General features: G+C 44.1%; 3 protein-coding genes across 14 annotated transcripts; 1 reads left to right on the top strand and 2 right to left on the bottom strand.

The window, feature by feature from the left end:
- Positions 1-30,668: 30,668 nt before the first annotated feature.
- Positions 30,669-35,594, bottom strand: Llph (LLP homolog, long-term synaptic facilitation factor). Its single transcript, NM_001134464.3, has 3 exons — positions 35,537-35,594; positions 34,178-34,395; positions 30,669-31,524 (listed from the first exon to the last, which is right to left on the bottom strand). The coding sequence occupies exons 2-3, from the start codon at positions 34,386-34,388 to the stop codon at positions 31,355-31,357; spliced, it is 381 nt and encodes a 126-aa protein (NP_001127936.1). The 5' UTR covers positions 34,389-34,395; positions 35,537-35,594; the 3' UTR covers positions 30,669-31,354.
- A 2,137-nt stretch (positions 35,595-37,731) lies between these two features.
- Positions 37,732-52,323, bottom strand: Tmbim4 (transmembrane BAX inhibitor motif containing 4). Its single transcript, NM_199116.3, has 7 exons — positions 52,161-52,323; positions 45,154-45,262; positions 43,732-43,837; positions 41,008-41,041; positions 39,682-39,799; positions 38,672-38,717; positions 37,732-38,017 (listed from the first exon to the last, which is right to left on the bottom strand). The coding sequence occupies exons 1-7, from the start codon at positions 52,255-52,257 to the stop codon at positions 37,811-37,813; spliced, it is 717 nt and encodes a 238-aa protein (NP_954547.1). The 5' UTR covers positions 52,258-52,323; the 3' UTR covers positions 37,732-37,810.
- Positions 52,324-57,962: 5,639 nt separating this feature from the next.
- On the top strand, positions 57,963-118,078 carry Irak3 (interleukin-1 receptor-associated kinase 3). 12 transcript variants are annotated; one of them, XM_087557280.1, is made up of 13 exons: positions 66,512-66,601; positions 66,974-67,105; positions 74,857-75,039; positions 78,967-79,070; positions 79,613-79,667; positions 81,075-81,229; positions 87,563-87,627; positions 93,979-94,093; positions 95,371-95,489; positions 112,394-112,592; positions 113,042-113,104; positions 113,192-113,356; positions 115,580-118,078. In XM_087557280.1, the coding sequence occupies exons 3-13, from the start codon at positions 75,000-75,002 to the stop codon at positions 116,054-116,056; spliced, it is 1,557 nt and encodes a 518-aa protein (XP_087413406.1). In that variant the 5' UTR covers positions 66,512-66,601; positions 66,974-67,105; positions 74,857-74,999; the 3' UTR covers positions 116,057-118,078. The 12 variants fall into 12 exon arrangements, 11 of the variants coding, with proteins under 11 accessions (NP_001101571.1, XP_087413408.1, XP_087413411.1 ...); NM_001108101.1 differs by lacking the exons at positions 66,512-66,601; positions 66,974-67,105 and adding an exon at positions 57,963-58,234 and having other exon boundaries at positions 115,580-117,056; XR_015624048.1 differs by lacking the exons at positions 66,512-66,601; positions 66,974-67,105 and adding an exon at positions 58,020-58,234 and having other exon boundaries at positions 112,471-112,592.
- Positions 118,079-144,179: the final 26,101 nt, after the last annotated feature.

Genomic DNA, 144,179 nt, shown 5'->3' with positions numbered 1-144,179 from the left:
GGTTTTCATCTGGGAAATAGCTCATACCCGTTAGTGTGTTCAGTCTTCCCATGGAACTTCATCAGCTAGCCTTCCCTGTCCCTTCATCTCATCTCTTCTGATGTCAGTATCTCTAAACCATTCTTCACAAATCATATCCAGGGGAAAGGGAAGGGCGCCCAGAAGGTACTGAATCAAGCTCACCTTGTCCTGTGAATTCAAAGCTTTTCCTTTGACCTATTTGACCATTCCTACAGTATGTTTTCCAGCTTAGCACGGCAGTACACTATCACCCATCGTACCTTCCAGTAGTTGTTAATGAAATTCCATTCAGAAAAGCTTTGCTGAGACTTGGGAACAATAGCTTTGTTGAGCTCACAGGAGCAATAGCAAGAAATGGAGGACTCTTTCCTGATATCTCCAAGGCAGTAGACATTGTAGCTAATGAAAAGATACAGCAATTCACCCTCTCCCCCCTAACACCCACCTATTATGGATTAGATGCTATCAAACTTGCAATTAAGCTGCATAATTGACATTTGAAGTAAACAAAGTTTAGGAGCGCTTACTACGTGAACCAGAAATATGATCCTCCCATTAAGATAATCTCTATTTAAAGGCGGGGGGGGGGGGGGCGGCTGAATTTCATTGAGAAGCTCCGTGTTGCAAGTGGGAGCTACAAAAGTTCACGTAAAGTTGAAACAATGGTCAGGATTTTCCTTGCTTCCCCACAGACAAATATGTGAACACAAACATAATGCTTGCCTACCTTCATAGACTTGGCATTATGGTGTAAAACCAACCAACTGATCAAACAAACAAACAAACAAAAACTTCAAGATTTCACTGTGCCCAGCTAACACATGGAACCATTACCAGTTTCTGGCTGACTACGTTGAAAAGTCAATTAGCCCTAAATGGTATACTTGGCAATTTTTTGGTTTCAGTGAGAGACCCTGTCTCAAGGGAATAAGCTATATAGTGACAGAGGAAGACACATGATGTCCTCCTATGGCATGCAAGGATTAGCATACCAGCACATAGACCACAGATTTATTTGTCTCACACACACACACACACACACACACACACACACACACACACGCGCACACGCACATGGCGGGGGGCATGCCCCCATTAACCTACTTTCTTTAAGCTGCCTTCCAATTTCCATCACCTCTCTATGACGCCATCAGTTTATGAACACAGGGTTCAGTCGTTTGCCCATACAGAAGGGGAGGGGGAGGGGTTAGAGGGATGTTGGCCCGGAAACCGAGAAAGGGAATAACAATCGAAATATAAATAAGAAATACCCAAGTTAATAAAGATAGAGAAAAAAAAGACAAATGACTTTAGAACTCATGACTACTGTTGTTCCTTGTAGAAGACTTGGGTGTGGAGGGGCTCAAACCTTCACACAATAAATAGTGCAGCCACTTCCTCCTACTTCCAAGGCTGCTAGCTGAATGTGATTCTGTCCTGACTGCATGGGAGGTGATAGACTGTAGAGAGTGTGGATGGTTAACACGTGCGAGCACACACACACACACACACACACACAGGGAAGGGGACAAAGATCAGACACAGAGACAGAGGAGCACACATATCCGTAAACATAAAACTAAAATACCCTATAAATCAGTTGAGCTAAACATCAATGAGTCTTATGTTTAAATAGAAGGGAGGCTCAAGTGAGAGTGTTGGCCTAGCCTATGCAAGGTCCTGTTACTGTGTGACTAAACTTTTCCTGAGAAGACGCTATATATGTCCACTTGCTCCAGAAAGGGAGTCTACAACAGACCAAAGTGTGAATACCACCAAAGTCCAACCTGGTGACCAATGTGTTCTATTGGGATAACTTTAAAGGTATGGATGAGGGGTTACTTACAGGAGCAGAAACGACTCAAAGACAGCCGCTTCACCAAGGCCCACCCCAGCATGGGTGACAGCTCACCTGGGGCACACCGCACGGCTGCAGGCAGCTCAACCAATTGGAGAATGTTCCTTCCAGGAAGCTAAGCTGATTTCTGGCAGCAAGGGGCCTAGTGAACCTGGTCAGTTTTAGGGACTTCCTGAAGCTATTTTGAGTTGTTTACCTCCCTGCTTAAGGAGCTTCCAACAGGAAGTGAAATGTTTTAATCTACAAGGCAACTGTTAGACAACACCTGGAACTCGCTGAGTAATCAGTACTCGAAACAAACTTACTGAGCGCTTTAAATCTCTTCTAAAATCTTTGAACTGTGGTGATTTAATTGTAGGTACTGTTAACGGAATGACGTCACCAGCCCCACCCAGCCCTTCCCCCAGACTGAGTTCACCAGTGCAGATGGATAAAGCTATATTTTTACTCTTAGAGAAAAAAATGAAGTTTCACATCTTTCATGAAAGCCACCACAGATGACAAAGATTCACATGACTCCTGCGTGGGGGACTTCGACCTGCCCGGAGTCCACCTCCACCTCTGCCTTTGTAACGCGCATGTCTGCGCTGTGCTTGGATGAGAATGAACTCCGCAAGTCCGCTGCTCTTGCGCCACCTGCCCGTCACCTCCGGGCATTTCACGAGGATGGGCTTCAAGGAAACATATTAGTGGGTATTTGTATTACCATTTCATATACATGTAACGCAAGTTTAAAATGAATCAAAACTGCTTAACAACCTTGTAAAACTAGATTTCAAGGGGCCTCCATGAAAGAATTCCAGAAGCCCTCTGAGAAGCCCTGTGTGTAAACCAAACACGTTAAGAATGGCCCTGGATTATTGATTTCCTGTTGATTAGTTGACGCTGTCCTGAGTGGAAGTCTGTGTCTCCCAGACACTTTGGCTCTCTGGCGGGCTCCGTTACACATCGACCTTCAAAGCAACTTTTTATCAAATAAACAAAACGTTCCCCTGTGTGTTTTAAAATCATTTGTCTGCACTAAAAGAACACTATCTTCCCCCAAACTCAGTACGTTTGGCACTTAAAGTTCAAGATTGTACTAACGTAAGATGCTTGAGAGAGATAAGGCACTTACTTCATTGATAACAGTGAAGCCTGTGTCAGCCTGAGGACTGAAGCACTTTGGTGACTGACTTATCTACCGAGCCCTTTATTTTTTTTACTACTGACTACCATACCACCACACAAGAATTATGTGTATTTTGTGGGCATGATTTGATATGTAGATATGTATGTATGTGTGTATATGTATATGTGTATGTATATATATGTATCTTATATAACTTCCTGATTAAATGAGCATAATTAACACTCTCATCTTTTCATTTCTCTGTTTGAAGCCCTAAGCTCTTCCTTATAATTCTTCATAAAATATCGTGTGGCACTATAACAGTCCCAGTATGGTGCGAAACGTCAGTATTTAGTCTCTGCATTTTTATTTTAGGACCTGTCATTCATCTCCCTGTGACCACGCCTCCCACACTCTTCCCAACCTCACTATTAGACGTTCTAATTGAGCTGAGGGGCAGCATCTAATCCTGTTTCCTAGAGCCTCCTTCCTGCAAAGTTATCTCCCTGCAACAGGCCAGTCTTCCTAAGTAGGGACGTCCCCCGATGCTCACAGGGCCTCCATCACAGGAGATAATGCTCAGCTCTCTCTGCAGCTCCAGCCCGTCGCCCCTCCCAAACCACTTCCGGAGACACTTCCCCCAAACCCACTTGGAATCCAAATGGTGAAAATCTGTCCAGACACCCAGCACCAGTTCATCCAACCTGGATATTCCCAGGATTCTTCTTCCTCCCCTTGGGTATCAATTTACCTCAAAGAATGATTATTTTCTGTAAGGTCGGAGCTGGCCACTAAATATACGGACAACAAGTGATTCAAAGCCGATACCAGTGACTTAAAAAAGAGATCACTAACTCTGCCCAAGGCATCAGACTAGAAGAAATAGCCTCACAGTAAGCAAAGGGACTTGTTTGAGACGGGTCTTACATCTTAAACAGACATATCGGCAAGGAGCGTTCTTGATGGGAAGCCGGCCCCCAACTCAGGCGCCATGTGGGTGCAGCTTGAGTCTCAAGCCTTGAACGTTTCCGGTTTCCCTCCCTTTGTATCCCCCTGGGACCCTGGAGTGACTCATTGACACCCTTCTGATCACCAGGCTCTAAGTGTTTCCTTTTTGTCTCAAATACAGCTTGGCGTTTAACCTGGGTCTCTGATTCTCTTGTCTGTCCACCAGTCTTTGATTGCTCTATGCCACATCCTAAGCGTTTACCTGGTAAGGGAATATCCACAATGAGAAAGAAAGGTTGTGTTCGGACTTCCCACCCAGGCAATGGCTTTTTGATTAATGGGAGGCTCCCCGTCTGGAGGCTGCATCTACCCAGGAGTGCAGCTAATAGTCATTCTCTAGGTCTAAAGTCTTTAGTACTGGGGCTGCCATGGAATCGGAGGTAAGACTACCTTCTCACATTGAATTCTATATATTTTCCAACCTTAAATAAATGCTGTACTTCTCGTGTATACTTCTGCATAGAGATGTAAAATTTTAAACCAGAGCATGCCTGGTTTGGAGGCACGTGCCTCTGGTTCTAGCACTTTGGGACACAGAGGTAGGAAGACCACTGTAGATCTGAGACCAGCCTGTTCTACATAGGAAGCTGCAGACCAGCCTAGAGTGTGTATTCTCAAGAAAGCAAAATAAAATTTGCGCCGTCTTTTAAAGATGCACGTGCAATACATTCCGTAATGCCGGCACTCATCTTTGTACGAATGTGCTTCTCTCAGAGGATTGGGAAGTTTGACGAAACTGCGCTCCCGAGTTTTACTTAACGGAGACATGGCTAAATTGTACATGAAGAAAACGTTAGCTTCAATGAGAAATTGAAAATTCTGCCTGCAAATGGTCCTGTAAAAGTTTACAGCCCATCCTCACCATCAAAGATATTTTTTCCTAACTTTAGGGTTTGATAGTAAAAATATGGCTGCACACATCTGCGTGTTTCTAATCACAAAGCATTGAACTAAAATAAACACGCTTGTCCAAATACGGTTGCGTTTCGGTCAATGTTTTGCTTAATATTTTGAGAAGAACTTTGGGAAGATAAATTCTCACAGCCCTAGATGTTATACGGATGCTCACGGTGCCACCTATTGGCCATTTGTCAAATTACTCGACCTCGAGGTCTGGCGTGGAAAGTTTTGGTTTGGGCAGCTCCAGAGGTCCCCGTTTTTTGCCAAGAACATCCTTGTAACGCTCTGGTTTCTTTTCTAACCAGGTTACATCCAAACTGCTGTTTTGGCTGGCCAATAGGCACCTCACCTTTGAACCGGGATAGGTCCCTCGACCCAACTGTGCATTAGCAGCAACAGAGGTACATTTCCCTGCAGTTGGACACCTTCTGCTGGTCTGAACCACAGAATGCGGAAGCCAGTGGGGACCTGGTCTTTGTGAACATCTCATCTAAATACCAGTGTTCCCGGCACAGTGATGTGGACAGAGCTGTCAGGTGCTCGCGACAGAACGGTACCTCTTTACAAAGACCGCAAGGAGAAGTCCAGAAAAACGTCCACGGAGTTTTTTTGCACCAGAGACTCAAAAAGCATTAATCAATCCATGGAAGGGGCAAAGCTTTGCTTATGAAAAGCAAATCATGTTTAAAGATGTTGTAAAAAGAACACGCGCTGAGCTGGGAGAGAGAGACGGTGAAGAGGAAGGCTCTGGACCTGGTGTTTGAGAGTGGTCCTCGAGAAAGAACTTGCTAGAACGACTCTGTGAGGATGCACACATCTCCCTCAGCTGCAGTAACCCCGTGATTCATGGAGGGGAGAGAGACCCCCGCGCCTGCACTCTGCAGTGTAAAAACCTGCAGAGGGCTGGTTTCAGAGCTGCACCAGCTGTTGTTGAAGACAGGACGGAGAGACCATGGTCTATTCACACACGGGGGGCCATCCACAACTCAAGAAGTGTCCTGGAGGTCTCCGAGTGGAGACCACTTGATTGTACTTCTAAAATCTCTTTTTTATTAGAAAAAGAATCTATAGAGAAACCATTTTCCCAGAATTACATTAAATTCCAAACGGGTGTGCATATTGAAGCTAAAATCCAAACTTCTGAGAGAGAAGATGGTCTCTCTTGAACGGAATATCAACTTAGCCCCTTGGAAATACTGTGGTTATCTGGTCTTGAAGGTAAAAATGGCTACTGGGAGGCAGTGGGTACCAACCAAGACCCGTGTGCTTTTCACATCAAATCCATATCCTTAAAATGCCCAAGTGACATACAAACGCTGTAGAATCACACACTGTTCGTTCCAACAGCAAGTTTCTCCCTAGAAGTAAGAAAGTAGACATGGGTATAAGGGCCTGGGCCCTGCCAGAAATCTTAAGCAACAGGTCCTAGGGTCTACAAGACTGTTCAAGCTGTAAGGCACTTCGTGTGCAAACCTGATGACCCAAGTCTGATTCCAAGAGCTCACATACAATTGGAAAGACAGAACTTACTCTGTGAAATTGTCCTCTGACCTTTACACACATGTCCTGTCCTCCAGTCTCCCCACTCTCGTGCGTGTGCGTGTGTGTGCTCGTGCGTTCACAGGTACAACCTACATGTCTTAGTTAGGGTTGTTTTTGCTTTGATAAAACACTATGACCAACGCAAGTTGGGGAGGAAAGGGTTTATTCAGCTTACACTTCCTCAGCACTGTCCATCACTGAAGGAAGTCAGGACAGGAACTCAAACAGGGCAGGAACCTGGAGGCAGGAACCGATGCAGGGGTCTTGAAAGGGTTGCTTACTGCCCTACATCTGCTAACTTGCTCAGCCTGCCTTTTTACAGAACCCAGGGCTGCCAGCCCAGAGATGGCCCCACCCACAATGGTCTGGCTCCCCTGTCAATCACTAATTAAGAAAAAATGGCCCCCAGGTGCCTCTCAGATAACATCAGTTAACATAAAACTATCCAGGACACCACATTGTATGAAATTTTCACAGAATTAATAAGATACTATATTTTTAAAAGGCAAAAACGTTTTTAAAAGGAGAAATAATCAATTCAAATCATAAAAATAATAAAAGTTTTATTACATCATTTTACTTTAAAAAAATAAAACATGTCAGTGGTACAAAAATGATCTAGGAAAAAAAAAGTTTCTGTCCTGGGAGATGGTTGGAGACAGACTATAGATTGTCAAAATTTGTCTGAAGCCCACGAGAATCAGCTGGTAGACGAAGAATCCACCACTCAGATGAAATGGTTTATCTTTCTACCTAAGTTGTCTGAGCTATAAATGTGGCCTGTTAGGAAAAAGTTAAATCCTCAATATCAAACCCCAAACAAAGAAACACGACAGATTTTTTTGAATCACAAATTATAGAGAAGAGAACGCAAGATAAAATGTCTCTGTCTACAGGTACGCAGCGTCAGGGCGCAAACCTAGATGGTAGGATCCGTTTTCAAGCCAATACCTCAACACAACAGAGAGGTGGGTTCAGATGTGCGTCCCTTGAAGATCCTTGCCGTGTCTCTCGCGTCCTGAAGAAACCAAACTATCCTGAGTGTTGCTTTTACAGGAAGGAGCCCATCTTGTCCCACTAGAGCACCACGCTGACCCAGGAGGCCTGCTCCTCCCTTGCCAGGGATCGAATTTGTAGTGGCGGGTCACAGAATGTCTGTAGCAGAGAGAGATCCTGAGTGACTGTTGCTGGCTTTGAAGGAAGTGCCCTAGGTCCTCTGACTTTCCCGTGACCCCTCCTATTACATCCCAGGACTCTGCATCTAAACAGTGAGTCATTTTGAACTCATTGAAGAAATACAGGCAGGAAACCTGAGAGGTCAAGGAGCATCCGAAGAAGAGGGACACAGAAGAGAGGAGATGGGAATAGGAGACCGTAAGGGAGACGCACTGAAGGGGCAGAGAGAGGAAATGAAAGGTTGGAGGGAGGAAAGAAGAGCAAGAGAGAACGCAAAGACAGGAATAGGGAGGCAGACGACAGAAAATGGGAAATGGATGCCCCCAAAAGGAGGCAGGGTTGTGGCGGAGCCAAATCCTGGAGAGGTTGAGGATTGGAAATAATAAAATTATCTAGCTATACAGAAACTCAGTAGATCAAAGATGGAGAGAGGAAAAAAAAAAAGCACAGGACGACTCATGTAAACTTTGGAGTGCAGATTCCAACACAGGGGCCTAGGAAAAGTAATAACTGAACAGACGTGAGGAGAAAGTGCACAGAAACAAGACAAACAGACGCTTAAGGGTGGCCTCTTGAAGTAAAATGTTCGGCCAGCAACGCTGTGCCTTAGACTGATGTCCTGCTTTGGTCTTTGTGCTGGGGGTGGACACACAGCGTCAGGAAGTGGTCTGGGTCTAGAAAGAATTCGGAAGCAGTCTCTGTTCAGCATCCTCTGATGTCATGGCTTGGCTTGAAGTGAATTCCCAGTGCAACCGACAGCTTCATAATCAAATACAAGTATTAGAATCAAAAGAGCAGCAATAACAAAACCTAATCCCTCTGGTATTCAGAGGAGAGTAAGAGCTTGAACTCTGGGGTCAGGCTGCCTGGGGTTGGGGGAATCTCTGAACCTCTGGCTGTATGACCTGGCAGAAGCGTTTCTTTCCCCCCAGCTTCTCAGTCCGTAAATTGAAACGGTGAGTATTTCCCTTGAATAGTGTTGTGAGAATTAAACCAAATAGTCTGGGTGGCGTGCTGAGCGCAGCGCCAGGGACCCAAGCATCAACAGAGTTTGTATGGTCCTTGCTGGCTTGTGGGGGCATCAGTGCCACTCAAGCTTGTTTACAATAGTGGCCTGGCTCTCTCCATTTTCCTAAGCTGCTCAATCCTGAGTTACCCTTGGATTGAGTGAAGAGAGGGTTTAGTAGGAGACTGCCTGGCATCAGGCAACTTCAAGCTTCTCTCTGAGACAGTCGGTCACTCAGTGGGGGTTTCTAACATTGCTTACCTATGTTTTTTTTTGTTTTTTTTTTAGACCTAAATATTCAGTTCCTAGTATCAGGAAGGATAAACTTAGCCCCACTAAGTGCTGTTTCTTTCTAAATGAAAATAGAACATTCAACTGCGAGTCCTCCTCCTTAGCTTACTTGTGGGAAAACCGACTTGATGCTTTTCTGATTAAAACAGCTTTGTGTCCATGTGAGTGAGGTACTGCTCCCTCTGCGACCACTCTGGTGGCTTTCATGTCACTTCAGAGTCCTCGTTTATTACAGGAAGTGAAGTGGATCAGTGGGGAGGCTGATTAGAATCCCTGTTAGAGCCAAGTGGATAGAAATCAGATTAGGGAATGTGAGTGTGTCTTTAAATCACTGCCCTTGACCAAACCAATCACACATAAGTATACTCCCTCCTTTGATTCACAGCAGTGAGTAGACAGCCAGAAAAAAGAGGTTCTCAAACAGAGAGTGGTCAGCAATAGATATTGGCATTTTGCACACAGACTTACAGGCAGACACACACACACACATAGAGAAGCAAACACAGGCACAGGCACACAGGCTCACATATACACAGGCACATTCAGGCACCTCTCTCTCTCTCACACATACACACACACACACTCACACACAGTCACCTCTGTCATATACACACACACAAACACAAGCACACATTCTCACATACACACAGACATATACACTCAAACACACTCACTTATACACAAGCATACACAGGCATCTCTCTCTCTCTCTCACACACACACACAGGTACACACTCTACTCTCTCTCACACAGGCACACATAGGCTCTCTTTCTCTCACACACACACACAGAGGCATATACAAACACAGGAGTGCACAGTTTTTCTCTCTTTTCACACACACACACAGACACACATACACACAAACACAGGCATTCACGGGCACCTCTTCTCTCTCTCTCATACACACACATACACACACACACACACACACACACACACACAGGAATGCACAGTTTTTCTCTCTTTTCACCCACACACACACACAAACACACACACAAACACAGGCATTCATGGGCACCTCTCTCTCTCTCTCTCTCTCTCTCTCTCACACACACACACACACACGTACACACACAGAGGCACACACACAGGCTCTCTCTCTTTCACAGAGAGAGACACACACACAAACCCAGGCATCCAATTGCATGCATGATTTTTTTTTCCAGGAAATGTGGTATTTTGCATCCATAAAACTTCTCCAGATGTTCTTGGGTCTGCTTTGCAATGGCAGTGAGCTATTTGTGGTGAGCTTCCTGAATGGCAGGCGCTCGGCTGGCATTTTTGCATATGTAATTTCATTTAACGTTCACAAGAAGTATGCCATACGGACACTGTTGCCTTTTTAAAGATGATAAAACTTTGGGATGGAGACTAATAATGTCAGTTATAATCGTTACATTTGTGGTATTTCCGCGTGCTAAGTGGTTTTACACATGCTACTTCATCTGATCTTTGCAATAGTTTAGCGGAGGATGTTTGTCCTCGTTTTGGGGGTGAGAAGAATATGGCTCATAATTCTGACCAGTTTGCAATAGCTACCACTTCTCCTATGCTAATTATGCACTGGGCACCGCCTCGTGGCTTTTAAATTCGACACATTGTGTTTTGCAATTATTACAGCCTCCTGGATTAAATCTTATCCTATACACTTTACAAGCAAGAAAATGAGAGCACAGTAAGGCTGGCGACCTGGCCAATGTCATTCAAATAAGGATAGACAGGCAAGATTTCACCAAAGAATTCAGTGATCGCTGTGGCAGGAACACGGAGTCTGCCTCAGACACTGAACCTACTTTCAATCCTTTTTCAAATTTTGCTTTTTTTTTAAAGTAGTCTAAATGATATAATGACAAAACCCCCAAATCTACAAAACACTGATTAAAAAACAATTTGAAAGGGACTTCCAGCTGCTCAAATATCAACAGTGTGGCTACCCAAAGAAATAATAACAGTGCCAAGTTACAACCCATTGGATAAATGGCAATTCCTGAGTCTACACAGATGTGAAGGAATGAGAGGAGAAAGGCTGCTGTCAAGGTGAAAAAACCAGACAATAAATAAAGAAAAACGCTATTAGAGCGCCACCATTTGGCCATCTCTGGAACAACAATCAGCTCCGAAACATCAATGGAAGCCAAACCTATCGGGTGAAATTGGAATAATATTTTATAGACTCAACATACCTACAAAGTATTTATTAATAACAAGAGGGGGAAAGAATTTTATAGCGGAGAGACAAGGCAGGCACCCCCGTCTTAATTCAAGACGTTAAAGTCAGCCTTCTGGTAACAAGACAGACAAACATCGCAGGTCCGTAAGATGTATTATTATGAACACAGCACCCAAACAAGCATGCTGGATTCTAAGCGCACACTAGAGAATCCGGCGGGAAAAGCAAAAACTAAGGGACAGCTCTACAAAATTAAACGTGGAGAGAACGTTTGACATGTCAAGCTGACAGAAAGACGGAGGACCCAATCCAAAAGAAAGAGTGCAGAGACAGTTTATAAAAGAAGTACCTTGGACGGGATTTGTTGCTGGGGAACTGGCAGGGTGTGAGCAGGCTATCTGGGTGAGGTGGATGGCGCCTTTGTAGCCCTCTTACAAGTCCTCATTAAGTTTGAAATTGGGCAAATAGGAATCTGTCTTTGAATAGTCCAATCGCTTTCTTTGTGGTCTTAGGGGTGGGTGTGGGGAATGAATTTCCCAGGGTTTGCCTTTAGTGGTGGAAAAGGGAGCTACTTTAACCATTTGGTGTGGATGGTGAGTGAGATGGTAAGAGAGCTGACATTGATTAGGTGGATCAAGGAACAGGAGTTTCCTTTTTCTTTTCAACCTGCTCATCTATGACTTGGGCTTCTCCTCCTCCTCCTCCTCCTCCTCCTCCTCCTCCTCCTCCTCCTCTTCTTCTTCTCTCTCTCTCTCTCTCTCTCTCTCTCTCTCTCTCTCTCTCTAAGATTTATTATATATGAGTACACTGTAGCTGTCTTCACCAGAAGAAAGCATCAGATCTCGTTACAGATGTGGTTGCTGGGATTTGAACTCAGGACCTCTGGAAGAACAGACAGTGCTCTTAACCGCTGAGCCATCTCTTCTCAAGATGAACACGTAACAGTGTTAGAAACATCCCAGAAGCTTCTTCTGTGGCGCTTTCCTTGGGTAGCTTGGGAATATGCTTGGGATGGTTATCCTCAAGGTGGGGACTTTCAAACACCAGGCTCTGTAGCAGTATTCATGGGATTCGTTTGACGATCTGGTGCGTTTTCATGTAAGTGAAGGAATCTAGACCTTGGACAGTAGCTCCTTTACTCTGGTAGTTTCTGCTTCAAGTTAAGTGAAGATCACCCTGTCCTGTAGGTTTTGGTGCCATTGTTTCTGAGGTCTGAGACCTCTGGCATCAGGAAGATGGCATTCCCTCCTTAAGACGCAGGGAGAGACAAGAATGGGACCAGGGAGGGGAACTTTACAGATGGAAGATGGACAGTAAAGCTGGTTTCTGTGTCCTTTGTCCTTCCCCAAGTCTTCCCTCTCCTACTGCAGCTTCTACAGAGCACAGAACAGTTCCCCAACCAGGTAGACTATACATTCTACTCTTTGTACAACTCTGCAAGTCCTTTGCGGATTGCAGTGCATTTTAACAAGCATCAACAGACAAGACACACAGCTACTCACACCAGGGAGAAATTATATATATTTTATATATAATAATTTTATTTGTTTGTATGTATGTATGTTTGTATGTATGTATGTATGTATGTATGTATGTATGTATGTATTTTAAATCCAAAGAACTTGAAGTTAGCTGGACCAGACAAAACTTTCCTCCTATCTATGGAGGTTGTAGACTCCATTCTCCGTCAACCTTTCCTCTTCTCTTCTCAAATGTTTTCCTAGTCCTGCTGGATTCTTTTTTTTTTTTTTTTTTTTTTTGGTTCTTTTTTTCCGGAGCTGGGGACCGAACCCAGGGCCTTGCGCTTCCTAGGTAAGCGCTCTACCACTGAGCTAAATCCCCAGCCCCGTCCTGCTGGATTCTTACTGGCCCATCTCACTACATGAAGGAAGGCTGACTGATGTGCAGACTAGGCCACAGGCTGTTTCGCTGTGCACTATTAACTTCTCTGGAACATCCTCAGATTCTGGTACCTGTCTTTTGTAACCTTTGGTTTTAGTTTAATGTGTGGGTGGTGGGGGTAGGGGGTAAGACGTATATTGGAAGTGGCAGTGACTATTTTTAAAGAACAAAACAAAGTTTTTGAAAAATGTACCTGGTAATTAACGTCTCTCTGGGAGGCCATATGTTGACCCAGGTGTGGGGCATTTGTTTATAAAGACGTTTTCTGAAAGCTGGCGACACTTAGAGATAATCTCTGGAAGGCTGGTCTTGCTCACCTAAACGTAAGTTAAACCACTTGATTTCAATTAAATCAAACCATGTTGTGCTCTGTAGAAAGCACTCGCAGGTCCGAAACTGCCGAGGTTACTCAGCTCAGCCTAAGAAACGTTATCAATGGGGTGGAGAGCCCACTCCGGGTTTAAGCACACTAGCTCCTCTTGCAGAGACCCAGATTCAATTCCCAGCACCCACACATCCATCTGTACCTCCAGATGCAGGGATTCTGATGCCCTCTTCTGGCCTCTGCGGGCATTGATGCTTGTACTGCCCAGACATACATGCAGGAAGAACACCAACACAAAACATAAACAACTCTTCAAAACAAACAAACACACACACAAACAAAGGAATCATTATCAACCACTTCCAATTGAAAGGAAAAAAAGAACACCCGTGACATGTTTATCAAGGTACAAAGTATTTCTGGAAGAACACAGGAGGTTGGGAGGCTGTATTGATCGTACGTGAGAAAGCGGTCAGGGTTTGGTATGGAAGGAGGGAAACATACTTGTGATACGTATCCGAGTTTATTATGTATACTTCTGCACATTAAATAGATAGGAACTGTCTCAGCAGGTGAAGTGCCAAGATCAGAACCCAGAGGACTTGGGGTCTGATAACCAGAACCCACATCTAAACCCTGTATGGTGGTGTTTGCCGGTAGCCCCAGCTTCGAGGGAAGGAGCTCCCTCAAGCTCACTGGCCGGCCTAGCCAAATCGAGGGGTCAGGTTCAGTGGCACATCCTGTTTCAAAAAATAAAGGAGAGGAGCTGGAGAGATGGCTCAGCACTAAAGAGCACTGATTGCTCTCCCAGAGGACAAGGGTTCAATTCCCAGCACTCCCATGGCGGCTCACAACTTTGTTAACTCCAGTTCAGGCACCAGGGTACGCCACACCCTCATACGCGCATACATGCGAGCAGAACACCGATGCACATAAAAATAAAAATAAAAAAAATAAAAGAAGTTTTTAAAAAATAAAATGAGTCCCCAGCTCCGAAAAAAAAAAACCAAAAAAAAAAAAAAAATGAAAGTGGGATGTTTTCGTGGGTAAAGGTGCCTGCCGCCACATTCGGTGATCTGAGTTCAATCCCTGGGGTCCATGTGGTAAAAGGAGAGAACCTACTCCTACAAGCCATCTCTGAACTCTCTGCCCTCCACACTATGGCACATGTGATTGTAAAAATAATAAATATACATTTATTGATTTCTTGATGCAATAAATTGAGAGCAATAAAGGATTCTAGATGTCTACCTCTGGTCCACACATATCCACACCCACACACCTACACTAACAAGAACATATACCACACAAACAACACACATACACTGAAGAAACTTAAGGGGAGAAAGGAAAGGAGAAGAAAGAACTCTCCTCTAGTCCCATTTTTAGAAGTGAGTGTGCCTTGCTGACATTAGGTTGCCCACTGGACCATAAAACTTTCGATTCTAAACCATGTGCTAACTGGCAACTTACTTCAGGTCTGTGAGCCCCCCATCACCGGTCATCCCTTTTGTGCAGTGGGGATCACTAAGAGAGTCTGTGATCACCCTGGATATTAACGAGGCTAACCTGACCCTAAGAACTGCTAAAAAGTGAGTGAATGGTCAGCAGACTGTGGTTTTTCCTCTCCTACAACATTCACAGGTTGTAGACAAACCCCGGACATGCAGTGCCTTCCCATGGCAGGCAAGCAGATCTCAACCCAAGGTCTTAACTGGGGCATTGCCTGGGAACAGGGAATGAAAAGGAGGAAGAGGAGGAGAGAGAGGGGGAGGAAGAGGAGGAGGAAGAGAATGAGGAGGAGGAGAGAAAGGGCAGGGGCAGGGAACGGGGAGGGCAGCGGGAGGGGGATGAAGAGAATGAGGAGGAGAAGAAGGAGAAAGAGGAAGAGGAGGAGGAAAATGAAGAGGACAAGGAGGAAGGGGAAGAAGAAAGTTAACTGCCTTACTACTTGAAAGTGTACCATTACATTTCCCTCTTTTATGTCTTGGTGGCTAGGCTGAATATGGATGATATTTACATCATCTGCTAATACTTTGTAGGGAATTAGTTTAAGCAATTAAAATCTTCCCCTTCCCCCTACCGCCCATAAAACAGAGGGCTGTGAAAGAAAAGGCCAACTAGCTGCTTCTTCTAGTCCAAACTGAAACTTGATGCACTTTTAGTAATTGCTTCCTCAAGACCCTTTACTGCCATCTGTGGGTCACTTGCAGGTATTGCCGCACAGACTCCCTGCTGACAGCAAGCCAATAGAGAATCCCGGGAGGAGTGGGGCGGGGTGTGGGTGTGGGGAAGGGTGGGGGAGAGGGGACAGGACGGACCCGTGACCTACAGGACTGTGAGAAATGCCTCCAAGTAGGCTCCTCGGTCGGTCCAAGGGCTGACACTGCTCATGTCTGAACACCACTGATAACCGGCTGAGCCTTTCAGGTGTGTCTTTCCTGTTGTTGCCCTTCCTGCTAACTCCTGTTGCATCCCGGTCTCGAGAATGAAGGTCCCTGCAGACCGTGACAAAGATCCCTTCAGCAGTGCAGGGCCCTCCCTAGGGAAGATGGTTTTTTTTTTTTTTTTTTTTTTTTTTTTTTTTTTTTTTTTTTTTTGGTTCTTTTTTTCGGAGCTGGGGACCGAACCCAGGGCCTTGCGCTTCCTAGGTAAGCGCTCTACCACTGAGGGGAAGATGGTTTTTAAGGAGTGTGAATTCATCCTCTTCCCATTGCTTCTGGAGGCAGGGCCATAAATTCTGAAAGTCCCGGGCAGGCCTGGTGGAATGCATCATCTCAGACAAGCTCCGGCGATGGGAAACAGATTCAAGTAGGTGCCATCAAAAGAAGGCAACTGGTCATCGGAGACTCAGCTGAGGTTGGGGTACTGGGGTTCAGGGAGAGGAGAGGAGAAGAGAGAAGCCCTGTGGGGTTCAGGCAGTCAGGAAGCCCCTCATCATAAAGACAGAAATAAGGTTTGGCTCCATTTTTTCAGCCCACTGATTGCTTTATTTCAAATTACCCTAACTACTTAGCATGGTGAATTAAGTTGAAACCCCCACAAGTTTGAGGAGGATGCCATCTAATCTGATTAAAAGGAATATTCCTCGTCACAGGCTGGGAAGGAAATGAAAATTACTCCGAGTGCACCGCTATTGGCTAATTTGCATAGACTTGCATGTGCTCGGCATCATGCTCTTTACATTTAATGAAATAATTTCCCCTCTCTAAAGACCCTTGGAGTCTCCGCCCTTCCTATCTGTCTCCCTCTCCTCCCATCTGTCTCTTTTGGAATGTTAAAATTATTTCATGGGAAGGGTATATAAAATATGCTAATAATCTCCCCGCTGCAGGCAGGGCTGGGAGGTCCTGAAACCCCATTGCCAAGCATCCCAAATGTCCCCCTTGCCAATCTCACATAATTAAAGGTTCCCTTTACAGCCCTTAGAAGGTTCAGGTTGATTCATTTGAGGCTTCCATTGATGGAGGCAGGCGGTTTAAAAACCAACCCTTTGGCTTTCCTTCCCAAATAATGACTTCCTGACCCTAAGGAATAGCGTCTAAATCAAAATGAAAATGAAAGGGAGAGAAATCTCTGTCAAGCTCATGTCATCCCCATCAGCAGGGTCTGTGACTTTCCCCTTGCGACTGCACATGCGCTGTGACCACCTCCGAAAGGTGTTTTTGTTTTTGGTTTTTTGGTTTTTTTGGGGGGTGGGGGTTGTGCCTCCTCTGCTCTTCAAGTTTCAAAACCCCTGAACAAACATCGGCTGCTGCTGAAGGGTCGCTCTCCTTTTATCAATGGAAGCAAGAAGGCCCAAAGAGTTGAAATGATGCGTTAGTGGTCAGAGACCGGGGAAAGATAGGAAGGTTGGAATCGATCTGTGTTTTGTAGTCTCTGTGGATATTCACTCACTTTTGGTAATATTTTAGCAGATCTCATGTTTAGTTGTAATGTAGCCAACAGAGGAATTCTAGTGAATTCCCCAACAAAATTACATTAGGATCAAATGTGATCGTTATAAACACTATCCAGATGTCGGGGATGGACTGGATATAACTCTTTAAGCCCCAAATTACAGTATAATAAATGCAAGCATGGGGATCTGCCAATACATCTGAACTTCGTGTCGGAAACCAGGTCTGACCTTAATTTAACTCTATAAGGAACCATGAGTTTCCTCACTTGAAAAGTAAGCCTGCACCCAAAGAGCTCCAAGCTCTGTGGTGTCCCCGGCCTTACCACTCACTTGAAGTGGGATCGTATCAGGTTCTGGAGGCAGGCCAAATCGAATGCAAGCATTTTATTAACACATTTAGAAAAGGAAACAGAATGGCAACTAGAAATAACTATGGAGGCTATAAAACAAACTCGTGAGATGAAGGACAGCATTAAGGTGACATTTGTGCTTTGTAAAGCTCCGGGGAATTAAGATGCTACAATAAGCACACATGAAAACACGTTGCGCCTTAAACCTGAGATGCCAATGAGCACAGGCATCCAGAGAGAGAGAGAGAGAGAGAGAGAGAGAGAGAGAGAGAGAGAATATTGAGAGAGTAAAACTTCATACTCTGTCCCTGGAGAGTGTTCTTAAAATCAACAGTTGACATAAATTGATACATATGTGTTATAACTTATATCAGCAGTGAGCACGCATAATTATGATCCCCGTGGTTATAAGGGAGATACTATTTCAAATAGTCCAGTATCAAATGTATTTTAAAAATAGCAGGCAGGTTGCAGAGCTGGAAGCAATAGACTAGCCAATTTGTTAGGTCCTAAGCAAAAGCATGGGTATGGTCATATTTTGTTGGATGATGTTGGAAGAGACAGAAAATGGCATATGGATTACCAGATATGCACTGAGTTCTTTAAACCCGTGTATTCGTTCTCTGATTCTAATGTAAGATATACCAAATCGCACAATGCCACCCTTTTTTGAGGAAAATGAAAATCTACTGCCAAAGAAGTTAAATATGCCCACCTTTCAAAAATCCCGGAGTTAAATCATCAAATAGCCAAAGAGATCAGCATAAGAATGGCACCCATCGTCTTTGGACACATTGTATCACCTACCTTCTGAAACACTAATATGTGGCAGTTAAAATCAGAGCTACCCAAACGTTTGAAATCTATGGCACTGTAATCATTCACCAGGAATATTTTTTAAAGGACCAAAAGGGTCAGAACCGTTCCTAGATGGTCTGTGAACACCCTCTTTGTACCTTCCAAACCCCTACTTCCTCTCCACCTCTCATCACTTGGCAAATGACTTTGAGGCTGAAAAGGGAGAATTTCAAAGTGGGAAAGTTGACTCCAAATGGGGCCTTTAGATTACCTGACACAAGGCTTCTCAAGATATGCATAGGGGGGCAATCCAAGCATCCATCAAGGGACAGAGGGACAAACCAAAGGTGGTGGATATGTGCAGGAGAGTTTGGTGTTTGGGTAACACTTGGTGTTAAGAAGCAATGATGCCCTTCTGTGCTACCAGCAGGAGGATGGAATTTCGAAGCATGTGCTAAGTGAGGGAAGGCAGATACAGAAAGACACACACAACACACTCTGATAAGCAGATTCAGAGAGTAAGCAGATGACTTACTAATGGCTGGGGAGTGAAGGGGACAGAGTGTTAATGGGTACAGAGTTTCTCTTTTGGATGAAGAAAAAGTTGTGGAAATCCAAAGTAGTAATGACTATACAACATGGTACACACCTGATGCCACCAGCCGTCACCTTAAGTGGGAAAGTTCATTAGAAACATTTTAACACAAATATATGTGTATATGCATATATGTGTGCATGTATATGTAGGTGTGCATGCATGTATAAGTGTATAGACATATATATGTATTGAATATATGTGCTTATGTGTGTACATGCACCATATAAATATATATGTGTGTGTTTATGTGCGTATATGTAATATGCATGTATGTGTATCTCTCTATATATCTGTATGTATATTTGTGCATGCCTATATATGCATATGTATGTATATATGTGTGTATATGTATGTCTATGTGATTTGTGTATATGTGTGTGGTATATGTGTATATGCACATATATATGTGTGTATGTTTATGTTTGTGTATGCATGTATATGAGTGTATGCTCATGTGTGTATGTGTATGTATAAAGATGAAGTAGCCACTACCCTCAGTACTAGCTGTGGAGTTTGAGTCTGAGAGTTGACCTAGCGTGGATAAAGCAGGTTGACCTATAGCAGAAGACTATTCATGAGAAGAAAAGGAAGTGGGTGAGGCAGGCTAGAAACAAGCACTGAGGCCATAGTTGTTCCTTAGGAAGGGACAGCCCAGGGCCCTCCCAGTGAAAGAAATGTCTGCTCTTTCTCAGTAGGACAAGATGCAACCCTTCCCTCCTGCGGGTAATTCGTGTCAGGAACATCCTGGTAAGACAGACAAGCAAGGTCAGCTTAGATCAGTGCTGGGCACCAGCACAATTATGTATAGTCTGTCCTGGGAGTAACATCTTAGGGAAAAACCTATATCTTCTCATATGTACACATCCCAGAGCGTACGGAAGCTTAATGACATCAACTGCCACAAAACTGTCAGGCTCAAGTTCAGTCAGAGCCAAGGCCCACATCTCAGATATAAATAAATAATCATTCTTCCTCAAGGTCCATGGTTGGTGCGGGACCTTTCTTGCCGTGGATTTTGTGTCTTTAGGTCCTAGGTTCATGAACAACAGCCATCAGTAGCTTTTCCCTTCTCCATGGGCAAAGGCTAGGCAAGAGGCTGAGGAGGAAGGCCCAGTTCCAGAAAGATTCTGCCCCGTAGGACACATGCTATTTCCACTCATGTTACACTTGTCAAAGCCAGTTATGGGGCCATTGCCAAAGGAACGGGGTGGGGATGTAAAATTCAAGCACTGGCATAAAAGGAATCAGAAATCTTTGGTGGACAGCCCTAATAACTACCACACACACTACCCTCCAGAGAAGTCTCAATCATAGCACACCCCCCACATGGTACTCTGCAGATTAAAACCATTTCTTACATCTCTCCTGAGAGCCTCCTACATCAAGGTCTGTTTTACTACTTCCACTTTAAAGCCGGGGAAGCAAGCTCAAAGAAATTGACCCACTCACCCGGGGTCACATACTAGTAGTGTCAGGGCTGGGATTTGAACCCTCGTTTCCTGACACTTGATCCCACGGAGGGTTATGTCTTTGATGCCTCCAGGCAGGCGGATGGGGGCAGATGCCAGATTACAGCGGTTAGGATATCAATGGGAAAGGGAGGGAGAAAAGTAGGAAGCAGATATATTAGGAAGCTTAGATCTGATCCTGCAGCTACGGGACGTTAACTCTCAGGGCGGTGGCATGAGGAAAGGAATGTTTGACAAGGCGTGAATGACAGCACCCCAAGCGTGCCCTGATGGACACTCACGCTCCTGAAGGGGCTTCTACTTCAGCCTTTTAGGAAACCAGTTTGGCAAAAACAGATGCAAGGTGAATACACTTCTAGAACTCTCTCCCAAGAACATAAATAAAGGTTACACGTTTACAGCTGTTATCTGTGTTACAAAGAAATTAATTTAATAGCAAAAAAAAAAAAATCAAACACCAATTTAGGAGAAGAAACAGAAATGTTCAATAATAGGTGAATAAAAGGTAGTCTCAAGTCAAAATATGATGTAATTTTCAAACAACACATTGGGTGTTGAGTGTGTGTGTGTGTGTGTGTGTGTGTGTGTGTGTGTGTGCGCATGTGAAAGCCAACAGACAATCTCAAGTATTGTTCCATAGGAACCCTCCACCTTCTTTTCTTCTCTCTTTTTGAGACAGGGTTTCTCATTTTGCCTGGAGATGTGAAGCAGGCTAATCTGGGTGGCCACTGAGGCTCAGGGCATTCCACACCCCACCCTTCCCCCAGCTTTGGGCTTACAAACTTGTGCACGCCAATTTTTAAGCGCGGGTCCTGGGGACCAAATGCATGTTCTCATGTTGGCAAGGGGCTACTTTAAAGGTTGAGCTGTCTCCTTTACCCTCAAACAACCCTTCTGGAGAATTCCCTGCGGCACGGGGTCGGGGGGGTGGGGTGGAGAGGGGTGGGGATCTTCACGCCATCCTGTCAAGAATGCAGGATACAAATGTACGAAGTCTTAAGATAATTATAACAGCTAGACACATTGGCACACCTGGTGAGTGGTGAGTGGCAGGGTTACAAACCCTGGGTCGTATTCCATTTTAGACCTCTCTAAATTTTTGAGTGTTCTACAATATACATGTGTTACGTTTACAAGAAAATATACCAGAAGTTATTTAAAAAAAAAAAAACACTTGGCAAGCAAAAAGGATAAATTTTAAGAAAAAAATTATCCTTTTTATCTGGAGGCACAAGGAGAAAGAGAGAGATGGTCTCTTACTGCTGCGTAGCCTCTTTTAATTTTGTTCAAATCCAAATGTATCGCTCTGTCTGTGAGGCAAAGAGGTCCCGTGGCTTATGGGAAACGGTTTGCTGTTAATTGCAAGAGAAACTGACCGGCAAAGAAGAAAGGTTTCACCAGCAGTGGCTGCTCTTTTTACGGGAAAGAATACAATTAATTTTGACAGTAGTCACCAAGTTCTTGTTGGTATGACATTGTCATGGATTTATAGCTTAGAAAATGATTGGTCTGAAACTGTAGAGATCAGGGTCCCTGGCTTTTCCCATGAACTGTTAATATCTTGGGAAAATCAGCTTCCTTTTCCTCCTCTGTTCAAAAGCACAGGGTTAAACTAGGTGATCTCAGAAACATTTCAAGCTCTTGGTGCCATGACTACTTTAGTCCATATTAATTTTGTGTTAATGAAACCAGCCTGTAAGTGAATTTGTGTAAACTCTTTTCGTCAAGACCACCCACCGAATCCGCTACGCTGGAACGCTGTTCCCCCGCAACAACATTCTAGGTGCCGGACTGAATTAAAACAGAGCCCTTCATCTGGCATTTAGCATTTTCAAAAATGGTTTGTAAACCTGCAGGAAAATTAGCTGCGGGATTTGTGAAAAGCTTAAACAGCAGAACCCCCTTTGTTGTTTGTTTGTTTAATCCAAAGGCTGAATGGAGTCCAGTCAGAGAATACAGTTGGAGATGGCGGGTGGGAACACACCTAAAACAAACACAGTATAGATGACAGACAGCATTTGGCGCCTGCTCTCCTGATGGTGAGCGCCAGTATCTTTTTCTCTTTGGTATGTGACTGCTTTCAAACAGGCAAGCGAGGCAGCTTGAAACGGGCAGAAATCTAAATGAGAACAAAACCCGAAAGGATGGACAGGTAACACAGGTCTCACGGACAGGTCTCACCTCAATTTCCCAATAAGGAATAAAATCTATATTTAATAAACCCAGAGCCTAGTCTAAACCAGGCATCAGCAAACTTTTTTTTGTTTAAAGGCCAGAAGGTAAGTCTTGCAGTCCACAGAAAGCTTTCTGTCCTAGCTGTTCGACTGTTTTCATGGCGTCAAAATGGCCAATGATACTACATGAACAACGGAAGGGAGACCAGATGCCAATAAAACTTTATCTATAAATGCAGGCATCCAGTCTACTTGCCTGCCTTTGTAGGAATGTATGTTTTCTGTTCCTATTGCATCCGTTCAGTGTTAGGAGATGAGACAAGAAAGATAAGAAACAGTAGCTAGTGGGAAGACTGGGGTGGGAAAGGAAGGGGAGAATGGGAGGGGTGAGGTGGGGAGGTAGAGGTTTGAGCCCAGGTGAAGGGGGCAGTTCTGATGTTAAAGTTCTGTTCCTCAATTGGTTCTTGATTTGTCAGTAAAGAAGGCCGTGGACCAATTGTTAGCCTTCCAGGTACCAGGAGGAAAAGGAAACACAGGGAAGGAAGGAGGGGCTTTCTGCCATGCTTTGAGGAAAGAAGAACGCAGCAACATGTGAAGTCTCGAGGGGAGCTGGAGCCTGTAGCCTCTGCTACAGGCGAGAGGCCAAGGATGTTTGGCAGGGGCTAGGTGGGACTAGCCACTGAAGTGAGGGCAAGTGGGGAGACGGAGATAATAAATTGGCTAGGGCACGCATTTCCAGGCCGGAGATTGTAACGCCCAAAAATTGTGCCTAGAAGGCACATCGTAAAGTAACAAACTGTGTGTGTGTGTGTGTGTGTGTGTGTGTGTGTGTGTGTGTGTGTGTGTGTGTGTGTGTGTGTGTGTGTGTCTTTTATCCCTAAATTCAAGGGTCTTAGGATCGGGTAGCAGGGTCACCTCCCTGAAAAAGGCTGGTAGAACAAAAGGGAAGTCGGGTCGGGGCTGGTGGCACAGCCGATCCCAGAGCAAAAAGAAGTGCCTTAAAGCTACATGCCAACACCCAGGGAGGACTAGAAACACTGCAGAATGCAGTCCAGAAGACAGGAAGGCAAGGAGAAAGCAGAGGAGAGGACCGGAAGCAACTCAGAAGCCAGGAACCTAGTTCCATCCCGGTCACTAGGCCACAGGGAAACATGCTATGGGGAATTTATAAACGAAGATACTTAAAAGGAAATGTGTTGCCTTAAAGACTGTTTGACTTTCAGCTTTACACCCATATATTTTTTAAAGAAAAAAAAATCAATGTAAGGGAAACAGATTGAAGGAGAAAAGGGGAATTAAGGAGCGGTAGGGAAAGGCGAGGTGGAGCTAGAGGCTCAAGCGAGGGTAGGAGGGGCCTAGAAACAACCAAGAACCAAAACAAATCAGGAGGATAAATGAAAATCTTCACTTCCCCTAAAGCCTCGCCTTGCAACCCTTCGGTCTTACTGGGGACTTTGTGGTCAAACAAGTTAGCTAAGGTGAGACCTGAAGGTCCACAGAAGGACCAGCTAACCACTCACCCCTGGAGAATGGTCTAAGCCCGCGCGGAGCAGTTTACACTTTGTTCTTTAACGACAATGGCGGAAACTTAACCACAAGGCAGCACCTTCCTCTATGGGTCATACCTTAGTACTTCCTTTCAGTGAAGACTCAAAGAATCTCCAGTTCCAGCTCCTATTTTTAGGACAAAGTACCTCGGTTCTGGGTTCTTTAAGCGTCATAACCAGAGATGTGGGTGTGATAAGGGAGAAGAAAGGTTCAGAACCCTTGGAGAGAATTACAGTGAGCCAACCCAGGACCACGCTCTCCTTTCCCGCCGCCCGCCGCTATGTCTTACCCCATTGTCCGAGCTCTCTTTCAGAGATAATCCAGCTGCCTCCTTTCAATACATACCTGGTTTTAAGTAACACCCTCAGAAAGTTCTTCTTTATTTTTAACCCAAATCCTTTCTGCTAGAGTCAAAACCCCTTTCCTCAGAGGATGTTCGGAACAGCTGGTTTCCATTCTCCTCAGGGCAACTCTTCTTAAAGATTCATAGCCTTATAAAGCACATTCACACCACCCTCACCTAAGGCTCACGGCTTCCCTTTTAAGATATTTCCCAATAATATTCTCCCTTACATATATCAACAACCAACTGCCCAGTACTCAGGCATCCGACACACCCTGCAGACATATCTGCACCCCCGGAAAGTCACTCCAGGGAAACGGGCATGGGGAAAAGTGCCTGGTGCCTGAATTATTAAATATCCCTTCTGTGTGAAGACATTGCTAATTTGAAGTTTGGGGTGGAACAAAGAGTAAAACAGTGCCTGTATCTGAATAGGAAGAAGGTACGAGAACGACCAGCTGCTTACAGCTCTGCTCCGGATCACTGGCTCGGTTGGCTTTTTGAGAGAGCAAAGGGAGGCGTCTTAGAAACTTGACAAATCACACCCCATGTCGGACTCTCGGTGAAATTTGTAACTGTCTTCTCCCCGTCACACTTCTCAAACTCTTTCTTCTTGAAAGCACCCCCCCCCCTTCTCTGTCTCTTTTTTAAAAATCCGGAACAATACAAAGGATCTTCAGCTGACTTTTAGGAGAAAACAACATATGTTCACGAACATCTGTGCCTTACCCGAACCATTTTTTTTTTTCTTCTTTCTCATTATTGTCAAGAGAAAAGAAGTTTAGTGGAATGTTTCTCCATTGGGGCACAAGGCTGCAATACTCCCTGTTGATTACATATAAAAGACACAAAATATTAGTTTATTAAAAGCAGCTTCAACCACTGCTGTACAAAGCAGTCCTCCGATGGGACAGATTTATGGGGTAACAGCTGAAAGGTATGCAGATCACAAGATCCATGACAAATGTACTTTATTACACGGATCAGAGATTCCATATGTACTCGAAGTTACTGTACAATGATACACAACGCCCGACTAAGACCACGTCAAGATTTTGCTGATATTGAAAACTATAAAGACGCACCACGAGGGCGAGAAAGTGTTTCATAAGATAGCTTGATGCCAAATCAATCTGCTGCTTTAGGAAAAGCAAGCACGTATAAGCCTAAAATATTAGAAAGCTATGCCATTCTTTAAATTAAAATTTGAAAGTCTTTTTACCCCTTCCATTGTTCAAAGCAGATGTTTATAGCATTTTTCCATACGTTAATTTACAGCTTAGTTGAATGAATAGCAGATTTAACATTTAAAAAATTAGGGGGATTTCGGATTTTTTTTTTTTTTTTTTTTTTTGTGATTTCTCACTAAAAAAGATACCAAAGCCCATAATCATGGAGGTACAAAAGACTGGAGAGAGCCAAATAAGTATAAAATATTTTAAGCGTTACTTTCTACATCGTATTTCTAGGCATGGAGGTAACTGCTCTCAGCCTGGATGTCCTGTGTTTTAAGCCTTTGGCTACATTTCAAGTGAGCAGGCCATCCAGCCTTAGAAGGCCATGCAATCCCCTGGCATCCTAGATACAGGCTCCTCTGTAGACAGAATCAGCCTGTCTGTGGTTTTCCGTTCTCCATGTGCATTGTCTCCTGAGGAGAGCATTTGTGCTTGAACTCACCCATTCCCTCCTCAAACGGCTCATTCGAAATGAGGGGCAACGACAGTCTTAACTCCTCAGTGTCGTTTGGCTGAGTCAACAATCAACATGAAGTGTTTAGCAGCATAACTATTTCTTTAATGTTGTTTTTGTTTCTGTTTTTACTATGATCGTATTTAACTGAGTCTTATTTGATACCACATTGTATTTTCCTCTGCTTTAAAGTAGGCACAGAAAAAAGAAAAGAAAAAAAGAAAAAATTTTGGCAATCAACTGCAAACAGAATGTGCATGTGTGCACATGCATGTGTATGTGTGTGTATGTCTATGTGGTATACACACAGGGGCACACACCTCTGGGTATGAGCAGAGTCCAGAGGAGGACACTGGGTGTCCGTTCCATCATCCCCTGCTTCATTCCTTTGGGATGGAGCTGTCATTGAACGTAGAGCTAGGTGGCAGTCAGCAAGCCCCAGCAATCGATCTTTGGACCTACCTCCCACACTCCTGGGATTATCACACCGGAGAGGCTTTTTAAATGGGCACAAGGGATTTGAACACAGGTCCTCATGGTTCATAGCATATGTCCTTACTTGTTAAGGACTTGTTACTATCCAGAAGAATGTAAATTTATTTTATAAATAGACCGGAGCCTGACCTGACCTTTCTGAGACCGATAAGGTCCTGTGGATGCAGGGTGGCTTTTGATGTCATGTAGGCACTTAAAAGTCTCCTGCCATCCTCAAACACATTCCGCTAAAAGTGGTATGTGTCTGCTGCAATGAGGGTTTTTATACGCTGGAAAACGCAGGGGGAAAAGGCTTGTGCCTGGCACAAGTCTGAATTGCTTTGCTAACTGTCCTCCCCAGTGATATTAGTCCACAGCTCAATGTCCCCATCACAGCTGTAGAACGAATCCATCTGGCAAGTCCTTGAAGTCTTCGGAGTCCCCTTCTGCTCTAGCCTGGGCCTGGTGCTTCATTACTCTAAGCACATCCTCCTTCACCCTCTCCTCCCACTTTCTCCTCCAGGGCATTTCGAGCAGTTCAATCATTTATAAATATTTCTCTGACTTCTAAAATTCATATCCCAGATACATGGCCATAAGATCTGAAAACATTCAGTTTCTTCACAGTCTCTTTCTCTCTTTCTCTCTCTTTCTCTCTCTCTCTCTCTCTCTCTCTCTCTCTCTCTCTCTCTCTCTCTAATATATATATATGTATATATATATATACCAGGAATAACATATATATATATATATGTATATATATATATTACTGTGCAGTGTGCTAATAGGGAGAAATGGGTGTCTGCATTGATGTGACAGCAATCACACTAAATGGGGTCAAAGCCAACATTCCAGGCCTGGCTGTCTATGCCTATAATTCTGGGACTCGGGAGGCTGAGGTGTTACTGCGTTACTGCAAGCTTGAGGCCAGCTGGCTATATGAGTATGGAACTAGCCAGGACCCTTTTCTCAAAAACAAACCAATAAACAAAAATCCTTTTGGGCTCTACCTGAGAGGTTCAGCTGATGGCCACATGGCTTCCACTTAGCTATCTGGTCACTAATAACCTTGGCCTGTTCCTGTGTTTGGACCAGTTGGCACAGTTCTGGTTCTTTTTTTTTTTTTCGGAGCTGGGGACCGAACCCAGGGCCTTGTGCTTCCTAGGTAAGCGCTCTACCACTGAGCAGTTGGCACAGTTCTAATGAAGCGTTACTTCAAGAAGTCCAGCCTGGTTTCCACCCGGAGGTTTGAGAAGGATTCTATAAATCATTTGTTACTAGTTCTTTACCTGACCCTGAGCCTGCTTCAACCCAATTCCACCACAGATTAAACCAAGTAAACAAGAAATCTACACCAAGAATGCCTTTTGTCTTGGAAAAATTTTGTGGGCTCTTGAAAGGCAGAATCACTGTTAGAATTCATGCTTCAAAACTACTGTCCTGGTTTTAGCTACATGGCTCCTGTGCCTCAGTTCCCTCAAGTGGAGATAATATTAGCAGGATAATCATAGGTTTCTGAATCAATTAGATAAGTTAATAATTTTAAATTTATATTTTTATTAGTCTTATGTACATTTAATTTTTTTTTGCTTTTTTTTAATTGGGTTGCTTTTTATTTACATTTCAAATGTTATTCCCTGGTTTCCTGTCTATAAACTCCCTATTCCATCCTCTTCCCCCTGCTTCTATGAGGGTGTTCCCCCACCCACCCACACACCCCTTCCCGCCTCCCGCCCTGACATTCCTCTATACTGGAGCATCAAGCCTTTGCAGAACCAGGGGCCTCTCCTCCCATTGGTGCCCAACAAGGTCATCCTCTGCTACATATGCAGCTGGAGCCATGGCTCTGTCCATGTGTACTCTTTGTATGGTCGTTTAGTCCTTGGGCGCTCCGGTTGGTTGGCATTGTTGTTCTTGTGGGGTTGCAAGCCCCTTCAGCTTCTTCAATCCTTTCTCTAACTCCTCTATTGGGGACCCGGTTCTCAGTTCAATGGTTGGCTGAGAGCATCTGCCTCTGTATTTGTCATGCTCTGGCAACGCCTCTCAGGAGACACCTATATCAGGCTCCTAAAGGGATCCAAAAACAGATCCATTCTGCTTCTAAAGTGTCCTAGTGTGGTTCCAAGTGACTTCCTGCTTGGCTTGGGCGCCCCCTGGTGGTTTTACATCAATTCTCTGGAAAGCATTAAAAACAAATTTGGAGAAGTTGTTTACCTAAAAGATTAAAGTGCTTCCCGTGTATTAACCTTTAAAAACGACAAAGGGCTTATCACACCCCTGAACTGATTTCGAAATTCCACTCCAGATTTTCTGCCTAGACCCCGAGACGGACAGACACATTGTGTCAGCAGCACTGTCCGGAAACTCAGACCTGAGACCCACTCAAGGCAGTCACGGATCAGAAGCTGTGAGGACACTGCACTAGAGTACAACTCAAAGCATTTCCCGTGGGGATTCTGGTAAACTGGGGCCGGGGGGTGAGTGGTGGGTGGGGTGTGTATGTGGAGGTCAGAAGTCGGCCATTTTCCTAAACTGCTCTTTCACATCACTTCAGGTCTCTCCCTGAACTCGAGCTCATTTATGTGCATAGACTGGCTGGCCAGCCTGTCACATCCCTTCTCATTAGTCACCTGGTCACTAATGGCCTTCAATGGACCCCTCCTCTCCCTAGTATGGAGGCACATGCTTAAGGGCCTACCTTTGTACATGGGTGCTGGAAATCCAAACTTGGGTTTTCACGATTGCTTAGTGAGCCTTTGCGAATGGAGCCATCTCCCAGTCTAGCTTTTAAGTTAAAACTGGAGTGACCAAATGTCACAAGAAATTTAAGTGAACAACCTAACATCACAGAGAGGCACAAAGCTTCTATTACTGGTATCAAATTGAGGTTGTGAGCTACAGGAAAAATGTAGACAGGTCCCTGCAAGTGATCTCTGCAATTTCAGAAGTCCAACAATGCTGCTAAAACTTAAAGGAAAGCCAAGGGCATAGCATTAACATAAGGCAGCGCCCACAATAGAGTAAAGGTCTGTCTGCAGCATTGTACGCACTTTATTTCATGCACACCTACTTATCTAGCTTCCCCCCAGTTATTTTTTTTAAATTTATTTAATTTACATGAGTACACCGAAGCTGTCTTCAGACACACCAGAAGAGGGCACCAGATCCCATTACAGATGGTTGTGAGCCACCATGTGGTTTCTAGGAATTGAACTCAGGACCTCTGGGTGAGCAGTCAGTGCTCTTAACCGCTGAGCCATCTCTCCAGCCCTTCCCCTCAGTTACTGACAACTACAGCAAAATGCAGAGACCTAGAATACCATCCAACTCCTCTTCATCTGTTGGACACTGGGATCAAACCCAGAGCCTGTACACTGGGGGCTAGCGTTCTATTGTTGGGCTACATGACTAGCTTTCTCTTACCGCCTTCAGAGAAACGCATTTTAAAATACTAATTTTTCCATGAACTACTGGGTAAGCTGAGGAGGGACTAGTACTCTAATTTGAAGTGTCTCTCCACAGCATTGTGAGCTCGTTTCTGTCGCATTTGGCCGCATGCAGTGTATGGACTCAGGGCCAAGTAACCTTACTCTGATACAGTTCTCTTTCCTGTGAGGCTAATTTTTTCTGAGCAGATACAGTTCTTCTGCAAAGCCCCTGGTTTTATTCAGAACAATGAAATGGTGGATCTGACTAGAATAAAGACTTAGATGGAATGCTAAATCTAAATGATTGAAATTAACAAAGTATGCAGAGGCAGATCCGACTAACACTCACTACAGTGGTGTAGTCAGACTAATTCTAGGTCTCTTCATAAACAACACTAAGTTAGCTGATACCCATGGATTTTAAGCAAGGCATCCAGAGAAACTGACTCTGAATAATGCACTTTGGGAAATGCTACACTTAATCGTTCTTTTAAACTACACAATAGCCTGAACTATAAAGGCTGGTCTTCTCAGTATCGGAAAACCTTAAAGATCTATAAAAGACAATGTCAAACTCTGAGATCTCCACACAAAATATAGTTTATTATGAATTATCAAAAATAAGCAATTCAAGTAAGCACCACTTGTAAAGTCCACCGATGTCCTTTGTAGACTTTCAGTTATTAGTGGGTGGGAAGCTTGTGCATGTGAATGAGGGGGTGACAGTGAAGGCCACAAGAGGGCACATCCCTGGGAGCTGGTTTTCAGTCACCCACCCAACAAACAGAAGTTGAGTCCTCCTGAGCCCCTTGATACCCTATTTTTTTAATATGACGATCTCAAGCTTTCTGTCCAAACTCTGTTGATATAAGTACGCTTACTCTGAGGCACTAAGTATAATGGCCATTTTGTAACATCAAATAACTAGACTCATGCTCACAAGATTGAGGTGTCTCACAATACTCCATATCAGGCAGTATCCAATCACAACTTCACGTAACCTTTTATCAAAGACATTTTATTCAAGTTCCCAAAACGAAGGAGTTATTTTGGCTTTGAATTATAGAACTAAGTTCAAACTAAAATATGAAAACAAATAGCTTCTGGATTTTTGTTTGTTTGGTTGTTTTTTTCAAGACAGGGTTTCTCTAGAGTTACTCTGTAGACCAGGCTGGCCCCGAATTCAGAGATCCACCTGCCTCCGCCCCCTGAGCGCGGGGGTTAAAGGGGTGCACCAGCACGTCTGCCTCCCTTTCCAGTCTTTAAGAGTCTACCAGGCCAGGCCCTTGGCGGCCTTTGCTTTGCTTTTCCCCCGTTTCTTTTCTCTCTTGGCCTTCAGTCTTTTTCTTTGCCTCTGGTTCATCCATACTGGGTACTGGCCATGCTGGTCTAGAAGAGTCTTTTTGTTTCTCTTAATTTCAGTTTCCATTTTCATGTCATCTAAATTAGAAACAAGAATAAAATGAGAAGCTATTAACATTCACACGTGACAACCCATGAAAGCACAGGAGTGTCAGAACCACATGGAGTCTGAAATCAAACCAAGGAAGCCACTTTTAATAGCCCTTCCCTCCTTACAGCAAAATCAGACATAAGCACCACAGGCTGCTGTGTGTTCCTAAATCTACTGTGCAGGGGCCCAGGGGAAGCAGTGTGCAGTCTCGTTCCTGGAGCTGATATCCCAGTTGGTTCTGAGCCACCTGACACAGGAGCTGGAAAATGAATTCTGCAAGAGCTCCAAGTGCTAAGTGAAAAGTGAACGTGTTCAGCCAGTAAGTAAGCGAGTCCGGTTTATAGAGAGAGGAAGTAGAAAGGCTGGGACCAAGGGATGGGCAACAACTTCCAGCCATGCAGTTTTGGTCTAAGAGTGATGCTTTGGTGTAGACATGGGACAAATACAGAAAGGGGACAGCTACGTTTCTTAGCCCAAGAAACTGTGTAGGCAGCTGCACTGGGGACGAAGAGTAACGTGCCTGAGGGGAGGAGCAGGCTCTACTGAACTGACTAAACCGGAGGATCCCTCACCTCCACTCCTATTTCACTTAGCTCCTGAAATATTGCAAGTGAGGGCGCAAACACATTCTTCAGGCAGAAAAATGAGAGAACTCTTCTCTAAGGATACTGAGAAAAAAGAAGAGGCATAGATTCTAAAAGGGATACCCAAAAAAAAAAAAAAAAAAAAAAAAAAAAAAAAGCCAGAAGTACTCCAGTTACTTCTCAAGCTTCCGTGTTGACAGACTCCTCCACTATTCAGCTCCCAGTCACTTCAGTGCCACACTTAACATCAACAACGACGAAGGACCAGGGATGTGAGAACGGATGGGCTAGACAAGCGTGAAGGGAAACAGGGTGAAAGCAAGGGGGTAGAACTCAAGAGAAAAACAGTGCAGAAATATCTGACTAAATTTCAGAAGTAAACAATACTCCTAACAAGATATAATATATACCTATTAAGAGCAGGAAGCTATTAAAGGGAATAGTCAGAGTTAAAAATGTTTCAGAGTGGAAAAATAGAACAGAATACTAAGATCCCACAAGATAAAAATTAAAAAAAAAATTAGGGGGCACAAAAGCCAAAAGGAAGGAATCCACTCAAGAGACACAAAAGATGCCCACAATCTCTAAAGAATGTTTAGAATCCACAGACGGAAACAACCAAAACTTAAAAACAGGCAGTTAAACACGGTGAAACACTTCAGACATATGAGGACAATAAAAAACAGCAGCAGCAGCAGCAGCAACAACAACAACCACCACCACCACCACCTCCAAACAACAACAACAACCACCCCTCCAACGCCCCCCAAAAAACCCTGGAAAGTAAGCCCATGTGCTGCTAGGTGGAATATAAAATGTTTTGGCTGATGCAGAAAAGAGCAAAGAATTACCATTTGACCTGCACTCCAAAGCACTGAAAATGGAGATTTACTAGATCACAGAAGCATGAAAGGGACCCAGATGCCAGCTGCAAAATGAGGCAAACACAGCAAACCAGACTGTCCTGATATGGGCTAAAGCATGAAGCTCAGTAAGCTACAAAGCATGGCTCTGAAGTCAACTGAGTCAGCAGCTGTCTGTCTCAGAGCTGGAGGGAGAGGCAGAGAAACTCCTAATGGGTGCAGCGCTTCCTCTGAGAGGGATGGAAATGCTCCTGAACCAAGGGTGATGGCTGCAAAGCGCCGTGATTGTCCTTAGAGATCACTATTGTACATACTGAGATGCCATTTAAAATGAAAATGTCGAGAAGAGTTGCAGAGCAGAGGTGGCATGTGTATGCTGAAGGGGACACAGCAAGTTCAATTGTCAAACCTCTCAGGGGCAGCAGAATCAAAGAAGACCCACAGACACCAAACAGGAGGTTTTTCTCTTTGGAAGAAAGGGATGCTAATACTTGGGGTCAAGCACTAAGAACTCTGGGGTCCTTGGCCCTCAAGACTTGAATATACTTCTATCTTAAGAGTGCCTTTTAAAAAAAATGTACATTGGTGTTTTGCCTGCATGTATGTCTGTGTGAGGGTGTCAGATCTTGGAGTTACACACAGTTGTGAGCTGTCATGTGGGTGCTGAGAATTGAACCCGGGTCCTCTGGAAGTGCAGTCAGTGTTCCTACGCACCGAGCCATCCCTCATGAGTGGCTATTATAAGTGCTTCTGGAAGAGTCCGGAGCCAGAGAGAAAGTAGAAGACTAAACATGGCCAGGAGACTGAACCAGGCCATGAGAGGAGAGAAGGGGGATTGGGGTGGGGGAGGCAAGAGAGGAACAGAAGAGGGAATAAAGGAGACCGAGAGGAGCCAAGAGCCAAGAGAACCAAGAGAGGACACATGGCTGAAATGGCAGTGTTGTGTGGGAATGAGAGGCTGGGACAGGGAAGCTTGTGAAGTGGAGATATCTGGGGGATGGAGGGGAGCCAGGGTGCCAGCATGTACTTTAGTATCTAATAAGCACCACAGTTAGGTGTTTGTCCCCAGTTTCTTTTGGACTTGACATTAGGGACAAGTAGAAATGGGTAGAAGGTAGCTTTTTAAAAAAGGATCCTAAGAGAAAAATTGACTTTTGTTTTTAAAGATCATGTAAATAAAGCACCAAGCTCACCCTTTTCATCATCCACAGCGACATCACACTGCATTTTCTCCTGGTAATGTTTGGGTACCACCACAGTGGCTATTTCTTCAACATCTTTCATTAAAGCATCGCCGTCAACTTTGAGGATACTTTTGAGTCTGTTAAGTTCCCTTGGCGCATTCTTCTTTCTCTTCTCAGCGCGCATCTTCCTTTTCCACTTACTCCGCAAGCTTTTAGCCATGCTTTGCCTGGTAGTTAACAGAAACACAAACAAAAAAAAAAAAGTTTACTACTTACACCCTCGACTCTCAAGGGAATGGTTCTCTCTCCAGAACCGGAACAGGTGGAAGAAAATCTGGGCAATGCCTTCATGCTTAGCTTATGAGAGGATCGACGCAGAGCATGCAACAATTGCATATGGAAATCTCAGGCTTCTTTAAGTCAGCGACAAGTTATAGTGCAAGCCATTCTCAAAGCTGCTTAGCAGATACAGAAAGCTAATGGAACTGCCTTAAAGTTACCTACTGCCCTCCTGCTTTTCTCCCATCTCTCAGTCCTATATCCGTCACCAAATGTTTAGTGTGAACTTTTAATAGCTTAAAACATAGCTCTCTGCCTTTTAAAGACCTCTTTAATGACTTCTCCCCTCGTGTAGTCAAGTATCTAAGTTCATCCCGCTATTCTCGGGCCTCCATCTCTCACCTTACTCTCCAGCCCCACACGCAAGCTATGCCTGCATTAAGCCCGCACAACGCCCACTTTTAGTACCGTCACATTCACCGTTCTATGTCTGGAAACCGCCCACCCCAAGGTTTGCTCTTTTCCTCAGACTCCTCTGTCAGCTTCTTACTACTAAGTACTGTTTCAACCCGAAGCTACCGTCACCCCCTGCGACTGCAGAGCTAAGCAGGTCTTAGGGCCACCGCTTTGCATACAGTCCAGGTTATGTGAACCGTGGGGTGGCTAGGTGAGTATTCCCTAGTCAATCACCTCAGCAGTCACCAGTTGTCTAAAATGACCCAAACTCCGTGTGCAGGGTAGCGGTAACCCACCCTGCGGGTCGAAATCTGCCTGAGCGCCGCGAGCCAGAGCACTGGGGGAGCCTGGCGCCGCGAGCCAGAGCACTGGGGGAGCCTGGCGCCGCGAGCCAGAGCACTGGGGGAGCCTGGCGCCGCGAGCCAGAGCACTGGGGGAGCCTGGCGCCGCGAGCCAGAGCACTGGGGGAGCCTGGCGCCGCGAGCCAGAGCACTGGGGGAGCCTGGCGCCGCCAAGAACATCCTGGTCCTCGCCCTCCCGAGCCCGGCACAGCGAGGGTGCAGCCGGGATTCACCGAGGAGGCAGTTTCCGAGCCAGCCCTCCAGATCTGAGTTCAAAGCCCACGCAACTCACCTGAGATACACGACCGCACACCACGAGTGGGACACCAACCGGAAGCTCCGACACTTCCGGCTTCCGTCCAGGGCCGGCGCACAGCATGCTGGGATTTTTGGGAGGCGTAGTCTTTGAGAGCCCGGGCGGATCTGCTCTCGTGATCCCGAGGCTTTAGTGGTCCACTACAGAGGATATTGTGTTTGGAGAAAGCAGAGCGATTTCCTGGAGTGACAAATTGTAAATCAAGCTGTCTCAAAGCCTTGGATGGGCCAAGTCTAGCCAGGAGGCCCTGCTTTGTGACAGCCTCACCGATAGAGGACATCCAAAGGATTGCTCAGCTCTGAACATCCTGGAGCCTTTTCTGAGGTTTTTGTTTGTTTGGTTGGTTTGTTTTGTTTTTTAAATTGCAGCCTAAAAATTTTCCTATTTCGGCTGAGGATCCTAGGAGGTACGCGGATGTGAGAATATATCAAATTGTACAACATAAATGTCAAGTCTACTGCATGCCAGTTATATTTCAAAGCGTCATTCAATGCAGAAAATATTTCCTTATCCCCCCAAAAATCTAAAGGGTAAAAAATAAGCTATTTCAACCAATGTTGACCTGTCCAAACTATTACATACCCAAGACAAAGCTAACCTAGGGTGACTGTAGTTACAAAAATGTTTGATTTTGCATGTGCTTCTAATATTGCACAAGCTATGGGGGATATGCAGGTCTCTTCAACATTTGTGAAAGATATGGGTGAATGGTGTCTTAGGGCCCAGATAGTACCTCATTCATTAATCTTCAATAGATCATACAAATGTTAACTATCTAGTCTTAGTGTTTTCTGCAGATCATCACATACAAGTATGTATGCACAACACATGTGTGCCTGGTACCAGAGGAGGCCAGAAGAGGCCATCTTATCCCTTGAACTGGATTTACAGTTGGTTGTGAGACACCATGGGGATGCTGGGGACCTGTTTTAGTTAGGGTTTCCATTACTGCGAAGACACCATGACCAAAGCAACTTTTATAGGGGAAAACATTTCATTGGGGCTGGCTTACAGTTTCAGAGTTCAGTCCATTATCATGGCAGGAAACATGGCAGCCTGCAGGCAGATCCGGAGAAACCCAGATCTGAAGGCAGCCAGGAGGAGGCTCTCTTCTGATCTGGGTGGATAGGAGACCTCAAATCCAACCTACACAATGACACACTTCATCTGACAAAGCCACACCTCCCAATATTGCCACTACCTATGAGCCAAGCATATTCAAATCACAGAACTGAACCCAGGTCTTCTGCAAGAGCAACTGGTGCTCTTAACCACCGAACTATGTCTCCAGCCCCCACAGGTGCTCTTAACTATGTCTCCAGCACTCAGGAGTGATCTTTAAGGATGACTTATGAAATTCCTGTTGGATTGCTTGGAGAGTTGTGTCTTCTTAAAGAAACCATGCATATAGCACAGCAAGTTCTGAAATGTTTATCACAGGCAAAACACATTTAAAAAAAAAAAAAAGGAAGCAAGCATGCAGTGGGTTTTACAAAGCAACCTTACAAATGCTCTAAACGGACAGCTTCTTGTTTTATGTACCAACGGGCTGTGGCTTTTGAACAGAAATTTGGAAAAAGAAACCAACCTATTATGGTATTAAGAAATATTCCACAATTAGGCATGACAAAGCTCTTATGAAAGCTAACCACATGAAGTTTGTGGCCATTAAATATAAACGCTATTCATTTCTATCAAATACATTTACAGCAGTGATTTTCCATTTACAAACTAGGCATTTTTAGAGGGAAACAGTGAGCTGGATCAACTACGCAGTGGTTCTGAAAGGCACCTGCTACTCTTTTAGAGAACTGGGTCAGTCTCCATGTTACAGTTGCCTGTAATTCCAGCTCCGGGTGATACAGCAACCCCTTCTGGCCTCTGCAGACACCAGGCACACACACACTCCACATACACACATGCATGCAAAGCTGATAAAAATTAATAAATAAGCCAGGCAGATGGTACATGCTTGTATTCCCAGAACATAGGAAGCTGACATAGTAAATCCTGAGTTAGAGGACCCTGCCTCAATTTATGAAAAAGAAGACATTTTAATAACTCTTGCCAGGGCCTTTAAGTCCAGGATTTGGAAATGAGAAAACAAAACAAAACAAAACAAAAACCCAGAATAGTATGAGTCTAAAGTGTAGAAGAACACAGAATGCCAATAAAGATCACAAATGCTTTTAATACTTAAGTATAATTCAAACTTTTTTCATAATAAAACTGTCTCTGAATACTGTTCAGTTACTTTTTATTAACTGCGTCCAGAAACTTCAGCAGGTGCAGGAAGAGATTGATGATATCCAAGTAGAGACTGATGGCAGCCAACACGTACTCTTCAGGTGAGAGTCTGTGCATCAGCGAGTGTGTGTCATAGATGATGAATCCACAGAAGAGGAGGGCACCTAGAGAGGCCAAGACCAGTTCCACCGTCTGACTATAAAAGAACACCTACAGGCAAAGGAGTAAGGAATACATTTATATTCAGGAGTCACGTTAGACCTACTTCAGTGACTTGTAATAACAATCTCCTGCCCGTGTGACAAGGGCACACAGCGCTGACGTATGAAGGCAGGCAAAGCTAAACTCATGTTTGCTTGTTTACAGAAGTAGGCACCTGTGGATAAGCAGTTATCTTTCAATTAAGTTCACTACTTGACTCTGAATAGTAACATTCTAAACATGAACTGTTTTAAATTGTTACCTTTTTAAGAATTAAACTTTTTATGGTATTACATCAGAAGAGGCCTTGCAGTCTGTGGGTCTCAGAGATCGACTTCAGTCTGTCAGGCTTAGAGGCAAGCACCTTTGTTCTCATCAGCCCTGTCTTCTGAGTTAAGTGAGCCACTCGGAGGTTGGCAGCCGTAAGTCAGGGCCTTTTGTGTGCACTTTCTCTTATGTGTACATTCATCTTTTTCTCAATCAGTGATAATGATTAACATAAGACTGGTTTTCACTGACATTATTCTATAATCCGATATGGAAATGCTCTAGATAATTACGACTAAGTGTCCGTCCTCTATAAGTAACACTCGGGGACTTTTAGGTGACTTGTGCTGACACAGGCAGAATTATATTCGAATTAACTGTTCTTAAACCACTCACCTTCAAGAATCCTGCCAGGCACAAAATCCATAAACAAGCAAACAGCCTGGGAAAAACAAAGGTCAATGGGTTACAATATTCCTCACTAAAACACTTCTTTAAAATTAAAACAAGATGTTTTTATTTGATGTGTAGGGGTGCTTTGTCTGCATGTGTGTATGTGTAGCATATGCCTGCACATAACTGAAGAGGTTAAAAGAGGATACCAGATTCTTTGGAAATGGAACTGGAGATGATTGAGAGCCACCACGTGGATGCTGGGAACAGAATCCAGGTCCCCTGAGAGTAGCAAATGTTTTTAACCAGTGAGCCATCTCTCCAGTCCCCCAAAACACTTTTAAGCCCATTCTTCATTATTTCTTCATATTGTTTTATGAAGAAATAACTCTAGATTTTATGCCGAAGAATAACTAAAATATAATGATTCATAAATATTTGATTAGAGCCACAGAAATGAAGTTAGAACCAAGGCTGAGCCATGAGTAAACCCAACCCTGCTCCTAATGCACACAAGCTTCAGCTGGTCCTTTAGGGGCCATGGGGGAGCGCTGACACCCTCACTCCCCTTTCACTCTGAAAGAAGAAAGTCACTAAAAGTTACAGTCCTTCTCGTGAGCGCTCCTGGAGAGAAGGGCCTGGTCCCAGCACTCGGGGACAGCTCTATATTAACTGTCATGTTAAAGACACAGATAGCAAAACAACAGCATGTCCTCACTGCTTGTAATAGTGTGTGTGTGTGTGTGTGTGTGTGTGTGTGTGTGTGTGTGCATGTGTATGTGTGTGTGTGTGTGAGTGTGTGTATGCATGTGTATGTGTGTGAATGTGTGTGCGCATGTGTGTGTGAGTGTATGTGTGTGTATCTGTGTGTGTGTGTGCATGTGTATGTGTGTGTGTGAGTGTGTGTATGCATGTGTATGTGTGTGAATGTGTGTGTGCGCATGTGTGTGTATGGGAGTGTATGTGTGAGTGTGTGTCTGTGTGTGTGTGTGTGTGTCCCAAGACTGACTTACCCTGCTCCGAATTTGCTGAAATCTCTCTTTGATTGTAGAGTATAGGCAGTCAAGCCAAGAAAGACTGCAGCAGTCAGTATAAACGCATGCAGAACCAGATGCCCATCATAGAAAGTAACTGCAAACACAAACCTATTAAAATGCACATAAACAGCCAAGACAAACAGCCTTGCCTAGGTCAACAGAAAAATTCCCTTACGTTTTGTTTTTTTTTTTAATGTTTTTGATGTATTAATTATATATACATAATGGGTTTCGCTGTAGCATCCCCACACATGTTCACAACATATTTAATCATATTCAGCCCACTCCTCTCTGGTCATCCTCTCTCTCTCTCTTCTATTTCATGCACCAATACAAACAATTAAAATTCTTCACCCAGCCTTGAATATATTGATACTGTAAAACCACATACATCATAAAATTTAAAAGCTCCAAAATAGTTATTTATACAAAATAAGTAGGTCACATATCTTATAGTTAACCAAACTGCTATAGAGGACCAGGACTGGTTCTATTAGCACTTTACAAGGGTCTCTGTAAGGTTCCTGTGGTCAAGCATGGCAGTGGCCTGGGTCTCTGGCTGTGTTCCGAGACAGTGGCAGCCATGTTAGCTGTCACCTAGACTGCTCAATTAGTTGAGCAGCCCAACCCAAGGCAACTGAACAAGAAGAACATAAAGGATGTCTGAGGTGGCTGCCATTTACCCACAGTACAGAGGACCAACAGTTAACAGCAGCAGTGGCAGAACAGGAAGAGATAAATGTACTTCTCATAAGGGGTGACTTGCAAACAGTTAATGTGGATCTCTGTGACACCCACAGTAACCCACCTGTGAACACTTAGAATTTTTATTATGGTTCACTGAATTCTTTATGTAAGACACTATTAGGGGACGTCACATAATTATAGCAGACACTTCGCCAGGAAACACATGAAATACAGAAATAGAAACGGACACACATCCTGTGTGCCATTTGGGGGAGCAGAGGGATGGAGCAACCACAACTCAGTGGGGGCAGTTCTTGGGGACTGAAGTGTGACAGAACAGACCTTGGAAGTAGGGGGGAGATCAACTCTAGTATCTCATTTTGGTCAACAGGAAATCATAAATGAATAAGCTATTCTCCATTCATTCTGTTTCCCCATTTCCTCTCAGCTTGGCTGACTTACATAAAGTATAAATATTGACTTGTGCTTATCGACAATCTTCATAAATGTCATGTTTTTAATATAACATCCCATGATGTTAAAGTTTAACCCCAAATACCTTGTTAGTTAAAAGATTTTATCCACAGTAAAACAGTAACACCTAAAGGGACTTACCAACAGTTGCCACGGTCAGGGCTTCTGACAGTGTCTAAGAAAAGAAACTCTCATTAAGGGATGCATGGAAAACGGACTCTCCCCCACACACATTCTCATGTCTAGCAGTCCAGTATGGTCCCATGGGAACGGCCTCATGTTAGCTTCAGAGGATCCTGTGACATGGGGCAGGACAGTGTGACCCCAGGGCAGTGAAAATGAATATTACATCCTCATTGTAGATCTTTAAGCTTTAACCAAATGTTTATAATAGGAAGGTTAAATAGTAGAATAACATAGAAAGTTGCATTTCCTCTTGTTATGTGTAGATGTGTGTAAACTGACAGGCAACTGCACCCTGAATTAAAGTTCCTGCAGGAGACTGTAAATACTGACACAGACGAGAACACTGTCACACTGAAACCACTGTGTCACCTTTGAAAAGTAAGTACACACATGCACATGCGCACCCTGACAGAGCTGGTTAGATTCCTGTCCTTTCTTACTTGCTGCAGAAGGACAAAAGAAAAAAAAAAAAAAAAAAAAGACGAACTCAACGATGAAAAAACAGTGCCAGGAGTTCACAGGCAACGAGAGGGAGGAAGTGTGCGTTAGGCACTTCCTTATTTGTTAAGCGGCTTTAGCTAAGCACATGATGAACGGGTCACGGAATAACAAGTGCCATCCTGCCCATGAAACCTTTGACTGAGGGTTTTCTAGTCAGAGCTCTCTGCTGGGCAAAAAGGGTCTATCCTGTGCTACAAAGAAATCAGTCTTTCTAAAAAGAGACTGCAACAGATTTGAAGATCGTGACCTTTTTTTAAGATTTATTTTTATCTTATGTGGACAAGTGTTTGCTTAAATGTATCCTATATGTAATGATGTTCGTGTGTGCATGTGGAGACCAGAAGAGGATGTCAGGTCCCCCAGAACTGAATTAGAGTTTAAAATGTGAGCCACCATGTGGGTGCTGGCAGCTGAACCCTGGTCCACTGGAAGAGTAGTCAGTGCCCTTAACCTGAGCATCACTCCAGAGCTGTTTTCAATTTATTGTTATTGTATGTGCAGAGGACATGTGTATGTGAAGGGTCTTCATGCCAGGCCACACCAGTGGAGGCCAGAGGAGTGGACAGAACTTTGTGGTTCATTCCCACTTTACATGGGTTCTAAGGATTGAACTCAGGTCATCAGACTTGTAAACATCTTTACTGACTGAGTCATCTTGCTGGCCCATGTGACCCTAGGTTTCATTGTTTGTTTGTTTGTTTGTTTGTTTGTTTACCTCCTCCTCCTCCTCCTCTCCCATTGCACAGATGAGGCAGAACTGGGATCTGATCAAGGACTGGACACGACGTATTTGTTAACATCTACACCGTGATCTGCATAAACAGATACCTTCTTTCAGGATCTGAAGGAGTGAAGCAGGGGCAGTGGGAGCTACAGCAGAAGAATAATGAGCTGTGTGGGCTGATGACAGGCCGTCGGGTTAGAGTAAGAAGGACAACAGAGCAAGGGCTGGCGTGGGACAGAGAGGTGACACAGAGAACATAGCCTACCACTCGGTTATCTGATAACATTGCGTCCAGAACCTTCCTCCAGTTCTAAGGACTGGGAGACGTGAGCTGCCCCTGCTCTTACCTGTTTGAGACAGCTGGGGCTCACATGCTCACACAAACTAAGATTTAAATGAATAAATTTAAAGCCATGAGCATCACTTCAATATGAACCACTTGCAGAGTCACAAACTCCTTTATTTGAGGCATCTGACTCACAACACTGGCTTCTTTACTCTGATCTGACAACACATACTGTATTTCCAGTGTCTTGGAGAACATTGTCAGGATACAATATTAGAGGAAACTTGTCATAGAGGAGACAAGATAATGTAAAATTACACTGAGCCTTACTAGCCTTACTCAAATTAAGACCAAGTTTCTATAGAAGTCAACTGGGGTTTTAATTTTAACAACTGTCTCAGCAAATAAATAGAACCTAACGTTAGGTTCTCCTATTTATAAATTTATAACTAGTTAAAAAACAAAAATTGGACCCTTAAGAGAACCGAGAGAAGATGTGAAAATAACCCAGAAGAATTAACCATGAGCTTGTATTCTCTAAGACAAAGGCACAATACAATCTCCTGCTCTAACCTCCAGAAAACTAGAGGCACAAAGTGTCACACAGATGACATATCTTACAGTTTTCATTTTATGTGTATACAAAAAGGCCTTGCCAAATGTCACATATGCAGAGGGTTGAGAGGCCAGGCCATTTGATTCCAGGTTGCTGTGTTTGCCACTCAATCCTAATAACAGAAGAACCACTAAAGCAGACAGTAGTTATGAGTGTCAGTAATTTCCTAATGTAGTCTAACTAAAATGTCAGGGCTGGGATGATGGCTCTGTGGGTAAAGTGTTTGCTGTGCTAGCATGAAGACGTGAGTTCAGATCCCCGGAGCCCAGGTAAAAAGCCTGGTGTGGTGAGGGATGTTTGTTCCCCGAGTGCTGGAGGGCAGAGACCGGCATCAGACTCCTGCGGCTCACCACTCAGCAGTCTAGCTGAAATGGTACATTCAGATCTGCTGAGACCCTGTCTCAGAATCAAGGTGGACAACGAAAGAGGAAGACACCCAGGGCCAGCCTCTGACCCCCACATGCTAATGCACAGACAAGCACATGTACATACAACTCGGGGTTGGAAGCCCAGGCTAAATGCTAATGGGACTGATAGCATCAAAGTACTCACAAATGCAAAAAGCAGATAGAGGTTCAGAGGATGCGTGTGTCTGTGCAGAGTCAACGCAAAGATCAAGCCCAGAGATCCGAGAGCAAACACCACAATTAAGGCAGGGCTGAAAGATATAACATTAAAAGGAGTTTCAGGCTTAAAAATAGCTGGGAATAATGTTATACAACTTAGTAAAATCTATGTATTCTCTATGTTCTTAGAACTAAAAGAAAAAATCTGGAACCATATCAAATTAAAAAAAAAACAACAACAACAACAAAAAAACCCCAAAAAACAAAAAAAGCAACTTATTAACTAACTGGAAAAGTTGCGGGGTGTGGAATGCAGAGAGGCTATAAAAGAGTGGGAGGGGCTGTAAGAGTGTGGGAGGGGCTATAAAAGAGTGGGAGGGGCTGTAAGAGTGTGGGAGGGGCTGTAAGAGTGTGGGAGGGGTTGTAAGAGTGTGGGAGGGGCTGTAAGAGTGGGGGGGCTATAAGAGGGTGGGAGGGGCTATAAGAGTGGGAGGGGCTGTAAAAGGGTGGGAGGGCTGTTAATCTTTCCTTTACTAAAGTCCTTCATGGTTTAGTAATATTTGTAATTAGCATAGTATTTTGTTAAGTAAAATATAATAAGCAAAAAATATTAAATTGGAAGGGAATTTTATACATGGCTACTCTTTTAGCGTCTTTACCACAGGGCTATAATTTAAATAACTATATCCCAGAAGAGCCAACCAATAGTTTAAGATCTCCTTCGGTAAAAGGAGAGACAATCTACTTCTTAGAAAATAGTCATTCTTCATTTTTTTCTTTCAAATAAAGAAACCATCTTATTTTTAGCCCCTTAAACACTTATGCTGAGAGGAAAATCTTTATTAAGTGACAGATCAGGTGCAGCTCCTCTAGAAACTTCCCAGTAAAATCATTCTGTCAACGAAACAAGATTACCAAACATGACCACACATTTTTCACATAACTCTATTTTGCAAGTATAGTCTTAGGCTTTGGGGAAAGGACGGTAACAAGATGGATGATATAGTTAAATATAATAAAATAATTATGATGTATACAGCAAAATATTTGTTCTTTTGAAGTTTTACTTATTTTGTTTGTATACTGTGGGGGGAGGGGCATGGGTGTTTGCGTGCCAGTGCACGTGTGGGAGTTGATTTTCTCTACCTCATGGCTTCTGCAGCTCTTTACCCTGGCATAGTCTTCCCAGGCGGAGCCACCTCAGCAGCCCGCAGTTCAAACTCTTAATTCTAGACGGTTTGACCCTATAAGACTATACACTAAGATGGGTAGAATAACGTGTTGTGAAATGTTCTCCTTCATAAAGTGAATCATGGTCGTGGGGTCAGATGACGGATGTTTATGATGGAGAAAACGCATTCCTCAGATGAAATATCTGGAAATGTCTAGAATTGTCTCCTTCTCTTACCTGTCATGGACAAAAGTACGCAAGGTTTCGAAATACAGGAACAGGGCAGAGGTCACTGTCGTTAGGAGAACTTGCAGAGACAGGATGCTGTAGACTTTCCTGAGAAAGGCTAGAAGAGAGAGAATAGTCACGTGACCATTTTTCAAAATATCTGTTCCTCGGTCAAGACCAAATTTCTTTGAAAAAATAAGGGTTTTTTGCTCTTGTCTTTGCTTTGTTTTGTTTGGTGGATGAGAGGGGCCTGAGCCATGGTTCGAGTGTGGAGGGAGGCGAAAGGACGCCAGTGTCAGAGCCTGCTTCCGCCACGTGAGTTCCTCTGCTCTGAGCCAGTTGGTAGGCTCAGCAGCAAGCACCTTTACCTAACGAGCCGTCTCACTGCCTAAAAAGTACGTTCATGGGCGTTTTTTCTTTATCCAGAATCTAAATAACAAAACCTATAACTAAACCGAGAGAGGAATAATTAAAAAATTAGAAGGGGTATCTAATCCCCCAAAGGCCATGAAGCTTAAAAAAATTAAATTAGTGACAGGTACTTCAAATATCTTCATCATAATAAAGAGAAACTATCAAATGCCTATTTGTACATAAAGCATTAAATGAGAGAAAGAGGAGGGCAGCAGTTTACAAAATGAATATGAAAAACGAAATATAGCTAGATACAATGGAAATGCTGCTTTATGATGAAACATCTGAAAAGTATAGTTCTCTGCCAATAAGTAAAGGAGCTGTCACCACGCATGTCTGTGCGCCGCATGCATGCATCGCCAGAGGAGGCCAGAAAAGGGTGCTGGACCCTCGGGGGCTGGAGTTACAGAAGGTGACATGCGGCTAGGTGAACGAACGCTGGGGATTGAACCCAGGTCCTGTGGAAGCAGCCAGTGTTGTTAACTGCAGAGACACCGCTCCAGCTCCTAACTGGAGTTTTAAGGCCATACTATGTCTCTTTTGACCCATATCTCCTTTCCCTCCTCTATTTATTTTAGCATTTTTACTTAAGGTCAGTATTGCCTGCTTTCCCGCCCAAATGACAACACTTGACAGCCGAGGACTGACTGACATGTCAACCATCTACAGCTATATCCCACCATCCAGTATAGAGCCGCCTCGAAATACAGGATATGTTCGTGCTCACTCACAGCTAAAGACTGAAAGTCAAAGCCAAGATCGTGCTCTCTCATTTATCTTTTACACAAGGTCTCTTCAGGCTGGCCTCTGACTCCTGTCTTCCTGCCTCAGTTTCCAAGATGCTGGGATTATAAGTGTGTAGGCCACATCTGGCTTAAGTTTTTAACCTACCCCAAGACTATAAGAACTATGGCCATCTAGCCCATAACTTGGCTTTGTGAATGAGGCTTTCTTGGGACTCAGGCACACTCATTCTTTGAGATAGGCTCTACAAGTGCTTTCGAACAGATGAATCTCACAAAGCTGGAAATATCTATCATCTGGCCACTCACACCCTGATCTCTCAGACTGCCAGTTCAAAAGTCTTCATAAAAGGACCGGTGAGGGTACAAAAAAGGGGTATCTTCTGTATCGTTCGCTAAACGGTCAACAAGTGATAATGTCAATCAAATTTAAAATGCATTTAACATTTATGTCTATATGAATGAAGATGATGGTTAAATAAATCATGGTAATATATATACACTATGGGAGACCACCACACTTTACAAGACTGATAAAGCTGTAAGTATAGCTATTTTCAGATGTGAGTGAACATATAAAATTATGAAGCCGATCTGTATAAAACACAAACAACCCGTGAACTGTGAGGTTGCATTCATGAGTGTACAAAATAGCAGTATCTTAATTTTCCCAAATTACACAGAGCATGCTGACAAAACAGACCAGTTTAACACACTAGTGTGCATGTTACAGGGGACTAGTTACGTAGACTAGTCCCTGCTATGAACATACTAAGGTAAACACTACACTCGGAAATTGATTCTCACATCATTTCTCTACTATAACTTCATTAGGGTTCATTGTTTTCCACTGACGAATCTTAACTAGAAGTCCAGTATTCCAAAAGTATCTTTCAGAAAATGTATACATTATAGATAGCTCCTTTGTTTATTTGCTCTCAGATGGGAGAGATCACTGGCCCCAAGGACTAAGGCCAGTGAAGTCATCATGGGGAAATGGGGTGAGAAAAGGCGTGAACAGAAAGAAGAGAGGGCCTTTGTTTATCTTTAAAGGAAGCATTTTGTGTATCCTTTTAATTACAAAGAAGCAGCTGAGAATCAGTTAATAAACACAGAGGTGGTCAGCTTAGTTATCAGCCCAGCTTCCAGGGATCTTAACTAAAATGTTCCTGAACACTCATTCATTCACACAGACATGTTTTCTCAGTGCTCGAGGTTATGATCCTTATCCATACTGTTATAGTCGGGGGGAGGGGGGGGGGAGGAAGAGGAGAGGAGAGGAGAGAAAGGAAAGAGAAAGAGAAAGAGAAAGAGAGGGAGAAAGAAAGAGAAAGAGAAAGAGAAAGAGAAAGAGAAAGAGAGGTTCTTCTAGGGACTGTGAAACCTAGCTTTGTGTCCCAGGCCAAACTACTTCTCGCCCAAATTTGAGAAGTTTCAATGTTTAAATGGCTGTTTGGCTCTTACAGCATCCTGTAATTGCAGCGACGATGTCTACCTTAAAGATCAGGGATCACAGTGGCAAAGTTTGACTCCACACTACCAGCCAGACTGTGTTTAATTTCCAGACTCTTAGGTCAAGGGTCTTTGTACAACACTACCCTGTTTTCTAGCCTCACTTCAAATAGGCACGTTTCCCACAGTGACATGGTGTGTTGCTGCCAGCACTGAGTAGCTCATCAGAAATGCCCTCGCCCCAAGAGTTCACCTCACACATGCAAAGAGTAAGCTCCGAGGGAGGGAGTCCCACTCCCTCCTTAGGTTACTTCAGTTTTCAGATGGTCCATTCTTCCCAAAAGCCCCTCCACACTTGGCATTTGGCAAGTTAGAATTTAGCTAAGCTGCCACAAAAAAAAAGTTATTTCAGGTGCTGGCCAGGTCAGTGTTTTAAGAACAACAATTGTAATCTGTGTAATTTAAATCATTCCTCAAGCCTCAGCTTGCCTCACCGAGGCCTCTCTGACAGGCTCTCCTGCGACACTCTCAGTACCAACTCTACAGTTTGATGGATGTTCACGTGTCGCTTCTGATAGTTTCCTGCTATCAGTGTCAGGTCCCTGCCACCTTCTGTCCCTGTCCTTCCCTGAGCTGATCCACTGTCTCATGTCATCGTTTCTGGGAACAGCAGGAAACTCTCAGTCCTACCCACTCTTAGTACTTGCTACATATGCCAGCTCTCTTCTAATTTCAAGCATTTCTATAAAGTGTAGCAAAGTTAACAGTGTGAAACTATGGCACAACATGCCTGATGAAGACACATTAGTTCTGAACAACAAGAACACAGCAAAGAAGGGTGCATGGCATATTAAGTACATTAGATATGACTAAGTGGGGTTCACGCCTGGGATGCTAGCATGGCTCCATACAGGAACGTCAATCAAATGGGCTATACCACATTTACAGAATGATAGATAGACATGGGAGGAAATGACGTCATGTCACTATCAACTGACACGGAAAAACCATGTGACAAAATTCCACCATGATTTATGAGCTAAGAACCAAAAGAAACTAATTCACCACAAATAAAGAGGGGGCTGGAGAGATGTTTAGAAGAGCACTGGTTGCCCCTCCAAAGGTCCTGAGTTCGATTCCCAGCAACCAAATGGTGGCTCATAACCATCTATGAAGAAATCTGGTACTGTCTTCTGGTGTGCAGGCATACATACAGGCAGAATGATATAATAATAATAATAATAATAATAATAATAATAATAATAATAATAATAATAATAGAACATACATGAAAAGGCCGCAGCTTATTTCACACTCTAAGTGCTGAGAACATGGGACCGTTGAGAAAACTATCCCCTCTCCTCATTCCTGCCCTTTTGTCCCCTTACAGGGTATCTTTTTCATTCCCTTACCCCCTGCTCAGGAACATTAAACACAAGATGGAAAGAATGTAAGAGCTAAGAAGATGGGAAGGAGAAACACTGTCTCCAAGTCATGACCCAGCTACTGCACTCATGAGCTGATAGCACTTATGGTTCCTTGAGCATGACCTGCACAAGACCAAGCCAGTCAAAATGGATATGGATGGACAGGGAAGTTTCAAAAGGAAGTGCGATTTTCTTGGAGCCTACCTTTACTATGTGAGGTGAGCTCATGGGGAGAGAGGAAATTTCTGATGAGCTACTCAGTGACACACCAAATGTCACCCTAGGGAACATACCTTTTTAAAGAGATGTTAGAAAATTACATAGTGCTGTAGAAAGAACCTTGACTCAAGGGTCTGAAAACTAAGCAGCAAGGGGCACTTGATGGCTACTGGTGGGAAGTGGGAGTCAGTTTTCTTTCTGCATGGCTGCTAGTAAGTTGCCCAGGCCTAGATAGATGCCCCATTCTCATGCAAATGTGGGTAGCACTAAGTGGATTCAGTGTATTAAAAAACAAACAAAAAGACACCAAGGTGAGAAAGGGCTGTTGGAGGGAGTGGGGCTGGACAGGATACTTTGTATGCAAGTATGGAACTGTCAAAGAATAAATTTAAAATATTGGCTAAAAAAATGAAATACTGCAATCCAAAAGCCATGATTCAAATGGATTACCAGAGAAGCTATGAGCAATTGATGACTTCTGGGGGCAGTGTGGTGGCTTGAGTAAGAATGGCCCCTATAGGCTCATATATTTAAATACTTAGTAACCAGGGAATGGTACATTCGAAAGGATTAGAAGGATGAGGAAGTGTGGCCTTTTTGGAGGAAGTGTGTCACTAGGGGTGGGCTTTGAGGTTTCAAAAGTCCAGGACAAGCCCAGAGTCTGTCTCATTCTTTGCCTACAGATCAGGGTGTAGCTCTCAGCTATGACTCTAGCTCCTGCCTGCATGCTGCCATGCTCTGCACCATGGTGGTAACGGGCTACACCTCTCAAACTATAAGCATGTTCCCAATGAAACGTTTTCTCTGTTAAGGATTGCCATGGTCATGGTGTCTCTTCACAGCAATAGAGAGTGACTAAGACAGGGAGAGCAAGTTCCCTTCAGGGATGTGGCTACCCATACTGTATGTCCTATTACTATGCTCATGGAGCAGCATGAACTGGTCTTGGTGGGTTTTAAAGGAGCACATGAAGTTCAGAGGGAAAAGCAGTGCAGGGATGAAGAGGAGCAGAAGGGCCTGGGGGGGTTAGATGTGATTAAAGCACATCCTATATGTGTACTAAATGTTCAAACATAAAGTATTATACCAAGGGAATGAAAGGACATGCTACAGATTGGGAGTATACCTGGTAAGCAAAAAAAAAAAAAAAAAAGAAAACTTATTAAAATGGTCTAAATCCAAGATAGAAAGAAAGAAAAAAAGAAAGGAAGGAAGAAAGAAGGAAAATCTGTTAAAGAAAGAAAGAACAAAAGAAAGAAGAAAAATATATTAAAATGGTCCAAATTCAAAACAATGATAGCACCGAAATTCTGGCAAGGATGAAGCAGAATTCATTCTTTGTTGTTGCTAGGAATGCAGGGCCATAGTCTAGTAGTTTCTTACAGTACAAAATGCATTCTTGTGTATGACCCAGCTATCATGCACCTTGGTATTTATCCAAATGAGTTAAAACTATGTACGCACAAAAATATCTGCACATGGGAGTTTACAAAACAGTTTTATCAAAGACTGCCCAAACATACAAGCAGCCAAGAGAAACGACATTGAGCTGAAAAAAGAAACTATGCAGGCGCAAACAGAGAGCCGGAGGATTCTTCCATAAAAAGGGCAAAGGAGCTATCTGGTCCTGGAGGACAGGGGATGAGGAATCTTAAACACACAGGGCAGCACCAAGTGAATAATATAAGTCTGAAGAGGGAAAAACACCCAACATATATGATCTCAATGATGTGGCATTCCAGAGTAGACCTGAGCAAAAGGAAGAATAAAAGTTGGACACGCTATGTGCTATGACACGGATGCACTTGAAGACATTAATAAAAACATGCCAGTCGAGAAGGCTAACGTGTATGATTTGTTTTTTACCCAGGTATTTCTAATAGTGTCATGAAGACTGAAGGAATGGTGGTTGCCAAGGAGGCAGGCAATGGTGAGTTACTTAATGGATACAGTTTCACTTTTGCTTTGAAAGATGAGAAAGTTCTGGATAGGAAATACAACAGGGCGACAAAACGCTACTGTGCTGTACGTCAAAGGTGGCTAGGGTGGCAAATTTCCTGCTATGAGTACTTTTTCATAATTAATATAATTTAAAAGCTGAGCTCACTTGTCAAAATAATTTCAAAATTCATTACAGGAATATCGGGCTAGGTAGGCACCAAGATTCTTGATGCGTCAGAACCACCTTCAAATTTTCTTTTTGTCTGGAACCGGTTTCAGCTGCTCAGACAGGCTGCATCAGGCCAGTTTCTGTGAAGTGACCAGTGGTGGACAGTGAATTCCGCTTCCTTACCCGACAACGAACAGCTCAAAATAATAACTTTGTATGGCCATGACTTTATTCACTGATCTGGGAAACTTCTCAGTCATTACACACACGTACGCCGAGTTCTGTACCCCACAGAGAGACAGTAATGACTGAGACGGTAAGGTCTCGGTTGCCAGAAGCTCTCAACCTTCCCAATGCTATGACCCCTTGATATGGATCCTCATATTGTGCTGACCCCCAGCCATACAATTACTTCCGTTGCTACTCCATAACTGTAATTTTGCTACTGCTATGAATCGTAATGTAAATATCTGGGGCGCAGATGACCTTAGACGACCCTGTGAAGGGGGGGGGGGTCCCAGTTGCGACCCACAGGTTGAGAACCCCTGGCATAGTCGATCCGGCCCACCCATCGAAAAGGTACCTATGCACCGCTCCCTTCGTTTGGTAAACTTATTTCCTCCTTGGTCCCCCTCGCCACCCGCCACATACCCATGCGAATGTGCACGCTGGCCGACGCCACGCAGCTGCCATAGTTGAAGTCATCCTCGATGGAAGAGCGGGGATAGCGCGGGTCCGTATCAGCCATGTCGTCAGTAGCAGCTGCACCTGCCTACACTGACCACAACCGCCTTCACCCACTTCCGGGAGTGCCGCCAGACAGAACTAGCCGAGCGGCCTTGCTGGAGCGAGCGCCGAACCAGTCGATTGCTCCTATGGAAACATCCCCACTAGGAGAGGAGGAGGCTGCTTTCTAGTAGGAGACAAATTGCTCTCTCCAAAGTCATTGCAAGGGAAATTTTTCTCAAAAAGTTCCTCTCGATCTCTAGAGAGCACCTCCCAGAATGAGTGCTACAAAGATTCTAGTATCAATCCAACAACCTCTCATTAATACATTTCAATACTCGGTCCAGGAATGAACTTTTGAGCAATTATTTATAAGCAATATTTAGGCCTACATTTATTGACCATTTCTTTTAAAACAAACCCACACTTTCTTCTTTCTTTCTTTCTTTCTTTCTTTCTTTCTTTCTTTCTTAAGTTAAATAATGCTTCATCTTAAAAGACCATTAGGAATCCCCTCCAGGGGCATGATACAGGTTTTCAAGAAATCAACGTTTGCATATTGAGAGGGCAAAGTTTTCATGGTGGTGTAGGGGACAGGTGCCAAAGAAAGAGGCTGGACAGATGAATAAGGCCAGACCACTGAATGCTAAACATAGAATTCACAACCAAAGCTGAAGGAAAAATGACAGAGAAGGTGATCACAATGCAGTGTTTCTGTCATGACATGCTGCTGTTACACTGCAAACATGGGGTGTATACTCACCAAAGAAATATTCCAGGACACCTATAATTTTATTTATCTTTATTTTCTTGAAGGGTTTCAATATGTATCTAGCTGGCCTGAGACTCATTATGTAGACCAGGCTGGCCTTGAACTCATAGAGATCCACCTGCCTCTGTCTCCTGAGTGTTGGGATTAAAGGTGAACCAACTGACCCACTTGCAATTATTTCTGAGTTTACTTTGACTCACCTGTACTCTCCAATATTAACCAAAGCCCTCCAAAGACCCGGCAAGTGGGATTCAAAATAATTAAAGAATTGTCTATTCTAAAACTAAAAACATAATATTTTCAGGAACCCTTTTTCAGATATGTTCCACAATAACAAGAATGAAAAATGCTTAGCTTTTATTACTTTTAAACATGTTGTTACTCACGTCAATAAAGCTGCAAGAATAGTATTTATTATAGAAGGCAAACTGGAGATGAACTGGGAACCTACCTTTTTATTACCTAAAGAATTACCAATATCTCATTCAGAAAAAAAATAATTCTAGCTAGATCGTGCCCCCAATGTGAAAGACAAAATATTAAAACCTAAAGTTATGTAAAATAATCTCGTTATAATTTCAAGAAAAGCAAAGATTTCCAAAAAAGGATAAAATGTTATTTAATCTAAGAAGATTGGCACACTATATAAAATTGGGACCACCTAGTAAGTAAATTTCATTGTGAAAGAGTGAAGAGCAAACTATGGAATGAAAATGTTTTTAATTTACACATCTATATGACAAGTTCCCATTCCATACCATATAAACAATGATCATAAGTCCAGACCCATCCTCTAAAGCAAGCTGCTAATAGAAAATGGACAAGAGACAGAACCAGGTAACGCTGTATGCACAGAATGAAGCCAAAGAAGGAATAAACATAGGGGAAATGCCTACTGTACTAATGACCAGGAGAAAAATGTAGCTAAATACCACAAGGAAACATCTCTAAACATTCATCAAGTGGCTAAAGCTGAGAGACTGAGACCGTCAGGTGCTGAGGAGACCCAAATGGAAGGTATTTATGACCAGCAGGAAGTGCCAGGCACTGCCTAGGACACTGCAGAGATCACGTACCCAGAAGGACCCCGTGCTTGCTTTAATGCTCACTTGGTGCCATTCTGGAATGCACACTAGTGTTGCCTGCCTCAAGCTTGTGAAAGGACAATGAAACAGGGGAAAAACACATACAACCACGACTTCCACCTCTGCCAAAGGTTGCATTTTGGCATTCAGGATGTCTGATGTGCAGAGAGTCCAGTTGTACCTATAACGCCACAGAGTTAAGCTAGACTCAAACCAAAGGAAAAACGGGAGGAAGGCAGCAGGCCTAGAAGCCAGGCTCTCTTTGCCAGACTACACTTATTCTGAATGTAGAAAGAAAGAAACAATGTTCTAAAAACTGTGCACCACCAACATATTTTATTACATCCTTTCTGCTCCGCTGGTGTTCCTTTTTGGTTTTAGCAAAGGATTCACACAGAACTGGAAGGCATGGAAAGAAAGGGGAAGATAGACAGCTGTGGCTCCTCTTCCTTTCAGCTCCATCAAACCAATCAAGTGAGAATGGAGAGAATTTACCAATACTCAGGCGATAACCCTGCCAGGCGACCATCAAGTCGCATGCCTGTAACAGGCAGCTCAAAGGGGCAGGCCAGGGTCATTGCCAACATGAAGTCCTAGCCTACCATAAAGCCCCTAGCTCTCTTCTTGAGAAAAGCACCATAGTTTTGTGCACCAGTAGGCGGCTTCAGTTCTTGTCTATAAAAAGCAGGTAACATTGATACTTCTGCCGAGCCCTCCTGCGGTTGTGACTGTGACATAATAAAGAATGCACTTCCCCCTCTTGGCTGGAATTTCTGGGATGGCCGGATTGCCTTTCGTCTTATACTACAGTTGACTCTGCTTCCAAAGGGGATATGTGGTGAGTCCTTAGGCAGTTTGAAGAAACAGGCATGACACTCGTGCCTGAATAAGAACATGACTAACATATTGGAACTATCAACCACACCCTCCTGCTATTTAGCCCCATCACATGTTCTAAAATGGAATCCTGGAACTAATTCCTAGGGAAAACACGTGAGGGATGACCTCACGGACCTCCCCTGAGTCTTGTGACTCATTCTAATGAATCAGAGGACTTGAAGAATGTGAGGGTTAGTTGACTATCAAGTTGATAGGTGATAGTATCACCTGGAACCAGAATCCCGAACTGTCTGACAGGAAGCGAGATGAGCGCTGGCACAGGTCTTACTTCATTGCTCTCTGCTCTTTGTTTTAAAAAAAAATAATTTTATGTGTGTGGGTGTTTTGCCTACAGATATGTCTGTGTACCAGGTACATGCCTGGTGCGTGTAGAAGCCAAGAGGCCTTCCAATATCCTGGAAGTGGAACTATGGCTGTTTGCCATCGTGTGATTGCTGGGAATCAAACCTGGGTCCCCTGGAACAGCGAGCAGCCAGTGCTCTTCACCACTGAGCCAGCTCTGCAGCCCTGGTCTCTCTCTACTCATGACCGGAATGTAGTGGAACTGGCTGCTTCAAGTCCCTACCACCTTTACTCCTCCGGAATGGTGGACTGTGGCCCGGAATCGTGAGCTTAAATAAACCCTTTCTTTCCCAAATTGCTTTCATCCGGATGTTTTAATCCAGAAACAGGAAATAAAACTGAGACAGAGGGAGTCCTACTACCTGCACCCAAGCATATAATTGATGTCCTAGATTCCTTTGTGTTTAAAACTGGGCCACTTGAGAAAACTACCGAGGTTTATCTAGCTCACAGCTTTGGAATCTGAAGACCAAAGATCGAAGATGGAGCAGCCACATCTGGCCAGCCTCAGAACGAGCTTCCTAGCTGTGTCGTGCCGTGGCTGACAGCATTCCAGGGCGAGAAGTTACCTGACTGCATCAAACAGCTCGCATGGAAGAGAGCGTAAAGCAAGAGAGGAGGCAAGCAAGGAGCCCAGGGAGCCAAGCCCTTCTTATTACAGCCCGCTCCCTTTGTAGGATTAAGTTCTACTAGCTCATTACAACATCCTTCTTCTGGCTTCGCCTTTCAGCTGACACCAACAGGTAGGATAAGGACAGATGCTGTCCAGAGGATGTTAGTACCAAAGCTGTGCGTGACATGGGTGGCGCTGAGTAGGGTAAAGTGGCCCTACTGAGAGTAGGGTAAGAGAACAGGATGGTGAGACACTACTGAACTTGGTGAGGAAGAAAAACACAGAACCAAAGACATTTTGTTTTGAAAGATGAAGAATCAGTGTGGTATTTAGATGTTGATCGAGGGGAGCCGGTAAAGTGAAACAGAATTAAAATCTTTGAGACAAACAATAATGGCTGCCCACATTCCCTTCAGTTACAGGGGAAGGGCTGGGATTCAGAGTGCTTTTAAAAGATGAGGCTTATCTAGTGGTCTAGATGGCTCACCTCTAGAGATGAGAAACGTGTTTATTATGGTTTGGACAGGAAGCAATGAAAGTCCATGTTTGAGCACATGGTTGCCAGCTGGTAGTAGTGTTGAGAGGTAAGCAGCTCACACAGCTCACACTGACACTGACTCCACCGATTACATCATTGGAGGCGTGTCCCCAATCTCTTTCTCCTTGCCTCATGCTACATTAGATCTGGTGATGCAAACATTTTGAGTGTTGCTGTTATTATTACGGAGAGGATTTTAAACATCCTCTGACGGCCCATACACTAAAGCTTGGTTGCCAGCCTACATACATTGCTGGTAGGTGATTAAACCTAGTGGATCTAGGGGGACTTAGTGGAAAGAAATCAGATCTCTTGAAGGGAATTTTGGCACCCTGGCCCTGCCCGGCTTCCCCCACCTCTCTCTCTTTTCCTGATACCATGAACCACAAACTCCAACCATGGAGCTTCGCTGTTTGGTTATGAACCAAACAACCTTTGAATCTGTTCTGTGGGGCATTTTGTCAGAAAGCTAACACAATCACACATGGCGATTTCCTATGCAGACATAGGTCTCAGATTGTTTTCTCAGCTCTAGAAAGTCAAAAAGTAACCTACGCCAATCTTCTCTTCCCGCTAATGCTTAGCATAGTGGCACAGGGGTCCTTTTAGGCGTGTAGTCTGATAAAACCATAGTCGTTAGGACGAAGAGACTTCAGAAATTTCGTTCAAACAGTTCTAGTTTACGAGCTTTTACAGTTTTTACGGGAATTCACACAGTGGGTATTGAACGCCCAGGCACCATTGCTGCTGATAGCCAGGGGGCGCTATTCCAAAGAGGGAGATCTGGGGTTTCAAACAGCCGCTGGATTTTCAAGTGGTTGGTTACCACTCCATTTTCCCACCTCCTTTGAAGAACCTCTTCGTCTACTGACGAAACATCCATACGGTTCCCGCGGTGGGTCGTTACAGCGTAAACGGTAGAGTATTTCAGGACACCAGTCAATGTTTCTTAAACTTCGTGTTGCAAGTTCGCTGAAGCACTGGGAGGAAGGAAAAGGAGACTGCAGTAAAACCAAGTGGCACTGTGGCAGAGGTTGCCCTCTGTAGCAAGGACGAGCAGGGTTTTTTTTGCCCTGGTTTGGCCTGTTCGTTGTGGTTTTCTTTTACGTCCATTCTCCCCCCAGTGTGTTCACGTTTTCTTCCGTTTAAATTTACTTGGCAAAAAAACCGTGTTTCTCGGCGAGTACGTATTTCTTTCCTGACCGGACAAAGAAAACTTTAAAAGATGTACCGAAACCCTCTCTGATCCAGTCGTGGCCAGGAGGCCGCCCATCCCAGGGCAGCAGAGGGGTGGCGGCTTTCCCGGATTCCAGCCGCTGCCCCCGCCCTCATTTTCTTGGCTGGTCTCCTGGGTCACGTCCCAAGGCGAGGACTGACAGAACGGTTCATAACAAGAGGACAGGGGAACGGTGCGCTAGAGGCCGGGGCAGCCCAGGTCTCGCAGGGGCATCCCTGGGGAGAGGCTCCCTGCGTCACGTGGGACCCGCCCTGCGACTGCCCGGGCGTGGAGTGTTGCAAGCTCCGGGCAGCCGTCGTGGAGCTGAATTTCCGCGGTTGTGAAAGGAGGTGGCAGCGGCGACGTCTCTGCTTCTCAGCGTGGGGTCCGGGGCTCCGCGATGGCCGGCCCGTGCGGGGCCCGTGGTACGCTGTCGCCACACTCGCTGCTCTTCGACCTGCCGCCCGCGCTGCTGGGCGAGCTGTGCACGATCCTGGATAGCTGCGATGGTCCGCTGGGCTGGCGGGGCCTGGGTGAGTGCAACTCAGACCTGTTTGTCCTCTCCCGCGAGGGACTCAGCTAACCCAGGGACCCACCACTCACTTCCCTTCCCTCTTGACACTGGCGTACTGCCGTATCAAGTTAGGAGACTAGGAAAGTCAGATGTCAAGAAAGCATCCCATGCTGATAAGAGATTCTATCTCCACTCGGTTTGCAGTGTGCACATAAATATGCAAATATTACCGTAGGTAAGGGATGCCTACTGGCTCTACAACCTCTACCCCAGATGTTTTTTTAATATTAAAGCCTTTTTTTTTTTTTTTTAAGAATTAGAGGTGCTGCTCAGTTGCTAGAGTGCTTACCTATGGATGTATGAAGTTGCATGTTCGATTCCCTAGCTGGGAATAAAACAGACCGTGGTAATGCCAGCCATTGAGAGGTAAAAGTAGGAGGGTCAGATATTCAAGGTCATCCTCTCCTTGTAGAGAGTTCTAAGCTGACTTGGGCAAGATGAGACCCCTATCTCAAACAAAAACAAAAACAAAAACCCAAAACCAAACAAACAAACAAACCCCCAGCAAACTTTATTTATTCATGTTCGAACTTTCAGATATCTATTCTTTGGCGTTTTAGTGTGTGTCCCACATTCCTGTGGCATCTAAAGGGCAACTTGCAGAAATCAGTTCTCTGCTTCCACCACAGGATCCTGGGACAGAACTCAGGTTGTCAGGCATGCTTAATGCACTTCGGTGTTTCCACTAAGTCTCCAACAATCTACAAGGGAACTATTACTGTTTGCTATGGATGTGATCCCCACTTCTCTTTATTATACATATCTTGCTAATTTGCCAAATCGACTGCAGTGAAATTATAAAGAAAGCCTCTTTATATTAATTTAGAAAGTTATCTTTAAAAATGCACTTTATGCAGATTTGGTAAACTGAGCAGCTACATAATTGTAAAGTGGTGACAAGCCAACAAAAAAGCTCAGGCCAAAGTCTTTGCTTTGTTAGATGTAAGTGTTCTCTTTGGGATTAGATGACCACTCATGTTGTCACAGTAAATGTTAATTGAAAGTAAACATGAGTATTATTAAGCTTTTTTATCTGAAGTCGTGATTTTTTTTTCTCCTTTGTGGTTGATAAACAATATGCCTACAATTTCTGAAACTGTAACCGTTATGTAGAAATGGTTTGGGGAATGGGCTAAGAGTTATTGTTCAGTAGTAGACTGCTTTCTTCAAACCAGAAAGTCCTTGGCTCCATTCCTGGCATGGAAACAATGTATTCAGTGAACATCTCAGAAAAGGATTCTGAACTCTGGTTTTAGGAAGACAAAGCTATTTGCAGCCTACATCTGAGAGATCAGATCCTCCTTGCCCCCCAATCAGATTTTTCCCTATTTGAGCTAGATCATGGCACAGTGAGTATTTGTGTCTAGAGACTTACTAAGATTACTGCATTTTCAAAAACGAAATAGTTTGGTCCAATGCTCAAGTGCGGATGGGGCCAGATTATGTCATAGATGAATGAAACCAGTTGGTGGGGATCATGACTATGGAAGAGCGTGTGTCCTATTTAAAGGGAGCCATCAGCTCTCAGGCCCTGGTCTCTGCTGCTTTTCAGGAAGTCCAGCTCCGTTAACTGGCTTCTTTTCTCTCCCCTCCCATCTTTCTCTATAGCACTAAACTACAAATAGTTAAGCCTCATAACCCCCTCCACTCACTTGTGAGTCAGATGCTGAAATCATCCCCAGCGATCCTACAGATGAGGACACTGGGTTACACATTGTTTCAGAAACTTGCAGTTCATACCGTTGGAAGTGGCAGACTGGGTCTTGAGCTGAGGAAGTCTGTATCCAAGGCTCAGACTCTTAACCACAAGCCACACTGCACACCTTCCCTAACTGCTATAGGCTTTCCTGGTGCATCTCACAGGTCCCTAAGACTGTAGCATTCTGGCTTAAAAAAAAAACAAAAAAACAACCCAATTCAGTGTGCTGTTTATACTCACAGCTCGATTTTGCCCTTGAGGAAATAAATGAAGATAATCTACAGAAGCACAAGGGATATCTAGGTGGTCTGTGCAGCGAGGTACATTTAGCCAAAACTTAAGGTGGGGAGATATTAAATGTGGGAGATAAAAAGGGAGGCTTTCGGTTATGTCTGGTGGCAGGCTGTTAGCACCAGAAAGGTAGCAGGCAGCATAACTCGCAGAGTTGGCTCTCTCCAATTGGAGTAAAAATCTAGACAGGTATGGGTTCCCAATCACATTTTGGCAGTATAGGGCAGACGGCCGCAGACTTCCTGGACTCCCTGTCACACGTAGTCTTGGGACACTTACTGGATATAGCAGGTTGGTTCCTTAGGCTTGAATTGATGCATGGTGCAGACCAAAACTCTATCTCTATGGAGTATGGATAGTGTGTCTTTGGGTACTGATTCTCCTGGGGCTGGCACAATGTTTACTCCTGATGTAGGTGTAACTGCCTGTGCAAGGGAGTGGTGCTCTGAGCACCTCACACGCCTCGTTCCCCTGTTGGTATGATGAGGAGAGAAAAAGAGGAGGTGCTGGAAGGGGACGTTAGGTCTGTGAGACCACAGGGAAGAAAGTTGGAGAAATGAACCATGAAGCTGTGCTGAGATCAGAAGGAGTTGCTGATCAAATTTTTATATGGGAGGCTCTGAGTTTGACTCCCTAGTACATGTGCATGAAAAGTTGTGTGCGTGACACACATACACACACACACTCAAGTGGATGCACGTGTGCATACACGTGGGTGTGCAGTCCTTTTATGCACAAAACAAGCAAGAGTCTGAAGACATACAGGACCCCGGATTTCAAATGGAAAACAATTATAATAGTGATGGGGACACTGTCCCAGGCTGATCATGATTTCTGATGATGGTGATTACATGATTGGGCTTCATTAGCAAAGACAGTTCAGACACAGGCCAGTCGCATAGCTGCCTCTGTGGTGGGTTAAGTGTGTGTGGGATCAAGTAGCCTGGTTACTCACGTGCTAGAATCACCCACGCAAGACTTTGAACACACGGATGCTTAGGTCTTTTTCTTGGAGCAGCTGATTCATAAGTGTGGGCGGGAAGTCTAACACATTGCAGAGACCAGATTGTTAAGTATTGTTAGTAAAGTTAGTATAATTTCGAGGTGATATCTGGTTGATGGTGATGACTGCTTGCTTTGTAGTCAAAATGACGTCATAACAGACATACAGAGCCTCTGGTGAGCATCCATTTACTACATTACCATAGACTGCTAGTTAAAGTAAATGGAGACAAAACCTCTCCACACCTAAGATACACTGGGAGAACTCATGTTGCTACTATGTTATAGATTCTATGCAAGACTGTATCCAATTTTCTTTCTCTTTTAAAATGAAATAAGGAGCAGGAGAGATGTCTCAGTGGTTGAGAGTGTGTACTGCTCTTCCGGAGGACCTGGGTTCTGTCAGAGGGCTCACAACCACTAGTAAGGACCAGAAGTCCCCTGCCTCTGTCCCCCACGACCCACCCCAGTACCTGTGCTCGCATGTACGTACCCCACAATGTGTACACATAATTAACATTATAAAAAACTTTAAAAGTAAATAATAAATCATGCAAAATAGCCATTTAAAAATAAATAGCATTTGAATAAATAAACCGTGCATTTGAATATCTAATAAAGGTATTCAATAAGAACATCGATACTCACAGCTACTATTTTGAGGTATTCGCTGTTGCCTGGCCCTGTATTAAGTACATAGACTGTCTCATATACCTACTGTAAAAATGTAGACCCCATTCCCATTTTATTGACAGGAAAAAATGGACTGCTGAGTTTATGTGATTTGCCTTGAGGTACTTTAGCAACTGGCAGAGTAAGACTCTGGTGAGATAGTCACTCTCCTGGACTCACCTTTTCTTCTCCTTTTATTTTCAAATGGTTTTACCTTTTAAAACAGCTTTATGCTTGTGGTAAGAGCACCAAAGGCGATAAAGAGTTCCCGTGTATCCTCTGCACAGAAGATACCAGAGCTTTACCATGAAATCTGGACCCAGAATCTCCTATCATTAGTGCCTCACACAAGCGTGGTGTGTGTGTTACAATCCAGACATATTCGACTGAAGTCCGTATTCTGTTCACACCCCTTCCTTTTTTCCCAGACTCCCCTCTCTCTTTTGGATTCCATCCCAGTCCCCACAATGAGTTACCATGTCCCATTTCGTACCACATGCTTTCCGGCTCCTTTGGATGACCTTGACACTTTTGAAATGTGCTTAGTGCTTGTCATAGTCAGGGTTTCTATTCCTGCACAAACATCATGACCATGAAGCAAGTTGGGGAGGAAAGGGCTTATCCAGCTTATACTTTCACATTGCTGTTCATCACCAAAGGAAGTCAGGACAGGAACTCACACAGGGCAGGAACCTGGAGAAGGAGCTGATGCAGAGGTCATGGAGGGATGTTACTCACTGGCTTGCTTCTCCTGGCTTGCTCAGCTTGCTCTCTTATAGAAGCCAGGACCTCCAGTCAAGGGATGACACCACCCACAATGGGCTGGGCCCTCCCTCCTAGATCACTAATTGAGAAAATGCTTTACAGCTGGATCAGCATTTCCTCAAGGGAGGCTCCAGGTTGTGTCAAGATGACACACAGAACCAGCCAGTACATTGCTCTTTGATTGAGATTTATCTGATGCCTTTCTCACTATTACAGTGGGGTTATGATTATGGGGGGGATATAAATCACAGAGCTAAAGGACCATTTTCACCACAGCTTAACGACGGTCCATACTTCTGATGTGAATTATCTCTGTTGACATTTGCCATGACGAAGGCAGTGTTTGTTGGGTGCCCGCATTATAAAAGTTCTCTTTCTTCTCCTCTTTCCACATTGCCTTCTTCAGAAGGAGGCGCTGTGTGTATCCTCCGCTTCAGGTGCAGCCAAGCTTCCCCTTCTGAAGACAGAATAAAGCCTGACTTACCTCAGTGTCATTTCTTCCATTTGACAAAGTTTTCATTAGATCTTGCTTCCTCTTTTTATTGGTTATTTTATTTATTTACATTTCAAATGTTGCCCCTCTTTCTGGTTTCCCCTCTGCAACCCCCCAGTCCCATCCCCCTCCCACTGCTTCTGTGAGAGTGCTCCCCACCCATCCACCCCCTCCTGCCTCCCCGCCCTAGCATTCCCCTACACTGGGTCATCGAGCCTCCACAGGACCAAGGTCCTCTCTTCCCACTGATGCCAGATAAGGCCATCCTCTTCTACATATGCAGCTGGAGCCATGGGGCCCTCCATGTGTACTCTTTGGTTGGTAGCTTAGTCCTTGGAAGCTCTTGTGGGGAGGTATGGTTGGTAGATGTTCTTCCTATAGGGTTGCAATCCCCTTCAGCTCCTTCAATCCTTCCCCTAACTCCTCCACTGGAGACCCTGGGCTCAGTCTGGTGGTTGGTTGTGAGCATCTGCATCTGTATTGGTCATGCTCTGGCAGAGCCTCTCGGGGAACAGCCATACCAGGCTCCTGTCAGCACGCACTTCTATTTTACTTCAACTCTGAGCTATCAGCCCATTTGTCTCTTCTCCCTCAAAAGGGCCACACATAGTCCACTGGCTTATCCTCTCTTGAGACTTCTCTGTTCTGCCTTTCACCTCTCACTGGTCCGGTTGACACTCCTCCTTAGCACGGAAGAATGCAGTGCTCTTTTCCTTCCCTGGCTTCATACTCATTGACACAACGCACTGTCCTTTCCCCACAGAGTTCTCCGTATCTCTAGAACCTCATTCGTGGGGTGCTTCTTCCCCTCCCCTTGTTACCGATGATTCTCTGTCTCTTATGGGGCCTCTGGGCTTAATCCGTGGCCCACTCTCTGCTAAAGTCTATTCAGATGTCACCAACCCCCAACTATCTTGCCTAGGTCTTTATTAAATGTCAGCTCCACCCTTTTGTTCACCTACTTGACGGATGTCTTCAAATTAACACTCAAAACAATGTCTCTCCTCCACTCCCCAAAGCATTCCCATTTGAATGAATAGCAACCCTGTCTTTCATTTATTTAGGCCAAAAGATTAATATTTTGTAGCTTCTCGGTTTCCCCTCCACATACACACAAGCCACATCCTGTCTCTAAGCAACTGATAGGTTGGTCTTTGCCTTTTTGATGTATCTAATAATATGACCATTTACCACAGCCGCCGTCACCCAAACTGACGTCAGAATTTTACCTGGATCGGGTGGCTACTGGGTCAGATTCCTTTAACCTTTTCAAATCCCTTTTCAAAACAGCAGTCAGTGGGCTTTTTACACTAACTAATGCTACTTCATTCATAACCCTGCGGTAGCCATCTCACCTTGACTAAGCGTGCAGCTCTCACCCACTTAAATCCTCTCCCTCCTCTTTCATCGATGTTGACTCTCTGTTTCTTGAACATACCAGACCTTTGTCCTGCAGACAACCTTGAGACATCCCTCTTCACCTACTCTGTGCTTCCGTTTACCCTGGCTGCTTCTTGGACACCCAATCTTTGCCGTGCTGGCGCACGCCTTTGATTCCAACACTCCAGAGGCAGAGGCGAGAGGCTCTCTGTGAGTTTGAGGCTAGTCTGGTCTACAGAGCGAGTTCCAGGACATTCAGGGCTCCCCAGAGAAACCCCGTAAACTCGCGCCTCCCTCTTGCTCCCTTTCTCTCGTTTTACTGTCGTCTCTTCCGCGTCTTGCTTCACATCACGTTTGATCTTGTTCATTCTCCATCTAGAAATGTGCTTCCTATCAATGGTTGTTCTTGACTGTCAACCTGATCAGATTGGGAAGCACCTAGGGGACCAGTAGATCCTCTGGGACTGTCTGCGAGTGTTTCCAGAGAGCGTTAACTATGAGAGGGGACTCTCACTGTGTAAACAGTACCATTCCACAACCTGGGTGGGCCTGGATGGAAGAAAGGGCTGGGGACTAGTGCATACATTACCTCTCATTCTTCTTTTAGGCAGCCCTAACCTGAGATGCCGGGCTCCACCACACCCTACCCTCGTGGTTCTTATCCTACCTAATGCCGTGACCCTTTAATACAGTTCTTTATGTTGCAGTGAGCCCCAACCATAAAATTATTTTCTTTGCTCCTTCATGGCTGTGATTTTACTACTGTTATGAACCATAATGTGTTTTCCTATGGTCTTGAGCGACAGAACCCTAAAGGGGTCGCGACCCACAGGTTGAGAAACACTGCCCTCCTGAGCTAGCCTGAAACCTCTGAGCCTGTGAACCATAACTGTTTCCTCTCCTTAGGTTATTTTGCTCAGGTGCTTTGTCATGACATCACGAAGTCTGAGAGACACACCCCAGGCAAGGCAACTGTTTGGTTTTTTTTTTTTTTTTCTGTTTGTATTTTTAATTTGTCTTTAATAACATGTAACACTACAGCTGGAACAGAGCAAATAATGACTCAGCGGATCATTTAAACGTCTAAAATCTTTACTAGGTAAAATGTTCAACAAAGACGGTGCTAGAATGGCACTGCCACCTGCTCACGAAGATGTTCCAAGTCAGTTTAGAGCAAACTTACAGAAACGCGGTAAGGAGGACCAGCACGGTAAAGAGGTGTGGGAGAGAAGTACTGGTCATTTTGTATGGGACCGTGCTCTGTAGACCAGGCTGACCTCAATCTCAGTGATCTTCCTGCTTCCGCCCAGTGGTTGCTGAGATTAAAGGTGTGCGCCACGTCGCCCAGCCGAAGTTACCAAGACTCTAAATTTCAGGCTGATGTGCTGTCGCCCAAGGTGGCTTCTGCTCTTAGCACCCAAGGGCTACTACCTTCAAGGCCTCCTGTAGGTCTAGCAAAACCTACAGATGGAGGGACGTTAGTGATGGTGACAGTTACTCAGGCACAAAATAGAGAGTACAGCTGTGCTTACGTGTAGACGAGGACCATTTCTTACATAATTGATACCCTCGTGTTAACACTGTCTGGTATGAGAAATGTGTAGGTAACTCACGCGTTGGAATTCTGTTTTTATTGTTTGGGGATTTAAAAACACTCTTTTTCCTCCAGGTCTTACCGTTCCTGCTGTTGCTGACACCAAACCCATTTCTTTGTGTCTTTTGTAAAAAACCTGAAAAAAAGCCTCTTTGTTTTCCCATTAGGTTACCTAAAAGCAAACAGCAGACTCCTATCTTAACTTCCTAGGGTTTTGGCACATGGTTGCATGCAAATACAGATTGCAAACTTGGGCGTGTTGCGTTATTCTAAAAACCCCCCTCCGGAGACATATTTGCATATGGAGACATGATTTCTGTAACTGAATTCCCCAGTGGTTAGCACTATCTAGACAATTCTGCCTGCTCAAAACAGCCTGCAGCGACCTCTGAGCACCTAGGGATACTCTTGTAGTAATTGTCTTCTCCAGGTAAATGGATTTCTGAGCTTCTCAGGGCATCTTTTTGATTTATATTGTGCCAAGGTGCCTTTCTGTAAGATTTGCCTTCTGCATGAGTCAGGGTTCTCTAGAGTCACAGAACTTGAGGAATGTCTCTACAGATTAAGTGAAATTACCAGAATGATTTACAGTCTGCAGTCCAGCTAACCCAACAACGGGCAGCTGTGAAGGGGAAGGCCAAGAATCTAGTCACTAACTGCTCAGTCCCACGAGACTAGGTGTTTCCGCTGGCCTTCTGTACAAGCTGGAATCCTGAAGGAGTCGGTTCCAGCAGATGTGCTAGCAAGGCAAAGAAAAAGGCAGGCAGAGAAGGAAGCCTCTTTTCCCATTGTCCTACTGTAGGCTCCAGCGGAAGGTGTGGCCCAGATTAAAGGTGTGACCACCACTCCAGGACCTAAGCTGTTCTTGGAACTTGCTCTGTCTCAGCTGGCCTTGAACTCATTGATCTGCTGTCTCTGTCTCCTGGGATTAAAGGTTTGTACCACCTTGCCTGGACCTAAGCTTTTCATGGGCACTAGCCTTCAAAATCCGGATCAAAAGCCTTCCAGATCCTCGAGGTTGGGAGGATCACAAGTGTGCCTTCTGTGTCTGGGTTCTAGTTCATTTCAGATACAGTTGACAACTGGGGACAGCCATCACACCTTCCAAAACAATGGTGTTCAACAGCTACAGCTCATTTTTCTTCCTTTCTATTTTTAATTTAGAACGCTCTTTAACAACACAGTTAAGCACTGGGAACTTTCCTCTTTGATTTATGAAGCAATAAAGTCCTGTGTTCTGGAAGGGAGAAGGAAGGAAGCAATGGGGGAAAGTAAGAGTGCGGAAGGTAGCTAACTTACCAAGAACTTGCATCCCTGTTGCCACAAATTGGAGTTATTGTTTTATAGAATTGGATTTAAATGAATTATACATTTTATGGCTGCGGATAATTAGTCTTTGTTTAGCAGTGTTTCAATTCAAAATTCATCATCTTTAGGGGAAAAGCTATTAAGGTTGCACCATGAATCACCCGTAAGAGAAAGAGAAAACATTTAATTTCTAGTCCTGGAAGCCATCCACGCAGGCAGGCAGCTAGGCAGTATTGATTCTAGCAGTGTTGCCAGTCTCTTACCAAGAACTAAGGAATGAGCTTCCTGCCTAATCTAACTTTCCTTACACCCTGCCCAGCTCAGTGTTCCATAGCTGAACGGCCAGCTCACCTGATGCCTGTTCACTCCCACCCCAGCCGAGTCTCAGACTCAGAAACATACTTTAAGGGAGGGCTGCCTGGCAGTGGTAGTTTCTCTGGCAAAGGGCAGGAGGGGAGAGCCCGGGGTCACGCCCTGCTGCCCTTTTAAAACGGAAATCCAGCAGTTAAAAAAAAAAAAAAGAAAAAGAAAAAAGAGGAAGGGAAATGAGGAATGGAACTTAGGAAAGCTGACGTCTTTGGGCCTTGGAAAGTTAACCGGTTCCCTTAATTCCTCTAAGTTGTGCCTTGCTCTTGTGGGAACCGTGAGCCATAAAATGATGCTGAAGCTACCGACTCTCTGACTTTCCAGATGTTTGAGGTCGGCCTTGGTGGGAGAAAGTCTCAAATTCTTGTGCCTGTACTCAGGGTTCCTGTCATTTGGCAAATGTGAACTGAACATGGGTACTGGGCGTGGGACATGCTAAGGTAACGAAAACTTCCCTGGGCTGTTTCTCTCGGAACCCAAGTTGTAAGTGTTCCCTTCTTTCTACTGGATGGCACTTCCTCCTTCGTGAACGTTGTGAGTTTCCATCCCACAGACCCTTTCTCCTTCCCTCAGTCTGAGTAAACCTTGCCCAGCTGCCCCTGCTTCGTGGCTGGCTGAAGTCTAGCCTTCCCCGAGTCCTTCTCTGACTGCAGTGGCTCAAGGAAGGGTCTTCCGTCTCTGCCCCCATGAAATTATGCTCTTAGGCCGGATCCCAGATATGTAAAGTCCAAGGGAACCAACCTTATTTATTTAAAAAAGCAAAACCTATCCTGAGTTATAGAAAGAATATTGTTGGGGCTGGAGAGATGGCTCGGTGGTTAAGAGCACTAACTCCTCTTCCAGAGGTCCTGAGTTCAAATCCCAGCAACCACGTGGTGGCTCGCAACCATCTGTAATGAGATCTGATGCCCTCTTCTGGTGTGTCTGAAGACAGCGACAGTGAACTCACATAAATAAATCTTTAAAAAAAAAAAAAAGAAAGAATATTGCTAATTTGTGTGATGCATTATGCCCAATACTAATAGTATTAATTAAAATAGTAATAATTAGAAAATTAACTTTCTAGTAGAAGAGAGTGGCTTCCTTGGATGAATAAAAATCCCAGACACTGGAAACACATTCCTTGGAGTATTACCCTTGAGAACAGGACATTTTCTAAAGACTAGAAGTGGTTGGCTTTGGGTTTTGTTTTGTTTTTTGCCCTGTCCAGTGTTAGGTTCTTATGCCAGGATCTTGAGCATGGAAATTGCTCTGCCACTGACCAACTTCAAAAGACGGAGGGGATTTTGAAGTCAGTGCTCATCACAGGCTTAAAAGCAGACAGAGAAAGTACAGCCACATTGTGTAAACATTTTAGTGAGGTAGCCTGAAAAGATGTTTACACACAAGTAGCTTGAAACTATTCGTAGTCCGTGACTCATTGAAGTTGCCCTGTGTGCTAATGGCAGAGCCACCAACAGACACTCATGTTCCAGTGTGGATCCAAGGGTACACAGTCATGCGCTGCTTTGATGGGAGACTATTGTCCCTGGAAGTCGGGGACAGTGTGTAGAGTTTACAGTTGATTTGTCGTGCTTTCCAATGGAAATATCCCAGGTCCGCGTATGCTGGCTAATACTTCCTTAAAAATGAACCCCTATTTAGAGATATTAATTGCTTTAAACTGAGTCAGGGTTCCTGAAACTCCCTGTGTAGAGATCCATCCCTGGTGTCCCCATCTTTATTTAGGGACCTGTTTCCTTGTTCCATTCCTACTTGGCGCCTACAGTTGCTTAAGAGATTGCACAAGTGAAGTCAAGAACAAGTGTTTAAATGACAATAATTCGCTCTTAAAGGCTCTTCAAGATAGCTACATAAACTACTGAGGAAAAATATACGTTAACCAAAAGGACAGGTACGTTTGATGTAGGAGAAAGGATGGCGGCCCCCTCTATGTAAACATCGGGGCCTCTTAGCTGCAAAGGCATCTCCTGCAGGAGGACCTAATTGAGGACTACCTGAGAGACCAAAGATTGATGATGCAGAAAATGCCAGCCAATCAGAAATGGCGGTGTAGAAGAGGCGCTTTCTCGAAACCGATGGGGTGCGGGTGGAAAGTACAAAAGGAGCGTCTGCGTTTCTCACTTGCTCCATGAGTCTGTGTCGTTGATTCTGAGCCACCTTACCTCTAACCCCCAAGGGCAGATAGGGTGGGCAGTGAGTAGTCCAGGGCACAGTCAACAGTTTGAGAAAGAGACAAATCACCCATCAGTTTCCTATGTAAGATAGCATTGTATTTGCTTATGAAATACACAGTCCTCTTGCGTGCTTTGCAGTTGTTTGTAGATTTTTAATAATACGGAGGTCAACACACATAAGTAAATAGTTGCATTGTATTATTCAGGGAAAGTAGTAAGAACACAGCTGAGCATGTTTAATGCTGACTTTTGTTGTAGAGGTAGGGATCAAATCCAGGGCTCTGCAAAGCAGGCAGACGCAGACACTACCCCTGGCTTATATCCCCAGCCCCTGGTATAATTAATTTTTTATATGAGAATTTCACAATGCGAATAATAACATGTCTTCTTTAAATGAAATCTCTCCCAATATCCTCCCTTCCAGTTTCTCCCCTATCCTCCCTGCTCCGATTCCCTCCAAACTTCATGTGATCTTTTTTTCTAAACTCGATGAGTTCCCTTATTGAGGCCCGAGTGTAGTTTGGTGAAGAACCATCTACTGGTGGCTTTTCCGGGCCGTGCGCATGCTTCCCAGCATCCATCAGCCTCCCGGACCTCCTGAGCTAGACTTTGCGAGTTCCTTCCCTATCCATGTTGGGATTTGGTCTGGCTTGACCTTGTACAAGTCTTGTGAGTGCAGTTACAGCCACTCTGGATTCCTATGTTGTTGTATCTGGAAAATAGTGTTTCACTATAGCTTTTTTTTTTAAAGATTTATTTATTTATTTATTTTATGTATCAGGCACACCAGAAGAGGGCATCGGATCCCATTACAGGTGGTTGTGAGCCACCATGTGGTTGCTGGGAATTGAACTCAGAGACCTCTAGAAGAGTAGTCAGTGCTCTTAACCACTGAGCCAGCTCTTCAGAGCATGTCTCATTGTGGTTATCCTCTAAGTCTGGCTCTTACAATCTTTCCACCCCTCCTTCTGTGAAGATCCCTGAACTTTGGGAGGGAAGGATGTGATATAAATGTCACACCTAGGGCCAATCAATTTCATAGTCTCCATTCTCTGCGTGTTGAGCAGTTGAGTGTCTCTGTGTTGTTAACAAGCATCTACTGGAAGAATAGGCTTCTGTGATAGGGGTCGAGAGATTCATTAATCTATAGGAATAAAAAATAAGCGCTCACAAGAACATTTATTATAATGTTTATTTAGCAGAATTATTTAGCAGTAGGTTCTTTCCTAGGGTCGATAGCTTGCCCAGCCATGGGGATCTTGGTTCTGAATGGCACCAGGCATGAATTCTGACTTGTGGAGTGAACCTTAATCCAGTCAGAAGGTGGTTATTTACTCCTCTACCATTCTCGTTACTCTTGAACCCGTGGCATATATCTTGTCAGCCCACACTTGTTACTGTAGGTCAAAGAGTTCCAGGTGGGAAACTGTTGATTTCTAGCCCACTAGCTGTAGGGCATCTTCCAGCACTATGAAAGCTAGCCAGTAGGAGTGAAGCCTCCAGATAACCACCAGCTTGAGTTTTCATTGCTCTACGACTCCAGTATGTGATGTATCAGCAATACAGAGTCTTGCTTTGAACTTCTTGACATCATTTTTGAAAATATTTTTATATGTACCTAGCTGAATTCCTGGGTACAGGGCTCACAGATAAGAAGAGCCAACTCTATATTAAAATAGTGTTACTGCCTCTTGCCAAGAGTTTTGCCTTAAAGACCCTTTCTCCTTCTGTAATGGTCATACATCTAAAACATATATTTGATATCTGTAGTTCTGGCTTCTTTGTAAGACACCAGCCCTTAAAAATCACAAGGAATGCAAACGTTTTTTGTTTTTTACTTCTTTTTTCTTTTTTTCAGAGCTGGGGACTGAACCCAGGGCCTTGTGCTTGCTAGGCAAGCGCTCTACCACTGAGCTAAATCCCCAACCTTGCAAACATTTTTGAGACCTGAAAGAAGAAAGGAAAAGACATTTCAACTCAGTGATGTCAGCTATTGCAGTGCATATATATTGGGTTGTATATATTTTTCCTTACAGACTGTTCATGCCTCCAAGTTAAATGTCTCACTTACCTGCCCACTTAATATGTCATCACAGAAGCTGACACTATCTTTCACTCTATTTCAAAACAAGCCATCACTTCAATGACAAGAAGATTCAAGGTGCAACTTTGTGTGTATCAGTTAGGATAGACTAAGTTGCTCTGCGGTAACAAGCACCACTGAAACCTCAGTGGCTTAACACAGCTTTATCAACTACCAAAAGGAGCCCTTGAAGGTCCAGTGTATCTGTACTCCATGTGCTGAACCAGCATGCCAAGTTGTGTCAATCCTGAGTCACCCCAAGTTGGCATGTGTTTGCACTGTACTATGACTGGAATAAAATCTTGGTAAATTGTACCCTGGATCTTCAGCATCTTGGTAGAAATGATATTTGGGCATTCATAACCATACTAGGTAGTGAAATTCAGTCTTCAACAATGGCATACGTAGAGAATTGAGAATTTATTGGTGAGTAGTGAGAAGGTATCTGCAAAGTCAGTTTTGGCTGAACAGGGAGGAGTTGTGGTTTTATAATCTCTCTCTCTCTCTCTCAGCTTTATGATTTAACTGGGAATATTAGCAAGGCTATAACATACAAGTAAACTGTGTATGCTGGCAAAGTCTCATTGAAATGGAAATGTGGGGGCAGAGGATACCACATTAAATCAGAAACCCCTGTCCTTTTAATATTATTTCAAACACTATAAACAGAAAAGCAACTCCCTAAAAACTGAACAGCCTCGAAACTGATTTTAAACAGAAGAAGGCGTCATGCAGTTTACTGTTGTCAGCCTGAGTCCCTGTCAGCCTGGTAAAGAACAGCATCTTTCAGTGCTGTTGCTGCTGGAGGGTTTATTCCATATCTGAGTGTGGCAGAAGGCAATCGTGCTGAGTTCTAATAACCAGTCATGGTATCAAGATGCCCCTGATTATTCTCAGGTGCTAACTGGCCTATGTATAGGACCCTAATTTTATAGTCTTTCTCGGAGGAAAAGGTGTGATGGGGCGGTATCATGACCGTCTGCTATCCCCAAATACACCACTTAATGTTAGAACGCAGCAGGGACTGAGCTAACCTGGGCTATTACCACAAGGACAAGTAAGTTTTCCCTTCTGTCGGTTGCCTTCTCTCTTCTTTCTTTTCACTTTACAGTGCACTTAACAATTTGCAGTTGTGCAGTGAGACAGCACAAACTTTCATTTGGTAAATCTTGTTAACCCTGGCACCATAAAATTGGACAGAACTTTGGTACCACTTTTAGGGGATTTACACAAGACCTTATGTGAGTCATATGTGCCATTTAGTGCAGTGAAATGCGTAGATTTCCACTGACATGTTTTCCTGGCCCTACCCAGATCTCAGCTTTCAGTTATCCAAATGGTCAACGCCAAGACCGTATAGAACAAATATTTAAACAACCATCGCATAGATATAAATTTAATGTATTACAAATGAGTAATAACCACAAAGAAGAGGTGAGGAAAAAGAATTAACCTAAGTAGTTGGTAAACAACACCTTAAATGGATGTTTTGCAGCCCAGGGGAGCAAGACCTATTGTACTTCAGTTTAGTTCCCGTATTTCTCACAAGGGTGTCTCATATATTCAGAAAGTACGTGATGGTTACAGTAAGGCCAATTACATAGAAATATTGTCAGTAACAGGAGCAGAGTTTCTTGCTATTCAAGAATAAAGTTACGAACAAAGGAACAACACACAACCTGTGGTATTATTGCCAAACCAGGGGTACCAGAATAGACACTTATTTTGTAATGTGCATGCACGCAGGCTGAGAACCTAGACAACGGATCAGTGCACATGAAAGTATTCGCCAGCTATATTTGCTTCTGGGGTCTGTTAGCGACAAAGCTCGAGTCCTATCTAATAATGAGACCTTAGCTTTGGAACACCATTTCTGGTAGAGAAAGTACAGTTGTTTGAGCAAGTGGTTAATTGCAGCCTTGCAGAAGGGAGAAACAAACAAATGAGAACATTGCGTAGAGCCGGAAAATGAGGAAGTGCTGAAACCTATGGACCTTGCCAGAAGACAGGGGCCCACTCAGATGGACAGAGCGAAACAGCTGCGGCAACACCATATGATATTATTAGAGTGTTACCCTTTAGAATAAAATGTCCCTAAGACCATAGCGATACACAGTAAGAGTTGAGTGAATAAGACTGCACACTGTTACAAAAATATTATTAATGGATACAGATGGAAAAGATCATTATTAAGCAAATGTATTGTAGTAGTACTTGTGATAGACAAGACCCACTGAGCAGCTCAAAAGAAAATCTAAGCAGTGTCTATGATGGAGACATCATAGTTAAAAGGTTAACTTGTAATAGAGAGACCTTGCAGGCAACACTGTAGCAATGGACTGCAGTAAGCTCGTAGGGTGATTGAACACTCTGACCACAGCCCTGGACCTTGTAAACGGAAGATACACTGTCATCCACTGGCCTGAAAGGCAAACAGCGGGTGAGCAGAGCAGACTCAGAAGTGAAGAAACACAATGCAGAAACTCTAGAACGGGAGAGGAAACAGCTCCACTAGTGAGACAGCAGGGGGGGACTAGAGCCCAGATTAAGTTCAATTGTTACTAATTCTCACAAGTTTGTCCTGAGCAGTCCTGTGGATACAGGTGGCAAGGCAGGAGTATACAATACATTAGGTCCAAATAAAAGGTTACAATTCAAATGACATAAAAATATACAAGGTGACAAGACAAATCCTAAGTATTTGAATAAAGGTAATCTATTCTTGTCCTCTTTCTGTTGTGATTACCACAGCGGAGCGACTTTCAAACAGCTGGCTGGATGTTCGTCATATTGAAAAATATGTACACCAAGGTAAAAGTGGAACAAGAGAATTGCTGTGGTCCTGGGCGCAGAAAAACAAGACCATTGGCGACCTTTTACAGGTTCTCCACGAGATGGGGCATCAACGAGCTATCCATCTAATCATGAACTATGGTGAGCATGTTTTCATATCCATCCTATGGGGACTTATCACCTTGAAACAGGAGTGCCCTTCCCACAGACTTTGACCTTGCTGTCTGTCAGTGACCTGTCGCTTGTGAGAGTGACACTCTCTTCCTTCAATCCTTAACAATATGGTACATTCCTTTCTAAATTTTTGGTTTTGTTTTTGAGGCTGACCTGGAACTTGCTATGTAGACCCCGTTGGCCTTGAACTCACAGACGTCTGCCTGATTCTCCGTCCTACCTCCCACCCTCTCTCCTGAGTGCTGGGATTAAAGCCATGTCTCACTCCCCTAGCAGCTATAGGACTTAAAGTTAGAAGTTCGTTCAGCAACTAAAACCATCAGCATTTTGTCTAAAGCTCAGAATAAGAACTGAAATATTTAAATAAATGCATATAATGTTATTTTTATTTTATTATAATATTAAAAGCTAGCAACAACATTGGATCTCCCAGTTATAGACAATAAAATAATTAGGTTTTCTCTGAATTAACTGATCCCTCCAGAATAACATTGTGATTCTCTTTTTTAGGCAAAGTCATTTAATTATGCCTTACTTACATGCCATTCACTCAAGTTTGTCCTGTCTGTTTCTTTTTGTTCATGTTGCAGTCACACTGCAGCACAAGTATGCCAGTCAGAGGATAGTTTCTAGGAGTTGGCTCTTTTTCTTCTGCTGTACTCCATAGTCCAGGATAGCTAGTATGTGAGCCTATAGGAGGATGAGTCGTAATTATGTCTTTACCTCCATTTACCCTCATATAATCTTGTGCATCTGCTCAGTTTCAGGGCCTTCCTAAAATATCTGAGTTGTTTACCTCTTTCATCTTCCTATTGTTGTTGTTTTGTTTTGTTCTTTCAAGGTAGGGAGTCATACACTTTGTTTTTCAAGATACAGTTTCTCTCACTGGTCTGGAGCTCAGCTATCAGGCAAGGTTGAAGGGCTAGCAAACACCAGGGATCTGCCTGTCTACCTCCTTTTTAGGCTCTATCCATGCCTACATTGCCGGGTTGCTTATTTCTTGTTTGTTTTGGTTTTATTTTCATCATATGGGTTCTAGAGATCAAGTTTAGATCCTCACACTGCATAGAAAGCACCTTACTAGCTGTGTGATCTCCCAAGTCAGTATTTTCTTGTTGAGCTTTTAAACATCCTTGATAACACAGCTTTGATATACAGCTTTCTATGGTCTTCTCAAAGGATCCATTTTAGAGTTATCACGTTCTGACAATGAAATGTTACCTTTTTTCAATAACAAAAGGATAATAAATTTTAATGCTTTTGTAGCTTGCGGACTTGAAATGTTGTATGTGGCAATAGCTGGTTCAGGGTGTGTGTCGTCTCTTTATCTAGTCTGGCTAGAACTTTGCAATAATTAGCAGACATGGTATGACCGAGCAGCCCTTCCCTGTTCTTGACTTTAAGGGGGAAACATTTTGTCTTTTACCATGAAGCATGACCTTGACTAGGTTTTTTTCTTTCATGGACACTTTATATCAGATTGAGGAAACTCTATTTCTAGAGTACTGGGTACTGGATTTCCACTTATTTTTCAAACTCTTGAGCTGAACATGTGCTTTTGTATCCTTGCTACATTACTTTCAGTTTTAAGCAAATTGTGTGTTTCTATGATAGATCCCACCCAGTTGTGACATGTGATGCTTTGCATATTTGTAGATTTGGTTTGCTGGTCTTTTGTTGAGGATTTTTGCATCTATACTTGTATGGGTTAATGTCTGTAACTTTCTGTGATTGCCACTGGTATCAAAATAAAACTGGTCCCACTGAATGATCCAGGAGTTGTTCTGTCCTCTTCTGCATTTAAAGAGTCTGTACGGGGTCGGTGTGTGTGCTGTCCGCGCGTGGCTGTTAAAATTAACCAATGCAGTCATCTGGGCCAGAGCTTTTCTCTGTGGGATGTTGAAAAACACTAATCCCTTTTTAACTTATTATATGTCCATTCAGACTACCCTTTGAGTTAATTTTAGTAGATAGAACCCTAGGAATCTGTTTTTTTAATCTGAGCTATCTAATTTTGTGTGTATTTTATTTTCTTGATGTCATAATATTCCTTTATAACAACGATTCAGTAAAACCATGAAATCAGTAGAGATCACTCTTCCTTTGTTCTTTTTTTTCCATTTTTTCTTAAAGATTTATTTATTTAATGTATGTGAGTGAGTACACTTCAGACACACCAGAAGAGGACATCAGATTTTTTTTAAAGATTTATTCATTTATTATATATAAGTACACTGTAGCTGTCTTCAGACACACCAGAAGAGGGCATCAGATCTCTGTACAGATGGTTGTGAGCCACCATGTGGTTGCTGGGATTTGAACTCATGACCTCTGGAAGAGCAGTAGGGTGCTCTTAACCGCTGAGCCATCTCTCCAGCCCGCAGTCAGTGCTCTTAACTATTGAGCCAGCTCTCCAGCCCTCTTCTTTTGTTCCTAATTTTAATAATAGGACTCTCTCTCCTTTCTTTCCTTCTTCCTTTCCTTCCTCTCTTTCTCCCTCGTCCCTTTCCCCTCCCCACCTTCCTGTCTTCCCTCCTTTCCTCTCTCCCTTCTTCCTTTCCGTTCTCATCCTATCCAAACTATTGCCAGTTTTGTTGATCTTTTCAGAGCCCTCCTTGCCTTCCTATGAATCGTCCTTGCTGAAAATCCCTGTTTTCCACTCAGACCTGAATTCCTTCCGTTTGTGTTTATTTACTTTGTCATTTTAAAAAATAAGTCCCTTAGAATGAAAACATGTTACTGGTTTGAGATATTTCTCCATCTTAAGGTAGAACTCCACAGTTACAATTTTCCCTCTCAACCCTGCTCTGTTTTTAGCTACCTTAAGTTTTGGCTATTTTTAAAAATTATTGGTTCATTGCAAAATATTTCCTCCTCTTCTCTCTGCCATTGTCTTTACTTCACCAGTCGTGACTTTTAGACTCATCGATCATGACTTTTTTTTTAATGTTCCTGTTTCTATGAGCTTTTCCAAGTTTCTCTTCACAGCTGATTTCTACTTTAATTTAACATAGGTCAGAAAATGTACATTGTATAATTCAAGCCTTCTAAGTATATTGAGGCTCGTTTTATCATCCAATTTGTGGTCTGTTTTGGAGAACGTGGTGTCCTCTGGAGGAGGACATGTTGAGCTTTGTGTTTGGAAAGGAAGTTCTATAGAATCAAATAGATTCTTATCAAATTGGCTGATAAGATTTGAACAATATTTGAGGGTTTTTGAAAGGTTAATTGATGGTGTTCTGTTGCTAGTTTTGTAAACAAATAATTTGATAAACCCTTGAAAATAAGAGTAACTAGACCATAAAAACCAAAATGTTCTTAAGGTTGAATCAGAGTGTTAGCCAGAACAGCAAAGACAAAAGCATTTTTATTCTTTTGTGAGATGCTACACAGAGCATCACAGTTCTGACAGAATTCTACAACGTAAAAGTATAGCTTATATTGGGGAAGAGTGTGAGTATTGGCGATTGATTGGGCGCACGTGTGTGTGTGTGTGTGTGTGTGTGTGTGTGTGTGTGTGTGTGTTTGCATACACATAATAATCTCTGATACTTTATTGTAAAAAGAGTAAAAAAGTAACAAAACAAGAACAAAAACATAATAAGCCAACCCAGGGACTGTAATCTCGTAACCTAAGCATTTAAATGTCTGTGGGATCTGTGCAGTGAAAGCGTTATTAAGTGAATACAGGCGTGACTGGGTACTTCACCATTAGAAAACACTTCACAGGTGTGAACTTACCTATTCCAGTTGAATGAATCTATTCCAGTTAAAGGAGGATAAACCTTAGACGTGGGCATTACCAGTGCAATTATTTGTTTTCATGGCCTCAAGGCAAATGAACCTTTGGGACATAAACGTTTCTACACCCAGCTCCCTTTGCTTCTCTTTCAGGAGTAAACTGGACTCCTCCAGTGCAGACTCATCACGAGCTTCGATTTCCCAACTTACCACCTAACTCGAAGCCTGTGTGCAGAGAAAGTGACCCCGGACCTCTGGTGCAAATACTAGCATAAAGAGTGAAATTATGTGGTGGGAAAGGCTGGACATACAGGCGGTGTCTGCAAACTAGAAATGCCTTGCCTGTCGCTTTGCCATGTATTTAGTTGCAGTCTGCAAATACTTGAGGAGTTAGGGTTTCCGCTTCCAGGCTCCACCAGAGCTGAGGGACATAGAACTACTAAGATGTTGGGGGCTTCCACTCTCTTCTCAAGTTAGCTTGCCATTTCCCTTTTCCCGTTGATGTTTTATGGAATTGCCAGTTTTTAATCACAACAGATCACCAGGGACCACCGTTTGGAAAGCATTACAATCCACTTAAAACTGGCAGTGATGACATTGGCACTTTGCTGGTCCCATGGGCGTGGAATCCATGTTTGTAAGGAAACGATTGAGCACAGTGAGACAGCTCAGCTTTACTCTAGCTCTTTTCCTCTCTGTTGCATTGCAGAGTCTCACCGGTAGCTGTCAGTTTCTGTTGAGGCTCTGCTCTTTCTAGGCTTCTAAAATGGAGTTACTTAATATCTATTTCTTCTTTCAGGAGCTAGCCAATGTCACAGTGGATAATGTTCTTGTTCCTGAACATAATGAAAGAGGTAAGAAAAAAAGGGAAAAAATTAAAAAAAAAAAGCAGTTACATAACAATTAATTAAACCACACTTTCATACATGAGTTTTCAGGGGGGAATAATGAATAACTATACTGTTTCTATTCCAATTTAATGTAACATTTTCACAGGTATGAAATGATATTTCAAAATTTGATGAACACTTACAGTTGTGGTAGATGGCATCTTGTAATATAAGGAGCCATTGGCTGAAGTTGTCTTTATAAAACACAATGCTTGAGCATTAATTAAAGGAAAATAAGAATGAGTTTGCTTCAGGGAACCTCTGAAACAGAAGAAGAGGAGGAGAAAGAAGAGGAGGATGAAGGGTGGGGAGGAGAAAGGGTGGGGGAGGGGAGGGGGGAGGATGAAGGATAGAGGAGGAGGAAGAGGAAGAGGAAGGGTGGGGGAGGATGAAGGGTGGGGGAGGAGGAAGATGAGAACACAACACCACTATCACCACCATCGTCACCATCCATTGGCACTAATGGGAGAAGCTTCACACACAGGGACTTTGCTACAAAGTCTGCAGGGTTTGTTTGCCATAAGAAGACACCGAAAAATCTGTCTTGAGTTTTACATAGCCTCAGAAATTTTCACAGACGCACAGACCTTTTGAGGTGATTATAAGGGAAGGCTGAGGGTCACTATGAAAACCATTTGTATTTTCGATTAGCTTCCGTGCTTTCTTAATAGGAAAAGTGATTCAGTTCCACCTGGGAGTCGTTCTGATAAAATTCAAAATTTACTTAAGGCCAGTTGCCTAATCATTTGCCCCAAGCTAGCAGATTCTCTGGTTCCGGGAGAGTTAGGACATCAGGCGAGGTTTGAAGTCTTCAGCCCTGATCTCTAAATGAAACCGCAAATGTCTTTAAAGGATGTTTGTACAGACATAGTTAAAATTAAGCTCTGCCTCACCTACGGGTTTTTATCTTTTGTTTTTATCTCTTGTAGTTCTGGGGGTAGAACTTCAAGGGGTGCTCAGCCAGCTCTCGGCAGCCCCATCCTGGCTCTAGGCCATCTTCTCAAACTTGCATCTGGTTATCTTTCACTATCGCCACCCAGCCTCCACTCTGGGTTATCTGGCCAAAGGTGAAGTGTCTTCATTTACGCTGAGGGAATCAGCTAGGTGGTCAGAGGATTTGGCTCCACAAAAGCTTCTGTATCAGCCATGCTGCTGTTCACGTATCTAAGAAACCCCATGCTGTATTGAAGGACGAGGGTCAGAGCCACAGAAATACACAGAGGACACATGGTGGGCCTCACCGTGGGCTCCTGGGCTTTCTCTCAGGCCTTCTACTCTATCATGCGTTCAGTACATATGCCCATCTTGTAACAGTGACAATGACTCTTAGAAGAGAAGAGATGGCTCATTGTCTGTTTTTTTCCTCCCAAGGAGTAGTACTGCATAAGACCCCTATCAGCTTCCAAAGTATCCTAGAAGGAACCAAACATTTCCACAAAGACTTCCTAATTGGAGAAGGGGAGATATTTGAAGTATACAGAGTGGAGATTAGAAACCAAACATACGCCGTTAAATTATTTAAACAGGTATGGAAAGACTCACTATCATGAACATCCATTCCTCTTGGTTACTACTGTTTCATACTAAAAGGTGCCACTTTTTAAAAATCAACATTGATAGGAGAAATATTTGAAAATTGCATTTCACAAGTGAAAATGAGATACAAGGCCTTGGGATGGGGGGTGGGGCTAAGAAGTGACCCAGACATGACTGCCTGTCTTAAAGGGATGTGGTGGGTAAGATCAAAATCTCTCCCCTACTTAGATATACTGCATGAGAAAGACTTTTCTAAAAGCCATTCACAGCCCCAGGAACATTTATAGAGATCAGCTAGACCTGGTGGTGGTGGTACATGCCCTTAATCTCCACCCTAGGGAGACGGAGGGAGGCATATCTCTGTGAGTTCAAAGCCAGCCTGGTCTACAAATAAATGTCTAGGCAAGCTAAGACTATGCAGTGTGACCTTTTCAAACAAAACAAAACACCAAGAAGAGCAGAATGTGCATACCTACTTAGTACCAGTAGTGTCTGCTCTCGGCATAAACTCACAGTCCTGCTCCAGGCGAGACCTCACGGCCATGCTACAGGTGAGCATGATGACCTTTCATCAGAGCTCAGGGAGGTGAGGAGGAGGAAGAGGCTTCTAGTAGGACCCAGTTAGTCTTTCATCACGATGACAGATACCTGGGAGAATTAACCTGAAGCAGGAAGGGCTTGTTTTAGCTACAGTCGGAGGGGTTGAGTCCATGATCAGTTGGTGACACCATGCTCTGGGTTGTGGTGAGACAGAACATTGTAGCAGAACTCGGCGGAGTCCAGCTACTCAGCCCATGATGGCCAAGAAACAGGGAGGGCATGACCAGGGCATATTCGTCTAGAGTTCAGCCCAAGTGCTTTAACCTACTTTTAAAAACATATTTATATACATGTACATATATATATATGTGTGTGTGTATCTATTTGTATATCTATCTATGCATATATAGAGAGAAAATGTAGTTATTTGTATGCTTATGTGTGTGTATGTGTGTATACATATGTGTGTACATGATATGTGTGTACATGTATGAGTGTGTAATGTGTGTGTATATCTGTGTGTACAATGTGTATGTGATATGCGTGTGTGTATGTGCATATGTGAAGTGTGTGATGTGTATATATGTTGAGTGTGTGTGTATGATGTAAGTGTGATGTGATGTGTGTGTGTGTGTGTGTGTGTGTGTGTGTCTGTGTGTCCTAGAGCTGGAGCAACAGGCAGTTATCTATCTCCCAATAGATAGGGACATTGGAAACTGAGATCGGGTTCTCCACAAGAGCACTATATGTGCTCCTATCTGCTGCCGTATCTCTGCAGCTCTCACTCTCCTCCCCAGTAACGTGCCCATAGTGTGACACATAGGGGATTAGTGCACACACAACGTATGGGCCCTCAGAATCTAAGTCTTTCTCAAATGGCCCATTTATGAACATTGGTGCATCGGGAACCAAGACTCCAACACACCACCTTTATAGGGGATACTTGGTACCTAAATTATCCTGAAGCAACAAGCACCAGTGGGAGAGCAGACGGTGAGAGGCAGTTGAGCCAGAAGCTAAGCAGGGTCGGGCCTGGTTAGTACTTGGATGGGAAACCGCCTGGGAATATGGGGTGCAGTAGGGTTAAAAAAAAAGAAGCAAGAAAACTAGACTCAAGAGTCTGATGCACGAAAGAAGTGTCCTTTATTTTCACATCATTAGTCAGCAACTGAGAACTGCTTATTAATCTCCTGTGGAGTGGACCTACTTCTGTTCTCAGGATTAAACGACTGAGACAGAAGTACTTTAACAGGGGCTTGTGCAAAAGGCCCCAGGAGCATGTGTAGCCTCTCTGCACCCAAAGGAGGGGGTGATCCAGAACCCAGAAGAGTACTTAGCACACAGCACCCTCTCAATAAGCATTCCCCAGGAGCAAATTCAAAAGTGGATGAAAGGAGCTGACTTTTCCTCCAGATTGAGGTGGGGAGTAGGATTTTGGTAAAGGAACAGTAAAGGAACGGAAGTCCACCTGCTGGGAAAACAGAGGCAGAACTCGACTTGTGGGTAGCAGTTCATTTGGTGGCATGGCAGGGTGGGAAGGAAACACAAACAAAAATATAGAAAAGATGAGCCTGTGCCTGATGAAGCAGGGGAGTGAACGTTTTTGGATCTCTGTTTAAAATAGAGCTTTGGTTAGAGGGTAGACGGTGGACTAGAGGCTAGCAGGAGGCTTGCTGAAAGGCTGGGAGAAGAAAGTCGAGATGGAGGTTTTTCTCTGGGGTGAACACTATCAAGAAAACAGAACTTAACCTGGTACTCCCAGCCATGCTCTGATGGACTGACTCACCCTGGAAACCCTCTGTCCATTTCAGGAGGAGGACGGGGCAGCATAGCAGCTGCTGGGCATGGTGCCAGGAATGAGGGTTTGTGAAGTGTCTTCAGGTGCCAGACATCGATATTAAAAACTTCTGAGAATATAATATAGTTATATTATATTATATAGTTATATCGTTCCCCCTTCCCTTTCCTCTCTTCAAACCCTCCCCTGTGCCCCCATTTTCAAATACATGATGCTTTTCTTTAATTGTTATATATGTATATATAAGTATATATATATACACATATATATGTATATATTACAAATATACATAAATATGTTATGGCATATACTATCTATAAAATATCACATGTCTATAAAACATAAACATGCATTATAAAATATATAAACCCTAAGTTCATAGTTACAACCCGTTTAGTCTGTATAATGTCTGACCATTTGGTACTGGATAGCCAACTGACGTACCTTTTCCTATTTCCCCAACTCTCAGCTCCTTTGGTTGCCTGTGGTTCTGTTAGGTTGAGGCCTCCTCGTTCCCTCTCATGCACATCTATCGTTCTCTTCTTCGTTCAGCTCGTGTCTAGCAGTCACGTTGGCGTGACTCTGTGGGTGTACCTTCTGACATTTCTAGGAGACGCAATCTCACAGAGAACTCCCTGATGCTCTGGCTCCTACAATATTTTCACCTCCTCTTCCGCCATGTCCCCTGAGCACTAATTGTTCCGTAGATGTATCTAGTGGGACTGGGCCCTGCATTTTGATGGCCTGTGTTCTTCTGTAATGGTCTCCAGCTGTTGGGAAAAGAAGTGTCCTTGGGGAGGGGTGAGGACAACACTTACCTGTGACTGTAAGGACGGATATTTAGAATGTAGTCAGGGATTATACTGCTTTGGGAAAGTGGTGGTTGTAGGTTCTCCCATAAGATCTACGACTCTACTTGTCCTGAGTACTTGGCTAGGTTTCTATTACCAGCCATGATTTCCCCTTCAACAGGTCTTAAGTTCAATTGGAGAGTTCTTGGTTACCCCCAAGGCATGGGTGTCACTACTACACCCTTGGGTTATCATGGGACTCTAGTCATTGTTGGGAACTGTTACTTGGGCTAAGGCAAAGTCACCGGGGAAGGAGAGAAGGAAACAATAGAATGGACCCAACCTAGTAACTGGTGGGCGGGGTTGGGAAAATACAGACAAGACGGAGTCTAAAGTGATTCCTGCTTATAGGTTATGTCACAGAGACCTTTATGTGATAAGTGAATCCTTCATGTCCTTAAGTTGACTTTTGTGTCAGTAATCTCATATAGACCCACTGAGATCAACTCTCTACTAAAGAAACTTGAACTGTAAAACATCCATTGTAAAACGAGACGTTAGAATATTGGTCCTTGACCAATTGGAGCCGGTTGGCTTTTTTTCTTTTTATTAGTTTTTTAACTGTCAATGGGTCACCGGCCCCACTGAGATACTGTTCAATGGGTGAACAGTAAAGCCGCCTCTCCCCAGGGTCTCTCCAGTCTTCTCTCTACAGGTGCTACCAAATGTGCACCCTTCTGGGAATTTTTACAGATGACTTTGGAGTGGCGAGCTCTCGCCTCCAGGTCTCCTTCTCTCCTTCTGTTGACTGCATCCTCCCCTCTAAGCCTGGCTTCAGTGACCAGACTCAGCTACAGAGTCTTTGTCTTACTTCATTGTACTGTTTTCTTTATCTGCTTTTCCCACCAGGGCAACTGATGTTCTCTTGAGAGCTTTTCTTTCTTCATACATCCCAGAGACTGCTTTGAGTGAATTAGTTGAGTGGTCTAGGGGAAAACCATATAGGTTCTTTTGAAGAATTGAGCTGTACCTGGTCCTACCCTATAGTATAGCTCCCTCTTAAGAGGGCAAGTGGAACTGCAGGGGTTTCTGCCTTTCTTTGCCTTTCTTTTCTCCTCCCCTCTCCTTCCCTCCCCTCCTCTCCCCTATCCTCCTCTCCCTTTTCCTTTCTTCCCTTCTTTTCTTTCCCTTTTCTCCACTCCATCCGCCCCCTTCTCCCCCAACTCACACAGGCAGACGAAAGTTGTGATCATGCAAATTTAGGAAAACCCCTTAATGAAGTAACTAAATACCTCTCTAAAGGAATGCAGTTGGAAACATTGGAACAATGCCTTTAATTCCATTTCCCAAAGATCCGGATGTGCAGAAGACCAGCCATTGGGCTTCACTCACCTGGACATCATCTGACAGCTGCTGGTTTGGGTTGGGCAGGTCTGGGTGGCACCCACAGGAAGCCCAGTCAGTGTTCCTCAGCAGCTGGCAACCCAGAGCGAGTCTTTCACTCATAAACCACGTTCAAGTGCAAGGTTTGCGGAGACACAGACAAGAGTCTCTTTCTTTACCAGATTTAAAGCAAAACAAAACACCTGCCAAACTGACAGAAAAAGGGTTAGAAACAAAACAGCCAGTGCCAGGGAGGGAGGGGTCTCTTCTTCCCGGAGAAAGACTTGCAAGATATAGGCAAAGAAGTAGTTCTGGGAAATGATCACTGAGCTAAGCTTTTTATTTTTAATTCAATTTGGACAGTGGTGCCCAAAATTCCCCTTGGGTTTGGATGATGATAGAGGACTGACATTCATTTTCTAACATGTCGCAAATGAGGACCTTATAGCTAGGGCCTCATAGCATCTTAATTTAACAGTTTCACAGTAAGAGCAAGAGATCCAAGATCCAGTGATACAGCATCGAATGCACCTAGGATGTGTCAGCTACTGCGAAATGCTCAGTACAACTTCATCGAGGTTGTTAATTTATTCAATCTGTGTGTGTCAAGATCTTGGCTAGATTTTTTATTATTATTATTATTATTATTATTATTATTATTATTAATTTTTAGACAGGGTCTTACTGTGTAGACACCCCCAGGCTGGCCTCAAACTCACAGAAACACACTTGCCTCCTGAAAGGAAGGTGAGATTAAAGGCCTGAGTCATTTGTCTAGATTTGGATCTTTATAATAAGTGATGTGTTTATAAAAAGATGAAGAGAGGGGGATATGCTCTATGGAGGTGTGGTGAGGTATGGGGAAGGGGGTGCCTCTGGAAGTCCATGCTGAGACATCCCTTCTCCTGAGGGACCAGCTACATGACAGGAGAGTGTAGGATAGAGTTTATTCAGAGCATGCAGAAGGGAGTTAAGGGGGTAGTAGGGGCAGAGAAAGGCAGAGGAGAGAGAGAGAGAGAGAGAGAGAGAGAGAGAGAGAGAGAGAGAGAGAGAGAGAGAGAGGAAGAAGGAGGGGGAGGAGGAGGAAGGGGAGGAGGAGGGGAGAGAAGTAGAGCCCAGCCATGAGTAAGGGGGAGAGAGGGGGGAGGGGAATGGGGGGAGGAAAGAGCAAGAGAGGAGCAAGAGAGCGAGGAGGGGCAAACAGCCCCTTTCATATCATCAGGCCTACCTGGCTGTTGCCATGTAACCGTGGGTCAGAGCATAAACAGAATGCTAACACTTAAGCAGTTACAACTTCCTTTGCATAGTAGGTACACACACATCTTTTCAAAATTGTTGCAAAAACAAATTTGGATGGACATATGCAAATGAGCCAACCCATGGATACTAAAACAGTGGGCGTTTGCGAAGAACATAGGCAGCCTAGCATTTTTTTGTTTTTGTTTTGTTTTGTTTTGTTTTTTCCCTGGGACATCACTGAGTAGTTTCTATCACTGTGGAATTTTCTGTGAATGCACAGTGTTTTTGAATTTCTGTAAGTGTGAAATTGGTGAGTTTGTCTACGGCATTCTCAACATGGCAGACTTCAGGAACACTCAACTCAGAAGTAATGGTTATAAGTCTTGTTTGGGAGTTTAAGACATTTTTGAAAATCTGATGACTGCTAAGGACTCCTGTGGGGTAGAATGGGGTTACTGAGAGCGGGGCTCAACTCTACACCAAAAAGGGAAACTTGTCCTAGAGAAAGATCCTCAGAAGTAGACAGTCATCTCTTAAATTGTTTCTTTTTTTCTTTCTTGTGTGACATTTAGGAGAAAACAATGCAGCTTAAGAAGCACTGGAAGAGGTTTTTGTCGGAACTGGAAGTTTTACTCCTGTGAGTGTATTTCATTCAGCTTCGGGTCTTACAGCACGGGATCCGGCTCGGCTAGCATTTAATTAGTGTGGCTTGGCTATTAGAACATCGGATACAGTTTTGGCATCTGCTTTGGTGTACTCCTTAAAATGCATTTTAAAATGTATTTTGAAACTGAATGGAATCATGGAACGGGGCCCTTCCAAGATTCACTTGGACGTATTGAAACAAGAAATTGCCACAGGAAGTTAGGTGAAATCCTGTGTGACTAACATGGTCGAATGGTAATTCTTAGTACCACAACCCTTCCTCTTCCTCAGACATGTCTCAGTTGAGACTCTGTTTCATCAGAGTGGTTCTCTTCAGAACGAGAGTTTTAGACAAAGATATCAAGGGCCTTTGATGTGCATAGATCTTCCTGGGAATCTATTCATGATGCTGGAGATCCTGGGAGACAAATTTAGATGGCTTCAGTCTTATATAAATTCGTAAGTTCAGCTGTGCAGCCTCCCTCATTGAAGGACTCTGCGAAGCTCATCACCCTTCACAAATAGGACATTACGGGTGGAGAGAGAAGTAGGGAGAGCAGACATTGTTGCATCCCATCCCTCTCATAGCCAGTACCAGAGACTAGAATATTAGACAGTCATATTAATAGCCAATTAAATGCTCAATCCAGAAATGGTAATAATAGATTTTTTTCTGCATTCAAGCTTTACTTGTTTAGGAAGGTAAGATTCAGAAACTTCAAAATCTGAAATGCACAAAAGGGTAAACTTCGTGCTTTCTCCCACTACCTAGCCGATTTTTTCTAAAGGCAAGCGTACTGCTAGCTTTTAACATATATTCTTGGAGGAGTGTTATGAGTGTGCAAGAGCACGTTGGGTTCTTGGGAGTGTGCTTGGCAGTTCCGGCAGGAGAGCGCAGCCATTCATGTACAGAAGCTATTCATATTGGCTGAAGACCCGTGCTCCCTCATTCAGGGACGCAGAGCTGTGCAGGGGAAGGGGACACCCACCTAGCCAGCCAGATCAGCTGAACTAACCCTGGCGATCAACAGAGTAACGGACGTCCCAGCCAGATCATCCTCACACCCATGTTTTGGTTTCTTATTTTTCTTCTTTCACACAACAGGTAGCATAGCGCACAGGTCGCCCTGATGCTCACTGCCAGTCTGGTCTGTGCGTCCCTGTACCTGCCTTCCGCTGAGAGGCTTAAATCAATAATAATCTTCCTGACTCGGGACTGTAGTAACAGCTATGCTATCTTTAAGAAAGAAATCGTTGTGAAGGCTGGTGTTGAAAGCATTTTGTTTTAGGACCTGTATGGTGTCAGATCTTTTATTTAAGTTTGTGATGTGTCAATCAAGTCAGTTTTTACATGTGGAGTAAGACAAATCCAGGTTCCTTCTTTCCCTGTCCCTTTCTGAAGTATCAGTCTTTGAAGAGATGTTTCTTTCCCAGTATGTATTTCTCTGCTCCTGGTCAGGGTTTTAGTTGAGGATGTACTTAGGGATTCGGTTGTTTTGGGACCATCTGTTCTGCGGCACTGACCAGCGGGGCTGCTTTCTGCCAATGCACACGGATTTGATTACCACAGCCTTGAGATGTTGCTTTGAGTCAGGGTCCTGCTTTCTCACATTACGGTTGACTGAGTCTTTCATGACTTCACCCCAGTTTGAAGATTTCTATTGTGGTGAAAATACATTGTTGCAATTTTAGTAGATTTAACAAAGAATCTGTGGCTGACTCTGGGCAGTTTGAACAATTTGGCGGTGGTAATTATTGCAATGCATGATGTCATATGCATCTTTTCAGTTGTGTCTCTAATTCTCTTACCCGTGTAGTTTTAAGCGTGTAGATCATTTATCTCTGTGGTTAAAGTTGTTCCTTGGTATTTTATTCTTTCTGATGCCTTGGTAACAGAGTAATTTTCACCATTCCTACTTCAAGTAGCTCATTGTGAATGTAGAGAAAGAACATTGATCTCATGTCGATTGTATTGGAAGAAATTAGTGAATTTGTCAGTTCTAACCTTCCTTCCTTCCTTCCTTCCTTCCTTCCTTCCTTCCTTTCTTTCTTTCTTTCTTTCTTTCTTTCTTTCTTTCTTTCTTTCTTTCTTTCTTTCTTTCTTTCTTTCTCTCTGGTGGAGTCTTTCAGGTTTTTCCGGTGTGAGAGTTTCCCTTTCTCCCTTTCATCTTGGATACCTTCCTTTTTCTTGTCTAGCTAGGATTTATACTGAGTATGGGCCGCACATCTTGTTCCCACTCCTTAAGGAAAATGTCCCTGTCATGATGAGTTGTGACATTAGCTACTAGTTCACTGTGCCAAGCATTCATTACATTGAGGTACTTAGTTTCCATAATTCATTGAGAGTTTTGTCTTGAAGGGCGTTGGATCTTTATCTGTTGAGATGATCACATGACTCTTTAACTTCACTTTGATAATGTGGTACATTGTTGGTCATTTTTTGTTGTGCGTGTTGTGCCATTTTTGAATCCTAATGATAATTGTACTTTATCAGGGCATATGACCTTATAAGAATAACATTTTACCTCTTTGAGATTTCATACACTGTCTTCTGGTAGTATTTACTTTCCTTTCCCCATTCCTTCCAGACTCACCCTCTGTCTACCTTTACCTCCCATCCCACCCAGTTTTGAATACCTTTCTTTAATCCATTAGAACTCTTAGTTTGGCTGGTTTGTTTGTTTTTCAGGACAGGGTTTCTCTATGTAGCACTGGCTATCCTAAAACTTGCTCTGTACACCAGAGAGATGTTCCTGGCTCTGACTCTGGATGGCTGGGATTAGAGGTGTGTGTCACCACTGCCAAGCTAGAACTGTTAGAACTGTGTGTGTGTGTGTGTGTGTGTGTGTGTGTGTGTGTGTGTGTGTGTGTCTTTCAGGATGCTTCTACAGTAGTAGATTTCCATATGACATTTTTGGACAAGCCTTCTGTATTAGGTCTCTTTCCAAATGGTCCCTCCATCCTGCCCTCCTATCCTTCATCCAAATGTAACCCTTCCTTCTCCATTATTCCATGTTAGCCCTTTATACCATTGGATTCTATCTGCTCTTTCTGGCCTCCACCCCTTAGCCTTTTACTAAATTTCCGACATCTTTGGATATCCCAAACGGAATACGAATATCTGAAGATTCAAAGCTAACATCCAGAAATGGGGGAGAACGTTGACATTTGTCTTTCTGTGTCTTGCTTACTTCACCCAGCATGGCTGGGTTGAATTCCATCCATTGTCCTAAAAAGTTCACAGCTTCATCTTTCTTAATATTTGAATAATATTCTGTTGCTAATGTACTGCATTTTTATTACCCATTTATTAGATGATGGACATCTAGGTCGATTCCATTTCCTAGGTATTGTGAGTAGAATTGCAGTGAACATGGATCTGAACGTACACATCTGATGACTCTGTTGAATTCCCTTTGGGTACGATGCGAGTGATAAGCTGTGTCACGTGGTAGCTCTAGTCTCGGTTTTTTGGAGAGACCTCAGACTGAGTTCCAATATAGCTGTCCTTGTTTATAGGCCTGCAAGCAAAGCCTGAGCACTCTCCTTCCCCCACATGCCCACCAGACCTTCTGACTAGAATGAGATGTAATTTTGTTGTTGTTGTTGTTGTTGTTGTTTTTAAAGATTTGTTTATTTCATGTACATAAGTACACTGTAGCTGTCTTTAGGTACGCCAGAAAAGGGCATCAGATTTCATTACAGATGGTCGTGAGCCACCATGTGGTTGCTGGGACTTGAACTCAGGACCTTTGGAGGAACAGTCAGTGCTCTTAACTGCTAGCCATTGCTCTAGCCTGTGACATATAATTTCAAAGTTGTTTTAACCTGCATTTCTCTGATGGCTGGGGGTGTTGAACAATCTTAAGGTACTTTCTAGCTATTTGTATTTCTTTTTTTGATAGATTTCTCTGCTTCATTCTGTAACATCTTTAAACTATGTTTGTTTTCTTAGAGTTTAGGGTTTTGATTTTTTTTTTTTAGTTCCTTATATTCTAGATATAAATTCAATGTCATATGTATAGCTGGCAAATATTTTCTCTCGTTCTGTAGGACCGTGCATAAATTTTTATAAGAACTAGAGCAAAAACTTGCCTAGGTTTTTTTCAAAATGTTTCAGTATTCTTCCTGTGATTGTATCAACTGTACATGTGTACATAAGAGAGAATATTTGTGCTTGCAGGAAGTTTGCTATAAAAGAAGCAAATAATGCACCTGTATAAGTAGAACATTTTTTAAGCTTCATTGATTTTAATGTTTTCAAACATGCCCCAAACATAGTACACATTCAGAATATTAAACTGAACTTGAAAGAACAACATAAACCCCCATTTGTCTCCATTTAAGGACCAGGCCTGATTTTGAAAAGAAAGCCATAAGATGCCAACTCCAGGAACAAACCATAAACAAGGCCATAAAACTCCTCCCAAAGAACAGCCTGGGGATAACCACAATAAAATGGGGAACTAGCTTTCCTCAGGATGGGCGGTCTGCTGTGGGCAGCCCTATCCCATCCTACAATTAAACGTTCATGACAGAAATGCAGACCACTGACCACCTGGGACCCCCTAGCACCCGCCAGTGAAACTTTAGATTACCCAATCCTTCCAGAATTTACACTGTTCCGTACAAGAACGCCTGTGTGCCTTTGTCTGGGGTCGCCATTTCAAAGAATGGTTGACCCCTGCATGCTGATTGTTTCTGCAGAATAAAGGCTCTTTGTCTTTGCATACTGAGTCTGAGGTCTTCCTTCAGCCATTTTCAGACCCTTACAAACTCACAGTGTTGACAGATTTCACTTTTTATGGTTACCAGCAGTGGTAGTGCTTTAGTTCCTGCCTTGACCTGACACCTGATAAGAAGGACTGGAGGGGCTGATGGTTTGTTTTGGCTCACAGTTTGAGAGGACAGTGCACCATTCAGCACATCATCACCAGAAGTTACTGTGGGAGAATGGCATGGTGCCTGGCCTCACTGAGTCCAATCAGGAAGCGCAGAGAGATGGGTCCTTGTGCTCAGCCTACCTGGTCCTTTTCATTCATTTTGGGACCTGAGTCCACTGGATGCTGCAGCCCTCGTGCTGTGCTTTACTAAAGCTAGACAATGAAGAGTAACCACCAAGGGACTCTGGCCAGCACACACGGCTCTGACCCGCCTTGCCCTGTTCCCTCTGCCTTGCTAAAAACCACTAGGTTAGATTCCTAAGGTTAGCCACCCAGATCTATTTCCTCATTTGCCCACTTCCTCCTCTTATGACTGACTATTAAGGTCCAGCTATCAAACGCTCCCTTGGGGCTGCCCTAATTACCCTGTCCAATCAAAATTAAATGCCTGATCCTAACATGAGGTTTTTCCTTTTACCCTTATGAACCGTCTCATTTGCCTATGGGCCAGTCTGTCTTCTTTCTATTCAGGAACAGTCCTTCCCACCGCAACCCCCAGACAAATACCCCTGCCCCCTCTCCCTGTTCCTTTCCCCTTCTCCCTCATCCTCTGTCTCTTATTCCCTGCCTTCTGTGCCTCTGGGACAAATAAATCTCCTTTGTGCTGAGAATCTCGCTCTTGGGTTTTCTTGAGCCAACACTAGCCCCTTCCACTATCATGCCTGGACTATACTGATCTTCATATAAACATGGTATCTAAGGAATAGAGTTTATTTGTTGGTTAATACATGATTAGGACAGGAGCCTAACATGCATCTAGTACACTAATGTAGAAATCTGAAATTTAAAATCAGTTTCCAGCTTTTGTAGATGAAGATACTATTGTGTGGGTTGTCGATGACAATCCAAGCTTGGTAAAGGCATGACTGTCCCTTGCCTGCCTGTAGCCAGGGCTTAACCCAGCACCTGATGTGGTAATGCCCCACTGATGGGTGGATGAAGACAGCCTTCCCTAGTCCCGTGTTTTCGTGATTTTCCTTGCATTGCAGACTTAATCAGATGGGTTTCTGTTGCATAACCATTATTTGCTTAACAAATAAAGATATGACATTTTTTATATCAGCGAAAATAAGTGAATATTGAATTGTGGTTTTTATATGAATTTTTTTGTATGACGTTCTTAGTATCCCAAGGCTTAAGAAATCGATACTTCCTTACATTTTATTGCCTTGTATTTTAATATATTATATTGATTTACATGCTGGCAGTTGATTAAAACCGGTGGAACTAGTACTTGCCTGAACTCCCAAGGAAATGACTTGTCTCTTGGTCAAACTTAGTTACTGTCTCTTGGCCAAACTTAGTTACACTAGAACTGTTCCCCACCCCTCCTGATCAAGCCTCTTGTCCGTCTTCTATTTAAGTGGAGAATCTGATGGTTTAAAACTTTCTGTTTCAAGGTTCAATCACCCCCACATACTAGAGCTGGCTGCATATTTCACAGAGATGGAGAAACTTTGTCTGGTTTATCCCTATATGAGCAATGGGACACTTTTCGACAGATTACAGTGCACAGTAAGTCGCGGGTACCAGTCCCTCAGGTCCTTTGGCCCACTAAAGCCCAGGATGAAGGAGGGCTGTTGACACTCGAGGGAGCTGAGGGGCAAGATCTGAGCATGCGCATGACTGGGGGGCGGGGATATTCAGGAATGGTTCCCGGGGAAGTGAAGGGCCTCCCAGGAGACTGATGTCTTACCCTTAGAAGGTTCCCTGAACACACGAGTTCCTGGGTTCTGTGTAATTTAACAATATGTGTAGTGAGTTTATATCAGCTATTCTCAGCTTCCTTGGCATGTGGTATTCAAGTGGGTACAGGGTTGGAGAATCAAACCCAGTGTCTTATGCATGCTCAGAAAGGATTTTACTGCTGAGCCGTACTCTCAGCCCATTGGCCACAGTCTGATTAAACTAAAGTTAAAAATTGTTGGGTATTTCCCTAGAGCAGTGGTTCTCAACCTTACTAATGCTTTGACCCTTTAATACAGTTCCTCATGTTGCAGTCTTCCCCCAACCATAAAATTATTTTCGTTGCCACTTCATAACTGTAATTTCGCTGTTATAAATTGTAATGTAAATATCTGATATATGTTATATTTGATACGTGAATCCTATGGAGTTTGGAGCCTGCAGGTTGAGAATCACTGTCCTTGAGCTGTAGAGGAAGACCCATTTGGAATTAAAAACAGATTGTAGCAAACTGAAACGTTGATTTGCCTCTTCTTCCACCACTCCATCTACAGCTGTGGCTGTTGTGTTTTATAAAAAGATAGAGAAGAGAAGCCAGGGATATGTTTAGTGGGGGTGTGTGGTATGGTGTCGGGGAAAGGGGCACCTCTGCAGGTCCATGCTGAGGCATCCCTTCCCCCTGAGGTACCAGCCACAGATGGTATAGTATGGAATAGAGTTTATTTAGGGCATGGGGAGGGGAGTTGAGGGAGTAGTAGAGACTGAAAAGGAGAGGGGGGAGGGGAGGACGAGGAGGACGAGGAGGAGGAGGAGAGGCTGGCCATGAGCAGGTAGATGGGGGAGAAAGAGGGGGGAAGGGTAAGGGGCAAGAACAAGATAAGAGAGCAAGAGAGAAAGGAGGGGGTAGCCCCTTTATAGTGAGTCAGGAACACCTGGCTGTTGCCAGGTAACTGTGGGGTGGTGCACACCTGGCTGTTGCTAGGTTACTGTGGGGCAGAGCCTAGACTAAATGCCAACAGTGGCTTTGGAACCATGTGCCCACATAGTGACTATATAGGTAATTTGCACTAAGAAAATACAACTAAGTCAACCTGTCTGTTTTTTAGAATGGCACAACCCCACTTTCCTGGCACGTTCGAATCAGTGTGTTGATAGGAATAGCCAAAGCCATCCAGTGCTTGCACAACACCCGGCCGTGTGCCGTCATCTGTGGCAACATTTCCAGGTAAATGATCTGAGAGCCTTAGGTTCCACCTAAACCCCTGTCAGCACCACAGGTGAGTGTTCTTCCCACCAGTCCTCTTCCTGGGTACTTAAGAGGGCAATAAAACCTCTCACCAAAGTACTACAATTCTGCGTTCACTAGATTTCTAGAAACCATATTTATATCTCCAAGGGGTGACAAATATTACCTCTATGAGCTACTAATGAATTTTGTGTATTGTATTAATCATACTGAATAGCCAGATGTGCATCTGAACCTATATTGGCCTCTCCACCCGAACTCTTAAGCTCATGTGTGTGTGTGTGTGTGTGTGTGTGTGTGTGTGTGTGTTTAAAGATTTATTTATTTACTTTATGTATGCGAGTACACTGTAGCTGCCTTCAGACACACCAGAAGAGGGCATCAGTTCTCATTTCAGATGGTTGTGAGCCACCATGTGGTTGCTGGGAATTGAACTCAGGACCTCTGGAAGAACAGTCAGTGCTCTTAACCAATGAGCCATCTCTCCAGCCCTCTTAAGTTTAACAAAAGGATACACAACTTATATGGGGATTCCCAGAGAACGACAGCAGTGAATTAAAGTTTTTGGTCCTTGACTCACTGGAGTCTTACTTGTTACAAAGAGGCTGCCTCCTTCTGCCCTCTGAGCCTCTCCTTGTCTGTCTGTCAGAAGCCAATATTGACCCAACATTGTTATATCTAAGACATAAGAAAACTAGAAGCAGTATTTTCTATCTTTTGTCCCTAATTAAACATGCATGTGTGCACACCTGGACACACAAACACTCTCTCTCTCTCTCTCTCTCTCTCTCTCTCTCTCTCTCTCTCTGAGTGGACCCCTGCAGCAAAATCCCCTGATGATCTTCTCCTTGTGTCCTTATGTTGAACTCAGAAGGCCTAGCCTCACCTTTACTGAACACCAGGGGTAGCTGTTTGCAGGCTGCTGCCTCTTCCAGAGCACTTCCTAGTATCATGAAGGCTTTTAGTACATTGTTAACAAGAGCTGAAGAGGAGTGGATGGCTCACTTTTTCTGGAGAAATGAACATTAAAGAAAAAAAGATTTCTCCTTAGTCCTGGGGCAGTTGGGAGAAGAGCACAGAGATGCCTATTCCTCCTGTAGTGTGGAGCTATGACAGTCGTGGACCCTCAGAGGATCTGCATACACAGGACTGTGATGGTCCCAGGGGTTAAGGGAATCACCGCTAAGGTCCATTCCACATGGTTGAGAAGCCATCCCTGCCCAACATCATCTCCCTTCCATCCAGATCACGATCACTAGTGAATACAGAAGGTCATGATCACCAATGAATACAGAAGGTCATGATCACTAATGAATACAGAAGGTCATGATCACTAATGAATACAGAAGGTCATGATCACTAATGAATACAGAAGGTCATGATCACTAATGAATACAGAAGGTCATGATCACCAATGAATACAGAAGGTCATGATCACCAATGAATACAGAAGGTCATGATCACCAATGAATACAGAAGGTCATGATCACCAATGAATACAGAAGGTCATGATCACCAATAAATACAGAAGGTCATGATCACCAATAAATACAGAAGGTCATGATCACTAATGAATACAGAAGGTCATGACCACTAATGAATACAGAAGGTCATGATCACTAATGAATACAGAAGGTCATGATCACTAATGAATACAGTAGCTATTTTACTTTACTTTATTTGCTTTACCGAGGGAGAGTGGTGTAGGATTCTTGCTCGTGCCTTCTTCCTCTGGCTTAAACTGAGCACTAGTTTATTTTAAATCTCACATGGTAAGACATTAATATTTGGTTCCGTTTGTGTGGTTCAGTTCATCAGTTACCTTTCTTGAAAGCAGCGTTTGCAGAACAGACAGGAGGGAATTTCGAGACAGGAGAGAGAAAAACAAATGCAGCCATAAACTGGAGCAAAGGAAGCATCAGGCTGGGGAAGGCAACAGATGCAGGCCCGCCCACTTCCTGAGGCTTCTTTGAGGTAACACTAGGTGAGGTGACTAGGATGTGCCTATCTGGCACTTCCTCTTCCGTCCTGTGAGACAGTTCGGACAATTTAATGAGACTCTGTGTCAGAATAAAGTAAAAAGAAGGCCAAAGAGATAACTCAGGCATGGAGTACTTTCCTGGCATGTGTGAGGCTGTGCGCGCAATTTCTAGTTCAGATAAAGATAAAAGGAACCAAATATACGTTTAAAGAAAAAGAGGGAGGAGAGGTTGTCAGGATACTAGTGGCTTGAACGGATGTCGTGGAAAAGCTTCTAAAGCTTTGGTGGCTTTTCAAAGACACACACACACACACACACACACACACACACACACACACACACACACACACACACACTAGGCCAGAGCATGTCAGTACGTGCGATGTGCCCCGTCCTGGAGCAGAGCTATAACCTGAGGGCAGCGTCTCCTTGTTCCCTGCTCAGTTCCTGCTGGGGACTCAGTCGTAGGTGTGAGGCGTTTCCAACTGACCACCCACACTAGGGAGCGAGGGCCTGCTTGGGAGCAGGGCAGCAATGATGGGAATGCAGAGCACAGGTACAGAGGAAGAGTCAGCCGAGGGAGTTCTGAAAGAGGAGATTCCGGTGTGTTTCTTTGAAACCATTCTCTTGTGTTCTTTTAGCTCCTAGTTCAGGGTTCCCTGCCCTTCAAGTCAGGAAGACCCGAGGAACCAGAACTTCCTTTTAAACTGCCAGGGGACCGCCCGGCTTTTCTAAGCCTCTCAGTCTTTGTTTCTTAAAAAGGCTAAATAATAGACCAATAACTTCATTTCTTAAGGTTAAATGTCTCCGTGCTGAGGAGAGCACACACTCGGCAAATGCTACCCAGTGAGTATTTTTGCTCATCTCTCACTCCTCCACACACTTCCTTGGACAGCTCGTATGTCAAGCTCCGCCTTTAAACGAGTCGCAGGTGTGTGTGCTGGTGGAACGCTTTGGGGGGCAAATTCTTTTTTGATCAAAATCTGTTGTGTGCAAAGTTTAATGGAGACCACGGTGGGTCAAACACAGAAAATATGTCACACTAACCTATACTCAGTGTGTGGCTTGGCTGAGTTAGAGTTGCAAGGCAAGTCCTAGTGGAAGTGTGGTTTTTTTGGTTGCTGTAGTTGTTTGTTTGTTTGGACACAGACTGATTGAATGTAGCAGGGAGAACATCCTGGTGGAGGTAGTAGATTTATTCAAGGGGGTCAAAGCAAAGAACTGCCACACACATAAAAGAAACAAAGGAAGGGAGGAAAGAAAAAAGAAGGTTGGCTTATTACCTAGAAAACAGATGGAGTTTGGAAATAAGATACATTGAGGTGACAGGGACAGAGAATGCAATGGTCAGGGGTTGGTGGGGCTTGAGAGGTTACTAGGTTGGAGAACTAGGTTTGATAAGTAAACTCAGGCTCATTTTGAGGACAGGTGGGAATAGATTCTGTAGTCTCAGTGTTTCCAAGGCAATAGCCCAGGTACTTACCTCCCTACGCTAAATTTAAAACTGTTTAATAGGGGCTGGGGATTTAGCTCAGTGGTAGAGCGCTTACCTAGGAAGCGCAAGGCCCTGGGTTCGATCCCCAGCTCCGAAAAAAAGAACCAAAAAAAAAAAAAAAAAACTGTTTAATAGCCCAGCTAGACAGAATCCCAGTGATAAACATGCAGAAGCTGATAACAAAGCGAATCAGAGAGCAGAGTATGGAGAGGGTAACCCTTGAGCTGGAAATACAGCGAATCGCTCATTTACTTTATAGTTGGGGGAAGGGCTCGTGATTGTTCCCTGTCTGGCTGTTATGGTTTGGATCTTACGTGATTCTGAGAGAACCTAGCATGGTGGCTCATCCTAGCACTTGCGAGCCTAAGCAGGAACATTGTGTGTTTGAGGCCAGTACGTATTGCCAGACTGTCTCGATGAGCCAGCTTCTGAATAATGACACAGAGACTTTATTTATTTATGGATCCTAGGCCTTATAGCTTAGGCGTGTTCCCAGCTAGCTCCTATAACTAATAACCCATTTATTCTAATCTATGTCTGCCAAGTGGCCCGTTACATCTCCCTCAGTCCCTGCAAATGTTCCTCCCTCTGTGTCTGGCCGGCGAATTGCGGTTGCCTGATTCTTTCCCAGAGTTCCTATCTCTACCCGGAAGTCCCGCCTTTCCGTTCCTGCTATATGATAGGCTATCTGCTCTTTATTGAACCAATCAGAAGGTGATGGAGAAGAACGGTTATAAAACACGGAGACAGGGGACTTTTTATAAAAATAAGGATACCAAAGTCCCTCAACTCTCTGCTGGTACAGAAATTAACATTTAAATAATACAAAGACAACCTTTATACAGCAAACAAGATTATCCCAACAGGTATGAGATGTCGAATGAGATCTTCCCCTCCCCCCAAAGAAATAGCTCTCAAGGGCTCCTACATTGAAGGTGTGACAGTCTCTACAGTGGTCCTATTAGTGGAGTTGGGACATTTAGGAAATGGACTCTGGTATAGGAAGTCGGGTCATTGGGAGCATCTCCTTGAAGGGATATTAGGACCCTGGACCTTGTTGCTGGTCTTTGCTTCTCAGCCAACACGGGGAGGATAGACCTCTTCTGCTTTCATACAATGATGTATGTTCCTGCCACAGGCCCAAAGTAATGGGACCAACCAACCATGGACTGAGACCGTGAGTCAGAATAAATCTTTTGCTCTTTTTAAATTTTCTCTTGGGTGTTTTGTGAACGGGAAACGTTGACTACCATGACGGATTTTCCAGGGTCTGGAGATTCTAATGCAGCCCGTCCATAGACTGCACTTGCCACCTCCACAGCCCGCAGAATAATGATCTGCAGGAGGCAAGAAGGAAGTTCAGTTCTACATGACCAAATAGCCGGTGTTGATTCAAGCTCCAGGAGTCTGACCTGGAGTAGTTTATTTTAGGCATCTCTAAGCAAGGCGCAATTTGATGAAAACGTTCCTCATGATAATTAACTCAATCTTGTGTGTGCAATAAAACATACATAAATCTCCTTGAGGCACAATGTAGGCTAACTAAAGATCGGACATGACTACATCGAAACACTTTGCAAAGTACATGTCATATGCATTAAGATGAGTTCTATAGACAGACTGAAAAGCAAGCTTACAATGGGGGTCTGGGGGGAGGGTCTGGTGTGGTCTCTGGCCACACAGATAGTGCAAAGGCCACCAGGTTATTAACCACATCAGCTCCCAGCCTTCTGGATGGATAACAGGTTATGTATTCCTTCCTTTGAAGGAACAACCCTGTGTGTTTAACATTCTAGGTTGCACTAGTTCTGATCTGTGAACATAAGGGTCTCCATGCCTCCTACATGCACACACACACACACACACACACACACAAACACATAAACACACATATGCATATACATGCACATGTATACTCACATATACACACATACATACATACAAACGCATACACATATACACACATACCTACACATACACGTACAAATACACACATATACATACACATACACACATAAAAATGCACACATATATACACACATGCATACATACACACAGACATACACACATACATACATACAAACACACATATATACACATACACATACATACAAATACACACACACACACACACACACACACACACACAAACACAAACACACGTCTAAAACAGAAGTCCCAGGGCTGTGGTTGTTTACTTAGGAATCATGCTTTCACGTGGTTTCCTCACTGTCCCTGCGTGCTCCAGCACAAACCAAGTCCCTTCAGAGCCTCAGCCCTTCCGTTGAGCTGCCAGCAAAAATATTCATTAGTGCCAACTTCAGCCACAGGCATCTCCCTCTTACTTAGTGATATGCACACCTTATCCAGGAGTTAGAATAAGAACACCAAACATCTGTCAGACGGTAACAGCATCTGTCTATAGAAGTCCAGGCCAAATGTGACTTGGCTGATGGAGGTTGCCTTTCATCCCTAAAGAGACCCCTTCCCTTCACTCAAAATTAGACCATTGCTCTTAGGAGGGCCCTGAGTCACTGACTCTCTTGTGTCTGCCATGCAGTTTGAAAAGTCTTAATTAGGAAAGACAGCTCCTAGCAAGGGAACCATATGTGTTCTTGACAATTGGCTCAAAGATCTATGTTGAACGGTATCATTTTCCATGAGAAACTCAACTGTGTCTTTGCCAGAGGAGTGAAAAATGGACAATCTTTTTTTACTTTTCTGTAGTGAACTGCAGACTAGTGGACCACAGGCTTTATCAGAGACCAGTCTACATTAATTAATACTGGTAGTGCAGAGCAACCTGACACAGAAGTGAGATTAGTTAGGAAAAGAAAAGCTAAACCCGAGTACTGTGTAGCACACAATTGTAAAATTATAGAACTGTATATTTATTTTTTTTAAATACAAAAATTGAAGCCCACCAATTGTCAACAAGGCTTCATTGCTGTGGTTGATTTTTGTGATGGCTATAATTCACTTCCATTTTGTCTTTAAGAACCACGCTTTAAGTTAAGACTGAGAAAGATAAATGTGTTATGCTTTCTCTCCTGGGTTAAATCTATATTTTAAAAAGACACTAACATGGAAGGAAGACTTTTAGGAAGTAAACATGGGTGATGGAGGGGCTGGTAACTCAGGCAGTTGAATTGGATCATGTACGTCCAGGAAAATTTTGTAATGAGATCTGATCTTTCGTACACGTAATGCATTCTAAATAAAAACAAATACCCTGACTTCAAAAAGTTGCAGAATTGTGTTATACTCTAAAAGTAAAAATCAGATTTATGCTGGGTGTGGCAGTGCATGCCTTTAGTCTTAGGAACTATGAGGCAGGAAAACCTATCTCTGGGAGTGCAAGCTCAGGGTGGCTTTACCTTGGGCCAGGCCAGCTAAGGTTCCACAGTGAGAACCAGTCTCCAGTATAAATCAATCAATCAATCAATCAATCAATAAATTAGTTAATTAAATTAGGACAAAACCCCCAACACTCTGTCATTCTTTCTCTCTCAAACCAACTGACACAAAGAAATTCCATTGCCTCTGATTGGCTCTATGATTAAAAGGCTCAATATCTTGCATCTTTATGACTTTTAAAGATAAAGACAGAACTGGGAAGTCTAGACAAGTCATAAAGGTCTGAGTAAATTATACATATATGTAAAAGATAATTGGATTATATATAATCAATACCATTATATATGATCATATATTATATGTGATTATATCATATGTATTATAATATATAATATGACACATATGTTATATATGTCCACCATCATTATATTATACACTATAATAGATATGATTATACCTATTTAGAGATTATATACTGATGATTTTAAATTTCTAAGGTCAAAGTTCAATGCTATCAAGCCTCCTCTTCTAAGATCTACAGCATTCTCCTATGTTACTTATCTGCCCTTGGTAAAAGTTAAAGTACGGATTTAAAAGAACAAATATATACACCTAACCAGAATTCATTTAAGAGCATTTGGTTTTTGCCCATGCTTTATATAAATATTACACAGAAATTAAAAGTGCCAGACTGGTGTAATTGACCTCCTGGCTGTTCAATAACTATTCTTGGAGGCCTGTAATACAGATAGAGGGATTAAAAGAGAAAATACTTTGCCCTTTGAGGTCAATGAAGTCCCAGCAGACTGTGGATCATCTTTCAAAAAATGTCCTGTCTTCCACTTCTGAGTCATTTGTCTTCTTGTTCATGTAGGTCATGGAGACAAAGGTCATTTTTTTCTCCTTGTAATCAACAGATTTTAATTTTCTGTTCATATAGCTGAGTGAAAGTTTTTTTTCAGTTAATTGTTGTAAATCAAAACAGCATCCAACATGGAAATAGGAGGTTAAATTTTTGTCCTGGCTCTGCTGTTTAAGCATTTTTCAAAGAATCAGTCCGAGAAGCAGTGTGCTAGAGCAGCCCTAACAAATCATTGCTGCTGATGGCGAATGGGATGCTTTATCTCAGGCTCTGTCTTGATTAGTAATGACTCCCCAAGTACTGAGGGGAGAAAGAGAATCTTGTCTGAGTGCTTTTGGAACTCGATTAATGATGTCTGTAGGTAATATGGGAGGACGCTGAGCAACATTCGGGTCATGTATTTACCATTCCCACGCTCAGTAATCTAAAACCACTTGAGGGTTCCAAACCCCCTAGAGGAAATGATTATACAAATAGCTGTTTGGTACCTGCTATAGGCTTACCACTATGCTTGTGCAGACAACACCAGGTGGGCTCCACTAAGTACCGAATCACATATTGTAGGTGTCCAATAGTAACTTACACGCAGGAGGCGTGGGCTGGAAAGATATCTCAGCAGTTAAGAGCACTGGCTGCTCTTCTGGAGGCCTTGAGTTCAATTCCCAGCAACCACACATGGTAGCTGATGTCCATCTGTAATGGGATCACACACCCTCTTTTGGTGTGTCTGAAGTGTACTCATATACTCAAAAACAGCAGGAGGCATGCTGGGCTTCAGAGAGGTTCAGCAGAGAGCTTCACGGCAGCAGTGATTCCTGTGGCACATAGAGAATTTGGGGAGGAGGAGGAAGAAGAAGAGGAAGAGGAGGAAGAGGAAGAAGAGGAGGAAGAGGAGGAGGAGGCCTTCTGAGTGGAGCCACACAGAGGTCACCAGAGACAGTCATATGCAGCTTGTCCTATGGCATTGGTAAATACTTATCCGTGAAGGATGATGGCTAGATTGCAGGTGGATTGTGGAGTTCAGTTTCAGATGTCATACAAACTCCTACAGAAACACTTGTTAGTCCTTCATTAACCCTGAGTGTCGGTGTGATCATTATCATTTGTAGTTGAAATGAATTTCTAGGAGAAGAGCTAAGGCTTAGAAAAGCTGGCCACTTGCCGGTCACATGACTCACCTGTCACATGACTTGCCTGTCACATGACCACAGGTGGGAAAGGAAGGTGCCCTTCCATGCCTCTGTATTCCCAACAACCATGCTTACTGGGGAATTTACACGCCTGGGCTTACCAGGGGTGAGTTGGCTTCATCAACAGACCCAGGGATTGAAGAAGAGAAAAGCACCAAGCGTACACATTAAGATATTGATGTCAGACTCTTGTGGAGAGTGACAAGGTCTAGAGATCCACCCTGTCGGTCTGGTTTGTCCTAGCAGAGAGAGATTTCTCTTTCTAAGGAGGAAAATGTCTGGCTTGCAGCTGAGGAACACCCACAGGAGGAAGCAAAGCCCGCATTTAGCCTGGCGGTTCATTTAGCCCAGAAATATCTTAGTAATTTAAACTCTTTAAGAGGATGTTATACAAACAAAACTCACTACCAGATGGTGGGAGTTGAGAAGGAGAGGATCCAAAGAGAGAATCCAGAGTGCAGTCTGCAGCCTTGGCAGAAGACTCACATTTATCTTTAGGAAATGAAGATGTCTTCCAATTACAGGATCTCATTAAAGCATCTGATAGCACTAGGCCTGGCGTGTTCACATTTGCAGATAAATTTAAATTGAAAGGCATTTGAAGCATTTCTCATCCCAGACATTCGTTCCTGCCAATGGCTCCAAATCAGGAAGTTAACCTTCGTGTTTCTGATAGGTCCTGTGTACTCATGTCCTAGGCTGGTCTGGCCATTGGTGTTAGAGGAGGGAAGCAGGAAGCTGCAACAGGGATGCCTGAAGAATGGAAACTAACCAGAGACACAAAATTAGAGTGCAGGGAGAAAGCACACACAGCATTTCTTATGTGCTGGTCTCTAAGTATGGAGGGAGGCTGGTAGGGTGGATAGACAGTTGCAGGTTGGTCCATCGGCCCCAATGACACTCTTCCTTGGAGACTCCGCCTCTTTCTGCCTTTATCCCAGGCCTCTTGGGCAAGTCAGCTGACAGCTGCAGACTTGTGAAGGCTGTGAGTCAGTTTCATGTTTAATACGGTATCTAGGTCTACAGGCGATGAAACAGCTGGACGGATTGATTCTTTAATCTTCCCCTTCATCATTTTAAAACAGCCATCTTTGTGTTCGAGGAGCATCTTAGATATAAATGACTTTCCTCAGATTCTCCTCATGTCTTCCTAGTTCCTTCCTCTTTTATGATCTCTGAATATGTTTATTGTTTTTCTGAAGGGGAGCTAAAACAATTAGATATCACACAAATCCAAAGTTCTCCTAATAATTCTCATTGCCAGCATCTTCTTTAAGTGCTGTGGTGATCTGAATGAGAGATGCCCCCTGTCGTTTTGGGTGTTTGGTCACCCGGTTCCCAGTTAGTGAGGCTGTTTGCAGAGGTTTTTGCTGGAGGAAACTATATGTCACTGGGGATGGGCATTAGACTATATAGCTTCTCCCTACTTCTGGTTTGCTTTCTCTGATTTGTGTTTGTGGTTGAGATGTCATCTCCCAGCTTCCTGCTCCTGCCTCTCTGCCTACTAGAATCTACCATGATAGATAGGCCTCTCTCTGATGATGGCCTCTTATCCCTCTGGAATTTTAGTCCTAAATAAATTCTTCGTTAAGTTGCTTATGGTCACAGTGTTTTGTCAAAATAACATGAAAGTGACTAATACAAGCACTGGCACTCATTAATTTCTATATGCAGATATGTAAATGCAGGTGCAAGAAATACCTCGAGCTTCTTCCTCCCTGTTGTCTGAAATCATCCAGAAATATCACTTTGTCGGCGCCAGCACCGACACGGTACCGAGAATCTACCGAGAATTGGGCGAAAGCCTGTGGGATGAAAGAAGCACACACACACAGGTTATTCGTGTCAAGCCAGAAGAGGAAGAGAGCTTCTGGTTTCTTTATTGACCAAACTATATATCCAAAGAACACCACTTAGCAGGTATCTGTCAAGCACAGTGGGGAACCCTGGCTGAGACTTCGGTAACAAAGGACCGACTATGTGGCCTGAATAAATTAGGGAAATAACCAGGAAGGCCAGCCTAATTCTGACTCAGGTGAGAAGTACCTGGCCAGACTGTTCCCAGTTGGGGACAAAAGGCTTCCACATGCAAGGGCAGGGCTCAGCAGGGGTCAAACCTTGTTGGGGACCCAGAAGGGTCTTGTTCAGGCTGACAACATTCTGTGAATGTAAACTTCTTGTGCCACACGGTGACAAAGCAACCAGGCCCAAATCCAATACAGCTCCCACATCACTTTAGTTAAGTTTGTCTCTGAAAATCATTTGGAACTCCACTGATTGCTTGAAATGAATTAATCTCCTTGGGTGTGAGGTTCCCAGGACCGCCCTGTAATCCTGTTTCATTGTTCTTCAGATAGGGTCCCTGCACACTTCCTGAGACATTCAAATGCATTTCTTGCATTTCTTGGCGTTTGGAGATCGAGTAATAAATGGACTAGACAGTGGCCAGTCCACGTCATTCAATGCACATTTTGAGGTCTTCGTTATAATTCAGCCAGCATCATCTTATCTAGCAAGCGTCATCAGATTTTTGTACCGACGTGGAAATTGGGGCCCTGTGGAAACTGAGTTTGGTTGAGGCCTAATGTTGCACATTTAACAGAACAGTACTGGGCCTTGGCCTGGATGTTGAGACTCACACACCTGTAAGGCACAGACCAGCTTTTGTTCTTTTTCTGAGACCTGGACAAGTTCAGTGGGACACAGAGAGCCCCTCAATGCAATGGGGGAAACAGCTTTGGGCTTGGACCATTCTTAGGGTGGAAGCCATAAGTGCTCTTGTGCAGAGTTGAGAGAATGTATTACTTCCCCAGAAACCTGTGAGTCTGGGGAAACTGGATCTTGCCACATCTGAGGGCAGGCAGGCCATCTGGAGAGGGGGTCTTGGTATTGTAACTGTCCTGACATGGACAGCATGTGCCATTTGTCCAAGGACTTTTCAAGGAAAGAGTAACTTCGCTTTGGGGGCCAAGGAATTTCACAAAAATCATGCAACACACCTGTCTGGGAGAGTCCTGGGGACCTGGGGGTGGAGCATGGATGCAGAATGGCTGTCTGAGTGGGGATAGAAGAGAGAGAGAGAGAGAGAGAGAGAGAGAGAGAGAGAGAGAGAGAGAGAGAGAGAGAGAGAGAACAGGCTGCGGGGGTGGGCTTAATAAGAAGTAAGCATAGGGGGAAAAACACAACATTGTCCTGTTGGTCTTTAGGGATGACGGGGCTATAGACACTGAGTTGTTGAAAGTGGAGATCTACCGGCTGGTTTTGTGTGTCAATTTGACACAAGCTGGAGTTATCATAGAAAAAGGAGCCTCAGTTGAGAAAATGCCTCCATGAGACTCAACTGTAAGGCATTTTCTCAATTAGTGATCAAGGGAGGAGGGCCCAGCCCATTGTGGGTGGTGCCATCCCTGGGCCGGTCAGTCTTGGGTTCTATAAGAGAGCAAGCTGAGCAAGCCAGGGGAAGCAAGCCAGTGAGTAACATCCCTCCATGGCCTCTGCATCAGCTCTTGCTTCCTGACCTGCTTGAGTTCCAGTCCTGACTTCCTTTGGTGATGAACAGCAATGTGGAAGTGTAAGCTGAATAAACCCTTTCCTCCCCAGCTTGCTTCTTGGTCATGATGTTTGTGCAGGAATAGAGACCCCGACTAAGACAGGAGAGAAACCTGGCTCCAGAATTTGAGCAGTTCTTAGTTGATAACACTTTGGCTTTTGGATGTTTAGAGACACAGTTGTGTCTGCCAACTGGGTTGAGTTCTTACCTTTCCTGAGGCAACCCCCAGGCAATTGACTGATGCTCAAATAAGTCCCTCTAAATGCATGTTATGTCTTTGAAGGAGGTTTTATAAGGCCAAACCGTTTCTATTAAATCAGGAGTTAGCCACGAGCAGAGAAAGCTATTCTCACTATCAAGTAGTATTGCCCCATGTCCCCAGTCAGAGATCCTTTTATTTAAAGAATTATAAGTCCCGTTGGCCTCTCTGTTATAGCAAATACCTTTAGAGTCAGGATAGGGAATGGGGTAGAAACATGAGACGCCAGCGTGGGCCAAAGCTGCCCACCGTCTGCCTCTGAATCAGCCAGAAGCAAGCCCTGCTTTTGCCTCCTGTTGTTGTGACTTCACCTGTCTCTTCATTTTGTCAGTCCCTTCTCATGCTGCAGAACAAACTACTCTGTTGCCCCACGTGGTAGCCGGAGGCACTTTATAATTGAAGATTCTCTTAGGTTGAAGCAGGGGACAGGGGAAAGCATTAGACAAGTTTTCACAAGTCCCGCTTTCCTAAAGCTGAGCATTTCTCTTTCTCACCTCCCTCTAACCTTTATTTAGAACCCAATAAATCACGCCGCACACTGAGGCCTGCTGGCGAGAACGGGCCTCTTCTCCAGACGTCGGTATTCAGTGTGTAAGGGCAGTGTCTTCAGACCATCCTGTCTGACCCATGCCCCCTCGCTGACCCCTCAGCGGGTGTCCTGGGTAACACCCAGCTCACCTCCACCTCTGCTCTCACAGTCATGTGACTCACCACTCACGTGACAACCTTGCTGTCAGCTCCTCAAGTAGATGGCTTGGATTATGGGTTTCGTTATTATTGCTGTCCCTCTCCACCTCTGCACCCTCCCTTCCTATATTAAAAAAAAAAAAAAAGCCTTCAGGGATTCCTATGTGGCGTTTAGATTTGGCTCTGACATTTTCAAGTGCCTAACGTATTAATCAGAATACCACGCCTTCTGGAGAACGGGGGTGAAGGAGGAAGACATTGAAGATGTGGCGGTCAGCCAGGTGGCGATGTCACACGCCTTTAACCCCAGCACTTGGGAGGCAGAGACAGGTGAATTTCTGAATTTGATGCTAACCCGGTTCAGGGCTATTCAGCTAAACCACAAAACCAAAACAACAACAACAACAACAACAACAACAACAACAACAACAACAACAACTACCACCACACCTGGCATTTAGAGTTTTGCCATCTTCCTCTGTGTGGAGATGACACAGGAGCACACAGGAGTGCCTCCCAGAGTAGTAAAAACTGGGGTGGGGGTGGGGGAGTAACCCATGATGTCACTGAATAGAAGAGTTCACTAGGCACTTCTGAGAGTTTCTTTTATATTGTTTTGGAACAAGGAACTGGACAGAGAAACATGGATAGCAGCATAAACTGTGTGTAAGACAAAGTTATGCTTCTAAGGGAGGAAGCCGGCTGGGACAGGGCAAAGGGACAGTGGCTCCAACAACCTGCCATGGGGAGTTGGGATTTTTATGGCATGTGGAATGGGCTTCTTGGGCATGGTGTGCTGCTACATGTAGTTCTACATACAACTTCATGTGTTGCATGTCCCTTCAGCATCTTAAATCTCCACTTAGAGGTGTGCCTTTTAGTATTATAATGAGCCAGAGGACACCTTCAGACACCAAGTGTCTGTGTATGTGCCTGTGCCACAGGGTAGGGGATTTGTACCATTCCCTTTTGCTTCTGGCTTCTTTCCTAGCTGAATTTTGCAGCCTTTCCCCCAAGGCATTCCGGACCTCACCCTCAGCTCTATCCTGTCTCATGTGAGTGATGCTGTGAGGGTCACAGATGCCTCTGCCCATTTCATCTCATGACTCAGCTGACAAACTCCCACGTTCATATGGACACCATGAACAATGCAAGTCTTATAAAGGACAGCATTTAATTGGGGCTGGCTTACAGGTTCAGAGGTTCAGTCCATTATCATCAAGGCAGGAACATGGCAGCACCCAGGCAGTCATGGTGCAGGAGGAGCTGAGAGTTTTACATCTTCCTCTGAAGGCTGCTAGAAGACTGGCTTTCAGGAAGCTAGGACAAGACCCACACCCACAGTGACAAACCTACTCCAATAAGCCACACCTACTCCAAGAGGGTCACATCCTCTAATAGTGCCACTCCCTGGGCTATTAGAGGTAAATATGCAAACCATTATAAGGTAGGATCTGACTTTTTCCTGTCAGGGATCTTCAGAGGAAGGGCAGGATGCTCAACACTGAGTCTGACTGCGACAATGAAAGAATGGGTGGGGAACAGCAGAGAGTTGGGCCATGGGAGACACAAGCTGCCTCTAGCAGCAGCTAGGAACACAAGAAAAGGCAGGCAGGGAGAAAGTTAAGGACTGTGATCACTGATACAAACCTTGGGCACACAGCCCCTGGCTTATTCCCTCTCAGAGGAAAAGATCACACAGAGCAAACAGGGTAAACAGAGTAAAGTCGACTCTTTGCACTTTACTGTTTTCCTTTTTTCCACTCTGTGGAGGGAAGAACCAGGGGTTAAAACATGGGTTTTTTTTAAAGATTTATTTATTTATTACATATAAGTACACTGTAGCTGTCTTCAGAAACACCAGAAGAGGGCATCAGATCTCATTACAGATGGTTGTGAGCCACCATGTGGTTGCTGGGATTTGAACTCAGGACCTCTGGAAGAGCAGTCAGTGCTCTTAACTGCTGAGCCATCTCTCCAGCCCCCTTAGAACATGTTTATACTCTTAAAGGAAATTAGGGCGTCAGTTCAGTTCATCTGTTGTCAACTTGGTCCTAGCCAAAGCCTGGATTGAGAGACCCTGGTTATGAACATGGAACCAATGTTCTCAAATCCATTATGAATCCCACCGTAGCCTTGAAGCCATGTTTTTCCCTGGAGGATCACAATTCACCCTGCCTGTTCATGTTCTGGTCCTGGGACAGCAGAGACCTTTGGGACATTTGTAGGATTTGGTGTTTGTTCAGGCTTACGGACTTCTTACCCAGGGGCTGTTACTGCATTTGATAACAGCACATAGTACAACCAAGTCTATGCCTTGACACTTGGATAAGAAGCTGAGGGGAAAACGTTTCAGCAGCAGAACATGGACAAGCTCTGAAAAGCCTTAAGCAAAACTGAAACAAAAGGTCACTTGCTCACGGCCCCCAACCACTTCAACAGCCTCTGCCTGCTCTCTGATGACTGATTCACAGTCTCTGTGCTTGCTACCATGTGCCCAGACAGCCCAGGCAGCCAATGGACTTCACATCCCATGAGCCCTCATAGATTCTGGAGTTCTCCTGGCCTCAAATGCAAGAACTGATGCAAATGACAGAACTGAAGGGCCCAGAAAAGGAAAGGGACTCTGTCGTGTGGAATGCACGTCCCTCAGGGCTTCTCCTCCCCTGTAGGTCTATGATAGACTTTTGAGGCAAAAAGCAAACCAATATTTGCTCTCATCTAAGATGTGACGTGATTAGTTTTAATGTGACAGTTCCCTAAATGAATTCTATGAACTCTGCCTTTACTTCTGCAGTAGTTCACACCCCAAGTGAGTCTCAAAAACTAAAATGGAACTCACAGAGATAGAACCCTGAGGTGGGACTGGCATTAAAGCAGGGTAGTGGTTCTCAACCTGTGGGTCACGACCCCTTTTGGCGTCACATATCAGAAATCCTGCCCATCATATATTTAGATTAGAATTGACAACAGAAGCAAAATTATAGTTGTGAAGTAGCAATTAAAAGAATTTTATAGTCGGGAGTCACCACAACACAAGGAAATGAATTAAATGGTCCCAGCGTTAGGAAGGTTGAGAGCGACCCAAATAGGGGCTATCAAAGACTAGGCAAGTCGTTCTAGGGTAGCAGTTCTAGTAAGCCTAGCATCCCATAACACATCTCTCTGCAGATAACAAATTCTATTACTGACTAGCTGCTTAAAACTGAGCTCATGGTGTCCTTAAGAGTACAAGCAAGGCGCCGTGGTTTACCTAAGTTAGTTTGTCCTGTTGGCATAGCACCCACACATGTTTCAGAGTCTGAAATACCCACTGTTCCTGGCTCAGATCTTTCTTTTGAGGCTTCCTTTAAACTTGTGCTGGAAGAGAAACGTTTAGAATGCACGCTCGCCCGTGGGCATTTATGTTTGGCTTCATCTTACGTTGTTCCGAATCACTCATCCACGTTGTATCTCAGCCTCTGTCATGCTTTGCCCTGTCTGTCTTTGACCACACTTTTAGTGCAAACATACTCTTGGATGACCAGTTCCAACCCAAACTAACCGATTTTGCCGCGGCGCACTTCCGACCCCACCTAGAGCAGCAGAGTTCTACCATAAATATGACCGGCAGCGGCAGGAAGCATCTGTGGTACATGCCGGAAGAATACATCAGACAGGGAAGACTCACCATTAAAACGGACGTCTACAGCTTTGGAATCGTGAGTGTCCCTACCGACGAGCCACGGATGAGAATTCAATGCTGCGAGGGTTCTAATCCCAACAGCAGTCCCCTCAACCTTTCACAGCGGTCCCCTAAGACCATGTTAGATATTTACATTACGATTCAAGACAGTAGCAAAATTGGAGTTACGAAGTAGCGACAAAGATAATTCTATGGCTGGCGGTCACCGCTGTATTAGAGGGTCACAGCATTAGGCAAGCAGAGGACCACTGGCTTAGAGGAAAAATTTTAAGAGTTTTAACTTTTATACCTATTGGTTTTCTGTTACTTATTATCCGACACATTAATTTTTGCATAATTCATGAAGTAGTAAAGTACAAGTGTATTAATTAGAACGGAATCCATTGTTACACACATTAAATAGCTTAAGCTAATTTTGCATTCATTCTCAGCCTCTGTGGCTGACTTGATGTATGTTCCTTACAGGTGATCATGGAAGTTCTAACGGGCTGCAAAGTGGTGCTGGATGATCCAAAACATGTTCAGCTGGTAAGAACTGCTCTCTTGCCATCACCCGTTTGCCAGTTAGTTTCTCGACAGAGTCCGGGAAACAACTTTGTTCTTTCCTCTTCCTAGAGGGACCTCCTCATGGAACTGGTGGAGAAGAGAGGCCTAGACTCCTGCCTCTCGTTCTTGGACAGGAAGATACCGCCCTGTCCTCGGAACTTCTCTGCCAAGCTCTTCTCTCTGGCGGGCCAGTGTGTGGCAACTCGGGCCAAGTTAAGACCCACGATGGACGAAGTAAGATATATGAGGTTTTATTGACAAAAAAAAAAAGTGCCATGGAAAATCTGAGTCTGATAAATTGTGCGTCCAAGTGAATTCTTAATTAGTGAGACCAATTCAGCTTCCCACAGAGAATTCTAGACTAATAGATAACCTTTCTAGCGTAAAACAAACAAACGCCCCACACTCCTGCTACCTTTGTAGAAGTCATTACTAGGTAGAACCAGATCGTTATAAAGTATCAAATATGGGGCCAGCAAAGTAGCTTAGCAGGTAAAGGCATGTTTGCTGTGCAAGCCTGGTGACCTGAGTTTGACCCCTGGAACTCATGCAAAGAACGAGTTGTCCTCTGACCTTCCTGTGAACTCGCCAGAATGCTCCCACTTCCATTCATAATAGATTTCTTTAAAAAAAAAAAATCTAATGAAAAGTAGTTTGAAAGGGGCATTTTACTTAGCTATCTGACCCCTTAAAAAGAACACATCTGTCTTCATTGTTTTAAAATGTATTCTTCATCATCATAGATGTAATCTGTTCATTTATAAGCAAATATCGTATTTTGGGTGCTGGGGTTACATAGCAGTCAAGATAAGGCTGAGCATGCTCAAGCGTGAGCGTTCTCAAGCTTGCAATGCAAAGAATCACATTCAGTATGTCAGCAGACATGATATCTTGGTCCAGTAGGCAGCATGATGGCAGTCAGAATCCCAGGATGATCGTAAGGGTAGAGTCTTGACAGAGTTGGGTCTCAGTCTGTGGCAACCAGAGGATCCTTGCTGAAGGTGACAACAGCTTAGCTGTGATCTGGGGGACGGGTTAGATGTAGGCAGCAGTAAGGATGGGAGGACATCCTCAGAAGAGGCAATCAGCACTCCTGAGGGCTGACTCAGCGGTCACTAGCCCTAGCTGTAAGACCTCCAGCATTCCAGCGTCATGGAGGTGAGATGAGTAAAAGGAACAGACATAAAAAAAAAACTACAGGAGCTTCCAGGGGAGAGGGGCCGTTCATTCTCTGCTTGGAGTTGTGTTTTATCCTAAGTCTATTGGAGAGCTGTGGGAGCATCCTAAACAAGGAGTTGGTATAATCCCAGTGTTGGAACACTGGGTGTCAGGAAAGCACATAGGAGGCCTGTCAGGATCTCAGGGTAGAATCCTGTTCCATCGAGGATCCATCAGCTGTGTTGTAGAAGGACAAAGCTGGGATCCGGGAGGTTGAGGGTGCAGCATCAAAGCTTCCCTTCCTCTGTAGTCGTGTGGATCTTCTCTTGGTCCACAGCTTTAACTATAAAATCAGAATGATGCTATTGTGGACATGAAATGATGTGGAATTCATGAGAAGACTTCATTAATGCTCAAGCCATCTGTATTTTTATAGAGGGAGAGGGAGGGAAACCAAGAATAAGAATGAAGATCTTAGGGGTTGGGGATTTAGCTCAGTGGTAGAGCGCTTGCCTAGGAAGCGCAAGGCCCTGGGTTCGGTCCCCAGCTCCGAAAAAAAAAAAAAAAAAAGAATGAAGATCTTAGACTATATAGAATGCATTCTAGAGAATGTAGGATAAGAATGAAAATATATCAGGTCATCATTGGTTTTTAATCTGGCTGCATGTTCAAATATTCTGTGAAGCTGTTTAAATACTCCCATTCCTCCTCCTCCTTCTCCTCCCTCCTCCTCCCACCTCCTTCTTCCTCCTTCTTTTCTCTCCTCCTTCCTCTTCATTACCCCTTCTCCTTTTTTTTCTTTTTCTTCTTCTTCCTCCTCCTCAGCCTCTTCTTCTTTTTTAAAAATGACAGTCTCTTGGTTGAGGAAGAGAACTGTATTTTTAAGAAGCTCCTTCTCCAATCCTGGCATTTGATACCCAGAGGCCAGATCACCCTTAATGTATTCCATGAGGACCCTCTACTTTCTATGGTTGAAAGTGCACCCAGACCCATCTGACACCATAGAGAGAGGTGGTGGCCAGTTCATGGGTGAAGTCAGGTGTCTTGATAGTCTATAGTTTCTTTTATGCCTTCCTCCAAATCCCTTGATCTGGCCCTTGGAATAAAGAGGATCTCCAATATCTAATATCCTTTCTAATTCATAATTCTATGATTGCTCTTATTTTGTGATTTTTAAATTTGACTTAATTTACTTATTAGGAAAATGAGAGGATATTCTCTATGAGGTAGAGAGGAAAATGTAAATGGGGCTGTCACTGAAGCTTCCCTGAAGTGTTTGTGTGCTTCCTTGCCAATCAGGTCCTGAACACTCTGGAGAGCACACAGCCTAGCTTGTATTTTGCAGAAGACCCTCCCACTTCCTTGAAGTCCTTCAGGTGTCCTTCTCCTCTGTTCTTGGATAATGTTCCAAGTATTCCAGTAGAAGATGATGAAAACCAGAATAACTATCCAGTACCTCCCAAGGAAGCTTTGAGGACAGATAGAGTGACACAGAAAACCCCCTTTGAATGCAGCCAGTCTGAGGTCACCTTTCTGGGCTTGGATCGAAACAAAGGGAACAGGGGAAGTGAAGCTGCTTGCAACATGCCCAGTTCTTCTTGTGAGGAATGCTGGTGCCCAGAGCTTGCGGAAGCATCCCAGGACTTAAGGCCTACTGTGATCAGTTTGGGGTCTTCTTGGGAAGTACCAGGCTATTCTTATGGGAGCAAGCCAATGGAGAAGAGGTGTTCCTCTGGACTCTTTTGCAGTGAGCACGAACAGTCCAAAAGGCAGTGAATTCACCAGAAGATAAAGCACATATCGCTAAAGGCACCTGAGCAAACAGCGTTACATCACCGTGGAAAGACAGGGGGTCTGAGCTCTGTGAGTAAGGCCAAGGGACCAACGGGTGGAGAATTTGAATAGTGCAGATTAGCAGCAAGGAAGTTTGTTTCTTCTCCAAACAGAATGTCAAGAGATGTTTTATTCGGGTGACGTCTCTCAGTCAAATCCAAGCTAAACTGGAGTCGATCTGAGTTATCCAAGATTTTGGGTTCTGACTGTCGAAACCTATCAAAGAGTGGCAGGAACCTTAAGTCGCTCTGTCATCATCTGAGTGAGACCTTTGTGTAGGCGACCAGAGAACCACCCACATTCCAGAACCAGGTTCTCCCCAAGCCCTCTCCAAGTAAACAGCCAGTCGTTTACCGACAGCCAAATGTGATACAGTGCCATTCTTCCTCTGCGCATGCGCCATGCCCTTTATAAAACCGAGGTCTTCAGCCCCACCCTCTTTCTGTTCCATCCTCGCTCAAAGGCAGCCTTTGGGCCTACTGGGAGGCCACCTCAATAAATCTCCCACATGAGGTCTATTGCATGGTGTGACTTAGCATCACTTGGTCCTCAGATCGTTTCCACAAAAGCTAAGGAATAAACAACAACAAAAACTCACCATCGTTGCCACCAGCACTCAGTCAGTCTTTCTACTAGGGATTGGATGGTCTATTGGCTTCCCACAGTCACAGGAAACGTTGCTCACATGGAAAGGTGTAGGAAATGTCTAATTTGTAAGTGGTGACAGGAGCCTTTTGAAAGAATTGTGATTTTAAGTTGCTTCTCTTTTGTTGATCGCTGGTTAACCCGTCAATCTGGAAGTGAGCCAAGTCACCCTTGCTACGGCATGTTCTGTGTGGAGAGGGAATTCCAGTCCAAAGTCTGCATTTCTGTACTTACATTCTTAGAAGAGTTACCCGCGTTATGCCAATTGTTATAAAAACTATATTTAAAAAAACACAGCGTTGTTGTTGTTTTATTCAGTCAGAAACCCACTACATCCTCAGTAGAATGTTCGAGATTTTAATCAAGTCCTTTTGTGCCCTGGGAAAAGATGTGGTCATAAGAGGTCGGATCACTTTGCAGTCGGCCCTGTTCTGTGCTCCACTGTAGGTTCTGTGAAGGAGCTCTCCTGCAGGGAGCCTCTCTCCCCTCAGCTGCTCCTCCTCACTGGAAGACTCGCAGCATAAATGATCTCTCAGAAGTTTCTGTGTATTTGTTTTGTGTTCATCGCTTCCTGAATTATATCAGAATGGTTCAGGTCACCTGATTTACTGGATTACGAAACCTCGGCTTTCATTTGCTGCCGTTGTGACAAATGACCACAAAGCTAGCGGTGTGATGCAATCGTCTTCTACAACGTTCCAGCTCTGAAGGCTCGAGTGCTCCCCTCAGAGGTTCCAGGGAAGAATCTTTGCCTTGTCTCTTCCGCCTTTCCTCCTGGACTGCTCAGTCTGTAGACTCTTCCAGCACCATCAGAGCAGACAGAGCATATCTCCAGGCTGCACGCTCCCCCCTCCTCTTCCCTCCGGCTCCTCCCCACCTTGTTTCCAAGATCTTCCTCTTCTCCTTTCTCTTATTCCTGATACACTGCTTCTTTCAACCTAGTGATCGCATTGGGTCCATTCAAAGAGCTGATGACGTTTTCCTTTTATCAAGATCCTTAAATTACCATGACTGCCTGTTAGTATCAGAGACCAGCTTTGCAGGTGGCTGCAGATCCCCTCCGAATCCAGCGATGATGGTGACATCACCCATAGGCGACAGGGACCTGTGCATCTGTTGCCATGGCAATCACCATGCATTCCCAGCATCCATTTGGTTTACCTCCCACCTTTACCTGCAAATTGTTACGTCACAGCCTAAATAAAAGGCAGACCCTTCCTGACCTTTGCCCCTTCTTCTTTTCTTTCTTTTCCTCCTTTGTCCCTGTCGCCCCCTTTTGTCCCCGCCTCCCACAATAAACCTCTCTCACGTGTAACTGCATTGGCCTGGTGTGGTCTGTCCAGACTTGAGCCGATATTCTATCACAACACTCCCCAAACCTCCTTTTCTATTGGGATATGAAATATTTACAGGTTTCTGGCTGGGGAGGGGGGCATGGACTTCTTTGGAGGCCATTACTCCATCACACTTCCTGTGTGTTAGGGGCTACCTCTTCAGGATTTAGCATGAGAGACTCGGCAGAGCTGATGTTTTCTCATGAATTATGTTCCATGGAGCTGTATCTACAAGTCTACATAATAAAGATCCAACATAGCAAATATTGCCAACTAAGTTAGCCAAGTTTTTATGGTCAAGGATAGAAATACCATTTCCAGTGGGTTTATAGAGTCTGTCCTTCAGAGGAAATCACCATGCTTTCTTTTTGCCTTGGGAGAGGCAGGATGCATGGGATAATCAGAGACGTTTGGAGTCGAGGTTGAAGAACAGCTTGGAGAAGGAAGTCACTGGAAATCAGAAGCAGGAGAGGAAAACAAAGAAGTTAAAAAACATGGAGCTCCTGTTCTCTGAAGAGGCAGGCAGTGTGGTTAAAACACAAGAAGCTTCAGTCTGATTGACAAGCCTAAGGCAGACCTCAGGAAAACAAGTGGAAGAGTTCGTTCTCACAGGCCAATGGGAACATATCTGGGTGCCCAGATTGCTCAACACCATTTTTCCAACTGGCTTGCAAAGTGTGTGTGTGTGTGTGTGTGTGTGTGTGTGTGTGTAAAAACATCACTTGTGCCTGGTGGCACAAGTCTGCAATCTGAGCCATCAGGGGACTGAGGCAGGGGGACCACAAAGTTCAAGGATAGCCTGGGCTACAAAGCAAAAAGAAAGCTAGGATTACAGCTCAGTGGTGGAACACTCACCCAGCATGTGCAAGACCCTGTGTTCAACCCCCATTACTCTCCACTTCCTCACAAGAAGCATCAAAAGTCTTCAGCATGTGACTTGTTTATTACAAGCCATTCTGAGATTGATTGAGCTTACCTCAGAGATACAGCTTGGAGGCAGAACAACTCACGATAGACCATTAAGAATTGTCTATGTTTCTGATTGGTGGTAACACAAACCTTTACTCCTGGTACTCAGGAGGCAGAGACAGGCAGATCACTTGAGGTTGAGGCCAGCCTGGTGTATAAAGTGAGTTCCCCAACATCCAGGGCTACACAGAGAAACCCTATCTCGAAAAACAAAAACCAATAAAACTGTAATAAAATAAGAATTGACTATGTCATTAAAGTGACTCCCAATGGCTTATTTCTATGCCCACAGAGAGGTGCACCACTCAGTCCTTCTCAATGAGATTTCGTTTGCAGTTGGTGGCAGTTGACAAAGAGATCCACAACTGGTCAACCTGTAGAGGACAGGAGGCTGCAGAATGTCCTGCCTTAAATGGGACATTAATATCAGAGCCCTCCTCCTGAGGCTCAGGAATCATGGGGGTTTAGGGGAAGATGAAGTTGTAAGGGCTAGAGGTAGTGTTGACCGACTACAGGGAAACAGTAGATCCTGCACACCACAGCACAGCTGTACATACAAACTCATGGCCATGGTCACAGCGCACTTAAGACATGGCCATGGTCACAGCACACTTAAGAACTTCAAAAGTTCAAGTCAGACAAAATCCCAGCATGGAGGGGCTGTGGTCATGAAGTCCATCCCTAACTGAAGAAATGGTGGTGAAAAAGAATCTCTGGGAGAGAAGCATCCATTTCTTTAAGGATGTGACTGGCCAACCAAGCTCGAGGGCAGTCCTCACGCCAAAAATATTTGAGCAGCACAAATTGAACTCAATGGATCAAGAAAGGGAGGCTTGGGGGAGAGAGAGGACACACTCAGTTGTGTGGGTAGGGAAATTGAGGCTGGGTCTGAGAGGAGTCAGGATAAGAGGTAATACTTTCAAAATACTAATTTTGAAATAATAATTTCAAAGATATAGAAATACTTTCTATGAACTTTACAAAAACTAATAAAACAATATCCTGAGAAAGAATTGACTGTGTCAAGCTGCTTTTAATGTCTCACCTAGCAGTGGAGTTCCTGAATAGATTCATGGCCCATCTCCTGGATATTTTCAGAGACAAAAAGTCAGCAACTTGAAATATGGGAAAAATGGCAGCAGACATTGAGCATTTTTTGTGACTAAGTGGTGGTTGATTTAGACAGAACCTTTTACAGATCTCTTCTGCTTTCAGGTCTACTCTTCAAAGGGTTACTTATAGCTGAGTAAAAAGATCTTTGGGGAGATCCATTTTCCAACACAGAGTACCCATTCCTCTGCTTGTTCTCCACTATCTGTTCTTAGTGGACATACAGATTTTAACCGCTGAATTTAGTAGACTCTGGGCTGAAGTTATCAATGAGGGGCGGGGGGCAGCTTGCAAGAGTGAAGAGAAGCTGGGAGGAAGTACTGTGTGCAGCAGGTAGAGATGGGGTGTGGAACAGTGCTGATGGGGCCAGTGGTGCATTAATTATAAAGGGAAATGCGAGCTAATCCCCAGGGAAAGGTAACCACATATAAGGAGTCCTGACTGGAGGGGCTGCTTCGTGGACATAAATAAGTTACATAGTGTGTAAATGCAATCAAAACAGCTGCTAGCCAAAAGAGACATTGTTTCTAGTTGTACAGAGTATAACGCAGACACAGATTATGCTGTTTCTGTAGCAAATGAATGTACCAAAGTTACTTTGTATTTCTTAGAAGGGAAAAGCCCGTGATACCAACTGCACCATCAAGGCAAAGGTCCTTGAGAGAGGAGTTAGGGAAATGCAATCCAGAAACGCCATGTAAATGGAACCAGATCCAAATGGCACACTGATGCACAGAATAAATAAATAAATAGTCTCTGGTTACCTCACTACTGGTGATAATTTCCTGTCATTCTGCAAGTGGACAGCTAATTATTTAGTAGGACTGCCAGCTTGTCAGACGCTGAATCTTGTCTTATTTCTCTTTTAAGATTTAAAAAAAAAAGAGTCATACTAACTTTAGGCTAGGGTAAGTATTAATCTCTGACCTTTTACCGTTTCTATTTTACATAGCCTTCAGAAAAATATAAGATTGCAGCAGGGTGTGGGTAAGAAGCCAATATGCCTGTTTATATCAATTCCCGGCTGACAGGGCTAAGGATTTGATGGAGACAGGAGGCAGAGCAATCGCTGACATTTTCATCATGCATTTGTCTAGCACTTGGAAGACAGGAAAATAATTTATGTGTTTACTCACAGCCTATACTGGCTGTTAAAATGCATTTACCTAATGAAAAAAATAACCGCTGAATTTTAGAAGAGCTCGCTGGCACTGCCCCATCTTTCTCTCTACCTCCCATTCTGGCACTATCATTTGGGTGTCAGTAATCATTCAAATGAGCTGAGCAGTGCCATTCATTGTTCCTCAGGGAAAAGTCTCATTGAGGACCCACAATCCCTTTCGAGTCCCTCCTATTCTAAGTTTTCCTTTGCCTGAATTGAGGTTTGCACCTGTCTGGATTAGTGCCTGGCCTTTCAAGGAAAGAGTACACCTGCTCAGTATTTCAAACAGGAAATTAAGATTAGAAATTAGTTATTAAAGTGGTAAAATAGCTAGAATGGGAAAGAATCAGGATATGAACTTAGCTGGAGATTATCGACACCTATAGAGATTATCGACACCTATAGCCATTTCCATTTTTAGGGATGAAAGGAAACACGCCGACCTAAGAGCTGGGGGCTGCTGTGTTGCTGACCGCCAACTGCTGATGCTTCTGGACGTTTCTGCTGAGGAGGAAGAAAGAACTGCCCGCTCTTTCTGCCCCTACTGTCACTGTTAGGGCTCAGTTAGAAGCAGAAAAAAAAAAAAAAGACCTCTTCATCTCTTCCATGGTCTTAAGGAGAAGCCAGCTGTCAAGTTCATGGAGGAAATAGAATTCTTCCCTAAAGTACAAAAGAAAGCAGGGACAGGAAATGAGCAGAAGTGATCAGAGTCAAAGTGTCATGTCCTGACCCCTGGGAAAAGACCATAGACAATTCAATTATAATTAAGGGATTTATTGATTAGCTGCTAGCAGGATGACAGTCTTAAAGCTGAATCTCAGATATGTTGTGAAGGAAGGAGTGGGGAAGGGCTTTTTAAAGGCAAAAAGCACAAGAAGACCTTCACTATCTATGAAAGCAAGTAAAAACTGGTCTGTCCCATCATGTTAGTGGCCAAGGAGACCCCAAATAACTCTTAGGTGTCTGTATAAGCAAGTTACAGAAGCACACACACACAAAAAGCAGTTAGTCATATTGTAGCAAGCAGATGGTCACGTTGTACATTTCAGGGTGGGGATCATTGGGTCAGGTTACTGGGAACTTATCTTCCAGGGACTGGAGTCAGAGACAAATGGCTGATGGGTACCAAGATGGCTACCTAGCATAAACTGGTGCTCCTTTAGCCATCACGTTCCCCACTGGCTCTAGATCACATGAAACAAATATCGATGAACATTTATGTGCATAGACTGTGTCTTAGGGTTTTATTGCTGTGAAGAGACAGCATGACCCTGACAACTTATAAAGGAAAACATCCAATTGGGTTGGCTTACAGTTCAGAGGTTCAGTCCTTTATCCTCATGGAGGAAGCGTGGTGCCATTTGGGCAGACATGGTGCCGGAGAAGGAGCTGAGAGTTCTACATCTTGATCTGAAGGTAGCAGGAAGTGAACTGAGACGTACTTCCTCCCAACAATGCCATGCTTCCCAATAGTGCCTCTCCCTACCAGCCTAGGGGAGCCACTTACATTCAGACTGCTGCAGGCTGGAGTCCAGAAGTAATTCTAATGCCAGTAAAGGAAGGAACATGCTGGCAAGAGTGTGGGCAAGTGGGAGAAGAGCAAGAGCTTCCTCGTCCATGTCCTTTGCATAGGCTGCCAGCAGAAGGTGTGGCCTGGCTATACGGGGCGTGTCTTCCCACCTAGAATGAACCAATCAAGAAAAGCCCTCACAGATATACACAATAGCTTGGGTTTTGGCTAATTCCTGATGTAACAAAGTTGACAACCAAGAACGGCCATCACATGGCCCAACAGACAACTGTAACCTGTTAATTATTCATCTGTGCGTGTCCACCATGTATTTAAATGTACAGTGAAGAAATAAAGTTTCATAGATGTGAGAAACAAAGTTGTAAAAACAAGGTTTTGAGAAATACATCTGGTGGTCAGGATGCCTATGACAAACTTGTGACCTTTCTGAGAGACACATCTGACGTCAGGATGCCCAGTGATATGATAAAGTTTTGGTGATCAAGATTCTGACTAAGCTAATTAAGCAATAACAACTGTTCTCGGAAAGACCCCCTCGGAAAGTTCCCGAGAACAACCACAAGATATCATCCTGACCCTGCCCAGCCACCCAGTTCACTCCCTTCCCCCAGGGGACGTGCCAACTTAGCCCTTTCCCAGTGATTCTCCAAGGCCAGGTGTAGGGCTGGATGAGGAAAGTGACGAATTGAGCCAAGAACAGCCCCTTGAGCAGGCCAGCCAATACCTGACCAGATCCTTTGTCCTGTGTACCACCAACGAGAATGGGCCAGCTAACCCTGTTACTGACGTCTGCCCTCTATAACGAATAAAAGTTGTGTGCTTTTTGGGTTTGGGGTTGCCTCTCCCTGCGTGGATGAGCAACCCCACGTACGTGGATTAAAAGCCTTATACCCTCATGCTATTGCAGCTGTCACTTTGTCAATCTGTGCTCTGTGGGTGGCTCTCCTGAGGTAAGGCCACTATGGGGTCTTACAACAACAGGAGTGGTAACAGTATTATGCAAACATTCTTTGAATGAGGAAGAAACTGGCGTTCTCTTAAAACAGGTGACAGGGGACTGGAGAGAGGGCTCAGTGGACAAAACCTTTGCAAGCCTGAAGACTGGAGTGTTGGTAAGTACCCGTAAAAATGCTGGGAACCCATGCTAATCTCTCTATATCCAACTGGAAGGCGGACTGGAGGACTCTAGGTAAGCACATCAAATCAGGGACATGGGGGTTCAGCAAAAGAACTGCCTTAGTACATAAAGAGAGCGTCAAGAGAGACACCCCATATCAAACTCTGATCTCAATATACATGTATAATGTACATACACCCATGTATGAGTGTGGGACTGTGAAAGGCGTCCTGGTTTCTGATTGAGCTAAGGCTAGAAAACCTGGTGACCATGAAGGGATGGTAGGCATTTTGCCTGACTCCCGGGAAACCAGGCCCCCATCACTAGCCACAGCCCTCCATAGATTTGTGGCCACCAGTCACCTACGGGCAACGCCCCAAGCCCCTCCACAGGTAGAGGACATGACCACAGGTCATGTAGGCTCAAGACAGATCTTAGCCAATAACCTTTCCTTCCCAGACACTCCTCCCTGCAAAAGGTATTTAATCTCAGGCCCACCCTGAGAAGTGGGGTACAGTTTTACTCATCTGCCTTCCACCACGACAATAAATGTCTTAAAGCCAAGGGACTGTCTCTTTTCATCGGGATCCACCATGGGGAGCCACAGAGAAGGCCTTCGCCTACAGAACCACCTTCTAATCTCCCATAGAAGGCCTCCCTGAACTCCCAGCCGTGGTGGCCACCGAGCCCAAGCCAAACGAAGCCTGCCACCATCAAACCACCTTGTGGAACCAGCCAGACCTTTCCCTCTTTTCTCCCTCAGCCCCAGACTAGGTCCAGCCCATGGGTCCTCAGTCCGTTCTCAGCTCTTCCACAGCATCCCAGCAGTGCCTGGGTGCCCAAGAGCCTGAGAACCAGATGGCCCTGGCCTTCTTGCAGGCCTGGGAACCCCTGAGCCAGCTCTGGCTGTCCCTCACCTCAGACTACACTTCCCTACCCCCAGAGCAGTGTCCTGGGGCTGCCCTATGGTCTGGCGACTGCACGGGGTAAGTGAGGTCAACTTCCTACGTCCTGCCTCCCCGAGTGGCCATGCCCTGTGGCGGAGCAGACATGGGACCCACATAAACCTATATATGTATGCACACATATACATGCACATATACTGTACACACACACACACACACACACACACACATACACACACACACACCACACGCAATGTACATATACCCGTGTATGAAAACACACATAAATGAAACATACTGTGTGTGTTAACATAAATTCTCATTAGTCATAATTTCTACCTTTAGATGGCGTTAATTTTTCTTTCATGTTTGTTACATCCCTCACCCCCCCGCCCAAATTTCCTAAGAGTAAGGATCATCATCAGCGTGCATTTCTTCTGTATGGAAGGGGAAAGAAACAGACGCTTCAGATTAATTTATGCCAGTAAGGACAAGGCGAACCAGAGGGAAGCATGCACGGCTGGCTGCTATCGCTGGAGAACATCAGTACATTATCATCGGCTGAAATTTCTGCCTTCAACCTGCTTCTGTCATCAGCCCTTCATGCTCCTTTTGGCTCTCAGCCTCCGAATCAGTATCATGATAGTCGGCGCTCTACAGAGCAGCAGAACCAATGGAGTCTCTACAGATAAATGAGAGGAATGGCGTTGAGGAGCTGGCTTCCATGATGAGGAAAGCTAAGCAGCCCCCTCATTGGCCATCTGCAAAGTGAGAAGCGGGCAGTCTAGTGGAGTAACTCAGCCTGTGCTCCGAGAACAGGTAAGACACTCGTCCCGGACTCAGAAGGACTGAGAAGCAGAAGTACTCCACCCGAACCCGAAGGCAGGAGAGATGGCGGGTCGCCCCGCTCTGAGGAGACAGCCACTTGCTCCTCCTCTTCCTTTACTTCTGTTCTATCTGGCCACCAACGTGATGGCCATCTGTACTTGTGAGGGGAATTGCCTTTTCTCAGTGTCCTCGTTCGACTTCGGCGTCTTGTAGAAACTTCCTCGCAAGCATGGCTAGAGGGCTTGCCAGCCATCACTGTCTAGCCCACGCAAGATTATCCTTCACAGTTATTTCACGTTCTTCCTCTGTCGGCGCACCAAACTTTCTTTCTGGAAGGTCTGAGCCCTACGTGGGGTGCCACAATGTTTTATTACTTTAAGTCTCAGTTCCTTTTCTATGGCTGTGACAAAATGCCTCGGAGGGAGGAGGTGTGGCTTTGCTGGAGGAGGTATGTGACTAGGGGGTAGGCTTGGAGGTCTCAGAAGCTCAAACCAGTTCACTTCCTGCTGCCTGAGGAGGGATGTAGACCTCTCAGCTCCTTCTCCAGCACCATGACTGACTGCACGCTGCCATGCTTTCTGACGTGAGAGTAATGGACTCATCCTCTGAACCTGTAAGCCAGCCCCAATTAAGTATTTATATTCTTTATAAGCGCTCTATGGTCAGAGTCGGCAATAGGAGCCCCAAGTAAGACATCAACCAACATCCCCTGACCCAAAAATGATCCGAGGAAATTCCCCTAAACATTTTGTGATTATATTTATACTTAAATTCTTGCTGTTCTCATTGATCTGTTCAAAGCTATTCTGTCACTATCCCCTGTTCACAAGTATTAATGCATAGGTTTAACTACTTCAACTCCATAGACTAGCATATTTTCACTTCAGTGCTCAAACTTGTTTAATGACAAGAGATGGAAAGGGGCTGAGTCAACCCCTTCCTCCCGCTCCTCCTCTTCTTCCTCTATGTGTCTGTGTGTGCACACGTGAATGCACGAAGTACATCAAAGTGGCAAAGTGTGAAAGAGGCCCGAAGGTGTCGTCAGGATGCCACCCTTGCTTTTGAAATAGGATCTCTTATGAACCTGGAGTTTGCCGTTTGGGCTAGGCCTGTTGGGCTGTGGGTCCTCAAGGTCCACCTTGCTCCACTCTCCAGCATTAGAGTTCTAGACGGGCGCTGTCTTGTTGAGCTTTCATGTATGTCACAGAGAGTTCACACAGGTTCTCCCGTCCACACAGCAAGCCCTTTACCTGCCGAACCCTTTTCCCAGTTAACACTGTCTAACTTGGTCTTCATTATGCTTCCCAAGTTGGATGGACCTAATAATTATCCAACCAGACTAGGTTTTCGCTGCTTCAACTGTTATCTACTGACTACTCTCCCCGCCCCACCACCACAGGATTAAAAGCGTGCACATATCTTAACACACTATTGCTATTTCTATGAATCGATTCCATGGGGAGAATTATGAACGTGGGTTAGTAGCCGGAAAGAAAACGAGGGCTGCATTGTTTATATTAGCAAACAGTTAAAGAGAAGTTACATTTTTAGCAACAAGAAATCCGTTAAATATGTTATAATTAAATGTAACCTTTGATACACTATATGAGATTGGTTAGCCCTCATTGTTAAATGTTAAAGGGAAAGCCACTAAACCTTGTGTAAAATCGGTGTCTACTTTTTGCAAAAGAAAGTGTATGAATATGTCACAGAGGAAGACCAGAGGACAATGTAAACATCTCGGAGAAAGTGGCTTAGACATCCTCTCTTTTCCTCATCTGTTCTCTCTACGGTCCAGATAACTGACACGTATTCTACTTAAAATGACTGCCGTTATTAGAATGATATAAAATCAACTCTCATGGTCTTACTAAAGGGATTTGATGAGGCAGTGAGGACCATATCCCCACGTATCTCAGAATGTTTCATCTTAAGTCCCCGTGTAAGAAACCTCATTCTGTTGCCTCTCTGCTTAACACATCAGTTCCTGTAGGGACAGTCCATGGCTGTAGCTCTTTTCATTTGTCCATTGCTGGTCTTTCTAGCCATAAAAATGCAGACAAGGCCTTTTGGTTGTTGTTCTCTGGGAGAGATGATTATAAGATATTGAAGGTAATATCCCCCCCAAGCAAGTATTCAGGAAATTAGGCCTAATTTGTTACAACACTTGCCTGGGACATGATAAACCATCATGCCTGGCTCAGTGTGGGAGAGCAGGCTGTGTCCCAGCACTAGAGGATGCACCTTGCACAGCCGACCAGCCACAGATACAGTGAACCCACCATGAATACAGACATAAATGGTGGCTTGATTAGACACAGTTCTCAAGAGAAGGAAGGAGGAGCTGCTTGGACGGAAGGGAGCATTCTGTTTACATACTTGTTCTCCTGTTCTCTGCATAGCTTCTCTTCCCTCCGTTACCTGGGTGACCTCCTTCCTGGATATGTCCGTTCTGCTAGTAAAGCATTCATGCAGACATTCTTTACTGCGATCCTACACACTGCCACAGTAATGACAAAGTCTGACCTTTCCTCAGGGACAGCGCCTGGCTTCTGTTTGAAGTCTGTCCAGGGTAAAGCTGTGCTCTCCCGGGAACAGACCTTCAGAGGTCTGGAAAGAGGCTACAGTTCCCTCTGCCTTTTATACAATTGATCTCCTGCCCAGGTCTGACTTCACCCTCCCTTTCACACAGGCCCTGGTGCATAGGTGCCTCGTGATTGTGGTTTGCTACCCTGAAGCTGCCATCTTGAAACGCTCACCAGTTCTTACAGGTCAAACGCCACCCCACACTTCAGCACGCACATGCACAAAGTCATGGTTTAGCCCAACTCGTCCCTACCAGTTCAGGACACTGTGGCTATTCTTACAGATATTGTGTTTAAAGGGGTGGTCATAGTTTAGTGGGGTTTTTTGGGGGGGAGGGATAGACTGTAATTGTAAAAGAAGGGATCTAGAATCTTCTGATCCACAGTCAGACGATGTAGGATACGTTCTTCTAGCTGGGCTGCCTTGTCTGGCCTCAGTGGGAGAGGATGAACCTGGCCCTACAGAGACCTGATGTATGGGGGTTGGGAGAATACCCAGGGGCGACCTCCACCACCTCAGAGGAGAAGGGGAGGAGGGAATAGGAGAAGGAACTGTAAATGAATTCCAAAAAGAAATCCAGACACACAGCTAGCTAAGGGAAAACACAGACACAGACACAGACACAGACACAGACACAGACACAGACACAGACACAGACACAGACACAGACAGACAGACAGACAGACACACACACACAGACACACACAGACAGACAGACACAGACAGACAGACAGACAGACACACACACAGACACACACACAGACACACACAGACAGACAGACACAGACAGACAGACAGACAGACAGACAGACAGACAGACACACACACACACACACACACACACACACACACACACACACACACACACACACACAGGAGCCATGGAGAAAGGCCTGAAAAGAAGGCAATCGTGCCAACACCTTGACCTTGGACTCCTACTCTGGAGAACTTTAATCAATTTCTGTTCTTGCCTTCTGATCTGGGGTATCACAGAAGCCTTGTGGGAAAATATATCTATTTTACCTTTTAAAAGACATCTGTGATTGATTGATTTATATGTGTGAATATTTGCCTGCATGTATGTCTGTGCATTATGTGTCTGAGGAGCCTGGAAGGTGGCACTAGGTACCCTAAAACTGGACTTACAGGTAGTTGTGAGCCCCCATGTGGGCGTTAGGAACTGAATTTGGGTCCCCTGCAAGAGCAAGTGCTCTTAACTACTGAACCACCTGTCCATTTCCCCATACCCTTTAATGTGCTTTTTGTACAAGTCTGAGGAAACAATGTAGCATGTGCTTGAAATGTGGGGCTCGGTGGGGCTTGGAACCTCAGCTCACCGTCCCACCTTCCACAGCCTCATCCACCATCCTGGGTGGGTTGTTGGCCTCCTTTCCTCCATAACTTCCCCACCCCCTCTGTGTGTGTGTGTGTGTGTATGTGTCATTCCTGTCCACTTCCTGTGCCTTATAGCTTGTGTGACGTTGGTGTGAGGAGTAAATCAATTTATACTCCCTATTGTGCCCTGCACCTTGGAGATGTCAGCCTACAAGCATAGGTAGGTAGACATGGATCCAAAGGCTCAGAAGCATTTCGGGGTAGGACATGGTAGTTCCACTGTATTTCCACGGCTGGCAGTGCCTCACTTGCAAGGCAGTGCTGTGCTGACTCATGCTGCCATATATCCAGTCCCTTTGCCCAGATTCATCTTCCCAGCTGCTCCACAGTACCCAGCCGCTCTCCCTGCACTCCTCGCTCACACAGCTCAGCAGTTATTAGAGGCTTCTTCAGCCTCCTCAGCTTCCTTCCTGGCTACTCACACACAGCAGAGCCTGCCTTCCACCCCAGATGCAAAAAGCTTGCAAGGGCCGGATTCTCCTTTACTTTTCTTCCTTACAGACAGAGGCACACTAATGTGTCATGTGTCATCTATCCATCATCCATCCATCCATCTATCTATCTATCTATCTATCTATCTATCTATCTATCTATCTATCTATCAATCTATCTTCCCTCTATCTCTGTCTATCTACTGATCTATCATATCTATCAACCATCTATTGATCTATTGATCTATCATATCTATCCATATCTATCATCCATCTATTATATCTATTATCTATCTATATCTGTGTATCTATTATCTCTATGTATTATCACTTATCTATTTTTCTTTTCCTTTTTTTTTTTTTTGGTTCTTTTTTTCGGAGCTGGGGACTGAACCCAGGGCCTTGCGCTTCCTAGGCAAGCGCTCTACCACTGAGCTAAATCCCCAGCCCCCTTATCTATTTTTCTGTATTATCTATCACCCATTGTCTATCATCTATCTATCTATCTATCTATCTATCTATCTATCTATCTATCTATCTATCTATCAACCTATCTACCATCTATTATCTATCTAATCTGCCAGTCCTTGTTTTTGTTTCTCCTGTTTGGTGAATGTTCCCTCTCACTTCTTATGCCTGGCTCTACTACACCCTACCCCAACCTTCCAGTATTTGGGAGTTTAACATTTCCCCCCCTTTAACACTCTCTTCACCTAATTTTGTTGTCTTGTCAGATCAGACTTCTGGGAGTGACCATACTGGTTTGTTTTTTCCACCTCTTTGCTTTTCAGCTCCTATGACAAAGGGTTTTCCCTCTACACTGCTCTCCTCTCAGTCCTGCAGTGACTTCCTGGGATAAGCCTAAGTGTCAGCATTCAGGTTTTGCCTGGCTTCTCTCTGCTCCATCGTTGCTCGTACAACGTTTCTGCCCGCACCTCCATTTTCTTTCTTCCCTCACCTCCTACATTTCTCTCTTCTGCAGGACATGCTCTTCTCTTTGTTAGGTCAAAGCACTTTGCTATCTTCTTCTCTGAGTATGTGTTTGCCCGAGCATGTGTGTGAGCATGTGTGGTGGGTCAGAGGGCAAGCTCAGCTGACGTTCCTGAATGTACTATCTACATTTTCTTTCTTTTCTTTTTCTCTTTCTTTCTTTTTTCTTTCTTTCTTTTATGAGACAGACAGACAGAGGGGGCGGGGGGAGTATCTCACAGGCCTAGAACTCACAAGGCAGGTTGGGTTAGTTAGCCAGTGAGGCCTAGGATCTGCCTTTATCCCCTACCCTCATCCCCCAGAATTAGGGCACAGCCCCACGTCAGTGCTAGGATGCGGCTCTATACCACCACATCCAGCCTTTATATGGGTTCTGGAGATCTGAATTTGTGTCTCCATTCTTTCAAAGTACTGTTCCCGTTGTCCCCGCTACCCCCCAGCTTTTTCTTAAGTGGATTCTGGGGATCTGCTCAGGTCCTCCTGTCTGCAAGGAGAGCCCTTTCCTGACCACGCCCCCTCCCTGCCTTCCTTCTTCCTCCGCTGTCCAGTAGAGTTTCTCATTCCCCGGGCATCCCACGCCCCTATCCCCCGCAACCCCCGCTCCATCTGCTCCCTTTTCTCTCGGCCCCATCTTCCCTTTATGAATTTGTTTTTGTCTTGTAACTGTAACCCTGTTTTCAGATGCATCCTCTAGTGCCAGGTTTCTGGCCCACAGAATCCAGGAGCAATGTGGGCTCAACTACCCACAAAGCTCCCATTAAATGGACTTGGGAAATTTAGTCTGTCTCTTCTCTTGTACTGTGAGACTAATCATACATACGGACTTGTTTCAGTTTAGCCAGCTTCCGAGTTCAATGCTTGTTCTCTCAGACATAGCTTTTCAAATAGCTAAAGAAGTCTGTTTTAGTTTTAGCTGTATTTTATTGTTTTTGAGAGTTTCGTATGAATATCGTATGGTATTTACATCATTTCTCCCTCCCACTTCTCCTGTGCTCCCACTTCTCAAATGTATGGCCTCTTATTATTTAACTATCACTGTTACATATAAATGTGTGTTTATAGCCTACTAAGTGATCGTGAACTCACTAACAACCAAAGTTCCTATTCTGGACGACATTGATGTGAAAAAGAGCAGATCAAAGAGCCCGCAGATGGATGCCAGTTCCCACTCTTACCTGCTTCTCGAGCTTTCTCCACTATTCTAAGTGCCCCGCCTAACCAAATCTCACCAAATGAAGCTGCTGGTAACGCCCGGAGGCACCAGCCTTTCTCCATCCACTTCTGTCCCGCCACTGGCAAGCACTCCTCCTTCTCAGCCCACAGTCAAATCAGTTCCTTCCATCCTGTCCGTCTCCGCCGCATCTCTGACGAGGCTCTCCACCAATGCTCTCTTTGCAAGCATCGGAGTTTCTTTGTTTATTTCAGGGGATCTCTGTCCCCATAGCCCATGGCAGCACCAGAAACAGCTGACACAGATAACCGCTACACTCCGGGTGGAGAAACGCTTCGTTAAAATTCCACTAGGGGGCGCCCTGTCTGCAGTTTAGGAAGGCCACACAGACACTGTGGATCAAAGGCATGAAAAATTCAGCCTCGTGTTTAAAATTTAAAGTCATTTGTTGTTTGTTTAATGGAAACCGAAGTTCCGTGTCGTACAAGCCTGAGATTGTTGTATGATTGTCAGCGCTGTCTGATTTTATGGATATTGTCAATACTCACGCTTGTGGAAAAGATGAGACTAAATGTGACATTTTGTGTCGAACACTAAGAACTCAGATGACTGTCCGCGTTGAAAGGGTTCCTCCTTATTTTTAGGTGACTGTCCTTAGACAAGTTAATACTTAATTAGTTTATCTCAGATACGTTTGTGACTTATCTCAAAGACCTGTTATTTCAAACATGTTTTCAGCACTGACTCGTGTTTAAACCCGTAGCAAAATCAATGATGCACGGGGACCGCTCATGGGGCTCTGTTTAATACTGCAGAGATTTTAATAAGGCGAGTGGAACACTGAGGTGTTGGTTTTAGTAGTAATTAATAGCCACTTTAATGCAGAACAAATATAGTTAGCACAGGTGTAATCTTTAAATATTTCATTATTTCTGCAGATGCGATATTTTTGCCTGGTTTCCAAAGTAGCCAGGTGTCTTAGGTTCCCAATGCTGCAATGAAACACCATCGCCAAAATGCAAGTTAAGGCCCAAGGGGTTTATTCAGCTTATACTTCCACATCTCTTTTCATCACCAAACGAAGTCTGGACAGGGATGAAAGCCGGGCAGGATCCTGGAGGCAGAAGCTGATGCAGAGGCCACGGAGGGGTGCTATTTTTTGGCTTGCTCCCCAGGGCTTACTCAGCCTCCTTTCTTATAGAATCCAGGACCACCAGCCAGGATGGCCCCACCCACAATGGGCTGGGCCCTTCCCCATCAATCACCAATTAAGATCTAGCCTTAAAGCTAGATCAAATGGAGTCATGGTTTTCGATTCAGGCTCCTTCCTCTTCGATGACTCTAGCTTCCGTCAAGTTGACAGAAAACCAGCCAGCCAGTGCAGCATGATGCCAATGCCTTTAAGGGAAGCTACAGTTCTTTGTGACATTATTCTTGGAATGGCACAGCATCGGGGCTCTTGTCGTGCCCAACCTCGACCAGCAAGGAAGACACGACCAGAGGAGATCTTCTTCAAGCAGTTTATTCAGGAACCTTGATACAATCTTCTACTACTACACAGGGGAACGCCCTACATCAGCTTAACCCAACCAACCCCAACGTGCCACGTGGGTCATGCAGATAGGCTGTCACTATGCCGAACCTAGCAGGCCAGGCAGGCATAGCCAAATAAGGACTTGTTTACTACAAAGAGTGCTCACCGTCGGGAGGGTGGAAGGCGGAAACCAGTGCCATCTTTGAGGCACGGCACGTTGCAGCTCCCTACAGGCTCTCAGGGCCACCATTTTAGGAACAGAAACACCAGTCAGTGGCTAACACACAGCGTAAGACAAGGAGCAACTGCTTAAGGGGATGAATGAGGAAGGGTGTTTCCTGTGGTTTGGGGACAACCAGGACAGGTGTCCATCCTTCTCAGAAGCCTCCTTCACAACGGACTCTTGATGTGTGTCTAATTCCTCCACAGTGCGGCACAGATAACTAAAATAAAGTCTTAAATAAAGGCTGTCTGTGTGTGAGAGTGGTTTTCACGGGGATTTTTATAGCAGGGTTGTTCCCAGCAGGAAAAAAAAAAAGCTCCCAGAAAACCAGAAAACCTCTGCCTCTTTGATTTTAGTGTCTGTCTCAGAATCCTCAATTTTGGAAAGACTCATTGAACAATTGTGGACTGCATAAACTCTACTGTGAATCTCTAAGACATGAGTTCTCCCCCACAGCGGGAAACCCTTGTGTGTCCCCTGCCTAGGCTGCTCCGGCTGTGCCTGATGGAGCCAGCGTCCTCTTCCTTTGACCGGGAGGGGAAGTGTGTATTTTGGGTCCATCTTTTCCTTGAGCAGAGCCTCTCCACGCATCTTGGACTAGGGGGATTTTTTTTCAAGTGCTCCTTCAGAGCTGAATACTTTCCACTTGTACCTGTTTATGATTATAGCTTTCCTCATAATTTGCGGATTGGCGATTGTTCCTCAGACCCTTGCAAACCATCACAGGGTTCCAGTTGCCATCCAAGAGAGCTCCAGACAGCTCAACTTTGCCCCACCGAGTATCTGGGATGAGACAAGCATTTAATAAATAGTTGCTGAATAATGCAAATGCGAGTGTAAACGTCCCAAAGAATGGATAAAATGTTTAAGTTTCAACACTAATGAGTTCTTATGCAAAAGAAGGTAAGAAATGTGTGTTTGCTTTCCACAGCGGGATGCAATGAGGGCTGAGGTCTCCCACTCGAACTCTGCTTAGAGAATGCTCACGCTTTCTGAGCAACCTTTCAAAACAGTGCTCCCTACTCTACAAGATAATACTTTTTTCTTCTTTCTTCTTTTTCTTCCTCCTCCTCTTCCTTCTCCTCCTTCTCTTTCTCCTCCTCTTCTTCCTTTTCCTTTTCTTTTTTCTAGACTTTTTTTTTTTGAGACAGGGTCTTAAGTAGGCCAGATAAGTCCAAACCTATTATGTGTCCAAAGGTGATCACGAGCCTCTGATCTTCCTGCCTCCACCTCCCAAGTGCTAGGATTGAGGCACACATCCAGTGTTGGTACGTGCCGAGTGTGAGCACTCATCACCAGAATCAAACAAGGATGTGTGCCTGTCAGGCAAGCACTCTCTTAATTGAGTCACTTCCTCAGCCTGAGTTCAAGGTTCTTATTTTTAGATAAAGATTTTTTAAAATTTGTGTTTGTGTGTGTCGGTCTGTGTTAGTATATGTGTATGTGTGAATGTGTGTGTGTGTGATATGTATGTATGTGTGTGTCCTGTACCTGTCCTTGTGTATGACTGGTGTGTGTGTGGTATGCCTGTATGTATGTGCATATGTCTGTGTGTGTAGTGTGTGTGTATGTTTGTGTGTGTATATATGTGTGTGTGATGTGTATCTATATATTTGTGTGTGTATGTATGTGTGTGTGATGTGTATGTGTGGTGTGTGTATATATGTGTGTTTGTGTGTATATATGTGTGTGTGATGTGTATGTGTGGTGTGTGTATATATGTGTGTTTGTGTGTATATATGTGTGTGTGATGTGTATGTGTGGTGTGTGTATATATGTGTGTTTGTGTGTATGTATGTGTGTGTGGTATATGTGCATATGTCTGTGTGTGCTGTGTGTATGTATGTGTGTGCAGTGTGCAAGTGTGTAATATGTGTGTATGTATCTGTATTGTGTGGTGTGTGTGTTTGTGTATGTGTGTGTGATGTGTATGTGTGGTGTGTGTATATATGTGTGTATGTATGTATGTCTGTGTGTGCTGTGTGTTTGTGTGTGGTGTGCGAGTGTGTAGTATGTGCGTATGTATGTGTGTGTGGTGTGTGTGTTTGTGTATGTGTGTGTGTAGCATGATGACTGAAGGCAGAATGCACTCCCTGACAGCCTCCTCTTTCCTGACATGGGGTCACTCACTGAACCTAGAGCTCCCCTCCTCAGCAGGACAGTGAACCTTCAGGGTCAGCAGCCTCGACTCCTAGTGGTTACAGGCTACGCTGTCGTGTCTAGCATTTACAAGGTGCTGGGAGTGCAAGTGCAACCTCAGGTCCTCATGCTTCTACAACACACTTTACCTGCTGAGCTGTTTTCCCAGCTCCGAGGACACTTTAAAAATGTTGTTGTTGTGCAGTCGAGCCTATGGAAAGCTCCATAAGTCAGTCACGGCAACCCTCACCACATACCTAACCATCATACCTAAAAGTACTGCATAGCTAATACCTGGACAGCTCCTGACCCCAAAGGAAAGAACTCTGCATTTCACAGTCACCAATCGCCAACTTTAACATCTTTATTGACACTCAATTCAGACACGAGGCAGCTCATCTATTGACAGTTCATAGTTGGGGGGGGGGGTCGGTATAGATTTGTGCAACCATCACCATGTAGACTATCTCCTCAGCCCTGTGTTAGTCAGTGTTAGTTGCTGTGATGAGACACCATGACCTCAGCACCTCTTGAGCATTTCCCTTAGTGGAATCATGCAGCAAGTGATCTTCTGTGATGGTTTTTTTCCACTTTGCATATTTCCTGGTCTGTCTATATCGTAGCGTGAATGGACATTTTATTCTTCTTATTGCCAAGTAGGATCTCCTTGCACAAATACATAGCTTATCGGCTGGTGGAGGGTTGAGTTGTTTGAGCCATTTCAGTGTCACAGGCGATATTATGATTATCATTTATGCATAGGTTTTTCTGTGAATATGTTTTCCGTTCTCTTGGGCGTAGACCACTGAGTTATTGTATCTCCCCTTGTTTTGCAGTGTGAGGAACTGTCTAAGTGTTTGCTGGTTGATTGCGTCCTGTGCAAGCCCGTCCCACCCGGCATGGGTGTCCAGCTTCTAGTAGCAGTTGTACTGTGTCTGTTCAAACTGACAACCTTATTAGGCACAAAGTGCCTTTTGATTGTAGTTTTGATTGATATTTTCCTGACAGATGATGGAAACGTCTCTTGAAATGCGTGCCGGCTACCTGTTGTCTTTGGAGAAATGTTTACTTGAACCGTTGGTTCTTAAATTAGGTTATGAATTTCTATCGTTGAGTTAATAAAAATCTTTTAGATATTTGGAGCATGACTCCCTTATTTTATTGCTGACTTGCAAAACGTTTTTTTTCGTCACCTGGATATTTTTCCATTTTCTTTCTTGTCATATTATTTTTTATTGGTTATTTTATTTGTTTGCATTTCAAATGTTATCTACCCTTCCCAGTTTCCCCTCTACAAACCCTCTATCTCCTCCCTCCTTCCCCCTGCTCCTATGAGGGTGCTCCCCCACCTGCCCACCCACTCTCACCTCCCCACCCTAGCTTTCCCGGATGCTGGATCACTGAGCTTCCACAGGACCAAGGACCTTTCCTCCCATTGATGCAGATAAGGTCATGCTCTGCTACATATGTGGCTGAGTCATGGGTCCCCCATGTGTACTCTTTGGTTGATGGTTTAGTCCCTGGGAGCTCTGGGCAGTCTGGTTGGTTGATATTGTTGTTCTTCCTATGGGGTTGTAAACCCCTTCAGCTCTTTGTCTAACTCCTCCATCGGGGTCCCTGTGTTCAGTCCTATGGCGGGTTGCAAGCATCCTCATCTGCATTGGTCATGTTCCGGTAGAGCATCTCAGGGGACAGCTATACCAGACTCCTGTCAGCAAGCACTTCTTGGCATCTGCAATAGTGTCTGGGTTTGGCCTCTGTATATGACATGGATCCTCAGGTGGGGCAGTTTTTGGATAGCCTTTCCTTCAGTCTCTGCTCCACTCTTGGTCTGTACATTTCCTTTTGACAGAAGAAATTCTGGATTAATATTTTTGAGATGGGCGGTTGGCCCCCATCCCTCAACTGTGGGCTGTGCCTAACCTCTGGATATGGTCTCTATAGGTTCTAGTTCCCCTTCATTGGGTATTTGTAGAGGGCCGCAATAACATTCGCCACCACTAGATGGCGCTGGCTTCCACTGCGCCCCACGTGGAAGGCCGAGCTAGACAAGATGGCGCTGGCCTCCACCGTGCCAGCCCACTTCCTTTCAGGAAGTTAACTGTGTGCGCATGTGCAAGAGTGCCTTCGTGCCAGGTCTTTGCCCATTCCGGGGCGTGCCTTATGAGATCATGGGTAAGCGACCAATCAGGTGTGGATGCGCCGCGCTGGGGTGTATATAGCCGCGCCATGCGGGCGCGCGGGGGCTTCTCCTTAAGATATTAATAAAGTTTGGTCGCAGCGAGGATTCCTATGTCCACGCGTGTTTTCTTGCTGGCGAGGTCGCGCGTGGGACAGGTATTTCAGCTAATGTCATCTGCAGTGGGTCCTGAGACCTTTTGGGTCCCTGGAATCTGGAACTTTTTAGTGGCTACCCCCAGTTCTCCATCCCCCACTGTTACACACCTCCGTTCAAATCCCTGACCCTCTGTACTCTCCCCCATCTCCTTCCACACCTGATCCTCCCCCTTCTCTCTCCCTCCCTGGGTTATTTTCTTCCCCCTTCTGAGTAGGACTGAAGCATCCCACTTCTGTCTTCCTTTTTCGTGGGCTTCCTGTATACGGTCTGTGAGGTTGTTTTCCCCATTTTCTTGATGATAACAATTGACACCCCAACCTAAAATGGGAATGAAGTGTAATGTTGCTCTTCCTTCGTTACTTTGTTTAATTTTTATTGGTTTTAGAAATAAATGCCTTGTACAAAGTCATCAAGCTTCCCTTCTATTTTTCTCCTATTACTGTTTTATACTCTCTCATTTTCTGGGTCTGGCCTTTGCATAGTCAAGGAGATCCCCCAAAGCGTCGGCAGCTCATGAAGATTTCGAATAGCATTTTACCTCCTGCTATCGATGCTGTAGCATTGCCTCTGATGAGAAAGCTCTCAGCCTAGGGACGACAAAGGTGCAGAGCTTGTTGGTCACAGATTTTATTTAGAAGAACCATTTCCCCCTAAGACATTTGGTCCAGTAAACTTTAGGCCCATGTTTTCCTCTCCTTCCAGTTTAAAATCTTCTTGGAAATATAAAATGATGGCTAGTCTTTGCCATCATTAAAATGATGCCAAACAGATGTTTGCAAAGCAAGCATGCCTTCAGCATTATTTTAGAACCAAGAAATCAGGCCTTTTTCGTGGAGTGGAGGTTACCAACTATCACCAGGAGAGGGCAGCAGAGGCGTGAAAGCATTGGCCCTACTTTAAGAAGTCAGGCCAGTCAAAGCCCAAAATACCATGGGATAAAAACTGCCAGGCATTCAGATCAGCAAAGAAAAATTCTAGAAAACCTAGGTCATAGTTTGTTGAAATAGAGAAATAAACAAAAAACAAAACAAAACAAAAACATTGGCCAAATCCCATGGGGAAGAGAGCTGAACACCCAGGAGTGCAGACATCCTGAGACCGCAGGACAGACTGCCACCTCTGCACACTTCTGCCCACATCCCTGGTCCAAGGGGAAACTGCACAGTGCCTCTGGACACAGGGATATAGGAACAGACAGACGCAGGTACCCAAGGTTCTGGTCTGTGCCCAGGACCGAATTGAACTGGCCAAACAGCTCCCTGTACCCAAATCCCGTGAGGGAGAGAACTGAACCCTCAGAAGTGTGGATACTCCTGAGAAGTCAGAGGAGGATACCCTCTGCCCACAGTCCAGACCCAAGAGGGAATCGCCTCGTGCTAGCTGTGCCTGCTGGGTGCAAGGACATAGGAGCAATCAGGGGCAGAACCCTTTGATTCCTGCCTGCGCCTAGAGCTGGAAGACAGTCCCCAGGAGCACCGACACACCTGAAATCAGAACACCTGTGCTCTGAAAGGTTGAAAGAAAACAGGAAAACAGTTCTACAGGAGTGCTGACACAGAGGCCTACAGCAAGGTCAAGTCACTCCCAGAAACAGCAAGACAAGCAAACACCAGAGACAACCCAATGGCTAGAGGCAAGCACAGAAACCTAATCAACAGGAACCAAGACAACTTGGCATCATCAGAGCCCAGCTCTCCCACCAAAGAAAACACTGGATATCAAACACACCAGAAAAGCAAGATTTAGATTTAAAATCACATTTTTTTATAATGATGGAGGACTTTAAGAAAGACATAAAGAACTCCCTTAAAGAAATGCAGGAAAACACAAGTAAACAAGTAGAAGCCCTTAGAAAGGAAACACAAAAATCCCTGAAAGAATTACAGGAAAACACAATCAAATAGGTAAAGGAATTGAAAATGGAAATAGAAATAATAAAGAAAGAACACATGGAAACAACCCTGGATATAGAAAACCAAAAGAAGAGACAAGGAACTGTAGATACAAGCATCACCAACAGAATACAAGAGATAGAAGAGAGAATCTCAGGAGCAGAAGATTCCATAGAAATCATCAACACAACTGTCAAAGATAATGTAAAGCGGAAAAAGCTACTGGTCCAAAACATACAGGAAATCCAGGACTCAATGAGGAGATCAAACCTAAGGATAATAGGTATAGAAGAGAGTGAAGACTCCCAGCTCAAAGGACCAGTAAATATCTTCAACAAAATCATAGAAGAAAACTTCCCTAACCTAAATAAAGAGATGCCCATAAATATACAAGAAGCCTACATAACTCCAAATAGATTGGACCAGAAGAGAAATTCCTCCCGTCACATAAATAGTTAAGACACCAAATGCACAAAACAAAGAAAGAATATTAAAAGCAGTAAGGGAAAAAGGTCAAGTGACATATAAAGTCAGACCAATAAGAATTACACCAGACTTCTTACCAGAGACTATGAAAGTCAGAAGATCCTGGACAGATGTCATACAGACCCTAAGAGAACACAAATGCCAGCCCAAGTTACTGTATCCAGCAAAACTCTCAATTAACATAGATGGAGAAATCAAGATATTCCATGACAAAATCAAATTTACACACTATCTTTCTACAAATCCATCCCTACAAAGGATAATATATGGAAAACTCCAACACAAGGAGAGAAATTACACTGTACAGAAAGCAAGAATATAATTTCCTTGCAATGAAACCAAAAGAGAGACAAACAAACATAATTCCGCCTCTAACAACGAAAATAACAGGACATGACAATCACTATTCCTTAATATCTCTCAACATCAACGGCCTCAATTTCCCAATAAAAAGACATAGACTAAGAGACTGGATATCTAAGGAGGACCCAGCATTTTGCTGCAGGCAGGAAACACACCTCAGAGACAAAGACAGACACTACCTCAGAGTGAAAAGCTGGAAAACAACTTTCCAAGCAAATGGCTCGGCTCGAAGAAACAAGCTAGAGTTGCCATTCTAATATCGAATAAAATTGACTTTCAACCAAAAGTCATTAAAAAAGATAAGGAAGGACACTTCATATTCATTAAAGGAAAAATCCACCAAGATGAACTCTCAATCCTAAATATCTGTGCTCCAAATGCAAGGGCACCTACATACGTAAAAGAAACCTTACTAAAGCTCAAAGCACACATTGCACCTCACACAATAATAGTAGGAGATTTCAACACCCCACTCTCATCAATGGACAGATCATGGAAACAGAAATTAAACAGAGACATAGAGAAACAAACAGAAGTCATGAACCAAATGGATTTAACAGATATTTATACAACATTCCATCCTAAATCAAAAGAATACACCTTCTTCTCAGCACCTCATGGAACCTTCTCCAAAACTGACCATATAATCGGTCACAAAACAGGCCTCAACAGATACAGGAAGATAGAAATAATCCCATGCATCCTATCAGATCACCACACACTAAGACTACCTTGGATAACAACAATAATGACAGAAAGTCCACTTATAGATGGAAGTTGAACAATGCTCTACTCAATGACAACTTGATCAAGGAAGAAATAATGAAAGAAAATAAAGACTTCGTAGAATTTAATGAAAATTAAGATACAACATTCCCAAATTTATGGGAGACAATGAAAGTGGTACCAAGAGGAAAACTCATAGCTCTGAGTGCCTGCAAAAAGAAACAGCAGAGATATATGTCAGCAGCTTGACAGCACACATAAAAACTCCAGAACAAAAAGAAATAAATAAAACCAAGAGGAGTAGAAGGCAGGAAATAATGAAACTCAGGGCTGAAATCAACCAAGTAGAAACAAAAAGGATTATACAAAGAATCAACAAAACCAGGAGCTGGTTCTTTGAGAAAATCAACAAGATAGATAAACCCTTAGCCAGACTAACCAGAGGTCACAGAGAGTGCATCCAAATTAACAAAATCAGAACTGAAAAGGCAGACAAAACAATAGAATCTGAAGAAATTTTAAAAGAACATCGGATCCTATTACAAAAGCCTATATTCAACAAAACTTGAAAATCTGGAGGAAATGGATAATTTTCTAGACAGATACCAGGTACCGAAGTTAAATCAGGAACAAATAAACCAGTTAAACAACCCATAACTCCTAAAGAAATAGAAACAGTTATTAAAAGTCTCCCAAACCAAAAGAGCCCAGAATCAGATGGGTTTAGTGCAGAATTCTGTCAGACCTTCATAGAAGACCTCATAGCAATACTGTCCAAACAGTTCCACAAAATAGAAACAGACCAAATTCCTTCTACGAAGCCACAATTACTCTTTTACCAAAACCACACAAAGACCCAACAAAGAAAGAGAACTTCAGACCAATTTCCCTTATGAATTTTGATGCAAAAATACTCAATAAAATTCTTGCAAACTAAATCCAAGAACACCTTAAAACGATCATCCATCATGATCAAGTAGACTTCATCCCAGGGATGCAGGGATGGTTTAATATATGAAAATCCATCAATGTAATTCACTATATAAACAAACTCAAAGATAAGAACCACATGGTCATTTCATTAGATGCTGAGAAAGCATTTTTTTGCATTTTTTATCTTTATTAACTTGAGTATTTCTTATTTACATTTTGATTGTTATTCCCTTTCCTGGTTTCCGGGCCAACATCCCCCTAACCCCTCCCCCCTTCTATATTGGTGTTCCCCTCCCCATCCTCTCCCCATACTGCCCTCCCCTCAACAATCATGTTCACTGTGGGGGTTCAGGCTTGGCAGGACCAAGGGCTTCCCCTTCCACTGGTGCTCTTACTAGGCTATTCATTGCTACCTATGAGGTTGGAGCCCAGGGTCAGTTCATGTATAGTCTTTGGGTAGTGGCTTAGTCCCTGGAAGCTCTGGTTGGTTGGCACTGTTGTTCATATGGGGGCTGAGAAAGCATTTGACAAAATTCAACACCCCTTCATGATAAAAGTCCTGGAAAGATCAGGAATTCAAGGCCCATATCTAAAAATAGTAAAAGCAATATATAGTAAACCAGTAGCTAACATCAAACTAAATGGAGAGAAACTTGAAACAATTCCACTAAAGTCAGAGACTAGACAAGGCTGCCCACTCTCTCCCTACTTATTCAATATAGTATTTGAAGTCCTGGCCAGAGCAATCAGACAGTGAAAGAAGGTCAAAGAGATATGAATTGGAAGGGAAGAAGTCAAAATATCACTATTTGCAGATGATATGATAGTATACTTAAGTGACCCCAAAAGTTCCACCAGAGAACTACTTAACCTGATAAACAACTTCAGCAAGGTGTTGGGGTATAAAATTAACTCAAATAAATCAGTAGCCTTCCTCTACTTAAAGAATAAACAGGCTGAGAAAGAAATTAGGAAATGACATCCTTCATAATAGTCTCAAATAATATAAAATATCTTGGTGTGACTTTAACCAAGCAAGTGAAAGATCTATATGACAAGAACGTCAAGTCTCTGAAGAAAGAAATTGAAGAAGATCTCAGAAGATGGAAAGATCTTCCTTGCTCATGGATTGGTAGGATTAATATAGTAAAGATGGCCATTTTGCCAAAAAGCAATCTACAGATTCAATGCAATCCCCATCAAAATTCCTACTTAATTCTTTATAGAGATAGAAAGAGCAATTTGCAAATTCATTTGG

Source organism: Rattus norvegicus, chromosome 7 (genome assembly GCF_021556685.1).
Source record: "Rattus norvegicus strain SHRSP/BbbUtx chromosome 7, alternate assembly SHRSP_T2T, whole genome shotgun sequence".
NCBI classification, from domain to species: domain Eukaryota; kingdom Metazoa; phylum Chordata; class Mammalia; order Rodentia; family Muridae; genus Rattus; species Rattus norvegicus.
This window is presented reverse-complemented; position numbering and strand designations above follow the sequence as displayed.

What these genes read in the sequence shown, in the direction of transcription:
- Llph (NM_001134464.3), bottom strand. Translation starts at nt 34,388, where the DNA reads ATGGCTAAAAGCTTGCGGAGTAAGTGGAAAAGGAAGATGCGCGCTGAG. An exon ending in CGCTGTGGATGATGAAAAGG is followed by an intron (nt 31,525 to 34,177) that starts GTGAGCTTGGTG and finishes TTTCTAATTTAG; the next exon opens with ATGACATGAAAATGGAAACT.
- Irak3 (NM_001108101.1), top strand. Translation starts at nt 58,102, where the DNA reads ATGGCCGGCCCGTGCGGGGCCCGTGGTACGCTGTCGCCACACTCGCTG. An exon ending in CCATCTAATCATGAACTATG is followed by an intron (nt 75,040 to 78,966) that starts GTGAGCATGTTT and finishes CTTCTCTTTCAG; the next exon opens with GAGTAAACTGGACTCCTCCA. An exon ending in GAACTGGAAGTTTTACTCCT is followed by an intron (nt 87,628 to 93,978) that starts GTGAGTGTATTT and finishes TTCTGTTTCAAG; the next exon opens with GTTCAATCACCCCCACATAC.
- Tmbim4 (NM_199116.3), bottom strand. Translation starts at nt 52,257, where the DNA reads ATGGCTGATACGGACCCGCGCTATCCCCGCTCTTCCATCGAGGATGAC. An exon ending in CGTACTTTTGTCCATGACAG is followed by an intron (nt 43,838 to 45,153) that starts GTAAGAGAAGGA and finishes TATATCTTTCAG; the next exon opens with CCCTGCCTTAATTGTGGTGT. An exon ending in TTCAGCAAATTCGGAGCAGG is followed by an intron (nt 38,718 to 39,681) that starts GTAAGTCAGTCT and finishes TGTTTTTCCCAG; the next exon opens with GCTGTTTGCTTGTTTATGGA.